The 144,179-nt window shown below is 37.4% G+C and overlaps 1 protein-coding gene and 1 non-coding gene across 4 annotated transcripts; one reads left to right on the top strand and one right to left on the bottom strand.

The window, feature by feature from the left end:
• Window positions 1–33,970: 33,970 nt before the first annotated feature.
• Window positions 33,971–97,501, bottom strand: SPOPL (speckle type BTB/POZ protein like). 3 transcript variants are annotated; one of them, XM_057746307.1, is made up of 11 exons: window positions 97,224–97,501; window positions 52,994–53,130; window positions 52,689–52,810; window positions 52,264–52,415; window positions 50,262–50,389; window positions 44,967–45,144; window positions 44,831–44,886; window positions 43,294–43,416; window positions 41,384–41,526; window positions 41,241–41,294; window positions 33,971–38,297 (listed from the first exon to the last, which is right to left on the bottom strand). In XM_057746307.1, exons 2-11 carry the CDS (start codon window positions 53,069–53,071, stop codon window positions 38,153–38,155), a joined length of 1,179 nt encoding a protein of 392 aa, XP_057602290.1. In that variant the 5' UTR covers window positions 53,072–53,130; window positions 97,224–97,501; the 3' UTR covers window positions 33,971–38,152. The 3 variants fall into 3 exon arrangements, with proteins under 3 accessions (XP_057602290.1, XP_057602291.1, XP_057602292.1); XM_057746308.1 differs by lacking the exon at window positions 52,994–53,130; XM_057746309.1 differs by lacking the exons at window positions 52,994–53,130; window positions 97,224–97,501 and having other exon boundaries at window positions 52,264–52,344.
• LOC130859781 (U6 spliceosomal RNA) lies at window positions 79,779–79,885 on the top strand. The gene has a single exon (XR_009055322.1). It is a non-coding gene; the product is annotated as a U6 spliceosomal RNA (small nuclear RNA).
• Window positions 97,502–144,179: the final 46,678 nt, after the last annotated feature.

The raw sequence follows: 144,179 nt of genomic DNA, 5'->3' as shown, positions 1-144,179 counted from the left end.
GAGAAGAGAATGTCTATTTGTTGAGAGGACAAACTCCTTTCCTCCAGATTAAAATGCTTCTTTTCTACCCACTGCTACATTAGGCTCGCTATTGAAACTCAGGGAGACAGAAAATATAATTCAGGAGCTGAGTCCAAATCTATTTTCTCATTTCCAAGAAAAAGAAAAGACAGTATCTTTTTCTCCTATTTTAGACTAGATTTTTTTTTAAATGTGCATTGCAGCTGCCATTGTTCATAGGGGAAAAATGATCTGGATACAATTGGCCTAATCAGCTCCTCATCTGGGGGCCTAAGTGGATGACTGCACCCAGTGTTACCCACACAAGCAGCTGCTGACACCAGGGTCCTCCTGAAAGTGCTGCTCCTGACATCAGTGTCAGGTAGATGGCCCTGGAGACTTCAGACTCCAGGGCTCAGAGAAGCCGAGTCATTGCATCTGGTGGAAATGATCATGGCGCCAAAAGCCTGTTTTGTTCTCCAGACGAGTGAGTTGTTCTTAGACTGTGCACAGCTGCTGGCCAAGGTTGCCCCCTTCCAAAAGGGTCAGGTTGGAAGGAATGAACCCAGGTTATGCTGGTCTGATTTGTTAAACAATTTGATACCGGGAACGGATCAGGACTTGCTGCTGCTGTGAGACTGCACATAGTTCTTCCTAATTAGAGGGGGAAACAACGAACCTATGTGAGGTTGGAAGAAGCAGCATCACCCTCTAGCTGGCTGCATTCTACTTCCGGCTCTCCTTCTACCAGTCTGAAGCCAGTCCTCCTCTAGGCTGTCAACAAAGTCCACTTGGAAGCAGTGAGTGGGATGTGAAGGACAGGTAGGAAGTGGCCAAGCAGATACAGAGGACAACGTGTTTCTGGTAGAAAGAATCTCATGAGTCAGGCCCACGGGCTTGAAACCCCACGATGCTCATATCGGTTTCCTAGGGCAGCGGTAAGAAAGTACTGCAAGCTGGGTAGATTCAAACAACAGAAATCTGTTGTCTTACATTTTTAGAGGCTAGATGTCTGGAATCAAGGTGTTCTCAGGACCATGCTCCCTCTGAAGCTTGGAGGGAAGAATCCTTTTTTGCTTCCTCCAGCTTCTGGTGATACCTGGTATCCCCTGGTTCTGTCCACGTCACTCCAATCTCTGCCTCCACCATCACATGGCCCTCCTCACTGTGTCACTCATGGCCTTCTTATAAGGGCACTAGTCATCAGATCAGGGCCCACTCTAATTCAGTAGATCACACCCGCAATGACCTTAGTTCCAAGTAAGGTCACATTCACATGTTCCAGACTTCAACATTTCTTTTTGGAAGACACAATTCAACCACAACATTGGCACATATAGGATGAATAGGAAGCATTCAAGTGAACTGGAGGAGAAGATATTTCTGATAGAAAGACTCTCATAAGTCAGGCCCAGAGGGACTCGTGACACTGTGATGCTTGTGCAGAAAAACAAGCAATGCAGTCGTCTGGGTTTCCCTCTCTTCCTCTTCACTCTCATCAGCCCCTTCCTTCGGCTGTGCTAAGACCTATAACACTTGTGTTTACTCATCTAATGCATGTAACAGGGGTCACTAATATAATCACAATGCACCAGCCTACCCCTAACTTTTGCTGGGCTCAGGATAAGATGGCAAATAGAGACCCACACAGTATGTGTCTAATTATTTAAAGTTATATGTCATGCCACAAACTGTCAAATAAGTTATATTCTCCTACTTTGGCAAATATACCTTCACTACTACAAACTTGACAAAGAAATTGGAAAGCTATGGTTTTAATTGAAAATTGGCAAAATATCAAAGATGATCTGCCAGGGTGTTCTGTAGAAAGGTTGGTGATGTTGGGATCAGCAATAAAATAAAAACATACAAAATTCATAAATTATCATATACACATTCCATAGGATTTCTTTTTTTTGCCTTAATTTCAGAAAATTTACTAATTATGTTTTTGTTATCAAGCTTTTCACATAATTTGTGTGTTATTGACAGCATTGACAAATTAGATCAAATTCCTCTAGTGATTATTGTTCTTAGGTAGTTTTTATGAATTTTAATCTTGAGAAACTTTGCTGAGGCATGAGCGACTGGAATTTTCAACGAAATGCTTAAACCAATGCCTACATTCAGATATGAAACATTTTCTGTGTGGCAGGAATACTTACGGTTTACCCTCTTACCAAATTTCAAGGGTTCAAGACAGTATTACTAACTATAATCAATATTTTATACATTAGCTTCCCAGAACTTTTTCATGTTTTAGTTAAAAATTTGCACACTTTAACCAACATCTCCTAATTTCCCCCACCCCAAGCCCCTGGCAACCACCGCTCTATTCTCTGCTTCTATGAGTTCAACTTTGTTAGACTCTTAAGCGTATGGAGGAAAGGGAACCCTTGTCACTGTTGGTAGGAATGTAAACAGATGCAGTTATGGAGATTCCACAAAACGTTAAAAATAGAACTAACGTGTGATACCGCAATCCCACTTTTGGGTATGTAGTCAAAGGAAATGAAATCAGATCTTGAAGAGATATCTGTATTCCTATCTTTATTGCAGCATTACTCACAGCAGGCAAGGTATGGAATCAACCCAAGTGTTCGTCAGTGGATGAACGGATAAAGAAAATGTGAGATACACACACACACACACACACACACACACACACACATACACACACACACATACACAATGGGATAGTATTTAACCATCAAAAAGAAGGAAATCCTGCCATTTGGGACAACATGGATAAAACTGGAGGACATTATGCTAAGTGAAATAATCCAGACACCGAAAGACAGATGCTGAATGATCTCACTTGTCTGTGTTTTTTTTTTTTTTTATCTTCAGACTACTTCCATATATCTCATTTCCTCCATGAAGTTATAGAATTTTAAGCATTAAAATAATCTTATAAAGTTTTATTGGATTTGGCTGTGTATGTAGCTAGAGCTTCCTCCTGGCTGAACTATAACCTCAAGAGTAGGGATGTTAAGTATTTTACGCATCACAGTCTGCCCATGGTATAAGACACTTAGGAGGCAAATAGATAAAAGAGCCTAATTCAAGTTTTTCTTTGGTAGACTAGGAACTCTGGGGACTAGGAGTCCTACTGCAAAAATACTGACTAAAATAAAGTGCCAATAATACCCTTTAATCCAGAAATTCCACTTTCCATTTTCTACATGAAAAATACACAGAGGCAATATGTACATGATATCCATTGTTTATAACATAGAAAAGCACAAGAAATCAAATGTATATTTTACCATTCCTTTACTGAAGTAAAGGAATATTACAGAATATTATAATAGAGCAGTAGAGCCATATTATAGAATTCATCAAGGCAATTTAACAAGGATGAAGTAGATACATGTATATTCACAACAAAAGATTTTCAATACATGCATTACATAAAATAAAAAACAAATTGAAATAAAATTGATTTTGATTTCAAAGTTGACGTTTGGGTTATTTTACAATTAAATTTTTTGTTTAGGGTATCTAGTGTACTTCCTGTTCCTCTACCCCTTCCTGAACAGTTCAATTCTGAAGTCATTAAGTGGGACAGAATAAGGTAGGCACCCACACCACAGAAAAGAGGAGCTAGAGTGGAATGTCAGGGTCTGAACAGGGTGAGGAGGATGCCCACGTGAACTTGGGGGGTGGCAGAGCTAGGAGGTTGAGTATACTCAAGACAATTGATTAAATAAGCATATTAAAGATAGTGAGAGATAGGGTTACACTAGCAAAAATGGGTCTGTAACTATGAAAGCGAGAACACTAAAATGAATCCTGTGGTTTGGTATTGGATTTGGAGGTATCAGTGTGACCTTGTGGTTTTCAAAATACACAGATAGGCACAGAAGAAACACTGAAAAAATATGTAAATATATATGCATGCATGTACACATATACATGTACACATACCTGAACATGTACATACACATATATTCCCGCTGTAAACCTCAAAAGATCTGGGAGCAGAGACACTCCAGCAGCAGTAAGCATGCCAAGTGCTCAGATCCTGGCTTCTATATACCCTTTTCCACTAAAAGGAACTGGGGTGACTTGAAAAAAATGCCTGACTCTAGGACAGAGGCAGCAAAGGACATAGAAGTCAGCTTGTTGAAGCCCTCACTGAACAAATCAAGGACAATTTGACCATCAAAAGAAATAATGATAGTAACGGATTACAACCCATTGAATAAAATAGAAAATCATCTTCATATAGATGTAAATAAATACAAAACCAAATAAGTAAAAAATTTCATGAAGCGTGGGATACTTACATGGCTTCAAAGTAACTCCTCACAAAATATTTATTAATTTCAAAAAGATTAAAAAGTTACATTCCAGTGGAAAAGCCTGGCAGACAGCACCTTAGTTAATCAAGGTGGGTATAATGGGACAAATGGGAGTCATGTGCCACCAGATATGATACAATGATAAGAACACAGATTTACTTCTGTGATATTCCTGCCATTGTATTCCTGTGTGTAATCTAAATTTAAACATGAGAGGGGGACTTCCCTGGTGGTTCAGTGGCTAAGACTCGTGCTTCCGACTCAGCAGGCCCTGGTTCAATCCCTGGTCAGGGAACTAAATCCCACATGTCGCCACTGAAGCAACTCAAAGATCCCGTGAGCTGCAACTAGGACCTGGAACAGCCAGATAAATAAATAAATAAATAAATATCTAGAAAAAAAATCATGAGAAGAAAAAAAGATCCAAACCAACTCCAATTGAGGGACATCCTACAAAATAATTGGCCAGGAATCTTCACAATTGTAAAGCTCATGAAACTCAAGGAAAGACTGAAAGAGACTCAAGAGGCACTATTACAATTAAATGCATCATGCAAAGCTGAACGGCATCCTTTTGTCATAAAGAGCATGATTGTGACAATTGGCAAAATGAGAATGTGGTATCAGTTTAGATGGGTTTAACGTACTGATGTCGATTACCCGATTTCAATGGTTCTATTGGTTAACATCCCTGACGTAGGAAAGTCACACGAAAGTATTCAGGGTTATGTATTACCAGGTCAGTAACTTCCTCAAAACGATTCAGGAGAATAAATTCTGTTTTGTACTTGCAACTTGTAAGTTTGCAGTTGTTTCAAAAATATTTTCTTAAAGAAAACTATATGAAATAATAATACATAAAATCTATTCCAAACATGAGAATAGAAAAACAAAACTATGTATAACTTTGCATACAGACCTACGGAAACAGGCAGAAAGAGCTTTAGATGAACAGTGGTCATGTTTGGGAAAGATAGTTGGTGGGGGAAGTTAGGAAGGATTCTTGTTTGTGATTCAAAATATTTCTGTATTGTTTAAATTTTTATTCAGTGATAATATATTCATATGCTGCTTGTGTAAAATGAGAAGGAAGAGATAAAACTATCATTATTTGCAGATGATATGATTATATACTTGGAAAATAAAATTAACTTGAAAACAACTTCATGCACACAGTAAGAAAATTCAATAAGGTAGCAGAGTAGAAAATTAATATACACAAATCAATGGATTTCATATATACTAGAAACAAGTTACCAAGTGTAGTAGAAGAAAAAAATCCCATTTCTAATTGCAACCAAAAAAGATATAATTTTTAGGGGGAAATAAATAACAAGAAGTCAGTTCTCAACTAAATTAATTTAGAAATGTAATATAATCACAATAGTGCCAATAGGATACTTTTTTAAAAATCTTAAAAGGTGATTCTAAAGTTTGTGTGGAAAAATAAACAAGAAAATAGCTTGGAAAATTCTGAAAAAGAGAAGTATAGAAAAGGTTCTAGAACTATCAGATGCTAAAAGAGATAATAAGTTCTTCATAATGAAATCAGTGAGGTATAGGTGCAAGATTAGACAAGGGAACAAAATACATAACGGAACAAAATAAATATCCAAAGATAGACCTTATAAGTAATGAGTGAGGACAAGATAGGCTTTTCAATAGGTGATGTTGGAAAAGCTAGATAATCACCTAAAAAAACATGTTGGTTTAAATCTTACATTTTATGATAAATTCCATATAAATCAAATAATTCAATGTTAAGTATATATACAAAGTTACTAGAAGAAAACTTCAGGAAAATCCTTTGCGAACTTGCAGTAAGTCCTATCTACCTGATTCAAAATCTAGAAGCTATTAAAGAAAAGATGGATAAATGGATACATTCATCACCATAAAAATAAAAACTACTCAGTGAAAAACAAAAATAAAAGCAAAGTCAAAATATAAGTGGTTACCTGGGAAAAGTACTTATTTGCAATTTGTATTAGAAGTATAGTGCTAATTTTCCTAACGTATAAAGAGCTTCTATACAAATGGTGAGATTAAGATCCACAACATTAAAGGGAAAAAAGAGATAAATAGGCTAAATCGGCTCTTTACCGGAAAAAATGTTCCTTAAATGAAAAACATTCTAAGGTTTATTCATATATACATAGAAATACAAAATAAAACCATTCTAAACTATGATTTTCCTCATATCGTACTGGTGAAAATTCCAACCATTTACCAATGTATCCTGTCGGTGAAGCTGTAGGGAAACAGCGCTTTCATTCACGGGCAGGAGCACCAACTGCTCCAGTGGAGGCAATGCGGCAGTGGACTCTCATACGTGCAAATACAGCTACCATTTGACTCAGGCACGTCATTTCTGAGAAGGCACCTTCGTCACATGTGTGCAGACACAGGGCACATGGCAGTGTTATCCATTAGAACATTGTTTATAACAGCGAAGGATGACTGATCGTATCAATAGTCATCTTAAAAATATCATCAACCTGAAAAAGCCATCACTCAGGGCTGATAAGTCATATTACATTCTTACAGGAAGATACTTACAGGGGCTTCCCTGGCAGCACAGTGGATAAGAATCTGCCTGCAAATGCAGGGGACACAGGTTTGATCCCTGGGCTGGGAAGGTCCCACATGCCGAGGAGCAACTAAGCCCGTGCACCACAACTACTGAGCCTGTGCTCTAGAGCCCACAAGCCACAACTACTGAGCCCACAAGCCACAACTACTGAGCCCACACACTGCAACGACTGAAGCTCACGTGCGTAGAGCCCATGCTCCACAACAAGAGAAGCCACCGCACTGAGAAGGCCGCGCACCATTTGCAAGAGTAGCTCCTGCTCGCCACAACTAGGGAAAACCCATACACAGCAATGAAGATCCAATGCAGCCATACATACATACATACATACATACATACATACACACATAATAAAATCTTAACAAAAAAAAGATACATACTTCTTTTTTAAAAGGAGAGGCAAGGGGGATGGGAAGCTACTGACACTTAAAATATATATTTTTTAAAAGCAAGGCCCATAGTGAATATGGTACACTTTTTTTGCCAGAATAGAAAAAGTAAATAATATATATATATTTTATTTGCTTATATTGATGTAAATATATTCTGGAAGGAGACACAAAAAATCATTAAAAGGAGCATTCGGTTTGGATGTAGATAGAATTGGGAGCAATTTTTCTCTTTACTTTTAATCTTAACCCCATGAGGTATGGGATTATCCCACAAGAAACTGACAATATTTAACTATTTTGACCTACAAAAATGGAAATTTCTAGTAGTTACTGTTGCCATCTTACAGAGTTTGAATATATGTGAGAGTGCTGAAGAACAGGGGAGATGCTGATTTTATTGGAAAGTTGTAGTCTGATCAATGGCATGAAGTCAAAATTCAGAAAGATGTCATCAGAGGAACTGGTATGTTTTCTTCTATGGCTAATGTTAATTCACCAGCTTTTTCTTTGTGCCTTGACTAACTGGAATCTCAAAAAAAGTATTGACATTTAGTGGTTGTCATGTTTTCTTTTGCTTTTTTTTCTTCTTAATTTTTGTGTATGCTTAAAAATATTCCTGTAGTGTTAAGTTTCTTTGTAAAAGGTATAGTACAAAAATAACTGTAGCTGGTAAAACTGGTGATCCTTCCTATCTAGGGAAAATGGAAGACCTAAACATTAGTGGGATTATCCTGATAAATTAAGCCTTGAATTCAGATAGTCACATAAGAGATACTGGAGATCACTGAGTATACTGCAATCAAAGAGTCAATAAACACAACATTTTTTTGTTGTTATTTGGAGCTCTGAAGATGTTGCAGGAAAACAAAGAAGATGTACTAGATAAGCTGTTAAGGAGAAACTGGGGTGAGGAATTCCCTGGTGGTTCAGTGGTTAGGACTTGGCGCTTTCACTGCCAAGGGCCTGGGTTCAATCACTGGTCAGGGAACTTAGATCCCACAAGCTGCGTGGCATAGCCAGAAAAAAAAAGTATGAAAGGTGGATTAAACATAAATAAAATTGCAGGTTGGACCTCAGGTTAATCCAGGGTTTTCCAAGGTTTTCTGTACTGTAAGCATTTTCTCAAAATGACATCTTATGCAGGATGGGGGCGCTAGCTCTCCCAGAAGCAGAGAGATGAATCTCCATTTTGAAATTCTGAGAAATATTTCCCTCTCTAGGCTGACCATCACTCACTATGTATTGGTTTATTGTTCTGATTTCACCTTTGGCTACAGTTCAGTGTAAGATCCAAGTGGTCTCTAGGCAGAAACTGTCCTCTGCCTGATGTCATCCATAGCCACCTTGTCCAGGTAAATTGAGTCCCCTTCAGGTCCCAGCAGAGAGGCTGAGAGCCTGTGAATAATTTCTCGCTTTCCCAGTCTTTCCCGAATGACAATGAAATCAAGGGGAAGGGATCAGGGAGAAGAAAGGATAGAAGAGTAGAGAGAAAAAGAGTAGGAGAGGGTCAGCTAAAAGATATAGGTCTGAAGACTCTAAGCAGAAGGTCACTTAACCTGAGACAATTTGGGGAAGAAATTCTCAGCCTTCTTTTCGCAAAGCAAACTCAAAACCCTAAGAGGTACAAACATTGACCAAGAAAATAGGAAATCACCAAACATACATGTAGATGAGGGTCAGAGTTACATTTTATAACACCAAGAGCTATAAAAAGGAATAAATACAGCCATCACTTAAAGGCCTTTCTAAGAATCTGAAAATCAAGAAATATTTTGGAGAGGAAGGGAAGGGATGAAATGCTGCCCGATTGGAAGACATGAGCAAGCAGATGTCTGATCTGGGAAGAAGGAATATGGACCATGTGAGGAATATTGAATTTACAGATTAACGAAATGCTCAGCTTCATCTGTTTGCTCTGCTAGCTTTTCATTCCCTAGCTCGGGATGTTGGTTCAACGTGCTTTTTGAAGAGTTGAGAAACCAAAGCTTAGGTCTTCTAATTTAAAAAATTCATTGGTTCAGCCTCGATAAAGATGAAAGTCAAATTTAAAATAAGCAGATCTTCCTTAAATTGATCTGATCCTGTCCATCGCCTTTTTCTATACTATGTATAGTAGTGGAAGTCATTTTTCTCCTAGGGAAACGCCAAGGGATTTGCTCCTAGGACATCAGAGACTATAACTGCAAAACTCGGAATGAAGGAGAAGATCATAGTAAACTACACAAGGTAGAATGACAACTGTCCCTTAAGTGAGAACTGATCCTACTATAAATTAGTCTATTGCGCTGGCTGGCTCTTTATACGTCTATGAGAAAAAAAGATCACAGTAGAAACAGTTTGCTTCTTACTTTCAGTTTTCAATGTGTAATTAATGACGAGGTCTATAGAAGTTTACAGAGATTTTTGAAGGTTACTAACATAGAATGAGTTGAACAAATTCTCAATAGCAGTTTGCATTTGAGTTACATTGTGAATATCCACCACGTCAGTATTTCATTTGTAATCACTGCAACAAAGAGCACCTGATTTTATCTCAGAAGCAACTCAAGCCCGATTTTGGGTTTGTAAGACATAAAGAGGATCTTCTAGATTTGCACTCCATTAAAAAAAAAGCAGAGGAGAAGAGAAATTAGAATAAACTCTTTACTTACAGCACCAATAAAGAGAACATCACAACTTTTCTTTTGGTATCTCAAGGTCCTGTGTCCTGGCTGCCCCATTTTGCTGGGAGGAAATAAGAAGGCTTGAGAGGTCTCATGCTAACTTGAAAGAGAAAGTTGTTAAGCACAAGGGTACCCAAAGGTTTTGGCCAACATCTGCTCTAGGATGCAGCTGATCCACTGTGGAGAATCAAGAGTCCTCAGCCAGGTACTAAAAGCAAAGTCAGTTTCTGAGAGTAGCCCCGTCTGTGGAATGATTCATTTGAGTTTAGTGATTCACTGGAAACCCAGCAGTGTTAGGAGTGAACTAAAGTCCCTTTCTAGAAAACCTGTTCTATCTTGTACTGTCTAACTCATCTAGGGTGGTGTCAGGTTTTGTGTGGTTTGAAGTTATACCACTTTTGGGGGGCTCTTTAAAGAAAAAAAAAATTACTGCAAAATTTGTTAGAAAAGTAAATTTTTATTTTGAATGAGAAAAGAAATCACAATAAATTACAAACTTTTAAAAGCTGATCAAGACAGACATCACAAATCAATATAAACACAATGCTTTTATTAATTAATGGTCTGACATACACTATCCTTCTCTTTTTCCCTACAATTTGCATAATCTTTGAACACTTCTTCCTACTGACAATTTTGTAATGTATTACCGCTAAAGAAATAACAGAAACATAATTCAGCCTGAAACATGGCTGAGGACATCTGTTATAATACTGATAGTTTTTTTTTTTTTAAAGTTCAGCTTCACAACTTGTTGTTGGTAATGAGATGTCGTATGTTGGGATGCATAAAACATGACTTCACACTCAGTTGTACTGCGTTTAGAATACTGCTACTGGCTTTGTGCCTTACACACATAGAAATTTCACTCAATTTTACACAAATTCCATCAAGAAAGAAAAAATGGTTGTGCATTGATAATTATACATGGTGCATTATAAGTTACTACATTCTCACAGAACACAACTTCCATTTTTCCTAGGTATTAATGAGAACTGAATTCACGTCTTGAAAATGTACACACCTGAGCATTGCAAGACTTTGCCACAGGCCATGTGGCTCCATGCAGTTCAAATATTGTTCCTCCTTTATTACCCATATACTTCAATGCCAGGTGCAGTAGGACAGGCTTACAACATGATACAACATCTGGCCCTGCACCTTTTTTGACATTGTTTCAGAAAGTTGGCATGATGGGTGGTAGGATTATTCCTGGAAGTCATTCCTACACCAGAACAGCTAGCAATGATTAACCGTATGTAGGTGTCCATGATCCATAGATCCCACATAACTCAAACTAAATGTGTTCCTAACTCAATCTTTCTCTGCTTGGAGACTCAAAATGCTTAGGACCACTCCAATATAATACCACCTCACCAACTACAAGGGGAAGAGTGTCAAAGAGAAAGTTGAAATGAAAAGAGGCAACAGTCTTAACCAATTGTGGTCCAAACATCTCATTTTGCAAACTTTATGAAAATAAGAATATGCAATCACATTACCAGAATCTGTCCCAGAGCCTTGGAAGGAGCTCATGTGTGCAGGTAAGGGGTTTGGAAGCAGAAGTTTTATTAATTTCATGGGAAACTCACATTCACACAGTGCCCACCTTAGCACAGTTTGGAAATGTTGGGTCTACCCCTAAGTTCATGCTCACGGCCATCAGCCTCAGTTAGGACCTCAGCATCTTTGTTCTGAAATTGTTCTCATACTCTTCTTTTGGTCTCCAGTGTCTCCATTTTCCTAACTTTCAACATCAGCCTCATCTTTCTCCATTTTGTTTTCCCACTTCCCATATCAGAATCTTAAACTAATTGCCAATTGCCTCATTGAAAGGTGAAAACTCTTGATTCTCTAAAAGTAAGTTTCTTTACATTTAGAGGAGTTGGTGTTTAGTTTAGCTACTGATTGATCCTGTGGTGGTGATGAGATCTACCTTCTCCTGTAGATGTGTGCCTGGATGTGTGTCAGCGAGAGTTGCATTCGCATCCACTCTGTCATTTGATCCTCACGACATTCCTATAAGGTAACAAAGCTAGTAACATTTAAAAAAATGGGGCATTAAATACAGAGATTAAGGCATTTATTTGCCCAAGAACACGCAGTTGGTAAGCAGTGGAGGATTCCATGGTAGTGATACTGACTCCCAGATGCTTAATTAAATCTCTGTGTGCTGAGGGCAGGAAACTACAGCTGGTTGGTGGACCCAAGTTCTAATCATAGGGCTTAGATTCAGTGTCCCTTCAATGCCTACGCAGCTCTCTCCAGTCACTATTATCAGGTTTACTAAATCCTTTCTCTAGGTCCAAAGCACATCTACCTGGCTCTTTAAGACAGAAAGTTACACATAGGAGACTTTGGGCTATAATCCCATTCGATTTTCAGCTTACTTAGCATCTTGACAATATACTTTCCAAAGCACAAGAGTTAGGAAATTACAGGGCTTCCCTGGTGATGCAGTGGTTGAGAGGCCACCTGCCGGTACAAGGGACACAGTTTTGATCCCTGGGCCAGGAGATCTCATGTGCCGCGGAGCAACTAAGCCCATGCACCTGTGCTCTAGAGCCTGCGAGCCACAACTACTGAGCCTGTGTGCTGCAAGTACTGAAGCCCGCGCACCTAGAGCTCATGCTCTGTGACAAGAGAGGCCACCACAATGAGAGGCCCGAGCACTGCAACAAAGAGTAGCCCCTGCTCGCAGCAACTAGAGAAAGCTCGTGTGCAGCAATGAAGACCCAGTGCAGCCAATAAATAAATTAATTAATTAACTTAAAAAATTACAGGGATGACATGGACATTTATAATTTTTCTTCAGATGATAACAACCCTCAGATGTTCATAAATAAAGCTTATTTTGTATATTCAGAGAGCAGAGAAAGAACATGTCTTCAAAGGACTACACGCGTCTTTTCAGGGGAGTAAACCTGAGATCAAGTCGATGAAAAATTATAAAAGGAAATACATATAAAAGAAACTAAGAAGTAAAGTATCAGGCTATAAGGATGAACATGATAACAAAAATACCCACAAAAAATTAATGGAAATTTTTAAAGTGATTAACAAAGTCTCCTTGTCTTCCTCACTGCCAGGCCTCAGGGAAAAGCAGCTGACATTTTGTACTTCCATTTTATTCTCCTGCCAACTTCTTATAGCGAATAGAACCAGGACGCCCTTCAATTTCCTGCCACCAAGTGCGTAGATTTACCATCATCCACTTTAATCCTGTTTCCTTCCCTCTCGTTAAACAGACCAGAGCAATTGTCTTTTCTTCTATTTAAGGCCACTTATGTTACTGAAAATCATCCCAATATGTGTATTCTGTAATCTTAGAGTCTATTAGCCAGTTTCTATATATACTCATGTTTTCCGTCTAGCTGGGATATCCCCATTAGCTTAACAATTGTTTTTGTTATCAGAGTACTACATGTATATAATGCAGAAAAACAAAGAGTAAAGAAAGAACAGCCTCTACTTTACTGCCACTCCTGCTTCCCAGAGGCAAACTCAGCCAACTCTCAATTCATCCCTCTTTCCAAACTCCAAACTTGCTGTTATGGCTATTTGTTCTTTCTTTCTTTCTCTCTCTCACTCTCTCTCTCTCTCTCTTTTTTTTCTTTTTGGCCATGTCATGGCAAGTGAGATCTTAGTTCCCCAACTAGGGCTCAAGCCTGTGTTCCTTGCACTGGACCACTAGACAATTCCTCTACTATTTCTTATTTCCTTAATTTTTTACCTTTAAGTTTCAAACATTATCTATCAATTTCCCACTAAGGAAGATTAAGAGCATAGAATCACAGTTTGTGGTTAAGGCAATATTCAGTGTCTACATTACTTTGCTGGTATAAAAATACTGTTCCCAGAGGAGCCATATAGTATGATCTAATTGCATTTCCTATTGGTAGGACTATTTTGCTTCCCTGGAGTTAACAAATGTTTTGTTTGTGTATTTGCTTAGTTTTCTATTTATCAGTAATTAACTTATTCACAAACTCTCTCCAGAATTCTCTAAATAAATGCAAAAAAAATAGACGGAAATTCAGCTCTATGGGAATAAGCAAAGAGCATTGAAATAGTAAATACATGGGCAAATAGAAAATATTTTCTTTATTTTCTTTCTTTTAATTTCTTTAAAAGATATTGGCTGTTTAGAACAATAACTGTAACCAATAACTGTAGAGCTTATAATGTATGTATAAATAAAGCACGTGACAAGGGTGACACAAGAGATGGAGGAGGTGATAAATGAAATTTAATAGTTGTACTTTTTTAATAACTTACATGAAATGATGCAACATTAATTATAAGTAGACTGTGATAAGTTAAGTATATATATTGGAAGTCTAAAATAAATACTACTAAAAATGCAAAAAAGGATAGCTTAAAAAGTAAACAGAGGAAATAAAATAGAATATTAAAAACATTAGGGACTTCCCTGGTGGTGCAGTGGTTAAGAATCTGCCTGCCAATGCAGGGGACATGGGTTCAATACCTGGTCCGGGGAGATCCCACGTGCCACCGAGTAACTAAGCCCTAGAGCCACAACTACTGAGCCTGCCCTCTAGAGCCTGCATGCCACAACTACTGAGCCCACGTGCTGCAACTACTGAACCCCTCATACCTAGGGCCCGTGCTCTGCAACAGAAGAAGCCACTACAATAAGAAGCCCATGCACACAATGAAGAGTAGCCCCTGCTCTTCACAACTGCAGAAAGCCTGTGTGCAGCAACAAAGGCCCAATGCAGCCAATAAATAAAAAATTAATAAATTAATAAATTAAAAAGAAAGAAAGAAAAAAGAAAAGAAACACATTTAAAACAACACAAGAAAAACAAGAAAAGTAGGAAAGAAGGAACAATAACAACAACAAGGAAGAGAAATACGAAAAGAAACACGAAGATAGTAGATATAAATTCCAACATATCAGTAATTACATAATATAATTTGTATAAGTTTTTAGTTGACAAACACCAATTAAAAGGCAGAAGTTAGACTAAATTAAAAAATAAGACAAAACTATATGTTGTCTACAAAAGACTCGCTTTAGATATAAAAACACACATAGGATTAAAGTGATGGGGGGAAATATATGCACCATGTTAATATAAGGTTTAAAAAGCTGGTATAGCTATATTAATATTACTAAAGTAGAGTTCAAGACATAGTATTATCAGAGATAAAGAGGATTTTCATTATGATAAAAAGATTGTCATTAGAAAAACAAAAATTATGGGTGTGTATCTAATAAAAAGAAACTTCAAATGCAGTAAGTAAACATCATCAGGACTGAAGGGAGAAACAAACAAATACATAATTATAGTTGGTGAGATTGCAATGAACATCCTTCTCTCAGGATGTTTATCTATTGATTAAAAAAAAGAATACACAAATTAGTAAAGGTATAGAGAATTTGAATAGCATTTTCAACCAATTTGATCTAACAGACATTTATAGACTGCTACACAACCAAAGAATATATATGTTTTCCCATGCAGGTGAAACATTTACCAAGATAGATTACATACTGTGTGATAACACAAGTATCAATAAGTATCAATGGCCATAGTATATACTCTGGCCACAACAGAATTAAATTAAAATGAAAAAATAGGATATCTAGAAAAAATCCTATTTAGAAATCAAGATAAAACACTTCTAAGTAACTCACTGATCAAAGAAAAAAATCACAGGGAAATTAGAAAATGGTCAAATGGAACAATAATGAAACATAACAAAAAGCAATTTTTAAGATCAGTATCAAGATTTTTAGAAGAAAAGTTATGGCTTTAAATGCTTATGATAGGTAAGAATAAAGGTATAAAATTCATGATCTAAGATTCTACCTTAAAAAAAAGAGAAAAAGGGAGGGGCAATATAGGGGCATGGGATTAAGAGACACAAACTACTATGTCTAAAATATATAAGCTACAAGGATACAGCACAGGCAAGTATAGCCATTATTTTGTAATAACTTTAAATGGAGCATAATCTATAGAGACAGTGAATCACTATGTTGTACACCTGAAACTAATATAATATTGTAAATCAACTATAGTTCAATTTAAAATACATAAAATAAAAAACTATGAGGAAATTTAACTTAGAGAAACTAAAAATAATGAAATAATTAGACAAGTTGGAAATCAATAAAATAGAAAATAAACAATAACAACAAAAAAAAATTCAAAAGCAGATTTAAAAAACAAAATCTGACCTTTACAAAGATCAATTAAAGCTGATAAACTCCTACCAAGCCCAATCAAGAAAATAAAGGAAAAAAATACCAATAGTAGAAATGAAAAATCGGTATCACTACAGACCCTACAGTCATTCAAAGGATAAAAAAAGAAAATAGTATGAGCAACTGAATTCATGCTGATTAAGTTTGACACATATATAAAACAGTCATAAGTGAAAAACACAACTTACCAAAATGTACATGAGAAGTACGAAATCTGAATAGCTTTATATTTTTAAATAAATCGCAAAAAAAAAAAAAAAAGTCCCTATAGAGAAAATTTCTGGTCTAGATGATTTCACTGAGGAATTCTTTTGAACATTTAAGAAGGCAATAATGCTGTATTATACAATCTCTTTCAGAATATAGAGGATGAAGGAACACTACCTAACCCATTTTAGAATAACTTAGCTAGAATAATTGTAATACCCAAACCAAATAGAGCTACTACAAGAAAAAAATGAAACAATATACCCACACATTGACCAAAATCCTTCACAAACACACACACAAAAATTCCTTAAACATATATTAGCAAATTTAATCTTTAATATAGAAAAAAAGTACCTCACAGCCAAGTTGGGTTTATTCCAGAAATTCAAGGTTGGTTTAAAATTTTTAAATTACTCAATGTAATTCACCACATTAAAAGAATAAAAGAGAAAAATACATAATCATCTCAATAGATAATAAAAAAAAGAGTATTTGACTAAATTCAACACTTATTTATGAGAAAACTTGCAAAGCTGGGATAGCATGAAGCTTTCTCAGTCTGTTAAAGGCATCTATGATAAATTGCAGGTAACGCCATTCTTAATGGAAAATAGTAAACTTTTCCTCCTTATTTCAGCAACCTGGAAATGACGCTTACTCTCATTACTTCTATTCAACATTACACTGGAGGTCCTAGATAATGAAACAAGCCCCCTTCTCAAAACAAAACAAAACAAAACAGAAAGTATTAAGAATGGAAAGGAAGAAATAAAACCTTCTTTTGTTCCACAGGATAAAAATTTATGTAGAAAATCATAAGGAATATACAAAAAACAAAACAGAACAAAACACCCTAGTAGAGTTAATAAGTGAATGTAGAAGGTCATACAAGATAATATAAAAATTGCATATTTACATCTTAGAAACAAACAATGGAAAATAAAATTTTAAAAATACCAGGATTTCTACTTCTAGTTAGGTTGCAAAAAGCTATCACTTTCACCCTAACAACAAAAATAGACAAGGTTAATTTTTCTAAACCCATCAGAGAACTGAGGATGCAAAAACAAACACACAAAACAAAATCCCTAAGTAAAGAGAACTCCAGAAAGTGACTAGTTCTTCATAAGGTAGCAGAAGTCCATGGCTGTTCTCACCTCTAGTGAAACAGCAGAGTAAAGCAGAATCTCCCATAAATGTAAGATGAAACTAGCTGAAAAATTTTAAATCACTTAATGGCTGTATGTGGACTGGCATGACAAATTAGAATTCTGAAGTTCTGAAAATCCAGTCATAGAGCAAGTCAGGAACCAACCTGCCAAATCTTTCCTATGGGACTTTACAGAGTACTTTACAGGGTACTTGGGACAGTACACCAAATCTGAGGGCAGAGCAGGGCAGGAAATACACCCCTCTCCCAAATGTAAGGCAACTACCCACTGAATTGGATGGGTAGAACAAAGGGAATGAGGGAAATCAATTGAAGGTACCTAGGACTTTTACTGACAAAACGTTGAGGTCCATGTTAGAACTGAGAGAGCCCCTCTCTTCCCTCCCCACGCTATGTACTCTAGGTTCTCAACTTCCAAGGTATGGACGTGAAGTAGGAGATACCTCTCCAAGGCAAAAAGAGACCTCCCAGGGAACTGACAGCCCGGAACAAGACTGAAGAACAAATGAAACTTCCCAGCTGGCAGCTTGGCTATAAAACACAAGATACACCTGAAATATTGCCAGTGCTCAGAGGGAAAATCTTGATTTTGTTTCAAAGTATTTGAAGCCAGTGGTAAAATGCATTCATACAAAGTCGTGACAAAACCCAGAACAGAATCACTACAGATATTGACTCAGCCTTACTTTAGTGGTGTGACTCAAAAAATAGCATGTACTTTTTGGGACGTACATATTATTTCCTTTAGTTTCCTTTTTTTTTTCTCTCATGTGTGGCATAAAATCAGACATTACCAGAAAAATTAAGAAGAAAATGTGATTCATAGTCAAGAAAAGAAATAGTCAATAAAAGCAGATCCAGCTATAGCTTAGAAGTTGGAATTAACAAACAGGAACTTGAAACTATATTAAAAATGCTAAGGGAAATGGAAGGTTAAACAATATACATGAAGAGAATAAGAAACTTCAGAAGAAACACTGAAACATTGAAAGAATCAAATGGAAAGTCTCTAAGTGAAAATTACATCATCAGGTGAGATTAGTATCAGAGTGGATTACATTTAGGAAAGAATCTGTGCACTTGAAAATAGGTCAATAGATAGTACCCAAACTAAAAAACAAATAGGATACAGAATGGGGGGGGGGGGGAAAGAAAATAAAACCAGAGCATCTGATATATGTGAGGCAGTATTAAATGATCTAACCTACACAATTGGAGTCACAGAAAGAGGAGAGAGAGAATGGGAAAGGAGAAATATCTAAAAAAAGTAATGACTGAGAATTTTTCAAAATTGATGAACATCAACCTATATGTCAAAAAGCTCAAGAAACCCCAAAGAGGATCATTTCAGAGAAAAAACATACCTAGAAACTTTACAGAAAACTGCTGGAAACCAAAGAAAAAGAACAAATTTTAAAAGAAACCAGAGTGAAAAGAAAAAAAGACATTCAGGAGAGTACAATGCAAATCACCAAAAACAACAGAGGCCAGAACACATTGCAATAACATCTTTCAAGTGCTGAAAGAAAACAGCCAACTTAGCATTCTGTATCCAGTGAAATCATACTTTAAAAACAAAGGAGAAATAGATACCAGTTTCAGGCAGACAAAAGTTGAAAGAATTAGTTTCCACTATAATTATACTAGAAAAAAGACTAATAGAAGTTCTTCAGAATAAATAGAAATGATGAAAATATAGATCTGAAGGAAGGAAAAAGAGTACTATAAAAGGATAAATACATGGGTAAATGATAATAAATTTTTGTAAAAAAATGTTCATACACACAGATATGTAATATTTTTAAATGTATTAAAAAAACTATTACTGCCTGTTTAAAATAAAAAATAACAATGTATTGCAGGGTTGGTAGCATGTGTAGACATAAAACATAAGCATAGAAAAGCACAAAAAGTGGAACTGAACTAAGTATTATAATACTAGTTGAAGGTAGACTGTGATAAAGACGCATATTGCAATCTTCAGAGCGATCACTTGAAAACAGATCAAAGGAACTACAAGAATCTCAATAAAGAAGGTAAAATAAAATATTAACAAAAACATGTAATTCCTTCAACAGAAAGCAGAAAAAGAGGAAGAGAGAAACAAATGGGTGAGATAAATACCAGATATCAAGATGGGAGAGTTAAACCCAAACATATCAATAACTACATTAATTGGAAATGGACTAAACACGCCAAGTAAATTGCAGGGATTTTCATGCTGGAACAAAAGCAAGATCCAACTATACCCTATTTATAAGAAACATGAGGGAAAAAGAAAGATGGTGGCGAAGTAGGATGTGGAATGCATCCCTCTCCACAGATGCATCAGGAATACAATAAAAGATGCAATAATTCCCAAAGAGAACCAGCTGAACACCAGCAAATGACCTCAGACACCAGAAAGGACTGCAAGGATCCTGGCATAACTGGGTAGGACAGAGGGAAAAAGAAGAGAGAGAGAGAAAGAGGAGGAGAAGAAAGGAAAGGGATGGGTCTCACACCCTGGGACAGGGGGATCTGAAACAGAGGGGAGATTGCCGAATTTGGGGAAATGTCCCTTTATCTGATGGGGAAACCCCTTCTCCAACAGGGAATTTCCCTGGGTCAGAAGGGAGGTATCTGGGATTGTTCAAAGAGGGTGAAGTGGCTGAGTTGTGGCAGATGGGAAAGAGTAAGAAACACACAGAGGGTCTGCACCACAGCTCAGTGTGTCTGGACTGAGACATCGGTTCACAGCTGAACAGGGGGTCTGGAAGCTGGAACGTGGGAACCGGAGAACTGGTTCAAGGTGAGAAACGTTGTTGGCAGTGGGGTGATGGACTGAGAGGACAGGAGGGAAGAAATCCTCAGTGGAGAGTGCCTACCACAGAAAGCTGGGCAGCCGTGGCAGCAGCTCGATACTGCTGACTCACAAGCAGGGGGGAGGAGCTGCGGGTGTAGCCTCTCTCTTGGCACCTGCAATGGACAAAGGAAGGACTCCTCTGGGCCTGGCTAATGCACTCAGGGATAACAAAGGCCCCCAGGCAGGGCTGGCCTAGAGCACCTGCAGCTGAGAGCCAAAAGCCTGCAGAGTGGCCCAGCTCTGCAGACATTCTGTTTACACCTGAGCCACCGGTGTCCCTCTGCAACAGGCACCACCACGGCCAACTGAGCCACCGTGACCCAGGCAGGGCGAACCGGCGGAGTCATAGCAGGAGGGAGGATCTGTGGTTGGAGTCATTCTCTTGGCCTGAACCACCCAAGCTGCTGTGACACAGGCGGGGCACCACTGCTCACTCACTCCCAGGGGAAGAAGCCACTATTGTACCCTCTCTCTCCACACACACCAGTGCTTACAGATGAACAATAAAGGAAGCTCTGCTGGTTGCAGAGTAATACAAAAAGCCCAAGGCAGGTAGAAGGACACTTACAGCTGAGACCCCAAGGAAACAGAAACATTATTATTAATTCTATTGATCTGGTCCATTCAGGGGTCAGTTCTAGATTTTTTTTTTTTTTATTATTAATTACGATCTTAGTCCTAAGGGACATACGTGTTTTATAACATATTTTTTATTCTATTTTTTTTAGCCTTTTTATATATTTCTATTTCTAGCTAAGTTTTTTGTAGTGCTGACTATATCTCTCCTACCTTCTTTTCATCTCTTTTACACATTTCTATTTCTTTCTTTTTCTTTTCATATTTCCTGTCACACTATGCCCTTCTGTTGCCCTGTCTTCTATCCTTTTTTTACTTTATTTTATCTTAATATACTTATAAGCAATATTATCTGCCTGCTCTGTTTCCTTGCATTATTCTCCAGATGACACACTGCTTTGGCTTTATTATTAGGTTTTGTCTTTACCTTAGTTCTAGGTATAATTGTCTGATTTCATTCTGAGAATCTTCAGTCTGGCTGGTGGTACTTTTGCTCTTTATTATTTTTAATCCTAGCTTTCAAAATCTCCCTGGATTTGTGTTTGCGGATGTGTGGGTTGTTTTTTTTGTTTTGTTTTGTTTTGTTTTGTTTTTTTCGGTTTTGAATTTCTGTTGGTTTTCTCTTTGATTGTCTGATGGCATAATGGGGTTCTTCTGTCAGGTCTTTCTAGTGACTTATGTTCTATTGGATTCAGTATTTGTGTGTCTTATACATGTATGTGTTTCCTTGACTTAGTATTTGTTTGACTCAACACTCTGCCATTAGTCTATGGCTTCGACAGTCTTCTTTAAACCCCTTTATTCCCAGGACAAGCAACTTCTGAAGTCTGCACTACTCCATCAGAAGTCAAGTAGGAGGCTCTGGGGAGGGAGCACTGAATCCAGGATGCTAGACTACTAGGGAGTCCTCAGACACAGGGAAGACTAACTGCAGAGAACTCTCACAGAGCCCTGTATCAGAGTCTAAGACTCGGCTTCATCTGACTGTCTGCAACTGCCAGTGCTGGACACCTCACACCAAACTACAAACAAGACAGGAACACAAACCCACCCATCAGCTCACAGACTACCTAAGGCCATATTAAGCTCACAGATACCCTAAAACACACCTCCTGACAGGGCCCTGCTCATCACAGAGAAAAGACACAGAGCCACACACCAGAAAGCAGACACCAGAACTCCCCACCAGGAAGCCTACTCAAGACACTGGACAAACCCCACCACAGGGGGCAGAGGGCAGAAACAAGAGGAATTACTACTAGGCAGCATAGGGAAAGGAGACAACAAATCCTATAAATTAGACAAAATGAGAAAACAAACAAACACCAAGCAGGCAAAGGAACAGGAAAAAAACCCACAAGACCAAGTTAATGAAGAGGAAATAGGAAAATTGCCTGGAAAAGAATTCAGAGTAATGATAGTAAAGATGATCCAAAATCTCAATAACAAAATAGAGAAAGTACAAGAAACAGTTAATGAGGACTCAGAAGAACTAAAGAGCAAACAAACAGTAACAGACAACAAAATAACTGAAATTAAAAATACTCTAGATGGTACAAAGAGAAGAATAACTGAGGCAGAGGAACAAGTAAGTGAGTTGGAAGATCAATGGGGGAAGTAACTGCCACAGAGCAGGAAAGAGAAAAAAAGAATAAAAACAATGGAAGACAGTCTCAGAGACATTGGTGACATTAACTGCACCAACATTCAAATCACAGGCATCCCAGAAGAAGAAGAAAAAAAGAAAGGGTCTGAGAAAATATTTGAAGAGGTTCTAGTGGAAAACTTCCCCAACATGGGAAAGGAAATAATTAATCAAGTCCAAGAAGCACAGAGAGTCCCATACAGAATAAACCCAAGGAGAAACACACCAAGGCACATATTCATCAAACTAATGACAATTAAACTCAGAGAAAAAATATTAAAAGCAGCAAGAGAAAAGCAACAAATGACATATAAGGGAAAACCCATAAGGATAACAGCTGATCTTTCTGCAGAAATGCTGCAGGCCAGAAGGGAATGGCAGGATATACTGAAAGTCCTGAAAGAGAAAAACCTATAGCCAAGAATACTCTACCCAGCAAGAGTCTCATTCAGATACGACAGAGAAATCAAAAGCTTTCCAGACAAGCAAAAGTTAAGAGAATTCAGCACCACCAAACCAGCCTTACAAAAAATGCTAAAGGAACTTTCCTAAGTAGGAAACACAAGAGAAGGAAAAGACCTACAAAAACAAACCCAAAACAATTAAGAAAATAGTAATAGGAACATACATGTCAATAATCACCTTAAATGTGAATGGATGAAAGGCTACAATCAAAAGACACAGACTGGCTGAAGAGATACAAAAGCAAGACCCTTACATATGCTGCATACAAGACACACACTTCAGACCAAGGGATACATATAGACTGAAAGTGAAGGGATGGAAAAAGATATTCCATACAAATGGAAGTCAAAAGAAAGCTGGAGTAGCCATACTCATATCAGACAAATTAGACTTGAAAGTAAAGAGTATTACAAGAGACAAGGAAGGACACTACATAATGATCAAGGGATCCATCCAAGAAGAAGATATAACAATTGTAAGTATCTAAGCACCCAACATAGGAGCACCTCAATACATAAGGCAAATGCTAACAGCCACAAAAGGGGACAATGACAGTAACATAATAATAGTAGGAGACTTGAACACCCCACTTACATCAATGGATAGATCATCCAAAAGGAAAATAAATAAGGACACACAAGCTTTAAATGACACATTAGACCATCTCTACTTAGTTGATATTTATAGGATATTCCATCCAAAAACTACAGAATACACTTTCAAGTGCACATGGAACATTTTCCAGGATAGATCACATCTTGGGTCACAAATCAAGCCTTGGTAAATTCAAGAAAATTGAAATCATATCAAGCATCTTCTCTGACCACAATATCATGAGAATAGATATCAAGTATAGGAAAAAAAACTGTAAAAAATACAAACACATGGAGGCTAAACAATATGCTATTAAACAGCCAAGAAAACACTAAAGAAATCAAAGAGGAAATCAAAAAATATCTAGAAACAGATGACAATGAAAACACAAAACCCAAAACCTATGGGATGCAGCAGAAGCAGTTTTAAAGGGAAGGTTTATAGCAATACAGTCCTACCTTAAGAAACAAGAAAAATCTCGAATAAAAAACCTAAGCTTACACCTAAAACAATTAGAGAAAGAAGAACAAAGAAACCCCAAAGTGAGCAGAAGGAAAGAAATCATAATGATCAGAGCAGAAATAAATGAAAAAGAAAGGAAGGAAGCAATAGCAAAAATTAATAAAACTAAAAGCTGGTTCTTTGAGAAGATTAACAAAATTGATAAACCATTAGCCAGACTCATCAAGAAAAAAAGGGAGAAGATGCAAATCAACAGAATTAGAAATGAAAAAGGAGAAGTAACAATGGACACCACAGAAATACAAAAGATCATGAGAGACTACTACAAGCAACTATATGCCAATAAATTGGATAACCTGGAAGAAATGGATACATTCTTAGAAAAATACAATCTTCCAAGACTGAACCAGGAAGAAATAGAATATATGAACAGACCAATCACAAGTACAGAAATTAAGACTGTGATTTAAAATCTCTCAACAAACCAAAGCCCGGGGTCAGATGGATTCACAGGCAAATTCTACCAAACATTTAGAGAGGAGCTAACACCTATCCTTCTCAAACTCTTCTAAAATATAGCAGAAGGAGGAACACACTGAAACTCATTCTATGAGGCCACCATTACCCTGATACCAAAACCAGGCAAAGATGTCACAAGAAAATAAAATTACAGGCCAATATCACTGATGAATATAGATGCAAAAATCCTCAACAAAATACTAGCTAACAGAATCCAACATCACATTAAAAAGATCATACACCATGATCAAGTGGGGTTTATCCCTGGGATGCAAGGATTCTTCAATACATGCAAATCAATTAATGTGATATATCATATCAACAAATTGAAGGACAAAAACCATATGATCATCTCAATAGATGCAGAAAAAGCTTTTGACAAAATTCAACACCCATTTATGATAAAAACTGTCCAGAAAAAGGTCATAGAAGGAAATTACCTCAACATAATAAAAGCCATATATAAGAAACCAAAAGCCAACAGCGTTCTAAATGGGGAAAAACTGAAAGAATTCCCTCTAAGAACAGGAACAAGATAAGGGTGCCCATGCTCACCATTATATTCAACATAGTTTTGGAAATTTTAGGCACAGTAATCAGAGAAGAAAACAAAATAAAAGGAATCCAAATTGGAAAAGAAGTAAAATTGTCACTCTTTGCAGATGACATGATATTATACATAGAAAACCCTAAAGACTCTACCAGAAAACTGCTAGCACTAATCGATAAATTTAGTACAGTAGCAGGATAGAAAATTTATGTGCAGAAATCTCTTGCATTCCTATACACTAACAATGAAAATGCAGAGAGAGAAATTAAGGAAACTCTCCCATTTACCACTGCAACAAAAAGAACAAAATACCTAGGAATAAACCTGCCTAAGGAGGCAAAAGACCTGTATGCAGAAAACTATAAGATGCTGATGAAAGAAATCAAAGATGATACAAACAGATGGAGAGACATATCATGTTCTTGGATTGGAAGAATCAACATTGTGAAAATGACTGTACTACCCAAAGCAATTCACAGATTCATGCAATCTCTATCAAATTACCAACGGCATTTTTCACAGAACTAGAACAAGAAATCTTATGATGTGTATGAAAATGCAAAAGACCCCGAATAGCCAAAAAAAAAAAAAAAAAAAAAAAATCTTGAGAAGGAAAGATGGAGTTGGTGGAATTAGGCTTCCTGACTTCAAACTATACTATAAGGCCACAGTGATCAAGACAGTATGGTACTGGCAGAAAAACAGAAAGGAAGATCAATGGGACAGAATAGAGAACTCAGAAATAAACCCAAGCACATATGGGTACCTTATCTTTCACAAAGGAGGCAAGAATATACAATGGAAAAAAGACAGCCTCTTCAATAAGTGGTGCTGGGAAAATTGGACAGCTACATGTAAAAGAATGAAATTAGAACACTTCCTAACACCATACACCAAAATAAACTCAAAATGGATTAAAGACCTACACATAAGGCCAGACACTATAAAACTCCTAGAGGAAAACATAGGCAGAACACTCTATGACGTACATCAAAGGAAGATTCTTTTTGACCCACCTCCTAGAATCATGGAAATAAAATCAAGAATAAACAAAGGGGACCTAATGAAACTTAAAAGCTTTTGCACAGTGAAAGAAACCATGAACAAGATAAGAAGACAACTCTCAGAATGGGAGAAAATACTTGCCAACAAAGCAACGGACAAAGGATTAATCTCCAAAATATACAAGCAGCCCATGCAGCTTAATACCAAAAAAGCAAATAACCCAATCCACAAATGGGCAGAAGATCTGAATAGACATTTCTCCAAAGAAGACATACAGATGGCCAACAAACACATGAAAAGATGCTCAACATCACTAATCGTTAGAGAAATGCAAGTCAAAGCCACAATGAGGTATCACCTCACACCCGTCGGAATGGCCATCATCAAAAAATCTAGAAACAATAAATGTTGGAGAGGGTGTGGAGAAAAGGAAACTCTCCTGTACTGTTGGTGGGAATGTAAGTTGGTACAGCCACTATGGAAAACAGTTTGGAAGTGCCTTAAAAAACTAAAAATAGAACTACCATATGATCCAGTAATCCCACTACTGGGCATATACCCAGAGAAAACCATACTCCAAAAAGAAATATGTACCATAATGTTTATTGCAGCACTGTTTACAATAGCCAGGACATGGAAGCAACCTAAATGCCCATCAACAGATGAATGGATAAAGAAGAGGTGGCATATATATATACAATGGAATATTACTCAGCCATAAAAAAGAATGAAATGGAGCTATATGTAACAAGATGGATGGACCTAGAGTCTGTCATACAGAGTGATGTAAGCCAGAAAGAGGAAAAAAAATACTATATGTTAACTCATATATACAGAATCTAAAAAAAAAAAAAAAAAGTTACTGATGAACCCAGTAACAGGGCAAGAATAAGGATGCAGATGCAGAGAATGGACTGGAGGACACGGGGTTGGGAGGGCGGGTGGTGAAGGCGAAGCTGGAAATAAGTGAGAGAGTAGCATAGACATATATTCACTACCAAGTGTAAAATAGATAGCTAGTGAGAAGTTGCTGTATAACAAAGGGAGATCAACTTGATGATGGGTGATGCCTTAGAGGGCCAGGACAGGGAGAGCAGGAGGGAGTTGCAGGTGGGAGGAGATGGGGGATATATGTATAAATACAGCTGATTCACTTTGGTGTACCTCAAAAGCTGGTACAAGAGTGTAAAACAATTATATTCCAATAAAGAGCTTAAAAAAAAAACTTTTATGAAGATAGAAGGATTAGCTTAGCAAGAATACATAACTCTAAATATATGTCTTTAAACACAAAGTTTCAAAATACACAAAAGATTAACAAATAAGTGAAAAGTAGATCAATCCACCAATAAAGTTGTAGGTTTTAATATTCATTGTTCAGTAATTACTAGAAAAATGTAGACAAAAATTAGTGAACACATAGAAGATTTGAACAGCACTATCAATGACTTATTGTCATACATAGCACACGGTACTCAACAATTGCAGAAAATGCATTCTTTTCAAGTGCAGACAGAACCTTCATCAAGATACATCATATTCTGTGCCATGAAACAAGTGTCAATAAATATCAGCTGACTGAAATTATATCAGTCATATCAACCATTCTGGATAGCTCAAAAAAAATCAATTTATTGACTTTCCCAGAATGTATACTTTTAAATGTTTAACCTTTTTTTTGTCTTTAATTATGTAAACATATATTTCTGTTGTATAGAAATTTTGGAAAATGCAGTCCATTGGAACAAATGATTCCCAGCAAATGATCAAAAGACAAATGCTTTTATTATGTTCTTATATTTTTCTCAAGTGTATTATTATTAAATATTGGTATATAAATGCATGGTTTATCTAAACAAGATAAAAAAAACCAAGCATGTTTATTTTTCTACTTTGCAATTCATTTTTTCCCTTTCTTTCCATATAATAAGATAGGATAATTTTTTCTTTTGTAGTGCTTTTACATCTCAACCTAAGGTTGTTCCTAGGCCTTTTCAGTTTTATTTTCTGCTACTGTTACTGGGATCTTATTTCTCATAAATGGTTTCTGCCAGGACATACCTTGCAGATTATCTCTAGATTTTCCTAGTCATTTTACTAAATTAGCATTAAATTTTAAATTGAATTTGGTTCTAGGAAAACAATTGTATATAACTTTCAAACATAGGCCTCCTTTCCCATATTTATTTTACTTATTTGTTTCATATATATTTCATTGATTAAAATTTCTAGAATAATTTTATTATTGTCAAACCACCTGTGTCTTTGGTCCTGATTCTGGGGAACAACTCTAATGTGTTGTCATTATGTTTTTGGCTAATGGTATGAGGGTGGTAGTCTCATTGGTGTTGAAGAATTACCTCCCATACTAGGTTTGTAAGGATATCTTGTGAAAAAATAAATGTGCAATTTTGCAGAATTCAACTGGACGATCATGGCTTTTAGTTTACCTTTTGCTGTGGTACACAACTGATTTCCTAATACTGAACCACCCTTAGAGTCCTAGATTAACCTTAGGTGACTTGGTTTTTCTTTTTATTACTAAATTCTAGCTATTAGGATTTTATTTAGTATTCTATTGCTCTATTTATAATAGAGATGGGTCTGTAAGCCTCACTTTTTGGGTATTTTCTTAGTAAAATGGGGAAAGGGACTAGGAATCAGCATTTACTAGGCGACTGCTATCTTTAGGACAATGCATTTGTGTCTTACATATACTTCATTTGTTTTTTGCAATTTTCTAAGGTTATCTGGTTTCACACTAGTTTGCTTAAAAGTATTGTTTAAATTTATTTTTCGGTATTTACTTCAATGCACATATCATGAGAATCATCAGTTCCTAGAAAGTTTGAAGTAATTTCCAAATAAAGCCAACCTAGTTCCAAGCCTTTCCTGGAGGTAATTATTTTATAATTGTTTCCATTTTTTCCTTGATTGTGAATTTGGGCAATTAAGAGCTTAAAAGGCCTTTCCTGACTTAGACCTTTGTACTCACTTATTCAAAGTTCTCTCACTTGAATTCATTCTTACTCCTATCAAAAAAAAGACCTGCATACTCATGAACAAAAAGCAATACTTTTCAGCTCTACTGAATCAGTAAAATCACTATCTCCTCTGATCTCTGAGCCTCCATCAGTAAAATCACTATCTCCTCTGACCTCTGAGCCTCCTTATTCCCTTATAAAAACACTCTCCTCTATGCCTGGCTAGCAGTAACATAATGTTGAGATGTGCTACAGAATACCCTCTCTTCCCCTTTCACAGGCTTATAGCTTATTGTTATTGGTTTTATTAAATTCCATCAAAACAGGGTATGTCTATTATATAGTCACAAATGAGATCATTACTGAATTAGTTTTTCTGATAGTAGATATGTTGAACCTATTCCGTTTGTCATACTAGTTCCACTAGATGTTTGTAATGTTACCTTTGCCTTCTCCCTTTTTGGTATCCTAGTTGGTTCTTTCCCCTGACTTTGCCACACACACATTATTTTGTGCTTTGGATGATATATAGTCTATTTTAAATTCTACCAGTGGATAGTTAGAGTTTCTTAATTATTTAAAAAAATGCTTAAATGTTTATAGCTCAATGTTTAAAAATCAGCGAGAGAACATTTTAAATTCTCGTTTTATGGAAGAGGAAGAATTTTGCACTTTTATTTCCCAATGCCAGTTCCCCTCTTCCTCGTCTAGTTTCCTTTTTATTTACAAGAGATGACCACTTTCACAGTTTACATTTTATAGTTGTGAACCAACCAGGGTTCATCAGTGAGGGAAAGGAAGGAGGACCCTCTGCAGGGAAGACAACAGCTACCTCCTCCGGTAATCCTGAGAGGTGGAAGGAGGGGCAGGCAAGGTGGGAGTGCAGGGAGGTTGGGGTGCGGGTGGGGTGGGGTGAGGGGGTTGTGGTCAACTTTTACATTTATATTTGTAAACAATGTTACCATTAGTCAGACTTTCCTCTAACAGTTTAATACTCATTGCCAGTCCTTTTAAGCCTCAACTTCCTAGGCTTGGAAAAATTTTGATCAATTTTTGGATAAAAAATAAAAAAACAAAACAAAACAAAAAAAAAAACAATTTTTGGCACTCCCTATGCTTTGGGTACTACCTCTATATAATTTGTGTTAACTTTACAAATGAATCACTAAACAGCTAAGAGTTCTTGGGTCAATTTTTTGTTTTTTTCACTTAAAAGTATTGCCAGAGAAACACTTTTTACATTTTTATTTATTGCTTGGATAATCACACTACTTATCTTTCCAATTTACAAGTCACCCAGTATATCTAGATTTGGACATCTGTTCATGAATTCCACCTGGAGCATTATGAATTTTATTTCTAAAACTCAAATTTTTTTTAAGAAAAATGATTAGTATCTTTTAAATCACTGCTGCTATTCCAATTTTTTTTTTTTTTTGCATCAATTATGCAAACACTGAGTCTCCTTAACTCATCCTCTGTAAGGTCATGGCCTCCAATCTCAACTGGCCTGTCGTATTTTTTCTTCACATCTGCTACTCCCAAACTCCTCTGCTTTTCACAGATCTCTGAAATCAGCAAACTATGGCACCAAAGTCAAACCAAGCCCACTGCCAGCTTTTGTAAATAGTTCTAATGAAACACAGCCACCCTGTGTTTACATATTGTCTACAGCTGTTTTCACATGACAATGGCATGGCCCAGTGGGTAAGATAGTTACTACCTAGTCCCTTACAAAGCAAGTTTGCTGACCCCTGCTCTAAACCCATCACCCACCCCTTTACTCTGAATAGATGACTTCACATGGAATAAAACAAATAAAATGAGTCTATCAACTTTCAGACACACACACACAAAAGTATAAATCTGACTCTGCATCCGATGCTTTTCCCCTCACATGTGTTAGGGGCAATCTCCCTGTCTGGCATCTGATTCCACTCCTCTTCTCTGCAGACTAGGACCTCAGTAATCCCTTTCGTAATCTATTTTTCTGACTTCTTATCATGACACCTTAATATACTGACACTTCTCCCACCATAAAGGAAAACGAATCAAAATTTGAAACTGAACCTAAACCCCAACCCACATCTACGGTTTCTACCTTGCCATTTTTGCTGAATATCCCATGGTCTATACTCAGAGCATACGTTCCTTATTCTCATCCTACTTCTTTCCCCACTCCAGAGACTCCTTTCATTTCCTCCCTTAACAAGTTGAATGTATATTTTAGCTGCCTATTTGACTGCTCAGGAACACTGGCACTGTGAATCATCCCTGTTCTTGAAGCACTCTTCTCCAACTGCTAGGATGCAGAGTCTTCTGGTTTTAACTTTGCCATCGCTCATCCTCTTTGGCAAGCTGCTCTTTGTTCATCCCTGTGCTGCCTTCTCACCTCAGCCTGCACATACTGATTACCATCTGCAGGATACTAAGGATTCCTGACTTTATAACTGAGATCACTCTCATGTTTAAGATTCACATATCCAACCAGAATGGCCCATAAGAACCTTAAGATCAACAGGCTCCAAATCAAAATAACCATTTTTTCTTCTCCCCCAACTGCTGCTACTCTTGTGATTACTGTATCAGTGAATAGTACCATCTTCCACCCAGTTGCTCAAATATCAAACCTGGGAGTCACTCGACTCCTCTTCTCTTCCCTGCACCACGTGCATTTCCAAGCCCTCTCAGTATTTCCTCTCAAATCTCCATCCCAGGGCTCCTGGCCTAGCACAAAGCACTAGTATCACTCACCTCTTACGAGGGTCTCCTTACCTTCTCCTCTAGCCCCCTCCAATCCAACTGAAGATTGATAGATTGTTGATGACATACCCCCACTTGAAATCCCTCAACACTCACAGGTTAAGTTTGACTCTTCTAATAGGAACTTTAAACACTCATGATCTTTGCTAACTGGTTTACAACCAGTTATGAGATTTCTCTTCCCTTTATGTGTTGGGATATAGCCATACTTGTTTTTACTCCCATAAATGTTCCATATGAACCTTGCCAACACACAGTTGGTCGGATGATACCACCACTAAACTGCCTACCTTGCACTCAATTTAAAACGAACATCACTTCCTCAGGAAGGCTGAGATCTCCACACCCACTCCACATTAGGTGCCCTTCTTATATTCCTATCACAACTCACACACTCTTATATAATCGTGCTTTCTTCATGAATGTAGACTTCACAAAGATGTGTACCATTTATAACTTGTCTATCCCTATAAACAAGTTCAGCAGAGGCCTGGCGCCCCATTAAATTAATGGTTGATAAAAATTAAATGGAATCATCTTTCATTTCTCTACCCGTCCCTGTGATCTGTCCTTTCTGAACTTTGTCATCTACATTCAAATTTATGCTTTAGCATTTCTGAGGTGTATCAAGTTTAATGCATCTAATTTTGCCACTTTTTCAATTGCATGCCTCTTCCACTTTTCCTCATTTTTGCCCAATTTTCATAATGACCTACACTTTTTTTTGGCATTTATAAAGTATACATTCTAGAAACCTTCTGCTGTGGCAGTAATATCAGAGTCCTAAGGACACTGGTTGCCTTGGGGTGTGTGTGTGTGTGTGTGTGCGCACGCCCATGGGCACACGCACATGTGCTATAACTGTTATTCCTAAATCCCACAATTTTTCTTTCTTTGCACTTATCCTGGTTTGAATTTGGACAAAAGGGGAAGATTACATACTATAGGGATTGTTTGGCTCTGACGTCACAGATGGGGCCAGGACTACACCTGAATCCTTTACAAAGGAATTAAGGGTGGAGGGCAAGAGACGAAGGAGGGGTGGAAAGGAGGCACTCATAACAGGAATGACAAACTTTTACCACTATTCACTGCGGGTATCTAAACCTCCCTGGTACAAAAAACAAGAAGGTAGCAATAATGTAAACATCTTTATCAATGTCTTCTATTTAAAAATAGTGATCAAAGCAAATGCCAGTCTTGGCCATCTCTTAGAAACAAATGATTCTGAGGTGATAGAACGGAGGAAACACAACATTCCAATTTTCTAAAATAAAGTATGAAGAGGGCTGGATGCTGCATAGTAAAGGAGGTTATATATAGTTCATTTAAAGTTTAGAATATGACCACTTGTCCTATTTTACTATAGCTGTATAGGTGATATTTAAGTGTTTCAAATCTTCTTTTACTCTTTTAAGGGTAATTCAGTGTGTGTGGAACATGCGTATGTATGTGTTGAATATATGGAAGGTTTTTCATTGTGCATTTCTGCCACTTTGGCCATAGTTTTGAAGCACTAATTATGTTACTGTTACTAAGCTGGTGTAGGAATAACACTGCCCCAAATTTGCTCTTTTTGATAGCAGCAAATAATTAGTTGAAATTAAGAATGGTTAGGAGGACCAGGAAAAGGTGATTTTTAAGTGCTATGTTAAACTACATAACATGAGCATAAGTCACTCAATATTGATGGTACACTTGTTAAAGTACATATATATGTAATATCCCAGGGTCAAAGAGTAAGTCTTTAGTAGGTTCCAGAAAGAACACCAGCTTCGCTATGTAGAAAAGACAGTATTATGCGTAATTCTAAAAGCTATCATATCAAATATGTGGCTCTTTTTTTTTTTAACAGACAACAAACAGCATATATTTAGAGTGTACAATTTGGTATCCCATGGCTCTTTTTTGTAAAGCATCACAGTAATAGTAAAAAGAATTATTCATCCTTTTCAAATAAACACAAAGTAAACCAATTAATTCTGAGTAAGTAGTAACAACTTTATTTTAACTCAACGTGCTGAAATGCAAAAAATATTTTCAGCAACAAGATACAAAAAGTATGTATCTCATCATTGACATTAGCTGATTAAAAATGAGGCTGAAAAGTTCAACATGTCTTTATACATTTGAATCTTGAAAATCAATTTCCCCCAGAACTAATTTTTAAATAATTTCAGCAGAATTTTATTTCCAAAAACGGGACTCAAGTTGTATCTTCATTCTAAAAAACTGAATGCAAAAATTAACTGGGTTACAGTATACAATGATAAACTCTAACAACAGAAAAAGATTTAAATATAAGAATTCTTTTTCAAACATAAAGTCCATATACTGCAAACAGAAGACACAGTGTGGTGATTTCATTCCTAGTGAAGAGGAAGTCTCACATGGTAGGCACTCAATATTTGTTCAACTGGACCTAAAATTTACATCATTCCATATAACACTTAAATAAAGTAGAGCTCATAATCTGTATAAAAGAGGTTTGCAAAATACTCTTATGTGTGTTGAAAGTGCGGTCTTTATAATCTGAAAACACTAAAACCCACCCGCCCACCTTGTTTTGCAAGAATACATTGAATATTTTCATTTTATCTATCAAAGAGCATGAACATTCAACCCAGAATAATTCACCTCTTCAAGTAGGCTTGGCTTTCAGAAAAGCTTGTTGAGCTGGATTTTAACAAAACAACTTACCAAAGTCCCTAGTGTTCTATTTTAGTAACACTGGGTAGCATCTATGATCCACAATTTTATAAAGAATTCTGCTTGGGTTTTAAATTTATGCACAAAAAACTTAAATGGGTAAATAAATTAGTAACTATACTTTTGGCAACTTAAGTTCTAACTTAGGTCTAGCTTAAAAATAAACCAATAATGTTCACGGCAACTTTTTAAGAGATCTTTTAAATATTTTAAAATGTTGATATTTTAAAACTTAATTTTAAAATTGATGTCTTAAAAAGGCACTGTTTTCACATTTCATCATGCAGTAAATTGGTCACATTTTTGAGAATTATAATTTCCTCTCAATTGTCCCCCCAAATAAAGCACATTTAAATGAAATACATTTCAATTAACTTAAACTTTCAACATTGAACTGAGTCCTATTTTCAGAAATGCACTCTTTTGAACATACCACACGCAAGTCCAAGCAAATACAAGTATGTGTACACACACACACACACACACACATACACACACACACCCAAATGACCACAGAATACATGCAAGGATCTCCAATTACTATTTCAAGACAATGACACGAGTATTCAAGGAGGTAACAACGGCAGGCCATAATGTTATGGCACCTTCATATATTTGTGCTCCAAATACCAATACGCATTAAAATTAAAAAATGAAAAAGGCACAAATATAGTGTTTCTGTATCTCAATCTAAAGAACAGTTCTCCAATGGTTACTTTTATAATATGTAACATTTAAGACCAGTTACTACTTTTCTTAGAAAAAGCTCTGTCTAGGTGACAAAAGGGAAACAGAAGCAGGCTTTAATTCAAAAGGCAACAACTGCTCTGGACAAAATCTGTGCCTACTGAAAACAAAGTGTGTAGTTTAAAAATGAGGAAAAAAAGGCAATTAGAGCACTCTCGTCAGAATACATTAACAGTTTTGTATCACTGCCTCAAGAACCCACAATACCAAAAATATACATAATAAATAAAAAAAAAAATCAACTACCATATGATTCTGTTAGTATAATCGTAGGCATTATATTATCTGAAAAGTTGACGTTTCTACGAACGTGGATATTCTTACAGCACAGTGTTTGACGTTTTTGGTACAAAATTTGCTACCAAACTAAAAAAAAAAAAATCTTTATAATAAAACCCTTCAGATTTGCAATAAACACTAAAGTAAGTAAGTAAGGGTAAGCTGAAATGTTCATTACAGGTGTTATTACTGAAGTCACTATGGCTAGAAATGTAAATTCAAGCAGTGAATTAATTCACAATGTGTCTGTGTGCATTTGATATAAATGGATACACAGGTATTTTTTTATATATGACAATGAAATTTTAGGGCCTGAGGGAGGAATTTTTGTTTTCTTCTAAGGCCCTGGCAAAATCTTAAATTCTTAAAGTGTATGTGTGTGTGGTTTTTTAAAAATTGCATACTGTAAATTTAAAGGGCTCAACCTTATGGTGAAGTTAAGGAAGTGAATGTCCGCTCCCTATAATACTCTTACATAGGATGGAGTCCATTCATATGTGAGAATCTTTCTTTTGTCCCAAGGGAGTCTTTCAATTTCAAATTTAAGTTAACACAACAAAGACTCAAACTACACAGGAAGAAATGAATATATCTGAAAATACGGTCTTCTTAAACTTCAGTTTGATGTGGATAACAAATGATTATTTGACAGTGATTGTTCAATGTAAATATGAACCACTCTTGGTATATTAGGATTTATTCGGTAAATACCTAACGACAGATTAACAAAAATAAAATCTATTTTAAAATTTCAGGCTTCATTTTTTTTCTTTCTACATAAACAAATTATACAAATTTTAATCTGGAGAATAAAGTTATATACGTAAATATATAGGTATATGCATTTTACTTTTTCCAGTGACATAATTTTTCCCCTTGTGGTCAAATGTAAATCTTGCCTAAGAAGCATACTGCCACTGTTACTGGAAATCAGATGCAGTGACTTGACACTGATCGCTCCTGTTTAGCCAGGACAATGCACCAAAACAGACCTCCGCTGTGAATAGAGCTATCAAAAACTGAAGGTGTGTATTTGTTTAAAGCTAAAATTCATTTATAATAAAGAACTGGCCTGTGAAAGCAGTTTATAAATAGTTTATCCTGTTCACATTACGTAGAATTTCAATATCATCCACGCTGGTACAGTAACTGAGACAGAAAGGAGAAAGCTAGGGAGGAAAAAAGGTTTCAGAGTGTAGCCTGACATATTTCTAAGGGTTCCCTCCTTTAGCCTGCAAATAATATCAGTTCATTGTTTTTAGGAGAGTAGACTGTCCAGGATTCATTTACTATTCAGGTGCCTTCTCCAAAATGTGATAAAACAGGAGTAAATTCAATAATGAATATCTGAAAGTCAAACCAATTTAACTATAGTCGAGAATATCTTTCATATCTTTCTTATCTCTTATTACGAACATCCCAGTTGCCGCCATGTCTTAAAAAATTCTTTCAAAAGTTAAGACAATTAATTATACCTTATCGATTCCCTCAAAAGCAAAAAAAAAAAAAAAAAAAAAAAAAGTACCTTTCAGCATACAAAAGTTACACATTAAAAGTGCATATATATCTTCTTAATTGGCCCACTCATTAAATTTACATTTGGTCATCCTTACTTTTAACCTGTACAGAATTCTTCATATAAATGTAGGTCACTATAAATTAAAAAAAAATTAATTCGGCACAAAACATGCTTTCTTCTTATTGAAATCTTAACCTCAATCAGTTCTCAATCATTGTAAACTCGGATAAACTCACAAAGAAACATAAGCAAAGGTTTGTTATGCTTCTCTTAGTTTGCTGGACAGTTAACATACAAACATCACAAATTTCACTAAAGATTTGGGCCAACTCATTGCATATTTGCCCCCTGAAATGAAAAATAAATTAGAATTGAAGCAGTGTATTGCCATAACTTACCTTGAAGGTAAGCAGGTTCTCCTGTATTTATAGAACTTAGACTGGAGATATTACCAGTAATCTCCAATACAAGTGCTTTTTTAGGGAAAACCTAGTTTTAAGTTTTGAGACAGCATAGGACAAACCCTGTAAATTTCATTTGCCTTTCTCAAACTAATGGAAGATCTTTTTGAAACTTATTATCTTCAGTTATCAGTATTACTGCATTATGGAGCTAGTGCAATCCTGCATAGCCTTGGTCACAATGACAAGGCACAATAAAAAATTAAAGTATTATATGAACAAGAGAAGTCACTGAAGATAATTTAAGGCCTTGAAGTGAATTAGAGTATAATCAGTCTAATTTAAAGCTGAAGAATAAACCATAAATTATCCACCTGAAATGTAAGCAATATGCTTTTTCGGCTTCTGTTCTGTGGACAACAGAAACAACTCTTGCTTATGGTTTGTGTATTAGAATCCTTCTGGACCTGGAGGAGTAAAAGTCAATTCCATTTTTCTACAGTTCATGGAAGATTTCAAGACTGTTTTAGCCGTTTTCGTGGAATACCAAACTGTGGGCACTGTGCAGATGCTAGTGCTCGGAAGGCTTCTGCTACCAAATGCGGGTGAGACTGAATCATGGACTTCCACCCTGATGTTTCCATTATGTCCGCTGCTTGGCTGAAAAAGAAAGTTAAGAGATGTTGACTAAAGAGTCCTTTTCTAAATGCTTTGTTGCACTGTCAATTTTTTTTTAAGTGTACAGATTTCAAAATGTTTTGGAACATTCTGCCTGCCTCTCTTATGTATTTTCTGTTGTAATTAAAACTATTCAATTTTTCTGGAAGTTCTACTCTCCAGAAATGTGCAACACTTGTCTGCATAGTTCTACCCCTGCTGTTACTGTTTCTGTACTCGCTCTTTCAAGAGCTCTTTTCCCTGGCTCTTACATGCAGGTTTTCTCCAGAGTTCCAAGTTTTGCCCTCTACTCTTCTAATATTCATTACTCATCTTATTTCACCCACTCTTCATAATTTTAACTATCATATTCAAAGATGATAAATACTGATTTGCTAAGACCTAGGCCTCCCCGCATAGTTTGTTCCCAAGCACTTGTTCTCTTTACTTGGATGTGCCTTGAGATCGATAAATCTGGGGCTGTCAGATAAGAACTCAACATGTCTCTCCCAAGCCCCAAATTCTTCCTCTCTCATTTCCAATCAGCTAATGCTTCCACCATCACCCAGTGATTCAAGTCAGAAACCTGGGAGTCACCCTAGACGCCATCCTTTCCAATCAATCATCAAAGCCATATTTTAACTCCCAAAGGTATCCTGAACCCCTAGTTAAGGCCCACAACATCTCATGTTTGAATTGTTACAAAGGTATCCTAATTTGTCTTCTACTCTCCTATCTTGCTCCTCTCAAACCAGTTTCCATGCTGCCTTAGTAACATAAATACATACTCTTTTGCTCTTCTCCATTGCCAGTACAGAAGTTCTTTTGAAAGAGAAACAAAGTTTCCTAGTTCTTCCACCTAGCTTTCCACCTTCCAGTTCCATGCTCTGGCACTCTGTATAATAATACTGAACTGTTTATTGTACCTAATGTACAACATGCTCTGAGTAAATACTATTATTCAAGCAACAAATCTAGCTGTCCTTCCTTGTCTCCTGTCTTCTTTCCTTTGTACCTACCCACTATCCAAACAATATCCAAATATTATAGACTAATACTTCAGGTCTTTATTTATACAACAATTCTTGAAAAGGGTTTTTTCTCTGACCACTAGATTAGGTTAGGTCCCTTTGCTATATGCTCAAATTGGTATGGCTCTACATTACCTATTATTACACTTTATTTCAACTACCTTATTTAATTCCTATATATCTCCTGCTAAACCATAAACTCTATGAAGGCAGGGAAAACATGTCATGTTTGCCATTATATTCTTTGTACTAAGCAGAGTGCCCTGGGAATTTACTGAATAAACATAAATATCTGTCAAATGAATGTTCAACTACTGCTTCACGTGTCTATACTTTGACTCAAGCTATGCTTTTTGTCTGCAATGCTTGTTATTTCCTTCTTAGTTCTGCTAATTCCTATTCCTGTTTTAAGACAAAGCTCAGTCATCTTCATCCCTAAACCTCTAGCCTTAGTCAAGTGTCCTGCACATACTCTTCTTTATCACATTACTTACCATATTCTACTGAAATGATATATTCATGGATGTGTTCCTGTAGTCAGATAAATTGCTCAAGATCAAGGATTTTCCCTCATAGCTGTTTTTATATGCAGCACCCTGCATGGTGCTTGACACACAACAGATGCTTGGCAAATGTTTGCTGAACTAAATAGTAGCTAATAACAATTAAAAAAAAAATTTGCCTAACATCCAATTACCAGTGTGTTGTCATGTTTATAATTTCAACTAGTTGTTTAGAATCACACAGATACTTCTTAATTTACCTGACATTTTCATTTATTTAATTCAACAAATATCTACTGAAGGTCTCTATGTATAACACAGCTTCTACGTGGGATATAAAATAGGCCTATTTTTTTTGACACTGAAAAAGTTATGCAATGTAAAATATTTTCTTAACAGAATAAAACTAGAGCTTGAAGCTGGCAAAGTACAAAGAATCACAAAACTGCTACTTGACTTTTTTTTCTAGGATCACACACTGACCAATATATAAACAGTATCATAAAAATAGTCACCAATTTTTACTTTCAGAAAACAGAATTCACAAACTGTAAAGAATTCACTTAACCAACTTCAAATCTATCAAAACAGATGAAAGCAAGGGGCCATAACTCAAACATTCATTTTCTTGACTCTAACGCTATCTTTCTTCATTTTCTTATATCAATTTTTGATAATTTGCAAAAATGGAGTTAAAGGGCTTACAGGCAAAAATGAATCAAAAACAGATGCAATTCTTCAACCTACTGACTCCTCTTTTTGATTCTAAATAATTTGCAAAGAGTAAAAAAGTCACTCTAAAAATGAGTGAAGAAGAAAAAAGAAGGGAATAATAAGTTCTAATAATTATGTCACATTCCAAAGATCGAAGCTTAGAAAGATGTCACAACTACCCTCCACCTTATAGTTCTACCAGGGAAAGGAAAGATCAAATTGCTACCATTTCTGGAAAGGTAGGCAATTAGCCTAATATAGCATGTGGTGCAAGGTACCTGGCTACCCTAAGAAGCAGTGGGTTATTTTTCAAATGTCGACTTTCTAGGCAAATGTGGAGGGTACATTTCTTCATAGGATAAAATAAATATTTCTCACACTTTTAGAAATGCTTTCTGAAGGGGCAGGGACAGGATATCTAGTAGCCACTGAAATACCTGGGCTCAGCTATATACTACGTGAACATATGCGCTTAAGAAATTAAAGTGTCAATCCCAGTTCACATCAGAAGCTGATCTACAAGGGAGCATAGCCTCAAGAATCCACTACGTAGTCAAATTATTATTTTTTAAACTGGCAGTTTGCTTCATATAACTAATATCTGGATTCATACTTATTATAGACGAACAAAAGGCTATGCAAACACTTAATTTCATGTATGCAGATCAACTTTAAATCAGAAACTGATGTCATCTTACTTGCTGTTCCAGTTTTTCCCATCTTTACACCCAAGCTGTCGAAGTACACTGCACCTGCATTGAAGATTTAAACACACTTAAGAAAAAGTCCGGTGAAAACTCGTTGAAGGTGTCGTGTCCACTGAAATACAAGCATAGCTTACCTGTTAATAAAGTCTATGGCTTGTGCTTTCAACTGTTCTGCACTGTGCAAATCTGCAAGGACAAGGGTATCAGCAACATTTTCTACTGAGAGGTTACTACACAAAGCTTCTTCACACATGACCTTCAGCCGTTCCAGTGCATACTATCCAAAAGGAAAATATAACATTAAACATTTACTCAAACTACCAAATTTTAATATACTGTATTTGTAACTCAAAAAATAAAGTTTAAGCCCATTACACATTTTACTAAGGATACTTTAAAAGTCTTTAAATTATTTTAAATATAAAGCAACTATGAATTAATGCATTCAAGAGAAACTAATTTTTAAGAAATTTCAGTTGCATATGTGCAAGATACAGTATATTTTTAAAATAGAGTTTTATTCTTCAAACACCCTTTATCACTCAATACTCTGAATGAGCGTATCTCTCTTCTACTATTTTAAACACCGGTCAGTACACTGCATGTTGTCACTATTTAATCCTGAAGAATAAATTATAATGCTAAACAAATCATATTCATAACCATTAAAAACTTAGTTATTAACACATAATACATATGCAATCAGAACATCCTAGGCAGCTTTATTGAGGTATAACTGACATACAATAAACTGCACATATGTAAAGTTTATACTCTGGTAAGTTTATACAGCCATATACCCATCATTAAATCAAGAGAGTGAACATATTCATTATCCTCAGAAGTTCCCTTCTACCTCTCTGTACCCTTCTTTCTCACCCCACCCCAGGCAACACCTCTGATGTGTTTTCTGCTACTATAGTTTGCATTTTCTGTAGTCTTCGATAAAGGGAATCATACAATTTGCTCTTGTTTTTGTCTGGCTTCCATGCATCATAATTATTTCGGGATTCATGCACCTTGTTGTCTGTGTATCAACAGTTCTATGCTTTTTATTGCTCAATGGTATTCCATTGATCTACTGATGAACATCTGGGTGTTTCCAGTTTCTAGCCATTACAAATAAAGCTGCTATAAACATTCATATACAAGTAATTGTACTGGCATATCCTTTCTTTTCTCTTGAGTAAAAATCCTATAAGTAAACTCACTGGATAATATGGTAAGCGTAAAGCTTTTAAAAAAAAACTGCCAAATGGTCTTTCAAAGTAGTTGTATCATTTTACATTCTCATTAGCAGTATATGAGAGTCCTAATTTTTCCAATATCCTTGACCATACTTGGCATGGTCTTTGTAATTTTAGCTATCATAATATAGAAGTATCTCACAGGGGTTTTAATTTATACTACCTTAATGCAGTTGAGCATCTTCTGATGTACTTGATTGACATTATTTTAGGAAGCATCTGTTTAAATATTTTTATTTTTAGAAATCATTTTGTTTACTTATAATTGAGAGTTCTTTATATAGTATGAATACAAAAGTCCTTAATTATTTATATTCTGGATAAAAGTTGTTCATCGTCAAAACAAAAAACAGAAACAAAAACAAAAGTTGTTCATCAGATATATGCTCTGCAAAGATGTTCTCCCAGTCTATCGCTAGTCTTCTTACCTTCCTATGTCTTTTGAAGAAAAGAAGTTCTAAATCTCATTGAAGTCCAATTGCAATAAATTATATATGCTATTGTGTGTGTATTCTCATAAAACAGAGTAAAAATACACTCAAAACTATTGAGTCTACAGTTAATCTGCCATTTCTTCCATATACTCTAAATTGGCTCAAGATATTTTTATGTCTTATTGATTTAAAAGTATTTCATTTCCATATCATCCCACTGTGTGTTATTTCATAATACTCTCAAGAGCCATCCACAAACAGCATAAATTAATTCAATATTTCAAGTTATTGGGGGTTCTCATTTGATGATAGCTTTCTAGATACATCAAGCTTAAGGACATTTTTCAGGACGTAATTACTTACTTTGTCTGCAGCTGCCAACAAGTTGTCAGCCATTTTGTCAAGGTTTGGCGCTTTCCCTGTGTAAACAAATCTCATCATTTCTTTAAAAACCTCAGGGTCTACATCATTTATTTCCACTCGATTCTGGTATTGAAAACAATACAAAGAAGTTATATTTCAAGAACACACACATACACAAATAAACCAAAGCAAAACTGACAGTAATTTAAAAGCCCCAAATCTGTACTCAAGTACTGTACAGCTCAAATATACATTAAAGTCTATTCTAAAATTGAGGTAAGTAAATCCTCAGTAAGCTAATCAGGCAAAGTGAAGCAGGGAGGTCTAAGAGAAGTACACCAAGTCAAGCACTACCGTGTAGGAATACAAATCTCAGTTTCTCAGTTAGAAAAGAGTTCAAACAAAAACAAAACAATCTGTAAGGCCAAGCTAAATACATCTGTATTTACTTTCTGACCTCTATCTTAGAGGAAGATGGCTATTAACTTTTTTTGTTGTTGAAACGAATTAGGTTGTAATACAATGCTTAAGACCCTATAACCAATGGTTCTAGTCCCAGCTTTAAGCAAAGGTGAGGTCAGGTATCTGAGATCATACCAGAGTCCACTATCTCAGAACTCTCCTACAAAAACGGCATGTACTATTTATCTACTGGCACTTCACCTCTGTGCCTGAGACATACCCAAGTCCAGGGAGTTGCTTTTTTTAACTCTTATATCTTTGTATTTGGTTTCTCTCCTGAGATCAACGAAGCTAAATATCTAACACTAAACAACAGCAAACTTTTCTGATCCTTTGATGACAATAATATTTGACATCATCAATCAGAAGACTGATCATACTATCTGCCCAGACCAATAAGCAAAGGAAAGAAAGCAGCTATTCTGTTGCAGCCTCTAGTTCTGCAGGTAGAATACAGCTAAGCCACGTAAATAAACTCGGGAGTTGACTAGTTGGAGCAATCAGGCTCACATGCAATGCAACCAGCAAAAAAATCAATCTCTGGTCTTTAATCTGACTACATTTCAAGATGACAGGTGAAAAGAACTATCTGTGAAAACCAAATAAGTATTATCTTGATTACAGTTCATGTATACTAATAATGACATAATTTATGTCCTTTATTAAATCCAATAAATATCCTCTTATTACAGTGGTAAAAGAAGGTAGGAATTGTTTCTGTTCTAGAAAACAAATTCCAAAATCAACTCAAAAGTCTAGAAAGAAGGAATATACATTTTAACTGGAGAACTCTCAAATAGTTCTGGACCAGAAGAGTCCTTTTGGATAGATACTCTTTTGGGTAATAATTACCCACTTATTTTGCTACCAGAAGGGTGTCAAAATAACTGTTATTAGGAATATTCACCCACATTAAGCTACATCTATTTTTCTACAATAGAACACATTTCCTTCCATCCTTCTGTTTCTTTCTAAAACCATAACAATAAGAACATGGACTGTTACTTTTAAAATATACATTCCACTATTCTACATTTGTACAAATTAAAATATTAGCCCTTTAAGCCATGTTTACCTTTTTGCTTTCTTCCATTTCATGTTCAAACATTGCATTAAAAACTGGGGATCGAGCTGTAACAAGATTAAGTGTCATTATTTAATGCACAAATCTATGAAAGAAAGGTACTATATTACCCAAAAGTAGAAAGTACCTGCAAGTACAGATTTATGAGCTTTAAATTCTTGTCCTCTCACGAAAAAACTGCAATCTGTAAATCTTGTGTTTTCCCAGAGATTACCTAAATCTTCTGCTAGTCGACATTCAGGCACCTTTAAAGTATTTGTATTAGTATGTCCTGATATATTTACTGAATCTTGGACCACACTCACCTAATAAAAAAAGGACAGCAAGAAAAAACACTTATAAATTAGTATCAATAAGCAGCTACTAAGTTTAAACTTAAACTTATCTTTAAAATCATGTAGAAAATTCAATGTCTTCCTGATCAAAAATGCTAATACTTGGGAACTGAATTTAAGGACACAATTTAAAGAATAGAAAGAATTATAGAAAAAATATGAAACAAACTAGATCATTTTTAAGTGACATTTTATGTAAATAAATGGCTTATTGATCCCTTGGAATGCCAGGCTATTAATCACAAAAACTATTTCTCAACGAGAAAAAGGCCATAATATGATTCCAAATTCAAACAATGAGAAGATATTTTCATGAGAAGAAAGAAATTTCTTTATTTTTATTTCCTCACACTACAGACCTATCAACATTTGAAGTTTATTATACATTCAATAAACACAGCATCACACATAATGTTTTAGAGTATATTAAAATGTTTTTTAAAACTACAGACTACAATATGCAATTTGGGAAGTATTTTAAGTGCTGTTCCTATATGTTTAAACTCTAACAGAATTCATTTAAATTTTAAAGTATAAGAATTCTCACAAAACTAATGCAGTTATTAATGTTCATGGAAATCTTTTATTAAAAAATCAACAGTAAGAACAATATAAATATAATTTAGTTCGATTTGCAGACCTTTTGTTTACCTATGAAATAAGCAATAAAACTTGGAACACTGCAACATTGCTTTTATATGGACAATACGGATTAAATGATCTCTCATTAAAGAGGACTACATACTGAATGAAATCTTAAAACACTACTAAGTCTGGCACACCAATTTTAAGAAAAAGAATATACTACTACCAGAAATTTCACATTATATTTACTAAATTGAAGAAAATTAAAGCAAATGTTTCAAGAGTAAATGAACCATCTTTCACAAAAAGTGCTATATTAGTTATCTAATGTTTCATGTTGCTAAGTTTTAAGGTAGTTTGTTATGCAGCAACAGATGACTGTGTTCGTTTAAAAACATAGTTCATTAAGGCTTTTGTTAATTAAAAGTAGGTATTAATAAGGACTAATGAACACAGTAAACTATGTAGAAACTGTAAATTGGAAATGGATAAATTGAACCACACTACTAATATTCTAAGAAAGTATAATAATGGCCCAATATAAAATGTTTGGAGAACATTAAATCTCATTAGTCTTCATTCACACAGATGTAATAACATCTATCTCATATAAATGAACAGATACTTCTAAAGAAAAACTTTATTTTCTGAGGATATTTTTATTAACCACTGTTTTTCTTATTTTATTAACCTTTTGGAATCAAATATTATTGAAATTATCTAATCCAATCATTTTATTTTATTAAAAATATTTGAAAAAGTGAGAGCCAGAAGGTAACTAAAGTGTTCTAAATCCACTGCTATCAGAGGAAGACTAGACCTACATGCCCAGATTCCCTTTTTATAGCATTCTTTGCACTACACAGTATTTCTCTGGATTTTTAAAAAAAAATAGTAGTACTTTAATGCAATTATGCTTCTGAAGGGATTTATCTCAGCAATCTTGTGAGATGTTCTTCTAAATATAGGAGCCAAGGCCTAGTGTACATAAATAAGTCCACAAATAAAGATTCTTCTATTAAGTTCTTCATTATTCAGATTGTTTCTAAAATTTTACAAACTACAAAAGAGGAAAAAAAAGCTTCACTAATCCTTACCTGATTGCCCTGTTACACCATACATTATAACTTAATGATACATAAATCAAAACTACTGCTATTAATATTCCCGGTTTAGTCAGGAATCACAAAGACAGTCTTTACCTGTTGATAACAGCACTGCTCTTAAAATTTCCAAAGAGCAGAAACTGGACTGAACTGAACAGTTCAATTACTTGCACAAAGTATGCAGTGGAGTCATGAAAATGTGACCGTATCATTTAAATTTAGGAAAGTATTTCTTAAATTCTACTTATTGTCTAATTATCCCAATGCAAAACAATACACGTAATGTAAAATTTTCGCAAAAATCAGGTGACAGAAGAAAAAAAGGATCAAAAAATAACACCATTATTATCGGGCATAGATACTGATGATGTCATATTTGTACTTTGTATATATACTATAATCATAATTCAGAGGAATTTATATTATTGGCATACACATCTACATGCTATTAGCACAGCAACCACAAATTTTAAGTAAGACATAATTAACATTTCATACTCTGAAGAGTATTCAGGGGACTATTTAAAGAGCAGAAATTAATGATGTAATTAAAATTGGTATGCAATGAATTCTGATGATTATTTTCTTTGATACCTATAATTAAGAAATTGGTAAAATTTTAGTTTTTTCTAGTGCATATTCAAATATAGGTAATGAACATTCTTACTGGATGGAACCTAGAGTAAAAAATTCAGAAGAAAGGCTGAGAATCTTTCCTGAGGTTAAACTGTTGTTCTTTCAAAATAAAACGGCAAATGCACAATACTCAAAACTGATAAACGCTGCAAAGTAAAACCTCAACTCACCTGACAGCTCTTTTTCAAATTTGCTTCTGGCTCAATTCTGAGAATATAATTTAGACTAAAGATGAACATGTGCAGGCTCTAATCAGCTGTGACTGCCCTGGAAATCTGGGTCTCCTCTAGTGTGGAATTAAGGTGACTACCGGTTCCTATTTTTAAAACTCTCAATTCTCTAAACTAATTCTGAAGGCTAGCTAGCAATTTCCAAAGCTGCATGGTACTATAAATTTTGCCGCTTTAATCAACTACCTAATAATCCCTTACTCTGGCTCCAAAGTGAGAAACTTCTAGTAGTCCAATTTCATATCATCTTCTAGAATAGTGGGTCTTAGACTTTCTGGCTTTCATAGACAGGTATCCTTTTTTAGAATTCGGGTGATATAATTTTCCATTTTGTCATTTTTAGAGTGTAAAACCCAACTTCCATACATTATCAAAAGTATTTTAAAATAGAAAGGATAACTTAGCAACAGAAAAAAAGGAGGAAAAATAAAGTCCTTCTAAATGAATTAATTTAGTTTTATTAAAAATTCATTACCTATATTATATCTGTATATATAGTCTTCTGTATACCATAGAATAGCATGGGTCTATAGACTGAGATTATTTAAAATCTGTTGGATTCCAAAAGATAAATTAATCTAACCAATTTTCTATTTTTCCTTATTTCTCAATTCCTGTTTTCTGTATAACCTTGGGAGAGAAGGGGCAGAAATTTCTACCTCTGGCTACTTGATTCAAAGTATGGAACTTGCAAGATTCCTTATGTCTTGCACAAAAGGGTAGTACCAAACTGCCTTACCTGTCTACAGCACCACTTGCAGGGGAGGGGGAGGAGGCAGTTCTTTAGGTAGGCCAGTGCAATGCTTCCTCCTCTTCTGCAAGCAGTGCTGGAGATGCTGTAGAAGGAAGGGCATCAATGAGAGGTATGGAAAAAACGGTGGAGGGCACGAGGAATGTTTGTTCAAAGCACTTTTTGCCCACCTATGTTAAATACAGTGCCCAGGGTATAAAGGTCTACATTAGTAAAGGTATGTGTTACAGTATCCAAAATTGAATCTGATCAATGCCAACTTAAAATGTATGTTATGGTGGGTTCTATTTTTAGGAGGTCACTGGCATGTATAATTTAGCATGTGAATAAAAGGTATACTTCAAAACACGTATCAAAAAAAGATTTTAATTTCAGCCTTCATTCTCAATTTTTGGTTGTCTAGGTTCCAATAAAATATATTTAGGGGAATATACTTAGTAAACAATATTTCAATTCTAAAAAAAAAGTATTTTCTTAAAATGTTTATTTGCAGAAAGACTTTTAGCTGCAGCAGTTTTTTTTCTTAATTGGATTACATAGCCTTTGAGGTCCTTTAAATTCTCTAAGATTATGTAGTTAAAAGTTAATATGCTGAAATTTCAGATAACTGTTAAAATTCTAAAAAGACTCTACATTAACCATGCTTAAATGCTTAAATAACAATCTACAATTATTTAGAATACTACTTAGAATATCTATTGGCAACAATGTTTCAGTATATATTTTTATCAAATTACTTAATAAGCTCTGCTCAAGACACTTGTGGTATGTACTTTATCAACCAAATAACTGTATTCCTAACAAATTCATCATACAGTTCATTTAACTTGTCTAAGTGAAAATAAGATGCACTATATTTGCACTATGTGGTCTCTGGGGCCATATTTCAATTATTCTTCTGACACAGTATAATGACATATAATTAGTTTGTAATCTTGACAAGAAATTTTACACATTTTCTATAAAAAGAGTAAAGCTACCTTAGTAGCAGTTAAGGAACTTACTGTGCTTCCAAGACACTCATCTGTCTACAGTAACCTACTGAAATATATTTAATGTTGAGGTCACCTGATCATCTCAACAATTCATTTAGATAAAGCTACATAATAATAATGACAGAAGCAAATTCAAGCCTCAAATTAAGACAAATCATAAGTGTAAATTACTGGAAGGGGCAATGCTGGTAACTTTCAAAAGATGACATTTCATGCACATGACTATATCTTACGAGTCTGTCAACAGACATTGATATATCTTAGAAATTTTGAGATGCTATTGCTTATAATGCTAACATCTATTTGTATACATGAACCCAACTGCTTCAAAGAACAAAAAGCTTTCCAGTCTTTTTTCAGGCACTTTCACAGTAGTTCAAGTACGAATTCAAACTAATAAACTACTAATAATGTTTAATATCATCAATCTGAATATGACGAAAATCCTGACCATCTATCTAGAATTATTCAAAATGAAGAAGATATTCAAAAATCTTGATATGAAGCTATACACATCCACAGTTTTCCTATGAGGAAGAAGTATTTGGTATGTGGTAGTGTAACTGTATATACAATTTACAGCTTAAAGATATGACAGAATTTTTTCATACTGGGCTACTTTACTGATTTCTAAGAAAATCTAGTCAGCTTTTACTGGTGAAACATTTACAAATAAAATCTTATCAGTTATACCAGTTATAATTTCAAAAGTACAACCAATATTGTTCTAATGTATCACTAAATATAGCCAACACTGACTTTCTTGAATTAAAAATGTACCCACCTCACAAAATAATGTAAGCTTGTCATCTGGTAAAAGACCATTAGCTTCATCAAGCAAAAAATCCCTTCGAATGAATTTTTTGAAACCCCAGTCTTTCCCTTGTACAAATCGATATGCTCTTTGGCTTTCTGGTGGAAAAGAGAATACAAGTTTAAATAAAACAAATATCCAAGAAACATTCTGTTTAATGATAACACAGATGAATGTGCAAAAACAGGACTTGGCCAATATATCCATCATAAAAATTACAGATAAGTGTGTTTATAAGTAAAATGTCATAAGGGTTACATTAGGTAGAACCAGATCATTTCACAGCACTACCACAAATTCTGGCCATTATCAATGAGCTCATTTTTAGATTCCTTGATATCTAAGGTAGAAGAAAAGCCAGATCAAACATCAAGGAGAAGGAAGAGATCTTTCAAACAATCCAAGCCCTTTAATAATGAAGTAGGATCAAAATACACTGGCATAGGCCTACTATTCATCATCTAATATCAGAACCAAATTAGAAGCATCCCTCTTATCTTCTGCTTCTCCCTTTAAAAATGGATGCTCTAAATCACCAGGGCATCCTGTAAGCTTTCCTGGGATAACCATCCCACTGACTTCAGTTTTACTGAACTAGAGAAAAATCTGTTAACTGGTAAAAAAGCTAAATAAAGTCTCCTATCATTCCTAGATCTTCAGATATAGTCCCATTACCTTTAAAAACAATTTTCATAAAAGTCCAGAATATGGTTTTAGTATGATTAGTAAAAGATTTAATAAATGTCTGAAGTAAACATTTCAAATGCCTAACATACTGATTAACAACTCTATACTATGAAATAAACAAGGTCCTTCACAGAGGTATTCACTATCTGTTATACAAGTTGGAGATAGAAAACCAGTAATAAATCTAATTGAGATACTCCATATTAAGGACGGAACGTCTATATCCCCTCAAAATTTTTATGTTGAAACTCTACCCGCGATGTGGTGGTATTAAGAGGCCAGTGCGTGGCACCAGATGAGGTCATGAGGGTAGAAACCCCGTGAATGGGATTAGTGCTCCCTAGCCCCTTCCACCATGTGAAGAAACAGTGAAACACTGGTGGTCTCTAAGCAGAGTCTTCACTAGCATTCGACCATGCTGGCACCCTGATCTTGGATTCCCTGCCTCTATTTGTGAGAAACAAGTATCTTTTGTTTATAGGCCACCCAGTGTATGTTGCTTTGTTACAGCAGCCTGAACTAAGACATCCCCTTGTCTTAAATGTCAGACAATGTGAAAACTCATGAAATATATTATTTAAAATGTGTTTTTGGAGGGTTTTTTGTAATGAGGTTAGTACCTGATTTTGTTATTCACTTTCAGAAATCACATAAAATTTACTGCAGCAGTTCACGATATTTTCCTACTATGTACACTGTACATTTCCTACAATGATCTTCTATTATGAAGTACCAGGCTACATGGTTTCAGCTGGCTATAATACAGAAGCTTGAACTGAATTTAATACGTCCTGAGACTAAGAAAAACGGATTTCCTTTCAGTCAGTGTTTAGTCCACTGCTCAAAAATATTCTAGTGACAAAGTATCAGGACATTCAAACTCCTTTCACATTATTCTTCAGATTTTATCATCTGGCAAAAATGGCAAGGAACAATAAGAAATGTTTCCTGAACACCTATTATACATGCCAGGTACTGACCAGGCACCTTGCCCTGACTACAATTATTTTTACAAGTGAAAAGTGAATGTCATTTTACGGCATAAACAATTTAAATTTTAATATGATTTAAAACTAATTTTACATGTCTTATGATGTCTAAGACCTGGTAAAACAACTATAACTCTACACTAGCATTTAAAATTAACAGCCAAAATGAAATGTTTTGGGTTAAGCAGATTTTAGATTTTAGGAAAAAAAAAATTCTAAGTTTTTCTAGGTAAAAGTGCTGAAGTCACAGTACATAGTTACAATAGAGACTTCAAGTTAATTTGGAAATCACTTACCCATTGCTTTTGTTTCTTCCCTTTTAGCGTTCAGAAGGGAAAATTTGAATTTTGCTCGAACTTCACTTTTTGGACAGCTGACTAAAAGCAAATATAAGGACAAGTAGTCTTTACTTTCATCATCTAATCCCTTTGGATTTACCCTCAGGCACCTAAAATAAAACAATAGGCTCACATGGAGGAATACAATACTTTAAACATTCAAGAGAAAGGCAATATTGAAATCATTTGTTAAATAATCTAAATAATAGAACAGCACTCCTGTCAATATCCTCAGTTTTTTATAATTGTCTATATTATCAGGAACTTATTACAAGCCTAATGTAAAATCAGACAAATATCCATTCAGAAACACTGACAACAAAACTATAAAGAAGCTGATGATAATATCAAAAACAAGTACCCAAAACAAACAAAAATCTTACCATTTCATTTTGTCATTGGGGCTAGATGAGAATGTTGAACTCTTTAACACTTCACCCATTTCCTCTCGACAAAAACTGAAGTTATTAATGGTCCACATGTAGGAAAATTTTACCACTTTAACCTAAAACATTCAGAAAAGCACTTTTACAATGATGACTTTTACTCTTGACTTGTCACATGTTAAACATTCTCTGACCCATTCTTCTAACACTTCTAATAAGAATGCCAAAGTGCTTCACAATATTCTCAAAATACTACACTATTTGTAAGTGACATAAAGTAAGGCATTTTTAACAGCATGTACCTGTGTATAACACCAGCTTTCTGCTATAGGACCAGTAGACATATCTCCAGAGAGAGGTGGGGTGGGTTCCCGAGACATTGCCACTTTATTGCAGTCTTCTAAGATTTATGCAATATCCCACACAGTTGAGTACTTTACTACAAAGAAGAGAAGTTTCATTTACTAATCAAAAAGTTTAACTGACTGAATCAAGAGGGAAGAAGCACATGGGGGTGGGGGTGGTGAAGGGGAAGTTGGGATGAAGTGAGAGAGTAGCACTGACATATATGCACTACCGAATGTAAAATAGATAGCTAGTGGGAAGCTGCTGCATAGCGCAGGGAGATCAACTCAATGATTGGTGGTGACTTAGAGGGGTGGGATAGGGAGGGTGGGAAAGAGTCATGGGAGGGAGAGAATATACGGGGACATAAGTATAAATACAGCTGATGCATCTTGTTGCACAGCAGAAACTGGCACAACAGTGTAAAGCAATTATACTCCAATAAAGAGCTTAAAAAAAAAGAGGGAAGAAGTATTTACACAGTTATAAAACAATTACTTTCTCAAATTACATTATGAGGAACTGTGAGGATTTCATTTAAATTAATGAAAATAATTTTTAAAGAAATAAAACCATAAGCCTTTATGCCATATAACACATGAAATCTGAATAAAGTTAATACTTAAGATTTTATTTTACAAAGGCATACTTTCCAAAATTGTCACAAATCAAAAAATAACAGGGCTTCCTAGGTGGCGCAGTGGTTAAGAATCCGCCTGCCAATGCAGGGGACACAGGTTCGATCCCTGCTCCAGGAAGATCTCACATGCCACGGAGCAACTAAGCCTGTGTGCCAAAAAAACAAACAAAAAATAACATATAGCTTAATAGTAAGATCAAAAACATAAAATCACAAAACAACGTGGAAACAACTGACAATTAATATCTCATTCACCTTTCTTCACTTTCCATTGACATATTTATGAAAATCAAAAGGGCTACAAAATTAGAACAGCCCTGGAAATGACAAATATTACTCATCTGTCAGACCCCAAAGTTTTGAACAACTAAAAACACAGAATGGGACCTAAGAGGCAATGCTGAAGAATTATATTCCACAGAAATCTACTTCTATCTCAGACACACAGGTTCTCTGATAAGATTTTGTCCCTATCAGAGTATTCCCTACCAGACAATATGTACCATCTCATAAAATTTCTGCCCAATTAGCTGTTCTTGAACTACATCCATTTGGACACATAATTAATCATCATAACCTGGCCAGGACATTAGTGACTAGATGGTGCTTTGCAACTTGGAAAACTTTATAAAAGAAAGAAGCAAAATCCAAAAGAGCTACATAAGTACTGTACTTTGCAGGGGTATGGGTGGGGGTATTTCAAGATTACATTCCAGTACAAGGAATCAAATCTGGAGAACTCTTTTTTTCATTTAAGAATAATTAATGAGTGAAGAAAAGCACATGAGTCCTATAAAAAGAAACTACTAAGGGGAAAAAAAGGGAAGGACTTCATTCAAAATGAAGAAGAAAATATTTGCTCTGTGTCTACAACCAATGAAACAATAGTATGAAATAATAAAACAAAGATTGAAGAAAGCTACCTGAAAGACACATAAAAAACAAAAAGATCTACAAAAGATATGAAAAAACGCCAAACTACAAATGAAGACGCACCTTCAAAATCTCTACTAGAGATAACCAATAAAAATAAAAAAAACAATCTCAAGTATCATGTCCGATTAAAGGAACAAAAACCAAGATGGCCCCATTTTCCTCCTCATTGTTAAATACATATGGAAAACAGGATTAATTACGATAGAGTTCTAAGGGGAAAAGGGCTGTAACAAGGATTCTACACTACATCATGTTTTTATTCCTTTATGATTGGATTGTTTGTGTAATTTCCCCCTTTCAATAATGGTATCTATACTAATATACTGACCCAAATGTATTTAAGTAGGTTCCTCACACACAAGAGTTCCTATCACATCATGTACTTCCAGCAAGACACAATGAACTAGGGAATCAGCAAAGTAGCCAGGCAAGAAAGTCAGGATGATAACACTGGGAATGTTCTACTAGGAGCACTTAGAAGTCACAATCAGCATTAAAGGAGAGGTGAAAAAAAGTGGATGTCCCTTAATTAAGTAAGAAATAAAGGAGATAAATGGTTGAAGAAAGGAAGAGTGCCTCAAAGAGAAGTGAATACACAATTTAAGAGCATTGTACACTGTCACTTCAACAAGAAATATTCACTTCTACCTAAAAATTAGGTACTGCTCTTAAGTACCTCCAGTTATTTTCAGTCACTTTTATAAACCACAAATAGTTATTTACATTTGAAAACGGGACAGCAAACACGTTGTTTTAAAGATGCTGGTTCCCCCTCCATATTTAAAAGATTTACTGAGGTATAATTTACACATCACAAAATTCACTCATTTTAAATATACAGATCAATGATTTCTAGTGAATTTATACAGTTGTACATTCATCAATATAATTTCAGAGTACTTCCAGCATTCCCAAATGTCCTTCCCACCCCCCAAATTTAGAGAACCACTCACCTGCTTTTCATAGTTACACCTTATCTGGAAAGTCCATGTAAACAGAATTGTACAACATGTAGTTTTATATCTAGCTTCTGCTTTTTCCCCTGAATATGTATTACAGTTTCTTGTTTCTTTGCATATCTCATAATATTTGGCTGAAAGCTGGCCATGTTAGTTAACATACTGTAGCAACTCTGGATGCTGATTTGGTTTTCTATGGGTGGTTGTTTTTTTGGAACTTGCCAGAACTTAACTGCAGTATCTATCTCCACCATATTGTATAGCTGCTGATATCTGTTTGGCTTTTTTATTCTTAACCTTTTTGGCCTGGTTAGTAAAGCTGCAGCTGTCCCAGCCACAGGTCCTCCCACTCCCTCCTGGCCCCAAATCAACCCCCCCCCACCAATCTGGCAGCACAGCTGCCGGTTTTCCTGGCTAGCCCCAGGCTAGTAGAACTACCACTGTAGTATACTGGGCTGAAGTTGGAAATAGGAGCAGAAACACGAGTTGGGTATTTCTCTTAAGTAAATTCACAGTTAATAAATGTACTGAAAGGGCAATGATTATCAACTTACCCATTAGGAATATGTGAAAGAGCCCTGTCCTAGTCAATACTTTTGCCAGTGATTCTGAAGCAAGCTAATACAATAAGCCACCATGACCAACCTCAAAAACAACAAACCAAGAGAGGTATTTGCAGCGCATATAGCACACAAAGAGGAAAATTTCTCTAATATATAAAGAATTCCTAAAAATTAGAAAGAAAAGAGTGAAGAATACAAATAACTCACAGAAAAAGAACTTTACTCATAATTAGAGTAGTATAAATTAAAACTAAATTAAGCTGTTTTTTAACCCAAAAAAGTGGTGAGAGTTTAAGGATAGGCACTCTCATACATTTCTTGTGGGAATATATGTATATAAATTGTAAAGTTGTTTTAATAACCTCCCTTCTCATTTTTTATGGTGAAATTTCTGGCAAAAAGGAAGGGAAATGATGCTAATAAATAAGCTACGAATTTTGTAAGTATAAAAATGCCGATAGTGTTATCTGATGTCCATGAGAACCAATTATATGGTTTCTATCAACTAAGAATGATTTCAAAAAAATTCAGAAAAAGTTAGTGAGATGAAAGAAGCAATTTGCAGGAGAACAGCTAAAAATGGGGAGAGTGAAATTTAACCTCATCTGTAATCAGTAAAGTATAAAAGAATGCATACCATTTTTCACTTGCAATATTTATTTTCAAAGATTATTTTAACCTGTCAATTTCAATAGCCAGGAAAACTGCAGAGAAGCAGATATTACTTTATTGGCAAATCTTTTCCGTAGGACAATTTTACAATGGGTATCAAAAGAAATTTTTTGGTCAGATTCATCCTGGAAATTCGTCTTGGGACAAGTATTACAACTGTGGGAAAAGATAAGTATAAGCATAGTATGTTTTGTGATCTATTTATATACATACAACTATGCAACCATTAAGAGTGTACTAAATTTTCTTAATGACAGAAAAAGTATTCAAAATATGTTTAAAGTAAAAAATTAGACAGAGCATGCCTTAAAGGATCTCACTTTAAATAGCATATACAGGCATACCTCAACATATTGAGGGTTTGGTTCCAGACCACCACAATAAAGTGACTATCACAAAGTGAGTCACGTGAAATTTTTGCTTTCCCAATGCATATAAAAGTTATGTTTACACCATGCTTTAGCCATTAAATGTGCAATAGCATTATGCCTAAAAAATGTACACACCTTAATTAAAAGATACTCTATTGCTTAAAAATGTAACCATCTCCTGAGCCTAAAGAGAATCATAATCTTTTTGTAATAGTAACATCAAAGATCACTGATTATAGATCAGCATAACAAATGAAAAAGTTTGAAGTACTTTAAGAATTACCAAAATGTGACAGAGACATGACATTAGTAAATGCTGTTGAAAAAATGGCGTTAGTAGACTTGCTTGATGCAGGGTTGCCATAAACCCTCAATTTGTAAGAAGTGCAGTATCTGTGAAGTACACAGAAAAGTAAAGCACAATAAAACAAGGTATGCTTGTAGAGTACGGGTGCATAAAGAAAGACAGACTGGCACACAGACACACTGAGTTGCATTTTGGCACTGATAACGCTGCTAACATATATATGTAAGTATTAACAGAGGCTCTCTCTGGCTGGTGAGATTTTCGCTTATTTTTGTTTATATTTTCTAAACACGTTATTATGTTTTAATTAACAGAGATACAAGTCATTATTTTTAAAAGAAGTAAAAAATCAGTTATTTGCATGCTCATATCAGCCCACAGAAAAAGTGTGTGTGAGAGAGAGAGAGAGACTTTCCAAGTAGTAGAGACTGAGAGACGTTAGGTCAAAGATAGTTAAGTCAAAGCAAACTTTAACTGTAATCTTTAATACTTAAGTTTTTATAAGAAGATGATAATTTAATACTAGTAAAATAATAAAACGTAGGTTTAAAGAATCTAGAGAGTAAAGAAGAGAAAGTTCTTTAATGCCTCTACAAGAGTTTTTACCTTGACTAAGTGTAACTCACAACATAATCCATATATATAAGATGTTTGTCTTTTTTCCAACTATTCCTTCAAATGATGTAGTTAATGTGATGGGGGTAAGAAGAATGCTTGTGAGCAGACTGCATTTGTGTGCACTTACAAGACATTATGTACCTTGTTTATTCTTCCACAACTCTAAGAGATGGATGTTAATAACCCCATCTTAACCATGAGAAAATGATTAGATGGGTTAGAAAGCTTACTTTAGACTTTATTAATCAGAAAGTGGCTGAACACAAATTTGCCTGGCTCCAAAGTCTATACTCTTTCCATAGACTAATGCTGTTGCTCCTGACATGATAGAGCTGAAACAGCCTTTAACTTGTTTGGTCCAACTCTTATAGTTGAGGACCAAGATGAAAGAAACGGACTAGACTAGAAAAATAAACTGCCTACGTTTACACTGCTTAAATAAATATTAGAAGACGGACAAAGACAAAGATCTCCTAATGTCCATTTCAGTGCTATTTCCAGTATTTATTTTCTTTTCCTTCTCTTCAAAAGTTAAAAAAAAAAAAAAAGATAGTGGACCATCAACTACATTCAAGACCTTCAAGACTTCCTATTCTTGTTTTTGCAAAAAAAGGCTTGCAAAAAGAGAGCACAACTAAAATAAAATCTAGAGAATAATTGTAGACAACCTACACAAATTAACAAGTAAAGGTTTCATCCATATTCTAAATATGTTTCTTTTAAAAATTTTAAGTGTGATGTTTTATATCTTTAAAAAAGACATTAGAATAAACACATACGTAGTTTTCCACTTAAAAAAAATGTTTGAGTGCCAGATTTAATGTTTTATGTATACATCACAGACACACTCAACTACATAAATTCACCAGAAAAAAATGTCAAATATCCAGAATATATATAAAGAATCATGTTGAACAACCATCTTCCCACCATCAAACCCCTCCTTTCTACCAGAAGTTATATGCTTCCTAAATTTGCTGGCAAGGAATTTCTTCACCTTCTTGTGTATCTGTGAATCCCTAAACTTATAAAGATAGAAATTTACAGACGTAATAAAAATATATGCATGTAGACCTCACTGAAGATGGCAAAGTGGGATGTGCTTTGTGCAGGCTGGTAACCTTCCTGAAGGATCAGCTTAAGGACTTTGCCTATGTCTCACCTGCCTTGGAGCTCCCCCAGGGTAGAAGCAGCACTCTGAGTGGCAGCATTTGTCAAAACCATTTAAAAGCAAATGTGTTACTCTACCTGTCTGAAATGGGGGAAAGTGCTGGGACCATGAACAGCCAGATAGGAGTCCGGCAGAAAGAAACTGAGAAAGATACTTGGGAGAAAGGGGCTTTTAAAAGCTCCCACACATACAGGGGAAGTTAGAAGGCCATGTGCATACCTGAGTCCAAACACATCCTTGGAAAATATGTGAGAAGACCCTAAGCTATCACTATGGCTGACCTTTAGGTGTCACGAAAGCAAAAAGTGAAGACTAAGGCAGAGCTGTAAATGGCTAAGCACTGAAGGAGTGCTCCAAAAAAAAGGCCAATTTCTACAAAACTAGAAAAGTATTATTTTTGGGTCTGTGTATTTATGGAAATTAAAAATAAGTTGAAATTGAAAAGATGAAAAAGATATTCCATGCGAAGAACCTCTCAAAAGAGAGCTGGGTGGCTATAGTAATAAGACAAATGGATTTTAGTCAAAAATTATCACAAGAGACAAAGAAGTACAGTACCTATGATAAAAAGGTCAACCATCAAGAAGATTTAAGAACTATAAACACAGATGCACCAAAAAGAGCTCCAAACTATATCAAGCAAAAACCAATGAAATTGGAGAGAAACACACAATTCTTCAATAATAGTTGGAAATATCAATACCCTTTCAATAATACATAGAACAACCAGGAAAATGATCAATAAAGAAACAGAGGACTTGAACATCATAAAACAACTAAACCTAACAGACATTCACATGTCACCAGCAGAAGAGAAATATATATTCTTTTCAAGTGCACATGGAATATTCTCCTTTTAGACCATATGCCAGGTCATAAAACAAGTCTCCAACAAATTTTAAAATACTGAAAAAGTATCTTCTCTGACTGCACTGAAAATAGAAATCAGTAACAGAAGGAAAACTGGAAAATTAGCAAGTATGTAGAAATTAATGCATTCTTATACCACCAATGTGAAAAACAAAACAAAACAAAACCAAAAACAGAAGAAAAATTAGAAAATACTTTGAGACAAAAGGAAGTGAGAACACAATGTACCAGAATTTATAGGATGCAATGAAAGCTGCAATGAAAGGAAAATTTCTAGTTGTAAATACATTAAAAAAGAAAGAAAAACCTCAGATATACAATGGAGAAAAGACAGCCCCTTAAGTAAGTGGTGCTGGGAAAACTGGACAGCTATACATAAAAAAATGAAATTAGAACACTCTCTAACATCATACACAAAAATAAACTCAAAATGGATTAAAGACCTAAATGTAAGGCCAGACACTGTGAAACTCTTAGAGGAAAACATAGGAGGACACTCACTGACATAAATCACAGCAAGATCTTTTTTGACCCACCTCCAACAGTAATGCAAATAAAAACAAAAATAATCAAGTGGGATCTAATGAAACTTAAAAGCTTTTGCACAGCAAAGGAAACTATAAACAAGGCAAAAAGACTACCCTCAGAATGGCAGAAAATGTTTGCAAACGAATCAACAAAGGATTATTCTCCAAAATATATAAACAGCTCATGCAGCTCAATATCAAAAAAATAAACAACTCAATCAAAAAATGGGTAGAAGACCTAAATAGGCATTTCTCTAAAGAAGAAATACAGATGGCCAAGAGGCACATGAAAAGCTGCTCAACATCACTAATTATTAGAGAAATGCAAATCAAAACTACAATGAGGTATCACCTCACACCAGTTACAGTGGACATCATCAGAAAATCTACAAACAATAAATTCTGGAGAGGGTGTGGAGAAAAGGGAACGTTCTTGCACTGCTGGTGGGAATGTAAATGGATACAGCCACTATGGAGAACAGTATGGAGGTTCCTTGCAAAACTAAAAACAGAATTACCATATCACCCAGCAATCCCACTACTGGGCATATACCCAGAGAAAACCATAATTCAAAAAGACATATGCACCCCAATGTTCACTGCAGCACTATTTATAATAGACAGGTCATGGAAGTAACCTAAATGTCCATCAACAGAGGAATGGATAAAGAAGATGTGGTACATATATACTATAGAATATTACTCAGCCATAAAAAGGAACGAAATTGGGTCATTTATAGAGACATGGATGGAGCTTGAGACTGTCATACAGTGAAGTAAGTCAGAAAGAGGAAAACAAATATTGTATATTAATGCATCTATGTGGAATCCAGAAAAATGGTACTGATCAACTGGTTTGCAAGGCAGAAATAGGGACACAGATGTAGAGAAGAAACATATGGACACCAAGGGGGAAAACGGGGGCTGGAGGGGTTGAGGTGGGATGAATTGGGGAGATTGGGATTACCATATATACATTACTAATAAGAAAAAACCATCAAATTGTACACTTTAAATATACGCAGTTTATTGCATGTCAATTAAATTCTTAAAAAAAATAAAAAGAAAAAAGAAAAATCTCAAATTGAGATAACTTTACACCTTTAGAATCTAGAAAAAGAGCAAACTAAACCCAAAGCTTGTAGAAGGGAAGAAATAACAAAGATCAGAAGGAAGACAAATTGAAATACAGGATAGAAAAAAGAAGTCAAATAAAACAAAAGTTGATTCTTCGGGGGAAAAAAAAAATCAACAAAACTGAAAACTCTTTAGCTAGACTGACCAAGAAAAACAGAAAGACTCAAAGGATGAGAAACAGAAATGAAAAAATTGGGACATTACTACCAAACTTTTAGAAATAAAAGGATTACAGGAAAATATTGAGTCGTAAACCAACAAACTAGATAACCTAGAGGAAATGGATACATTCCTAAAAAATGCAAATTATCAAGAATGATTCAAGAAGAAACAAAATCTAAACTGAGTCTCATACCAGTAAAATGCTTGAATTAATCAACAAAGAAAACCCTCGCTGCATGACAGCTTGAGTAACTCCATGCAGTTGCTCTCCAGTTAAACTGGTGAAAATGATAAAAGAACAACTACTTAAAGTCTCTGGAAAAGGTCCTGGAAGCACAGAGCAAATGAAGAAAGAAAATCTACTAGGGACTGTAAGAAAAATGAGAATTCATGGTGTTTGAACCAGGACCTGCACTTTCCTCCATCCTTGCAGCTCAGGGAGTTGGAAACTACTCCAGATTGGTTTAGCCAAGAACACAGGGCTCCCTCATCCCCCATGGAGCTTGGGTGTCCATCTTACTGGGAAGAACAGAATATCAACACTTCCCATGCTATTGCTGAAGCTAAGTTCCCAAGTGAATGTGCCCAAGAGACGGGGGAACTGGAGGGTGGGGGGTGAGATGCAGGATCTACCTTGGGTGTGGTGCTAATGTGGCACTGACTGCTATTGCTGCAGCTTGTAAGCTGGGAGTTCTGTACTGGGAGAACCAAGCCAGGAAGACCTAAGGATACCAATTCCCTCCTCTACCTCCATTCCACCAAGTGCTCAGCTCCTAGAGCAGAGATATCACTGGGAGAGAAACACATCATTGAACTCACTCAGAGTTACTGACTGTGGGCAAACAGATAAGCTTCAAACCTTTTCCCGGAGAAATAGTGATTCATTTGCAAGGCAATGAGCAAGGGTACTCTGAAAAACAGTAGAGGTCCTGGTGAAAGGCAACTGAGAGGAGACTGGAAGAATCTTTGGATGTAAAAGCTAAACTAGGCTGGTTTGTTTGCCGGAGAACAATGGAAACAACTAGCAGGAGCCTTCCTGGGGTCAGAACAAATCTCAAGCACTGATTTAGGAAACTTTTCCTCCAAAGGAACTCAAATTTGATTAGCGTGTGGAACAATTAATGTCTTAGGCAATTGCTAAAAATTACAGAGCAATTAGCCTTATATTAGTGGACCACAACAGTTCTAAGTCGTCAGGGAAAGAGACAGTCAAGAATCCTGCCAATACCATTGTCATCCCAGGGTTAACCACTGGAAAACCCAGGGCTATAACCCTAGAGAAGTAACATTGAGGCTGTGTGTGTGCGCGCGTCTGTGTGTGTGTGCTGGGGGATGGAATGCGGGGGGTGGGTGGAAGGAGAGAAAAATGGACTCTACTAAAATAACCCAGTAAGTCACTAAACAAATAAACAAGCAAGTAACTATAATATGCAATGGAAGGGAGAAACCAGCTCCAAGAATTTCGAGCATTATATAAAATGTCCAGTTTCAAACATAAAATTATGCAGATTTTCTCTGCAAAGAAACATGCAAAGAAACAAAGTATGATCCATAAAATGGTAACAGAAACTGTGTATGCAGGAGACGTTGTATACATGTGTAAAGAACTAAAGAAAACTGTGATTAAATAATTAGAGGAAAGTATCTTGACAATGCCACAAAAAATAGAGCATATCGATGAAGAGGTAAAACTAATTTTTTTAAAAAAAGGAAACTCTGGACTTCAAAAGTACATTAATTGAACTGGAAGAATGACATAGGGGCCATGTTCATATATAGCAGATATGAACTAGTAGAAGAATTACTGAATCTTCTGAGAGGTCAATAGAGATTATGCAATCCACAGATAAAAGAATGAAGAAAAATGAACAGAGACTAAGAGATATGTGGGACCCTATTATGTACATTGACATACACATAATAGGAGTACTAAAAGGAAAAAAAAAGACAAAATGTAGCAGAAAAAAAAAATCTTCTAAGAAATAATAGCTCAAAACTTCCCAAATTTATTAAAAAACAACAATACATACACATTTAGGAAGCTCAAGTAACCATGTAGAATACAGGCAAAGAGATCCATAGATACATCATAGTAAAAATGATAAACCCAAAGACAAGGAAAAATTAGTCACTAGGATGGCTATGCTACAATTAAAAAATGGAAAATTACCAGCATTGGTGAGAATGTGGAGGAGTTGGAAACCTTGCATATTGCTGTAGAAACAAAATGGTTCATTTCAGCTAATGTGGGAAATTTGGCAGTTTCTCAAAAAGTAATTCCATTCCTAATTATACATCCAAATAATTAAAGACAGGTGTTCAAACAAAAACTTGTACATCAATATTCACAGCAGCCAAAAGTTTACTCATTAATAATTCAAATGATTATCAACTGATGAACGGATCAACAAAATGCATACCCACACACAATGGAATATCATATAGCCAGAAAAAGTAATGAAGTATTGATATGTGCTATAACATGGATGAGCTTCAAAATATCATGTTAAGTGAAAAAAGCCAAACACAAAAGGCCACACATGATATGATTTCATTTACATGAAATATCTACAATATGATATTACATAGTGGTTGCCAGAGGCTAGAGGGAAGGTGAAAAATGGAGAGTAAGTGCTCAATGGGTATGGAGTTTCCTTTTGGAGTAATAAAAATATTCTGAAACTAGACAGTGGTGCTGGTTACACAATACTGTGAATGTAGTATAAATACCAATGAACTGTATACCTTAAGACTGCTGAAATGGTGAGTTTTGTGTTATATGAATTTTACCTCATTTAAAAAAAATATACACACGTACATGTCCATATCTACATATACACACATTTCTTTTGTGATTAAAAATAATGGAAGTAATTACAAAGTCTCCTCTGTAACTGTTGATACTAAATTAGCCACTATTAGAGAATAAAGTACTAAAGAGATTTTTAATAACTCTCAAGAGAGCCATTTTCAACAACTGTGTAGTATTCCTAGTGTGTTAGCTATCAAGCTTCCAGACTAATGGAATATATAAATTATCCGGCAAAGTTCAGTTGCTTTTTTTTTTTAAATCATACTATCTGAGGAATATTATCAAAATTCTATCCAGTTATACAATGAGACTAGCATATTTACGAGCTACCTCTTTTGTACTGTCATCTGTAATCCGCACAAGTCTTCTAGGAGCTATCTTAATCAAATGATATTAATCACAAGATTTTTATTAATTCTTCCAAGTAACAAAATGTAAATCACGCCGCAACTGTGAAATATTACCATATTTATCCTAAAAATTATCAAACTGCTTCATGAAGTTATAACTGAAAACACTGAAGTGAAAGCAATTTTATATATATCTTGACTATAATTACATAATAAAATGAGTTAACATGTAATTTAATATATAGTGTTCAACAGTTTTGCTAAGACTTATCAGGAAGAATAAAGATAAAATAATAACAATACATGTATCATAAACTTCTTAAATTACTTTAAATTGAGCACATGATAACTTCATGGAAGTGCAATAAACATTTATTATGTGCTTAGATATATTGTACATGCTAATAAACCCTGAACTACTACAAAGATGAATAATATATAGTCCCTGCTTTGGAGAAGACTATAATGTAGTAGGAGAGACAAATACATACTAGATTACTTTCAATATGGTAATATGATAGAGGAATGTACAGAGTAATAATGAAGCATTTTCAGGACAGGAAGAATGCCCTGAAGATGGTCCTTGAGCTGGATTCTAAAGGAAGCAAATTATAGGAAGACCACAAACTACAGCACAGATCTTAATAGCAAGGGTTCTCTGTACTGAGACCAATGTGAATCACTATTTTGTCATGAATTCTGTAATCTTACAGATACTGGGCCTTTCCTTTGTCTATTAAAGATTATAATACCTCATTTCCCTATGGTTGGTAAGTGGATAACGTGAAATCATATATAATAAAGCGCTTACACTTAGCACAATGTGATTACTAGAATAGACACAGAGCAAGGAAAACTTGTACAGGTGACATCTGAAGACAAGTAACTTGGGCAGTGGTGGTAGGGGTGGTAATAACCAAGATAATTAATATATACAAAAAGTACTTAGAGACCATCATGGGGTCTTCTGCTTCTGAGTATGATGAAATAGATGGCAAGTGAGCTAAGTTCTGCTGTGCAGAAAAACCTGGATAAAAATAAAATAACTATCTATTTAAAGGCATTTAGAGCTACTCAAGCAATCAGGACAGCAGGTCGCAAGATTCCAGAGAAGACAGAATAATCTAAAGGTAAGCTGATAGACTGAAATACTTTTTCTCTAAGAGCATTTGCTGATTCTAACCACAATGTAGAGTGAGAATCCAGGCTTTGTCCAGGCTGAGGGCTGCCAGCCAAGAGGCAGAAATATCAGTAATGATTTTGTTGGCCCCATGGGGTAGAAGATAAAAACAGGTACCTGATGGGCTAAGATTCTGATGAAAAGCGCCCTTTAAGATTTCTGTTGAATGCTGACCCTGCAAGGAGCCCAGAAGTCTCCAAAAAGCACAGCAAAGTTTTCAAATATCTCATATTGCTGAAAAGACAAGGATTACAGTTCAGGATCTGCCAGAGAGAGGGGCCCAAGAAAGAACATCAGGCTCTTATTCGGAAAGCTAGGCTACATGAGAAGAACAAACCACACATACAAACTGCCTTAATTTAGTCTTGACTGACATCAATGCCTGACTAGCTCGAAGTTATCAGCCCCTCTGCTTTATACTTAAGAGAGGAAAGGATGAACCCTCCATGAAAGAAGATATCATCTGGAACCTTTACAATTTTCATAATGGCTAGTAATTAATACCTCAGGCTGCCAAAAGACAGATAAATAAGACCCAAAACTAGGAGGCAAAATACCAGGCAACCGACAAGGACCTACAGAACCTTCAGACATTCAGAAGCCAGAAGACAAAAAAATTCAAAATAATTGTGAATAATATGTTGCAGAATACAGGATAAGATGGGGGGAAAAGTTTTATCAAGAATTTAAGTCCTTAAGAAAGAATCAGTGGAAACCCTAGAACTAAAAAATAACTGAAATTAACAACTTAATGTGTAAGTTTAACAGCAAAGGATAGGAAAAGAGATCTTTGTAAAAGGTCAATAAAAGATATTTGTATTGAAGAAGAAAAAAAAATGATGGAAAATGCAAAAACCTAGGACAAATGTGAGAGTGAAAGTATAACATATGTGAATAAAGTTGCAACATTTGAAAACATAACTGAGAACTTTCCAAAATTCATCAACCAAACAAAAACTAATGTCTGGTGGGGCTTAAATATATGTACAATTAAAATGCATGACAACAATAATGTAAAGGCATGGGGGGGGTAAATGTAATAAAAAGTGTTCTAAACAAACAAAGTGTTCTAAGATTCTAGCATTCTTGGGGGCAGTGGCAAGCATAAGTATCGGTATTAGCTATAAGTCAATGAAAAACATTGTAATCACTAGGGTAACCACTAAAAGAAAAATGAGACAACATAACAAATTATAATAGATAACAAAAAAAGGAGAGGGCAATACAGAAAAGAAACAGTAAGATGGTAGATGATAATAAATATATAAATAATTATTTATATGTAGATAGGCTACATAATGCAATTATCTGACTGGATAAAATAAACAAATCCCAAAGACATAACAATTAAGTGCAGTATCAGATCCTGGAATAGTAAAAAAAAAAAATAGTAGTGGGAAAATTGGTAAAAATCTGATTCAAGTCCTCACTTAGTATTACACCAATGTTAATTTCTTAGTTTCAACAAGTTTAATATTGTTATATTATTTAATATAATAACAAGGTGTTTACATTTAACTGCTGTTTAATATGGGTTTTAATATGGTATTAACATTATGGGAAGCTGTATGAGGGGAAAAAAATGTAACTACAGTTGACCCTTGAATAACATGGGTTTGAACCCTGTGGGTCCACTTATATGCGGATTTTTTTCAATAAATACTACAGTACTATACGAGGGGCAACTGGTTGAATCCTCAGATTCAGAAGGAACTATATACACACATATATATATATATATATATGGGGGGGTGTGATGGAGGGAGAGCGTCAAGAGGCGAAGAGCTGGTGGAATCAGGCTCCCTGACTTCAAACTATACTACAAGGCCACAGTGATCAAGACACTATGGTACTGGCACAAAAACAGAAACATAGATCAGTGGAACAGAATAGAGAGCCCAGAGGTAAACCCACGCACATACGGGCACCTTATCTTTGACAAAGGAGGCAAGAATATACAATGGAGAAGACAGCCTCTTCAATAAGTGGTGCTGGGAAAACTGAACACAACATGTAAAAGAATGAAATTAGAATACTTCCTAACACCACACACAAAAATAAACTCAAAATGGATTAAAGACCTAAATGTAAGGCCAGACACTATAAAACTCCTAGAGGAAAATATAGGCAGAACACTCTATGACATACATCAAAGCAAGATCCTTTTGACCCACCTCCTAGAATAATGGAAATAAAATCAAGAATAAACAAATGGGACTTAATGCAACTTAAAAGCTTTTACACAGTAAAAGAAACCATAAACAAGACAAGAAGATAACCCTCAGAATCAGAGAAAATATTTGCCAACGAAGCAACGGACAAAGGATTAATCTCCAAAATACACAAGCAGCTCACGCAGCTTAATATCAAAAAAGCAAATAATCCAATCCAAAAACGGGCAGAGGACCTAAGTAGACATTTCTCCAAATAAGACATTCAGATGGCTAACAAACACATGAAAAGATACTCAACATCACTAATCATTAGAGAAATGCAAGTCAAAGCAACAATGAGATATCACCTCACACTGGTCAGAATGGCCACCATCAAAAAATCTACAAACGATAAATGCTGGAGAAGGTGCAGAAAAAAGGGAACCCTCCTGCACTGTTGCTGGGAATGTAAATTGGTACAGTCCCTATGGAAAACAGTATGGAGTTTCCTTAAAAAAACTAAAAATGGAACTACCAAATGACTGAGCAATCCCACTACTGGGCACATACCCAGAGGAAACCAAAAAGAAACATGTATCACAATGTTCACTGCAGCACTATTTACAATAGCTGGGATATGGAAGCAACCTAAATGCCCATCAACAAATGAATGGGTAAAGAAGAAGTGGCACATATACATAATGGAATATTATTCAGCCATAAAAAGGAATGAAATTGAGTTATTTGTAGTGAGGTGGATGGACCTAGAGACTGTCATACATAGCGAAGCAAGCCAGAAAGAGAAAAACAAATACCATATGTTAACTCATACATATGGAATCTAAAAAAATGGTACTGATGAACCCAGTGACAGGGCAAGAATAAAGATGCAGATGTAGAGAACGGACTTGAGGACAGGGGCTGGGGGGCGAAGGGGAAGCTGGGACAAAGCGAGAGAATAGCATTGACATACATACACTACCAAATGTAAACTAGATAGCTAGTGGGAAGCTGCTGCATAACACAGGGAGATCAACACTATGATGGTTGATGACTTAGAGGGTTGGGATAGGGAAGGTGGGAGGGAGTCATGGGAGGGAGGGATATATGTATAAACACAGCTGATTCACTTTGGTGTATAGCAAAACCTGGCACAACAGTGTAAAGCAATTATATTCCAATAAAGAGATTTTTAAAAAAAAGATGCAAAAGGTGAGACGTGGCACCCAACAGCAAAGGAATGCAAATTATTTTCAATGGCACAGGAATCATTTACTAAAACTGACCATATTACTGCAGGATAAAGAAAGCCTTGCAAACAAATACTGGTCACTGAAATCATTCAGAGTATAAACCTTAATCACTGTGGGATTAAGTTAAAAATCAATAAGCAAAAGATAACTAGAAAATACCTAATCTCCAAAAATTAAATAATAACTTTCTAAATCTACAGGTGAAAAAGGACATCACAATGAGAATTAGGAAACATTTTGAACTGAATATTAAAGATAAGAAATTTCCACACTTGTAAGATATAACTATATCAATACTTAGGAAATTTATATCTTTCATGCATATATCAGAAAAGGCTGAAAATCAATGGCTTAAGCTTCCACCTAAAGAAACTAGAAAAAAGTAAGTCAAACCCAAAGAAAGTAGAAGAAATAATAAAGGTATGAGCAGAAACCAATGACCAGGAAAAAAATGGACAACAGAAAAAAATACAAAGCGAAAAGTTGGTTCTTTAAAAAAAATAATAACATTGATAGCTTTAGTTAATCAAGGGAAACAAGACAGGACACAAATTTACAACACCAAAAATGATGCTCTGAAAGATAATGAGCCTATCATGAAAATGTCACACCAACTTAACTGATACTTTAAATGAGAAAATTACCTGAAAAACATCACTTTCCAAAACTGACATACAATATGAAAGAGAAAATTATAAATAGTCCTATTTTTGTTAAAATTTAATTATTAAAAACCCTCCCACGAGGAAAACTTATAGGAATGGCTTCACTGCACAAGCTCTTCCACAAAATGGAAAACAAAAACAAACTTTGCAGCTTGCTTGATGAAACCAGTGTAACATTTATACCAAAACCTGTCCAGCACATTACAAGAAAAGAAAAATATAGGAAAGTCTCTTAAAAATCCTAAGCAAACTAATGGCAAGTAAAACCTAGGATTGCATAAAAAGTATAATATTTCATGATTTATTTGAGTAATGCAAGGGTGAGTAAGATCACAATCTATTAGTTTTTCCTATTAACCAAAAAAGGGGGAAAACGGATCATCTTGATAGATGCAGAAAAAGCATTTGATAAACCCTTTCGGGATAAAAACTCTTTAAAAAAACCACAAATAAGCGAACTTCCTTAATTTCACAAAAAGTGTCTTAAAACACACATCCACACCCCTACAGTAAGAGTTCCAGGTGAGATGAGAAAAGAAAGACCACTATCAGCACTTTCACTCAACACTGCACTTGAAGTTCCAGCCAGTACCTTAAAGCAGGAAAGGTATAAGAATTGGAAAAGAATATCATTCCCAGATAACACACGACTGTGTACAAACTAACAGAATTAACAAGGAATTTCACACAGGTTGCTGTTAACCTATAAAAGTCTTATATAACAAAGTTAACATAAAAATCTATTGTATATGTTAGCAACAATTAGAAAATAGAAAATTTAAAAGATACCATTGATAATATTTATTTAAAATATTTATTTATTTATTTTGGCTGCACTGGGTCTTAGTTGAGGCACGTGGACTTCTTAGTTGCAGCATGCATGTGGGATATAGTTCCCTGACCGGGGATCAAACCCAGGCCCCCTGCATTGGGAGCATGGGGTCTTACCCACTGGACCATCAGGGAATTCCCTATAATTTAGAACTCCACTTTTCCTAGAAATAAATCTAATGAAAGATGCTCACAGACTCTACACTGAAAACTACAAAATAGCACTGAGAGAAAAGTAAAAAGAAATATGCCATGGCTCATGAAATGTAAAATAAATCTTATAAAGAATTCTCCCCAGATTGATATGTAAATTCAATGCAATCACTATCAAAATCCCAGTAGTGCTTTTTGTGGAAATTGACAGATGAATTCTAAAATTTATATGGATATGCAAAAGCATTCTTGAAGAATAAAGCTAAAGGACTATAAGTACATCAGGACAAGTATAAAATATCAAGACTTAAAATATAGCTATTGAAATTAACAAAGAGTGGTACTGGTGAAAAAAATTAGAGAAACTGATCAATGGAAGAAAACAGAAACAGATGCACACATATTTAGCCAGCTCATTTAGGACAAATAATAAAATGCAGTACAGAAAGGATGGTCTTTATGGTCCTGGGTCAAATGGATAGTCATATAGAAAAATAAATTCTTGACTCCTATTATCTCACATCAATGATCAATTCTGTATATACTTCAGATATAAATATGAAAGTAAAGCAATAAAGCTTAGGTGGAGGGGCAGGGAATGGGAGAATATCTTTACAACTCTGGGGCAGGCAAATATTTCTTAAGCAGGACATGGCAAAAAAGACATTTGCAATACAGGGATCTGATACAGGGCTTATATCCAGAGTATATAGAGAATTTCTACAAATCATTATAAAAAATGTAGGAAACTGAACAGAAAGAATAGACAAAGACTTAAATGGTGCGTAAAAAGTGAAAAAAAAAAAGATATTCAAAAGGTCAACAAACATATGAAAAGGTATTCAACTTCATTAGTCATCTGACAAATATGTTAAGACAACAAGATAACTACTACTCACACAACAGGATGGCTAAAATTAAAAAAGACAACACATGTTGCCAGATTGTAGAAATGAATCTCTAAAATTACACTGAGGGGCTTCCTAGGTGGCGCAGTGGTTGGGAATCCGCCTGCCAATGCAGAGGACATGAGTTCAATCCCTGCTCCAGGAAGATCCCACATGCTGCGGAACAACTAAGCCCGTGCGCCAAAAAAAAAAAAAAAAAAAAAAAAAATTACACTGATAGTGAAAGTATAAATTAGCCTAGCCACTTTGGAAAACTGTTTGTGATATCTATTAAAGCTGAACAATTGAATACCTTGAAACCCATCAATTCCACTCCTGGGTATACAGCCAAAAGCATACATTCATATGTTCTTCAAAATATGTGTACAAGATTGTTGATAGATGGGCTCTAGATATAAATATAAAAATAAAGCAATAAAGCACTTGTGATTGTTAAAAACTGAAAACTATCCAAATATTTGTAAGTAACAGAATGGATAAACTGTGGTACGTTGATATAATGAAATATTATACAGCAATGAGAATGAACAACCTATCACAACATACAACATGGATGAATCTCATAAAGTTAAGCCAGAAAAGCCAAACATGCTGTATAATTCCATTCACAGAAAGTTTTAAACAGGTAAAACTAACTTAAGATTTAAGAAGTCAGAAAAGCAAAGGTATAAGTGACAAAATTTTGAAGAATTATGGATGACATCGAGGTTTGTAGTTTAGAAAACAGACAAGTCAATGATAAAGGGGATTCATGTAAGAGACAATAAGAAGCTGGGTTTTTGGACAATTTAAGACTTTGGGGGTGGGGGAGGAAGTGGAATTATCAACATATTCAAGAAGACCATAAAAATATACACATTTATTATAGCTTTACAGAAATATACACACAGAAAAGTGATACAATGAGATGAGTGTTATTTATTAGCTTCCTATGAGCCCCATCATGCAGAGAACCCTATTACTATTCCAGTAAGTGCTTACTAAGAGGGAACAAAAATCTCTAGCAGTTACTGCAAGTATGCTTGCCACTGATTCCAGCAAGCGACAAGAGACTTCTTCATCCAAGATTTTCAACTCACATAATAGAGGAAGTTTTCTCTGCAAATGCATCTTCAGTATTATACAGAGAATCACTGAAAATTTATAATAATCCACTTCATAGCCAACTTTATAGAAACTTACTTGTTCTATAAGGAGTTACCTAAAATGTGTAACTTTTCCCTGAATAGAAGCAATCTAACAATATCAAGAATAAATATTTTGTAAAGGGTTTCTATATGCCAGGCCTAAGTATTTGTCTACTCTGATTCCCAAAATAACTCTATAAGGAGGGTAATCACTGCCTCTGCCAACGTTACAACGGTTACAGGTGAGTAAACTAAAGTGCAAAAAGGCTACATAATCTGCCCAGGATTATAATGCTAAAATTTGGCAATGCCGGCCGCCTGCCTGGATTCAAGCCTAAACTTATAATAAATTCTTAAAGATGACCTTTCTAGCATGTTAGTAACAGAAACAAACAAACAAAACCCCCAAAACAAGAAGAAAAAAAAAACAACCCCAAAACCCCCCAAAAAACAAAGGGGATTCACACTCTTTTCCAAACTCGTGTGACTGATATATGGCCTTCTATCAATTTTCTAATTTCTAGATGCCTGGATCAGATATTGTATCCAAAATGGAACTTTGAAAACAATACACAGTTCATGCAAGGCAATGAAATGAGCCCACTTATCTGTCTCTTTTATTTCCCAACATACTAATGAGATGAAAAATTTTTGCAAAAGAATGAAGTTGTAACAGGGCTGGAAAATAAGAAAGGATGATGCTGGTGGATCAGAAATTTTGAGAAATTTAAGGCAGATAAATGGGAACAAATCAGCAGAGAAATCAATTAGGGACAAATTAGACAAACTAAAAGAGAAAATCACAACAGACATTTGAGAAAAGGTCCAAAAATGTAAAATAAAACAAAGTAAAATAACCTGATAGAAATGGAGACAATTCAGGGGACAGAATGGTACACTTAAATAAAACAAAAATAAGCTGGTTTGGACAAGTGGTTGGAAAATAAGAATTCTTGTTAATTAAAAATATAAATGATAAAGTAAATCCAATGAGCAAGATAAACAACAAAATGTTTATAATTAATGAAGAATAACAGATAAAGACTACTTTTGAAAACACAAACTAAAAACACAAAGAATATAGGAAAAAATAGAAGTTAGGGGCCTGGAGGTCAGACTGAAGAGATCCAATATTCCAATAGGAGACCCATTAGGTGCTCCTGAAGGGGATTAAAACAGAAATCACAGAGATATATGAAGAGAAAAAAACCCAGAAGACTATTTCCATGATGTAAGGAAGACACAAATTCCCAGTCAGGCCCCACCAAATACCAAGAATGCTTACTGAAAAAAGATCTACACCTAGACACATTCTGGGAAAATTTGAGAGTTCCACCAAAAGAGAAAATCCTAAAACTACGCATGTTATCTACAAAGGAACCAGGCACACTGAAATATGAATGCTGTTAAGATACAAGGAGAAATGCTTTTTAGGTTTTTAAGAAAAAATTTCAACTTAAAATTTCATACTCAAAATTCTTTAGGAACGCAAGCTGAATAAAGGACATTTTCAGACAGCAAATACTTGAAATGTATGCCATTCTATATTGAAAATTACTAAATGAACCCAATGAATTCAAAACTTTTTTGTATGACATGCCTTTATGAGTAAAAAACCATATGCTCTCAGCATATCTATAAGTTAACATATTATTACACTAATATATTTATGTATATCATAAAGCATATCAAAATTAAAATTTAAAATCAGATTAAAAATTAAATAATTTAATTGTTAACATATTCTAACACCCCCCCCCAATTATCTTGTGTAACCCCTTAATGTGGATGCTTCATTTTGAAGACCACAGCTCTAACCAAATGATAAAGAATCGAAGAAAAAAAACCATGGGATTAAAAAGCAATAGAATTGAACAGGTCTTGGAATAGAAGGAAACTAAAAAAAAAACCTAGAATTCACTAGAATTTGACACTTAGAAAATTTTCCATTGGTAAAGTTTTTATGTACATAGGATTATATTTCATTTTCCATGAGGCCATCCTGCTTTGTTTTATAGTAAGTATTTATATAATTACATTATAAATATTTCCAGGTTTAAAATTTTTAGAATTGGTCTGTAAATAAAGCAAAAAAGAAATTACAGTTACAAAACAAAATGCAAACACCTTGATGTAACATTAACAATGGATAATAACTGGGAGATCGAAGGAGTGAGGAGAGAAAAAGACTATCATTCACAGAGGGAGGCAATACTGTCTAGAACTAAAAGCAGGCACAATTTACAGTGGGAAGTGGAACTGGGAGTGGGAATGTGACTTTCTATTCTTTGTCCTCTTATGCAATGTGAATCTCAAAATAATTACGATTTCTATTTTTAAGAAGTATTATAAGCAGGGGGAAAAGCAGTAAATAATACAGTATACCCATTTAGAAAACTGAAATTGGTTACTGACTGCCATAGTCAGCTCACATTAAATACACCTACTGCCTCCATCACCCACTCCCCTTCATTTACTGCCTTTTACCTCTGAGTTTTATGTGCACAGTTGTGTTTTTACCTAAACTATTATCCCCATGAAGGTTTTTGTTTTATTCATTTCTGTAATGCAAAGCCTAGCACAATACTCAAGTGTTTATTTTTTAAAAAGAGGGAGAGGACTAATTAATTAAATGGTCTGAGGAAATTAATGGAATAGCTAACTCAAACCTAGACATGAAAAGAGAAAAGTCACCTTGTAGTTCCGATTACTTAAAGCCAGTTTATCTCAAGTTTACTGAAGTTCACTAAAATGCACATAACATGGAGAGAAAGGCTTCTCTTAGAAACAGCGGTGACTCTCAGGAGAGTGATTTGAATCAGCAGCAGCACATCCAGACACAGGTCCTAGTAAAAATCTTAGGGGGCAGGAACAGGGGGTGATGAAGGATATAGCAATGGAAATATTCGGAACCCTCAAGAAAAAAAAAAAGGCTGGGGTGGGAAGACCATTCCTCCTTCCTGACTATATATATTCCTATATAAGAGGAAAGCCCAAGGAGCTGAGGGGAGTGGGAGGAGGGGGTGGGCACTCAGGAGTCACAGCTGATGATGAAATCATCTAGGGCTAACCCTAACACACAGACAGACAGACAGACACACACATACACACACACGCGGTAGAGCAAATACTTCCATTTACCTTATAGTCTACTTACTGGGACCCTTAATTTTTTCCTACTTTGGCTATTGAGAGGCCTAAGTGAAATAGCAGTTTTACAGTTTGAACTCTCTACCCAAAATCAAAGGTGAATTTTTTTTAAAACTTCGTAATTTGAAGTTTTTGTAAAGCAAAAGCAGGAGACTATGGGTAATTTGATATGGTCCAAACCAAGTAGTCCTCTAGGTGATTACAAATGGTAGACTCACAGGTTTATATTTTTCTGGGGCAGTGATTCTCGAATTTGTGCATTAGAATCACCTGGAAGGCTTGTTAAACCACAATACTGAGCCCCAACCCTAGGGTTAATGATTCAGTGGGTCTGGGTCAGGCCCCAGAACTTGCATTTCAAACGAGTCTCAGCTGGTGCTGGTGCTGATGCTGCTGGTCTAGGGATCTCACACTGAGAACCACACTTCTAGTGTGAGGGTTACACCAGAAAGTTATTAATACCAATAACACAAAAATCTCATCATCCCTGCTGCAGCTCTCCATCTGTCCTCCACTTATGACTAAGTCTTCCATTTTACCTGAGTATTATCCTGAGAGGTAGTTTTCAACTACCTCTTGGGCTAGTTTTCATCTTATTTGTCCCAGGGTCTTATTCCAGTGTTATGGAACCTCTTTTGAAACCTACAGTATCCTCTAATACTGATAGTAAGGAGCTAGTTTTAATTATACACAGACACACATACATGGTAACTTTATTAAAATAGGCAAAATACAGACATTTTAAGACCAACTCTTTCTCTATTTGAAAAATTGTAAAAGGCATTAATACATGTTGGTGAAGATTTGTACACAAGCAGGGATTTAAAGCCTCTGCTTACTGTTGCTTTGTCACTCTAGGCCAAGGCGCTCCCTTAAAACAAAACAAAAACAAAAACACTAAAAGTCAACCCCTGTGTATACACATTGTAACCTCACAAAAATCACTCCATTTCTGTTGCTTTATCGTATTTTTTTAAAAAAAGGATTAAAATTTAAAGTAAAAATCATTTAACATTTTCCTTAACAAAAGATGGAAAAAAGCCCTAGGGTCCATGTATTGAGAGACCTGGATTCTATCCCTAGCCCTTTTTGGTTTCAGACCACAAGCTCTTTTGCACATCACTGAGCTTTTGGTTAAACAAAGCATTCAGGGCAAGAATCACTAAATCCTATCTGGTTCTACCATAAGGTTACACAGTAAGACACACACTGTAGACTAAGATGTACTCGATATCACTACATGATTTCCTTACAGTGCAATGAACTTCTTGGAAAAAAAAAAATCAACTACAGATCACTTCAGAACCTGATTGCTTTTCCTGTAGCATTACATATTAAGGACACTCTGGATCTTTGGCAAGCATTTTAAAAAAATCATCATTTAAAAACAACTAGATTTATGTCATGCTAGTTGCTACAAGTTCAAATTTTTTTATTACTTATGTAATAACTTATATACAAGGCACAATAAGAAAATTATAAGCCTATCTGCATCTACATTAATAGCCATATCCCCTTAAAATATATGAAGCAAATATTTCACTTTTTAAAAGAAGGCTATTTCTAGAGGAGGGTGAAGGAAAAAATAAATAAATAAAAATATAAATGGATGGATGCTATTTCCAGAAATCTTATAAAGACAGTATTGGGATTTTAAAAAATCAGCCTTATTTAAATACTTAGCATGGCAGTTTGTAACTATGGTCATTAAACCTCATGAGGTAAGATTTTAAATTATAGCGATATATAAACTGTGGTGAACCAAAAAAGGGTAAGACCAGCAGTCAGGAGACTACTCACTATGGCCAAGTTGCAAGACCCCCCGTTCTTTTTTTTTTTTTCTTTTTTAACTCATTCATTTGTTACTTTATAGTCTCTCTCTCTCTCATTCACTGACCCGTTAAGAGTATTTAGGGGTTCTCTACTCTGAGCTAAGCCCTGTGGAAACAAGGAAGGGTGGCATTATTTGAACTAGATCTCAGAGGTCCCTTCAGGTAAAATCTTATTCAAGCTCTAATTTATAAATCATAGCAACACACTTTTTATCAAACTCAAGAAGATTAAGTAATCTCAATAAACAAACAACAGATAACCTATCCCTTCTTTAAGCACCAACAGCGTTTTAATCTGTCCATCTTAATTGCCACTTCTGTAAAATGTTTACTAACCAACCACTTATGTTTACTCCCATATCACTCTCTTCAGTAAAATGAATTACTCCTTGGCTACCCAAGCACTTTCATAACCAATATCTCTCATATAGAATTAATCAAATTTATTGTAGTTATTAGTACAATAATCTATAAGGTTTTACTTCACACTTTGGAAACTCTTATACATATTATCTCATTTGATCCTCTAAACAACTCTGCGAAGTAGCTACTTCTATTTTATAGACAGGGAAACTGGAACAGATCTAAGGTCATACAGTTTTTTTAAAATTAATTAATTAATTTTATTGGCTGTGTTGGGTCTTTTTTGCTGTGCACAGGCTTTCTTTTAGTTGTGGTGAGTGGGGGCTACTCTTTGTTGTGGTGCACGGGCTCCTCATTGCCGTGGCTTCTCTTGTTGTGGAGCACAGACTCTAGGCGCATGGGCTTCACTAGTTGCAGCACACAGGCTCAACAGCTGTGGTGCACGGGCTTAGTTGCTCCGAGGCATGTGGGATCTTTCTAGAGCAGGGATTGAACCTGTGTCCCCTGCAGTGGCAGGCGGATTCTTAACCACTGTGCCACCTAGGAAGCCCTAAGGTCATAGTTTTAAAGACAAAACAAAAAGACAAAAAATAACTCAGAAACGGAATCCAGGATTTATCTATTTTTAAACTTTTTGGCTGCACCCCACAGCATTTGGGATCTTAGCACCCCAACCAGGGATTGAACCCGGGCCCCCTAAATTGGAAGCTCGGGAGTCTTAACCACAGGACCACAAGGGAAGTCCCTGAATCCAGGATTTTTAATTGAAAATATTATGTTTTTTTTTTCAATTAATCAAATATGCTGAACTCCTTGAGATTATATTTTCACCTTTATGTAACCACTGCCTAGTGTATATGATGGCAGATACTAAGCAAAGACATACTGACTAGATTTGAAGTCAACTACTGGAAAGATATTACATATTAGATGGTACATAATTTATTGCCTCTTAAAAAACAAAGTACCAGATATAATTTAGTATTACAGAATGATCCACGGAACACCATCAAGGTTAAGAATCTGGTTTCTGTGCTCGCTTCGGCAGCACATATACTAAAATTGGAACGATACAGAGAAGATTAGCATGGCCCCTGAGCAAGGATGACACGCAAATTCGTGACGCGTTCCATATTTTTTAAGGAAAAAAAAAAAAAAAAACGAAAAAAGAATCTGGTTTCTGATTTTAGACTTAGATGCAGACCCTGAAGCTGTGTAGGCTCTCTGGGCTTCAATTTGTTTGTAAAATGGGAATCATAAATGGTAATTACCTCAACTGATTGATGTTTTGAATGGGAATGTACAGAAGGCATCTAGTATAGTTTCTGGTACATAGAAAGCACTCAATAAATTCTTTTAATGTGTATGAGTATTAATATGAAACTAAAAAATAGAACTAGTTTACAAAACAGTAATAATCTCATGAACTATGAAGAACAGAGTTAAATTGCCTAAATGTGTTTTTGAGGTTTTGTTTCTACTTTTTCAACCTTTATCACTTGGCTCTCCATCAGCTATTACATGAGCTGTGAATGCTGCTGCTCTTACACTGCTTACCTCTAACAGCTTCCATCTCCCTTTTAATGTAAGCAATGTGGAGGTGTAGTTGTAAAAAGATAGACTGACGTCCAAAGTGTCTCTTAGGAATCATGTAACCTTCAAGAGAACTTTCTGGAGTACTGGAAATGATCTATACTTGACTAGGTTGTCATTACATAGGTGAACATATCTGTCAAAACTCACTGAAATGTACACATAAGATGTGCATATGAAAAAACATAAATTAAAAATAAACTTTCTTCCAGGTTTTATAACCCTTGAACAAGTTACTTTCCCTTTTTGGCCCTTAGCTTTCTCATCTTCAGAAACGGAATAGTTTCTGAGAAAGAATATAGTATTAAAGGAGATAAGGTCTGTAAAGTACTTAAAGTAGTTTCTGCACAGTTAGTTGCCAATTCTGAATCCACTTACATTAACCCTAGGCATTTTTCAGATTTACCTGAGTCCTAAAACATTCCTCCAAAATAAAAGCTATATTCTCTCCCTCTCCCTTCTCCTACTCTTCCCCTCATCTCTTTTATTTTAGGAAAATATGAGTAAATATTTGATTAAAGCTTTTGCCTCCATATTTTTTTTAAACAAAATCATAAGAGTCTTTGCCTTCAAATTTCTCATTTAATTACAAAGATGTGAGAATTCCTGGCAGGGGTGGGGGTGGGGTCCAGTGGCTAAGACTCTGTGCTTTAACTGCTGAGGGCCCAGGTTTGATCCCTAGTCGCAATCCCTGGTTGGAGAACTAAGATCCCGCAAGCCATACAGCAAGGCAAAAACAGTTCCTTTCACTAGTTTTCAAATCACTTTATTTTTTTTAAAGGGTCTAAGCAATGTTCTTGGTTCTAGAATTCCAGGACACTAGAACAATTTCACACTCATCTAGCATTTACTAAGCAAACATTTATTAAGAATCTAAATTGATCACATACTAGAGAAACAAAGATAAGGTCAGAGAGGCAAATACCTAACTCAAGTAGAACTGCTAAAATCATATTCTTTTCTTACTCCTGTGAAGGATCTATTGGGTTAGCCAGAAAGTTCCTTTGGTTTTTAAGTAAAAATAAAAGACACATTTTTCAGTTTCATCAAGAACTTTGAACAACGTATTCACCCTTTTGTTCCACTACCTTCTGCTGTTTTTCAGGCAACTTCATAATTCCATCTTTCCAAAATTTTTTTGTCTTTTTGAGTAAAGAACTGTTTCAGGTGCCTTTTGCAGTCTTCCAGGGAATTGAATTTTTTTCCATTGAGAGGATTTTGTGAAGACCGAAATAAATGGAAATCTGAAGGTGCAATGTCTGGTGAATACGGTGGATGAATCAGAACTTCCCAGCCAAGCTGTAACAGTTTTTGCCTGGTCATCAAAGAAACATGTGGTCTTGTGTTATTCTGATGGAAGAATATGTGTTTTCTGTTAACTAACTCTGGATGCTTTTCATCTGAGTGCTGCTTTCTGTTGGTCTAACTGGGAGCAGTACTTTTTGGAATTAATCATTTGGTTTTCTGGAAGGAGCTCTTAATAGAGGACTCCCTTCTGATCCCACCATATACACAACATCACCTTCTTTGGATGAAGACTGGCCTTTGGTGTGGTTGGTGGTGGTTCATTTCACTTGCCTCACAATCTCTTCCGTTCCATATTATTGTACAGTATTCACTTCTCGTTGCCCGTCATGATTTGTTTTACAAATGGAATGTTTTCATTATGTTAAGCAGAGAATGTTAAGTAGAGAATCGCATGTTGAAATATGGTCAAGCAGGTTTTTTTCGCTTAACTTCTGTGGAACCCAAACATCAAAGCGATCAACATAACCAAGCTGCTGCAAATGATTTTCAACATTTGATTTGGGTATTTTGAGTATGTCGGCTATCTTCTGCGTGTTATAACACTGATTGTTCTCAATTAATGTCTCAATTTGATCGCTATCAACTTCAACCGGTATACCCGACCTGGAGCATTGACCAGTGAAAAATCTTCAGCACAAAACTTCGCGAACCACTCACGACATGTTCGATCAGTCACAGCACCTTCTCCATATACTGCACAAATCTTTTTTTGTGTTCCAGTTGCATTTTTACCCTTTTTGAAATAATGAAGCATAATGCCAAAAATGTTGCTTTTTTCTTCCATCTTCAATATTAAAAATGGCTACACAAAAATTCACCAAATTTTTATAAGTTTTTTAAAAAAATACATACTGATATGACAGCTGTAACAATACAATCTAACAAAATTGTCTCAAATGAAGTTAAAGACAACTAAACGCTACTAGAGTCATCTTAAGAAAAAAAAACCAAATGAACTTTATGGCCAGCGCAACAGAAAAAGGAGTTGGAAGCAGTGAAAGAGTTCTTCTGACTCACCACTGTTGCTCCCAGACTACTTTTCCAACCTAACAAAACTGTATGGCAATTGCATGAGTCCATTGTTACAAAATTCTCTTACACTCTTCTCTCTTGCTATCAACTACTAACCTCTCTTCCAGTCTCCATTGTCTTCCTCACTGTTCCTGCCACCACCCTGGATGACTGCACTTCAGTGGACTTCTGGCCTACCAGCAACAAAGTTCTTTTACCTTCTTGAATGATCTCACCTACTTAAAATTTTAGCAATCTTTTTTAGAGATTCTGACTTGGAACTTACTACCTAGGATAGCTTGACCAACTTTGAAAATAAATGTGAATATATTATTTTAATAACAGAACTTATTCCTACTCTATCAATTTAATCCCCCAATAGCTCTTATTAACACTTCACTGAGTCCTTCCCATTCTTCTTAAGTCATTACCCCCTTATGGTTTTACTTCCTTCCTTATCAAACTCAAAACCCACAATGCATCACTTCAAAAACTCTATAGCAGGACTTCCTAGGTGGCGCAGTGGGTAAGAATCCACCTGCCAATGTAGGGGACATGGGTTCGAGCCCTGCCCCAGGAAGATCCCACATGCTGCGAAGCAACTAAGCCTGTGCACCACAACTATTGAGCCTGCACTCTAGAGTCTGTGAGCCACAAGTGTTGAGCCCATGTGCTGCAACTACTGAAGCCCACGTGCCTAGAGCCCATGCTCTGCAACAAGGAAGACCACCGCAATGAGAAGCCCACGCACCACAACAAAGAGTTGCACCAAAACAAAGCCTCTGCTCGCCGCAACGAGAGAAAGCCCATGTGCAGCAATGAAGACCCAACACAGCCAATAAAATAAATAAATCTATAAAAAAATAATAATAGTGATAATTCACTTACATTAAAAAAAAAAAATCCCTCTAGCAAGCATGCTTAACATTTCACTCCTTTGTTCTTTTATCACAATTCTGTAAACCCTCCATTCTGTATCAATCTAACCACCCACTATACTCTCTCTTATTTGGGTTGCTGAGCAATGGTGTAAAAAATCTTTTAAAAAAGCAGAATAGCAGCTTCTGAAGTGTATGCTTTCATGAAATACATACTTCTGTTTTTAATTAATTGATTTCAAAAGGATTTGTTGCAAAATAAAAGTCTTACTAAATGATAAGCTAGAAATTCAGCTCAGTTATACTAGACTCATTTTCAGTGCTCAACAGACACAAGTTGCCAATGGCTACCATAATGAAAAGTGGGCATCATAGAACATTTCCATCATCACACAAGCTTTACTAAACAGTGTTGCTTACTCATTCTATGGCAGGACTGCTCAACCACTATTTCAGCTTACATAACCTACAACTTCCCACTGACACCACTTACTGCTACCCTTGTGACTTCATGAATCTTCCAAGCTGCATGAACATGGAACAACAGGCTGGTACCCAAAGCAGTCAATGAAGGCAGAGACATCAAATCTCTTAATATCACCTGAGACCAAGAGTAGTTCGTTACCCCTAATTATTTATGTCCCAGCCCACTCCCAATCATGGAGATACCCACCTTGATACTGTCACTGGTTACATTATATCTGAGAAGGGTTAGGGAAAGAGAGTAGTGTACTTAAAACCTTCCTTTCAGATTTTGCATCCTGTTAAAGGCAGAACTCATTATTACATGTCTCCCACCTATCACCAGACTAGACCATGGCAGCAGCTGGAAATAAATTCTACCAAACTCTCTAAGCCTTATTTTGCAACTATTAATAATAGTATTTCATTAAATAATTAAAGTCATTAAATATGGAAGCTACTGAAGTGTCCATCAACAGATGAATGGATAAAGATATGGTATATACACTACAAAGTGTAAAACAGCTAGTGGGATGCTGCTGCATAGCACAGGGAGATCAGCTCTGGTGCTTTGTGACAACCTAGAGGGGTGGGATAGGGATGGTGGGAGGGAGGCTCAAGAGGGAGAGGATATGGGGATAAATGTATACATATAGCTGATTTACTTTGTTGTAGAGAAGAAACTAACATAACATCGTAAAGTAATTATACTCCAATAAAGATGTATTTAAAAAAAATTAAAGTCATTACGTAGATGAATGGATAAAGAAGATGTGGTACATATATACAATGGAATACTACTCAGCCATAAAAAGGAATGAAATTGGGTCATTTGTAGAGATGTGGATGGACCTAGAGACTGTCATACAGAGTGAAGTGAGTCAGAAAGAAGAAAACAAACATCATATATTAATGCATATATGCGGAATATAGAAAAACGGTAGAGATGACCTGGTTTGCAAGGCAGAAATAGAGACACAGATGTAGAGAACAAACCAAGGGGGGAAAGAGGCGTGGGGGGCATGAACTGGGAGATTGGGTTGACATATATATGCTAATATATATAAATCAGATAACTAATAAAAAAAGATAAAAAACAAAAACAAACAAAATTAAATAGTCATTACAAATGTTAAATTGGACAAGATGCTGGGAGAAAAGACATAAACTAGTACTATCTTAGACAAAAGCAAGAAAAACCACCATCCTTAAAAAAGATAAGAGGACCTACCACTTTGGGGAGCTCTAGATTATATAACCTGGAGGAAAGAAATGGGCAAAACAGTATGCCTTAGAAGAAAGAGTAGTAGGGATCTATACGTCCATATCATTACACCCTGCAGGTCTATAACCATTAAAATGGCTTAATCCTCCTTAAAGAAACACATTTTCTTAAAGAAAAACATTTCATATAGGGAAAAAAGAAAAGAGGAAAAAAAGGAAAGAAAGAGAAAAGTTGAAAGAGAAAGAAATGAAGCAAAATGACCCATGAAGAGCAATGCATTAGGAGACCCTGGATTTTAATCCAATCTTTTCTGAAATGATGTAATACGTGGTCAAATTAGACTACATAAAAGGAAGCTATTGCTCTACCAGCCCTGCCTCTCAAGGAAATGCTTTGCAAAATAAACTGAGTTGTTCTTATACCTCAAGAGAACACTTTAAGTACATGAATACCATCTCAGCTCTTCTGATGATAAGTGAATAATTCCAAGATTCTTATGACTAGCAATGATCAGTAACCACTTATGAATATGTAGGGCACAAGTATTTCTCAAACAGCTTGTAACTATCCAGAAACAGTACTTTGTAGCAGTAAGAAATAAAGTCAGATATTAAAATATTAGCTCTATAAAGGCATAAGACAATGTTAAAAAGGAAAAAGTATGAGCTTATCTGCAGTTATGAGTGTCTATGTGTGACTTAACAGAAGAAATCAACAACTAATTATGATTCTCAAAAGGTATGGGAATGGTGCCTCCCTACATATGATTCTAGCATGATCTATATTCACTGGGGAATGAGAAGAGACTAACCACAATCCTAACCCTGAAAAAGATACACAGGCAAAAATATTTGTCACATCCTTGGTATTCACTACACAATTCGATAATTAAAAAACAAAACAAAACAAAACATAGTAGCAACACTGCCTTCTGTGACACAAGAAAAACTCCATAAATAACAAGAAATTAAGTCTAAAACAACACATAACATGCTGTGGGCATTTGGTAAAATTTGCTCAACTTTTAAGTTCTGAAAATCGAGTAAACTGCTGTGTAGACGGCACTTCCCTTACTTAAGGGGTAGCAAAACCTCACAAAATAATGAATGAACACAACCTACAATCTGGGTAGACAGTCAAGTTAGAGCAAGTGCAACCCAGCATTGTGTAAGTAAAGCTTTAGGGCAATGTGGCAGACTCGCTCAATAAAAGGGCCTACGAAGTTTTCACAAGCTTGCAAAATCTTAAAACCTTTCCTATGTTTAGCAATAGTTAGGCAGAAATGCACCACTTGTCAGAAAGTCAGTAAACTATACAGTGAAGCTGTAAATTTCACAACAGTCTCATTTTCCTTAAATTATACTTACATTTGTTTTACATTCTGCATCTTATCAACTGACAAGGCAACCAGAATCATTTGATGGGTTTTATGAAAATACACGTCTCTATTCCATTTTCCCTTGGTGTGCACATGGGAGGGGTATGTGGGTATGAGCGAAGAAAGGAATCACATATATTTTGAAAAACTAGCCATACCACTTTCCACCCACTGGAAGAGCTAAATAAATGAAACAATATCAAGCAAATGCTGCAGCGTATATGGGACAAATAGAACTCTCATTCACTACTGAAATGACACTTTGGGACTTCCTAGGTGGCACAGTGGTGGTTAAGAATCCGCCTGCCAATGCAGGGGACCCGGATTCGAGCCCTGCTCTGGGAGGATTCCACATGCTGTGGAGCAACTAAGCCCGTGCGCCACAACTATTGAGCCTGCGCTCTAGAGCCCATAAGCCACAACTATTGAGCCCATGTATCACAACTATTGAAGCCCACGCGCCTAGAGCCTGTGCTCTGCAACAAGAGAAGCCACTACAATGAGGAGTCTGTGCACCACAATGAAGAGTAGTCCCTGCTCGCATCAACTAGAGAAAGCCTGTGTGCAGCAATGAGAACCCAACGCAGCCAATAAATTAAATAAATAAATAAATAAATTTATTAAAAAAAAAGACACTTTGGAAAACACTGGGTAATATATACTAAAACTGAACAAAAGCACACATGTTCCAAAAAAATTCTACTACAGCAATATGTGCACATGTGCAGCAAAAGATATGTATTGATACAAGAATATTCTATAGGGGCACTATTCATTGTGACTCAAAACTGGAAACAACCTAGATGTTCTGCAACAGTAGAATGGATAAATTCCGGTACATACACACAGTCATACAATGGGATGGAATACAACAGAATGAGAATGAGGAAGCTACCACTATACACTACATGGATGGATCACATAAAAACTGATGTAAGAAGCCACACACAAGGGTGTTGATGCCGTATGATGTTAGAAGATCATATATATCGTGTATGTCTCTGAATGTATGTTATACTCCAATAAAAGTTTACCTAAAATAAAAAAAGCAAATAAGTATTTAATAAATAAATAAGCAATCTTGATGTCTAAATGTTTATAATACAATCCTATTCCCAGTGCCATGTTCCCTCCACCCTAAAACTGGGACAGAACACTTTTTAAAACCTTCCCTCATGCTAATTTAATACATTTTTATATTAAAATAAAGAAGGCTATATTAGGGTAACAGAATGCAAGAGTTAAATCCTTTTTTAGGAGAGAAAACTAATTTGAAAAGAATTTTAACACCAAAGCTCTCCCTCTCCACATTACCTTGACCACACTCAGATCTTCACCACCCTTCCATCTACCAAGAGTTCACTCTTCTCTGCCATTTATTTAGTGGGAACATTTGAAAAGTAATGACCTACCCTAGCAGGGTGGTTATGAGGACTGAATCTAAAAGCAGATATACCAAGTCTTCAGCACTGTGCCTAAGTACTCAAAAACTAAACAGTACTCAAAAACTAAACAGTATTAATAAATCCTAAATAGTGAGTCTTAAGGACTATTTCCAATTCATCACGGTAAACAAAGAACCCAGCATTTAACAACTGGTCAATTTATGGAGTAAATGAATGATGTGAACTCAAAACAAAAAGAATAAAATAAAAACAATGCAAAAGTGGGAAAAGAGGAAATATCAAGAAGTTCAAAGGAAGCTCTTATCTTTCTATGAGGGTAAATGACAAGGTTTTAAATATCAAATGAAGCAACAAAATCATGTACATATTAAAACCATTAAAATAAATAAAAACTGCCTCAGTATTACTTTTCCTCCACAAAGCAGAAGTCAGATATTGTAACTAAAATTTAAACATGGTTCTTTAATTTTGAAACCCTTTAAAAATATTTCTGAATGAATTCCTTATGAAGTTGACAGGAATCATAAGTATATAACAGGTTATTTTTAAGACATCCATCATGGCACATCAATATTCTGACTAAATATGTCATAACAGAAATGAAAGGAAAGCAGATTTCAGCTGAACCTTTATACAGTGGTATTATTTTTATGACTTGATATCAAAATCGTCAAGACTGCAACCTTACATTAGACTTAAAAGACAAATTAAAAAAAATAATCTCCACTGTGTGTGCAAAATACCAATGAACCATTGGATAAAGCCCCCTTTCTCTTCCCTTTAAGCACATCATCTGCTTATACATCTTAGATCAGAAATAGCATCACTGTTTTTAATTAACCAATATTTTACACAAAGCAACTTGTGTGGAAAGCACTATTCTAAGTGTAACTATAATTCATTTGGTTCTTATAACAACTCTTACAAGGTAGGTACTGTTAGCCTTTCTATTTTATAGATGAGAACACTGAGGCAGAGATGCTAAGTAATGTATCTAAAGTCACACAGCTATTAAAAAGCAGACTGGATGCACTCTTCTAAACTCTATGCTATGCTGCCTAGCTCTGAAGTAAAGCAAAACTAAATTCATCCTGACTTCATTTGATGTTATTTTGAAGACTGTGGGTGATAACCACAAAATGAAGCAGCACTAATGGAACATTTCATAAATTCTAAGACACTCTCTTTTCTCATATTTTAACATGTCTGAAATTGATGGCATTTTACAATTGTAGCTGACAGTGCTCTCTCTTTGGAGTACATAAAATAATGGTGCAGCTGGTAATTGCTGGCAAGTACAACTCAAAAACTTATGGTATGACTCCCCTGGTTTAGTGACAAGAAGTAAATGAGATAAAATATTTAAAGTAGTTGACAAGTCTGGTACAAGTACTGTAAAAAAAAAGGGTATTTCTTCCCTTTAAACCAAAATGATCTATGAGGAAATTCCATATAATTCCATCTTTACACTGTAGTAAGTTGTCAGTTTCGCAGGCCCATGTTCAACTAAACCTGGTTGTATTCTGATAGGGAAAAATTAATGGTTTCATTATACAATTTGATGAAGAAATAAAGGACTTTGGGTGGGGAAAGGCAGGCAGTGAAAATGAGACACCTGAGAAAATAAAAATTATCAACAGTAAAGCATAAATCAAGATACCGCCCAAGCACCACTTGATTCAAGCCAGTTCTCAAATGCCACTGATAAAATGCTCACATGAAAAAGTATCTTCACTTTTAAAAAATACACTTTGAATGCAATCAGAAATGACCAAATATGCTTGGTGTGTGCCCATGCCCTACTTGAACTTTTCTAACAAAACTGCACATGTTAAACTTAACCATGATGTTGAATAACTGCCTAACAAAGGTTTAAACTGATCCTAAGAGTGACCATCAAAAAAAAATTTAGTTAAATAAAACTCAATTTATTTAAATATTCCAGTGCCAATACTTGCCTTGATAATTTCAGGATGAATTAATATTCCTTTTTTTTTTTTGGTTTGCTTTTGTCTTACTGGATGAAAACACCTTTGAGGACAATTTCCTACTAAACCACCAAAAACTGCATCCAAATTACAATTAAAAAAAAAAAAAAAAAACCACCTTGAGCCAACTACATGCTTTACCTTAAAAATCACAATTTAATTTTGATGGGGCAGGAGGGAGAGGATTAAAATGCATTTTCAAGAGGAAAAACTGTGAAATTTGCTTCAGAAAACATACCCAGACAGGAAACAATGGTATCCTCTTTGTCAACAAATATCAAGTAATATTTTAAAAGCCTCACACAACTTTTCAGTTACACTACAACCTTTGTAGTGTATCTTGTATTACCTAATATCAGAGTGAAAACTTTTTTTGTATTTGTTATTCCTAATTATTTTTATTCCTATATTACTTTTGCTTCAAGTGAATAAACAATCTATCCCAACCAGAATTTGAGGTAACACTATTTTATATTTGTAGATCAAATTTTTAAAAATCTGCTATTTTTTATGTATGTACAGTTGTTTCAGTTACATAATTCAGAATTTAATGCTAATAATTATCCTGTCCTCCTTTATATGTAGGCAAGTCTGAAGAATATCAGAACAGTTCTAGTTATGTACATAAATAAAAGGCCTGGAATAATGGACCCGTCATAACCACAACATAGGAAAAATATATAGTTGTCATACAAGAATTTATCAAGATTTAAAAAACTAAAAATTAGAGAGAAGACAAGAACAAAAGACAGTAGGAATTAATAAAAGCAAAATTTTTAAGTTACAACTTTCTTAATATAAAATGTAAGGAAGGGCTTTCGTGGTGGCCCAGTGGCTAAGACTCCGTACTCTCAATGTAGGAGGAGGCCTGGGTTCAATCCCTGGTCAGGGAACTAGATCCCCCATGTCGCCACTAAAGATCCCACACATGGCAACAAAGATCCTGCACACTGCAACTAAGACCCAGCGCAGCCATATAAATAAATAAATAAATATTAAAAAAAAAAAGTAAGGCAAGGCTGCCTTAGCAGATCAGAATAATACGATGTTTCTACAAAAACCCAAGAAGGCATTTCAGAAGCAAAAGTTTGACAGAGCCTATCCTCCTGTTATTTTAAAGCAGATGTCTTCTAGAACATTTATTTACTGTTTTAAAAATACATTTTACATCATTTTCCCTTCTAATACACTATTTTCTTGTCAATTAAGGTTTTGCCAACTACAGCATTCTTCATAAAGTAATCCCTGAAGATGAACTGTGTTCTACTATGATGTAAGACTTCAGTCTAGGGACATTTAGACAATATCTAAAAGACCACTTAAGGTATTGGGGACTGTTATTATTCCACTGAGCCCAAAAGCACCATCACTGACCAGATACCTGATATTTAGTAGTAAACTCTCAGCAATCCTTACCAAGGCCTTCATTTTAACTCCCTATATTTGAGAAAAAGTTGTATGTATAAAATTTCTCCTATCCAAAAAACTAAATAATTCAAATATAACCAAAATATAATGATTTTGTAAGTATAAGTGTAATATATGAAATATGAAGCTAACTATCTTGGACAATACAAAGAAAATCTTTAAATCTTAAAGATAGTCGGAAGATGTCTCCATGTTTGGTGACTAAATGGGTAGTGATGATATTAATCAAAACAGCAAGCAGAAAGAGGTACAAGTTCAAGAGAAAAACTTTTAAATGGAATGGCCAACCTCTCTAACCTACCACCTGTACATTACAGCCACAATCCCTTGCCTTTTTTTGCATGTTTTTAAATTAAACTCCTCTACCACTGCATTGCCCTTTCCATCTTTCCTTCGGAAACACTCTGCCCAACACTCTACTTTCCTTAGACGTCTTCCCTAAGGCCCCTTCTCTGTGCTTACAAGGCAACCTGAATAAACTGCTATGACAGCACCAATCACACTAAAAAATATTTAATTGTCCACTGCCCCTAGACTCTGAGGTCTAATTGCATTCCTAAAAGTCTTATAGGTAATGCCTGATAAATGGTACTTAAAAAACATATTCTATTTGAATATGTTCTGAATGAATAAGTTGTAGGTCTGAGATGCTTACAGAACACCCAGATGGTGATAAAGAGATAAATAGATAAACATGGGTCTGAGATCAGGAAGGAAGAAATGGTTCATGTTATACACAAAATTTTACCCTAAATTTAGAATTGTTGCTTTGGCAGATTAAAACAAAATTCATCGTCAAATAGTTTACAGATGGACTGATGACAGATACATATAAAATTTTCTCCCTGTCACTAAATACAATGTGTACTCTTTAGTTCCCAACTTAATTGATTTCCCAGCTTCAATCAACATAGTAGGTTAGCCATGCCCTCCTTTTTCAGTCTATTGCTTTGGCTTCAGTGATACTAAGGAAAATTTCCTCCAACTTCTGGCTATACCTTCTCAGTCTCCTTCGCTCCATTTCTTTTTCTCAATGTTAAATGTTGAAGAGTCACAGGGGACCATGTCCCTTTATCTTCTCTCTATACACTCTCCTTAGGCAATCTCATCCCCCACCTTCTACACTAAGACATCCTTTATTAGTTATATACTGATAATTCCCAACTGAATTATGATCAATATTACCCATTTCCAGAAACTAACAAAAAACTCCTCCTCCTCTAGTATTCCCCTATGTTAAGTACACAAGAACCACTAACCCTGGAAACTAGCCTTCTCCTCTCCCTAGACCCCCAAATCAAACCCACTGCCAAATCCTATTAACGCCACTTCCCAATTATTTGTCAAATCCAGCCACTTTATCTCTTTCACTGCTAGTCTGGACTGAGATCCCATCACCTCTTGCTTAGATTACCATAACAGCTGAATTCAATTCTACCCAAAGTGTGATCTGTGGACCAATACTGATCCATGAACCATTACTATTGGTGTGAGACAAGGTAAGTACAGAAACTGAGAGACAGCATTTAGAAATTTTTATAGCAACTTGACAGACACTGTCACAACATCCATTTTATTATATATTACTAAAGTACCAGCACAAACTAGAAAGTAAAACAAAACAAAACAGGTCCTTCACCACAGATAAGTTTCACAAGCCCTGGCCTAACTGGTCTCCCTGCCTTTACACTTGCCTCTCTCCAATCTGTCCTCCATAAAGCAGCCAAGTGATGTTTTCAAAGCAAAGATTTAAGTAACTTACTCAGCTGTTTAACATTCTCCAGTGGCTTCCCACTGCTCTTAGGATTAATTACAAAATGCTTAGCAATGACTGACCACTGTGATCTGCTCCAGTCTCATTTCATATCACCCTGCCTCACATGCTAAAGTTCAGCCTCTACAGGACTTTTTAGTTCTAGAAAGCTGAAATCGCCAGGATCACCTGGGTAACTCCAGTTCATCCTTCAGACTTCGGCCTGAAAGTCATTTCTTCAGACAAACATTCTCTGATACACTAGTGAGCTTTCATTATTTACAATAAATTTCCTTTGTGGCAGCTATCCTAAGTGTAATTATTATTTCTGTAATTATTTGCTTAGTTTATTCCACAACAGACTTTTGCCACCATGAATACAAGTATACTCTTCCCATAACATGTGCCACCAGAGCCTATCAAGTGCCTGGTACAGATCAGATGTTCAATAAACTTTTGCTAACTGAATAAATCTAAGTCAGGAAACAAAATGGTGAGCAGGATCACCGAAATGCAAATGCCTTATATATCTAGTCATATATAAGACTTTGGATAAATCTGTATACCAGGGACTTCCCTGGTGGCACAGTGGTTTAGAACCTGCCTGTCAATGCAGAGGACACAGGTTTGATCTCTGGTCCAGGAAGATTCCACGTGCTGGGGAGCAACTAAGCCTGCGAGCCACAACTACTGAGCCCAAGTGCCACAACTACTGAAGCCCACTCTCCTAGAGCCTGTGCTCTGCAACGAGAAGCCACCGCAATGAGAAGCCTGCACACCTGTGCACCGCAACGAAGAGTAGCCCCCGCTTTCGGTAGTAGAGAAAACCCTGGGAGTAGCGACGAAGACCCATTGCGGCTGGTAAATTAATTAATTTAAAAAAATCTGTATACCAGGTGCTTTACAAAGTTAAATCTTCTTTATTTCCCTAAACAACCTAAAAAGACAGGGAAATCTCACCATTGAGATTTAAAAAAAAAGATTTTTCAGAAAGGTGAAGAATCTTGTCTAAAGTAACCAACATAAAATTGGAAGGTTGGAAGGTCTGAGAGACAACAAAAGATAACAGACTCTACAACCATATTGTCTGACTCCACTGCTTACTTAGCTGTGTGATTTGGTGGAAGTTAAGTAATCTGATTCTCAGCTTCCTCATTTGTGAAATGGAGATATAATAAAGCCTTCTTCAATGGACTGTTGAGAGGTTTAAACAAGTTAATATATATAAAGCATTTGAAACAGAGGTTGGCACAGTGCTTTATAAGTATTAACAATTATTGTGTTTATTATTACTAGTGCACTAATAAGATACTTTTATCTTCTTATTTGCTTATTGTCTGTCAGTGCCACACATATATATTACAAAAAATGCAGAGTCTGTATTATTATGCTCTGGTGGAGCTTTTCTCAAAGACTTAAAACCTACACAAACTGAGTTAAGTGACTATTTCCTCAGTTCTCTCTCTCAAGGATGGGACATAGCACCATTTCAGGTGCACAGGAGAGTAGTTATTACATACCTTGGATACGTCAAAGCATTAGGGCTTGATATTTACTGGAACCCTGGTTGAGAAGGGATGCTGTTGTGTATCCCCAATGCCAGGCATGAAGAAGGTGCTCATTAAATAGTTTTGGAAAGAATGAATAAAGGAATAGTGCTCAGCACAGAGTAGATACTTGTTGTCAACTTTATTCCACCCCATCAAAGTTTCTATAAACTTTAAAAGTATGATTCTACGGCAGTAATTTTTCTTGAACCGGGCCAGTCTGTATTATTCAAAGCCAAAAATGCAGAATACAGACAGTAGGAAAGCCAAGAAACAGAAACCAATGTTGGCAGGAACAATGTTGGTTGGAAATAGTAAGAGGTGAAAGACAGATAGAATTTGGATATGCAGGGGAAAGAGCAAAGGTTATTCTAGGCTAGAGAACAGCATAAGCAAAGGCAGCATCACCCAAAGTTTAACGAACATTCCACTGGTGACACACAAAAAAAGATTTTAAGCTATACACAGGCAAACGACTGTATTTTGACAGTTCCATATGCATACATTTTTATGTGTAATTAGGACATCAAATTGTGATTTCAAACTTTTACTACTTATAACAACATTAATAGTCCCTATTTGGATTTTTTTTTAGTGAGTTGTTTAAAAAAACGTATCAAGAAAATAATAATGCCAGGAGGTAAGCAAATGTGACAAAAATTGTGAGGGTTTTAAAAGAGTAAAATTTTGGAAACATCAAGGCATGGTCATGTGAATAAAACATAACAAGTTAGTAAGAAAAAAACCACCAGTCTTCTGAATGAAGCCAAAGCTCTATCCTGAGTAGCAATTCAACATAAAGGACAGGTAGGTGTGAAGTACCCAACTAAGTTTGAGTATTTAATTGCAGTACTAAAATTCTTATCACTAAAATCATCATTTTTCCTATGATAAATGTGCTACATAATTCAACTTCAGTCATTCTCAAAACAAAGATAAAAATTAAAAATTTCCAAACAAGTACCTGAAAATGGGATTGCATGTACCCTGGTTACTTACCTGAAAATAGGGAGCTAAAACTGTACTTTTCGCACCAGAAGGAACTAATTTATACAGTAACAAAACATGAATCATAGCTACATCAAAAAAGGTGTTAAATAAAAAAGGGCAAAAAGACAGCTTTCCATTCCCTCCTTCCTCTCTCAAAAGTAACCTATCAATAGCCAAACCAAGTCAAGCTAAGAGATGATGATAAAGAACAGTTATTGATTTCTCACCAGACACTGTTGTATTTTACCTGCATTAAGTTATGCAATTATCATCACCATCTTATGAAATACATCACTATCCCCATTCTACAGCTGCAAGAAAACCGAGGCACAGAGAGATTAAATAATTTGCCCAAGGCCAGACCTGGTAGACGTAAAGGCAGGGATTCAGATCCTGGCAGTTCAGCTACAGAGTCTGAGCTCTTAACAACTAGGCACCATTTCTCTCAAGAAAAATAGGATGATAATTTGAAATATTCCACCTTTCCTATTATGGCAGGAGAGATGTAATTTTCCACGGTATGAACCTTTTATTACTTAAGTTTCTAGTCCAAGAAACAGGAGGTTCAGCTCTAAGGAAAAACTGGGAAGATGAGTATTATAATGAAACAATCTAGGCCCAGGAGTAGTCAAATACAGACAAACCATCAGAAGCCTCAAAAGTATGGCTGAATGACACTATTCAGAGATGCCAAAAGTTGGGATAAGCAAAAGGTGAATCCTATTTCTACTGGATCTGCTGCTTTGAGAGAGAAAATCCTACCCCATCCCCTTCCCTGTCTGTGATTCAGTACACAAATGTAGAGATTCAAGAGGAGGAGTGAGGGGAAAGGATAGAAGGGACTGGAAAGCGGATAAGTCTGGGCTTGGACCCTGAACCGCAGAGTTAGCTTGATGTACCTGGTGAGCGAGAACTAATGAGAGGGCACCGTGTGCCTGGAAGTAGGGAGGTTGAGGGCATGACCCCGGGCGTGGAGGTACCGAGCGGTCTGGCTGGAGAGCTGAGAATTCCCCCTAAAATGGGCTAGTGGGGAGAGTTTCGCGTGTGTGCGTCTGCGATAAGGAGGCATGGACGTGAACGCGGGGGTGGGGGTGGGGGGGGCAGTTTCTCGCCTCGGGCGGTACTCCGGGTGGGAAGAAGAGACGAGGCATGAAGGGGCGGGCGTGGATGGAGGTCTACAGGTACCAAGCAGGGAGACTGGAAAAGGAGCGGGTCAAGGCTTGCGGAGGCTCCTGGCAGACGCAAGCTGGGAGGTCGGGGGTGGGGGTGGGGGGGCCTGACTCCCAGGGGAAGCGGAGACTCGCGAGGCCACGGAGGTCCCGGGGGGCGGAGGTGGGGCTGAGGGGCCGAGGCACGCCTCAGGAGCCGGGGGTCCCGGACCGCGGGGGCGGGGGAGCCCAGCTGGGCGAGGAGGAGGCCGCTGCGTTCCAGAGCAGGTGAGTCCCGGGGAAGAGGAGGGAGCAAGCAGCCCAGGCTGCGGCCGGGACCCCGGAGGGGGAGGGGCGCCTACCCGGACGTGCGGGGCTGCGGCGGGCAGTCCCGGCGGCGGCTCCTCTCCGGCTGAGGCGGCTGAGGTGATGGCGGCGAGTCCCTGTGGCGGCCGCCTCCGCCGAACCGCATCCCTCCTCGCCGGCCCGCCCTCCGTCCCTATCTCCCGCTCCTAAACTTCTTCCCCGGGATAAACAAATCCGCCGCCAGGGGCGGCCGCCTCCGCCGCTCCCGCCCCCGCGCAGCCCCCCCCCCCGCCCCGGGCCCGTCCGGGCTCCGGCTTCCGAGTTGCGACTCCAGCCCCAGCCCTTAGCCCGCGAGGGCGCGTGCGCGCGGCGGCGTCGACTCGCGAGGCGCTTGCTCCCTCCCTCCCGCGCCGGGCACTTCCGGGCCGGGCCGCATCCGCCGCTGCGGTTTGAATGTAGCCGCCGCCTTTTGCGCCGGGCGTTGGGCGCTGGGCTCCCAGCCAGGCGGGCTCCGCATCCCGGGCCGAACCTCGCCTGGTGGGAACCGCACCCCCCCCTCCTTCGGCCAAGCAGAAAACTTTCCTTTCCTAAAAAGCCCACTGGTAGCACCCCCTAGCTGGTCTGATTGATCCACGTAGGGTGAGAGGCGGCTGCCGGTCCTGCGCACGGTTACCTTAGAGTGGGTTTCCAGGCTGGAAAGCCACGATACAGCTCGTACGGAGCTCCTGTCGCGAGCCAAGAACCATGTGAACTGCTAAAACAAAACAGTAGCATGCAGTCTCCAAAGAGGGATAAAGACAGTAGTCGGGTAGACAAATGAAGTGCGCGGTTGGAGGAGATGAACCTGAAAGGTCCAGCTTAGGAGGGGAGGGGTCTGCCGAGGGGCGGCTGAGGATGCTCCTGAAGCACCGAGCAGGTGGCATCCCGAGACTGGATGTTGGTAAATAGAGCCATGTCTGAGCGCACGTCTTAAGAGAACTCATGGAGTTCACAGAAAGGTGACTACTGTACTACACTGGCCGTCTTATTCACACAGAAAACGTGCTTGGAATACTAGCAGCTCCACCCGGGCTTTCAGGAAGGAGATAAGATCAGCATCATCAGAGTTCCAAGTTGCCTTAGGCCAAGAGTTAAAAAACAGAAGTGGAAGTGAGCATTGATGTGTTGGGGACTGTGGGGAGAGGAAAGATTAGTACAGAATTTCACGTTCTCCAGACATGAACTAAGACTAGTTAATATTTATTTGCTGTATTTTTTGTGGGTCTGTGTTAACTGTGTGATACGTGACAAACAGTGCGGATTACATATAATTTTTGCCCAGGCCTTTTAGCTATGTCAAGCCCTTCAACCATTATCAGGCACTAATAAATAAAATATGCTCAAGGAATCAAATTGCAATAAATCCTTCAAGTAGATTTCCAGTTGGGAGTTAAGAAATGAGTGGTACTTGGTGACTCTTGATACTTGACTGAATTCTAGTAGGGGACTGGTTCAATAAATTTCCATCACAAGCATGTCACATTGCTGGTTAGGGTATTATAGTCCTTCCCCTAGGCTTGATCTCTTTGCAATATTAGGATATATCATTCCAATATTTGGTGACTCTATCCACTGATAAAATAATAGCAAATAGTAAGAGTAAATATGGCTTGTAAATAATGCTAATAAAAATGTGATCGGATGTGATCGCGAATTCCCTGGTGGTCTAGTGGTTAGGACACCATGCTTTCACTGCAGAGGGCCGGGGTTCCATCCCTGGTGGGGGAACTAAGATCCCACAAGCCGCAGGGCACAGCAAAAAAAACAAAAAATAAACAACAACAACAAAAAGTGATTGTTTGGCAAAGTAAAGGATGGCTCTGTGATCGATAAACTTGGATTAAAGCTTGATGCTATGTTACCAAGAACGTCCTTTCTTGATTTGATTTCCTACTTACTGGATACCTGTTGGAAAACTAGATTATTAAAATAGGTTTTAGTTTATTGCTGCTGTAAGTGACTTAAAAACAGAAATAAGTAACAGCTTTATCACTGGTGTGGAGCATAGTGTGCCTCCAGTCATATATCAGGTTTGCATTGCTTAAGGCATTAGCCATTATGACCATCCAACTCCTTAGATGCCAAGAAACTTTATGATACTCATTTTGCTGCTGATTGTCAATTTTCTATAGGAAGCCATTCAGATTCCGCAATGGCTGTGTCTGACTTGGTAGTTCTACTTGTTGTAGATAATAGGTTGGCAGTCAGTAACGATCAGGAAAAGCCATTCTCTGAGCTTAATGCACACAGATGAGGACCAGATTTGGATCTTCTTGACCCAACCCTATAAGGCTCTGTCTGAAGAGCCATCCAAGCACCCCACTTTGATATTTTAGTGACTACAGCATCTTATTCCCCTTTTCTAAATTAAACATCACAGTTCCTTCCCTTTTATGGCACAGCAAACTTGCCACTGCCTTCCATACTACCACCCTGTTTTGTACTATTGTTTTCCAATTCTAACTGTCAAAATCTAAAGCATACAGTGGCAGACAATTCACAAATCCATTATTATCTTGTGTTTAGAGATCAGAAAATGGTGTGCTTGTTAGCAAGCATGGTATCCTTGAATCCTAAGTGATGTGCTCTCTAAGCTTCCCTGGACATTTTTCTCATACCCCTACCCCTGATTAATGTGGTCCACCAAACACTTCTCTCCTAGTGAGCTGCCTTCCCCATGTTTTTCACCGTTATCCCCTCCTATCTTAAGTTTTCTTCAAGGGAGCCAAACTCAGGCCTTACTTCCTACAAGCTAACACTTGTGATCAGACACTTACCAAACATTTAGTTTTGGGAATTTAGGTGAGAAGGAAAGAACAACTCATTTGCTAATTATGTTTCATTGTTATAAATATTAGGCCTTTTATTTGGAAGAAAACGCTAAAACCCTTGTTGAATAACTGGTAAATTACATGTAATTTAATTTTCTCTTCCCTTGTCTCCATTTCTTTCTCTATCTCTGGCTTTTCAGCTTGCATATGAATTCCTAGTTTTGTAGTATTTTTGTGTTATATAATACTCACTTTCTAAGGATCTAAAAACTTCAAAACACTAGCATTATACCTACAACTCTTATGTAGCAAAAATAAAAAAACCCAGTAACTTTGATGTACTTATCGCTCAAAAATCATTCCCACAAAACAGGACCCGCCCAAAACTCTGAGAACAGGATCTTATGTCTTTTAAGTCCTTCATTGACACCCTTATTTTCATGTCCCCAGCCACATATTTCAAGATGCTGCCTTGCTTCAGACACGTTCACATATTTAATGCGTTGGTTCTTTGCATAATCGGTCAGATCTACTATAGGAGAAAGGATTTTTGTTGTTCTTCTATCACCATGTGAAGGGTAAGGGTTGAATTGCAGTTTGCCAGTTGGTGACATTTTCTAGACATTTAATTAGATATTAAATTTAACCAAGTTTGAAACACTTTTGAGTCTGTTAAATGTCAGTAATCCCTAGATTCTGGATCAATAATGCCCAATGAATGAGAAATAGCAATACCTCTACCTACACAATATATTATCTTGGGGAAATCTTGGTCACCCTACTTGCAAGTCCTCCATTCACAAGTAATAGAAGAAAAACAACAAAAGTGATCTCTTCACAAGATTATCCAAAGCCCCTACAGCATTGCTCCAGGCATGCCCTGAGAACTCATCTGAGGTCACTTACAGTTGCAGGAAATATTTCTACTGTGCCAGGATCCAGGCGGTCGCTGCTGCCATGATCTAGTAGTCCCCAATGATGTCTCCCTCCTTCAGCTTGGCCAGCTAAGCTGTCTCTCCTCTGCTGGTGCCCTGGCCTTGCCCCTTCTCTGCTTCTCAGGTAACCCGAGAAGTTGCGGTTGATTCTGGACCCTGGAGATAGTCCCAGGGGAAGCCTGGAGCTCTCTGCTGTGCTCTCCAGCCAGGGTCACCAGCCTCTGCAGCAGCCCCAAATGGCTCTAGAGGTGCAGCCGCTCGGTCTCCTCCTCTTTTATCTCTGCTCAGTCATCACAATGTCTCCAGGTCAGGGTCTTTGGTCCCCTCCCAGAGAGACACACCCTAATGCCTATCAGGGCAATTTCTGGCTAGAGGAGTTTATTTAAACATCTTCCCTTGCAAGGCCCACTGGGTGGGTCCCTGCCTCTCTAGCCTTCTTCTCCCCGAAAATTGGGGTCACTTCACTCCACTCCCTTCTGACTCTGACTCAAGAAATGGCAGCTCCATGACCGTTTTCTCTGGACACATTAAGGGGCCCGGCCTCCAGCAGAATCTCGGGTGGGCTCCTGTTTCACTCAGACTAGGCACTCCTCCTCCAAGGAGAAGCATGTAGAATTGGGCCCTGCTCCCAGACCAGCAATCTACAAGTCCTAGAGGACCCATTGGGTGAGCTCCAGCCATGTTCTGGTTGCCCTGCAACCAATCAGACGCTAGGTGAACCCGGGTGCCTTGGAACCTCAGTGCCTCAGTGTTCCTTGACTTGCTGCTTTTTTCCCTGCTCTGCAGCCTCAGAAGGACTGAGTTCTCCCTGCTCTGTCTTCCCTTCCCTTCTGCCGCCTCCCTGCTTTAGAAACTCAGCCCTGCTGTCTAGCTGTTGCCAAATCTGCATTCATACCCCTACACAACACTGAGTGGCCACCTGCCTCCAGATGGTTCTCTCTGCTATTTAGAGCCATTCACTGCCAGCCTGCCTGCCAGATTGGAAATCCTGGTATGGCCATTTCCAAAATTAGAAGCCAGACTGTGCCATCTCCGGGGACACTGCGCCTACACCTCCCAGCACCCTGTCAAGCCCAACCTCTGCGAGGGTGCCAGACACCCTCCCCCCAGCCTCACTCCCACACCTCCCCCACATTTCTAGCCTAGGTGATTTGGTTTTTTGCCTTACCCTCCCTGCCTGTCTATCCTTGCTGAAGTTTTAGCACCCTTGATCTTCTCTGCCTGAACTATGCTAGGCTGGAGAAGGGCCAACTCAAGGGCTATATAAACCCTGGATTATATAGGCCTCTTAGAGGCCTCATCCCACATCCTATCAAACACTGAAAAAATGTAGGCATGTCTCATGTTAAAAATCCAATGTTTTGTTATGCAGAATGAAAGATTCATCAAATTTTCCTTTTGAAATATTTAATAATTTCATTTTGCAGTTTTCTTTGTGTTTTAGAGCGAACACATTTTTCTTTTCCAGCTCTCAAACAATTTGATAAAACCTGGAAAAGCTTATGGGGCCTGGGCACTGTGCCTATAGTGAGAACCTGAGCCTTGAAAGGATTAAAAAAATGGCTCTGGGAGGGAGGGAGGTAAGCCCTTCCACACTTGATTCTGTCTCAAGGCTTCTCCCCCCAGCCTCATCATCGTTGAAATCTTTCTCTTCCCCAGTTTGTAATGACTGTGCTTCTCTGTTTGACCCCTGCCTTGGTCACTCACTTGTTTACCCATGCTGCTCACATGTGACACTCCCCTTTTCCCAATGCCAGCTGGCCAGTCTGAATTTCACAGCATCACCAGCCCCTAGATTCCCTTTCACAGTGCTCCTTCCACCACTGAGTGCCCTGGGGTATTGTCTTGAAGCCCCCTTGCCCTCTGAGACTGAAGCTTTCACTTGTAGCATTTGTTTGCTTGACCCTGTAGATATGACAGTGTTCTCAGACTGGACCTTCATAAGTCTACTGCTCAATCCAGCTCTCCCCTGCCCCCTGCCCCAATCCCGTGCTGCATGAACCAGGTCCCTTACTGCATTTCGGATGCTCCAGTCTTACCGTGTCTGCTAGGACTGACCAGCAAAGCCCACTTGTGTCTGAAGCAGGATCGCTACCAGAAATCACATTTATATTTTTCTACTTAAGTACCTGCTCACATTTCTCTGTTTTGAGTGTCTCCTTCCCTGAAGGAGGCGCTGTTTATGCCTCTGTTTCATACAGCATCACTGCTACGCTTCTCTGCAGGTTTTCCTGATTACTCATTATTGCAGATTGAGCTTATATGCAAGAAACCAAAATGTCCCCAGCAATTACCTCAGATTACGTCTCTTCTAGGTATTAACTGTTACTTAGCTGAAATAGCCATTAGAAGTTTGGCTTTTACTTTCCAGGATTTCTGGATTTTATACTAGTGATTCTATCTTTTCAGTATACTTATTAAAATTGAATTATGCATATTCAGTGCACAGAGTGAATCAGTTAAGAGAGAGAGCCTGCAGCAATACAGTATTGCCTCTTTAGTCTCCTTTTCTTAATATTTTTTCCCCAGAAAGAAAATTAGGCTAGACTTTTAAAAATTGTGTTCTGCTATAGTCAACAATTGTGAGAGGAGAGGTGATGTATGTTTTTATTTTCATGTTGTCAAGAGCTCAGCAAGAATTTGCTTTTGTTTTCAATGTGGAGCCTACTGTGTGCAGAACAGGGTGTGACAAAAGCCAAGCTTCCTTTCTGAACACCTTTTAGAGCTGTTTTCTTTCTTTAGTTCTCTTTTTTTATTTTTCTCAGTTGTAATCACTTAACCATGAAAAGTCTGGATATTTATACAAAATGTTATCATGCTTCATTTGTCAAGTTACTTTTCTGAGTTTGATTTTTCTTTTACTTATTTGTTTGGTCCAGGATAGACTAAAGATATGTTTTCCTTGACTTGAAGGAAAACATGTTTTAGCTCCTGGAATATTCACTTGGTGCTGTGTACTAGTTAGTTGCGGTCTCTTTCTTTTGGAATAATGCCCAGAGAACCATGGGGTTCTGAACCTGTTTGCCTTCCCATCCACCCCTTGCCCTTTCCCTTCTCTGCTCCACATCTCAGCCCGCCCCTGCAGGCTGTTTCCCAGGCTCCTGTGTCAACTGGCTTCAGGCCAGGTTAGGCCCACAGGACACACTGTCAGGATCTGGAGGGAGGGAGGGTTGGAGAAGCCAGTGTATCATCCCCTCTCTTTTTCCGCCTTAGGCACCCTCCCCTGCAGCAACTGTGTTTTCTCCCAGGCTCCAACTCCTGCTGCACAAGCCTACCACCAAATCAGCCCAGGCAATACTGCCTCCTCCCTCTGGCCTGTTTAAAAGTGTAATGGCTTCTTGTGGTTGCTAATCCCTGAATTCTTCTCAGTTTTTCCATCATCTGTGCAATGGATGTATCAAATCCTCTGTTGGAAATAATGATTTCTTTTTTTCTGCTTGGACTCAGCACATTTGTCCATTTTATGTTTTCATAAGGGTCTTATCCTTTTTATTATAGGGAAAGGAGTGATTTTCACAAAGAAGTAGTCATTTTATTTTATTTTATTTTATTTTTTGCCATGCCGCGCGGCTTGCGAGATCTTTGTTCCCTGGCCAGAGATCGAACCTGTGCCCCCTGCAGTGGAAGCATGGAGCCTAAACCACTGGACCACCAGTGAATTCCCGAGAAGTAGCCATTTTAAATTGAGGGATCCGTTTGTGTTCCTCCACGTGGCTTGGCTAATGTCATCGTTCTTTTAGCCCCTTACCTACCATACTTACTTCCCACCTCCAGTAAAACCCAACCCAGGCCCAGTCCTTCTCCCATTCTCCATCCTTAAAGCATATGACATGTGTCTTCTGGAGTCATATCCACATAGATGCACAACAATGTGCTTTTAAATTTTTTAAATCTCCCTTTTAAAATTAATTAATTATTTATTGGCTGCATTGGGTCTTCCTTGCTGCACGCGGGCTTTCTCTAGTTGCAGTGACTGGGGGCTACTCTTTGTTGCCATGTGTGGGCTTCTCATTGTGGTGGCTTCTCTTGCTATGGAGCATAGGCTCTAGGCTCGTGGGCTTCAGTAGTTGCGGCACGTGGGCTCAGTAGTTGTGGTTCACGGGCTCTAGAGCTCAGGCTCAGTCATTGTGGCGCTCAGGCTTAGTTGCTCTGAGGCATGTGGGATCTTCCTGGACCAGGGATTGAACCCGTGTCCCCTGCATTGGCAGGCGGATTCTTAACCATTGTACCACCAGGGAGGTCCCTAAATCCCTTTTTATTTAGCGTTCTGAACAAGTGTCACAGCTATAGGGTAGCAAAAATGACACTAGATTATGCATCCAGAATTTGAACCTGTGTGACCTTGCTTGAATCTCTTAGCTTCTTCCTATACAACAGCTCCCTTGGTAGTAAAACAAGGAAAAAGATGACTTCTTCATCAGAGCTATGAAGAGCAAATGAGAATAATGAAAGGATTTTGTAAATGATAAAATGTAAGACATTATTACTTAAAAACAGTGAATAAGACTATTTTTTCTTGAAACAAATGTAATTTTAAAAGTTAGCGTAAAGGTGTTTCTCAATTGGAATTTATACTGACGTTTAATAGCATCACACAGCCTTCATCTAACACAGGATTTATCCATCTCGGTTCTACTGACATTTGGGACTGGATAATTCTTTGTTGTAGGAGGTTGCTCTGTACATTGTTAAATGTTTAGTGGAATCCCTGCCTCTAGCTGCTAGATGCCAGTAACACCTTCCTCCTCAGTTTTGACAACCAAAACATTTCTAAACATTGCCAAATTTCCCCAGGAGGAAGGGCGGAGCCAAAAAACAAAACAAAACAAAAACCCAGGTTGAGAGCCACTGATCTAACCAAATCTACTTGGAAAAGTGTCACCTCTTTTTAATTTAAGCTGTTAAAAAAATAAAAAAGTTTGACTTTCAAAGAAGATTTTGGAAAAGGACTTTTTAAAATGCAGTTGAGTCATGAAACATACCCTGTTTTAGAGATCTATAAACCCTGCAGTGAAAATCAGTGATCACTGTCACAGCAGTCATGTGTCTTACTAAGTATTTCTGTTGGAGAGACTCATCTTCCTGCTGAATATTGTGGTTGGACTGCCTAATTAAGTGCGTTTCTTCATACGATTAATACCTTTTGCTAGTTTTACTAGGTATTAAAAAACCACACTAATACTTTATATCTGGCTATCATATGTTGATATCTTTTGATGTCCTTTAAGGCAAAGGAACTCAAATTGAATATTATAGGAACGTATATTTCAGTCATAATATGATTCAGATACTCTGGGTCTATACTTACATAGAGTACTTCGAGTAGCAGCATGAGTTAGAATTTTATGAGCATCACTGCTAGGTCATAGTCAGTAGAATTTTTCATACTATTGATTCCTAATATGATACTCTTCTTTGCATTGGATTTCTAGGACACTGGAAACCAAACTGTAGCTAATCCAAATCCAGAAATTATTGGGAGTTCCTTGGCTGTCCAGTGGTTAGGACTTGGTGCTTTCACTGCTTTGGCCCCAGGTTTAATCCCTGGTCGGGGAGCTAAGATCCCACAAGCCTCCCACAAGCCTCACAGTGCAGCCAAAAAGAAAAAAAAAAAAATCCAGAAATTATTACTTTGAAAATATTGATGCCAGGTCTCTAAAACTGTCTCTTCTAGTTTATATTGTCAACAGGTCTCTAAAACCAGTTGCCCATCTCAACTGTGTCAGTTAGCTTTCTTACTAGCTTAAGAAAATATTGACCAAAGCAGATTGTAAAACAGGAGAAACAGGTTGTAGCAATAGTGCTACATTTTTGGGGGGAAGACAGAAGAGATGTACTATCCTTAACATTAAATATATTGCTAAGCTTTGTGGACACACAACATCTCCAAGATTAATAAAAAGAATACTGTATCAGGAGAGTTAAATTCATTTCTTCATCTATGATTTTTTTTCTCATTCTCCCAGCTAATCTTCTTTGAGGGGACTTTGGGCCATCTCTGAAGGACTTATCAGCATCGATAATGATAGCACTATAATGATTAATAATGTAATGGGGTGGAGCAGGTGCGCAGCCGTTAGCACACAGCCGTTAGCGCCTGTTATCGAGAGACCCTGAGCTGGGTGGTTAGAGGTCCCTCTCAGGCAACAGTGAGCCTCTCGGTGATGCTCTCAGGGTTTTCTCCCTGCGGCCCTCCAGGCCCTCTGGCCTCCAGCCCGCGGGTGAGCTTGGGGGCCTGGGGACAGGTTGAGAGCTGTGTCCCGCAGAGCTCCAGAGCCCTTGACATAGCCTCCCACTGACCAGGCTCAGGCCTTGAGGCAGCAGTGAACCTCTCCCCCACCCCCACTTCCTCCACCTAATGGCAGCTGCCGTCTCCATGGGTCGCGGTCCATGGAGACCTCAGCAACTGGAGTATATGGACACTGCCATTAAGGTAACAGCTTCAACCAGCTTCCGTCTCTCCATTCAAGTTTCAAAAATTGGTCCAGCTTAGACCCGTCGTCTACCCCTAAGAGGTGGCCAGAGGTCAGGGTTAAGTTGTAAGGACATTGCACATCATTACTTTAGGTGCACCTCTTTGGTTGAGGCTATTCTTAAAGACGGGTAATGGTTGTGAGCCAGGAATTAACCTGATTGGTATTTGCTACCCCATGTATTCCTATTGATCCTATACAAATGACTCTCTCCAGTTTAAATGAGAAGCCCGAGGGCCGGCTGCGTCCTGGGTGCCTTGCTCCCTCGGTGTTGACGGCTGGACAGGGTCTGGGGACCTGACCCTGAGGGTGCCGTCAGCTGAGATTTGCCTCTTCAGCCAGGCCCGGACCTTGGAGGGCAAAAGTTGAGCCTTGGGACCTTGCCCTTTCTTGTCAGAACAGAGAATAACATTTGTTTTGGTGAAGGTTTACAGGAACATTGTGACCTGACTCTGACTTGACCTCAGGAACACAGGAACAAGGGATCTGACACCAAGAAGCTTACATCAACTAACCACACCCCCTCCCTCACCTTTTCTATAAAAGGGCTTTGCTGAAAACTTTCAGGGAGTTTGGGATTTTTAAGGCGTGAGCCACCTGTCTCCTTTCATGGCCCTGCAATAAACCTTTCTCCGCTCCAAACTCCAACGTTTTGATATTGTTTGGCCTCACTGTGTGTCAGGTGTACAGACTTGCATTCAATAACAATACCATATATTGCTCTTAAAGATATCTTTTCATAAAGTATTTTAATAAAAACAATCTTACGATTGAGGTAGGTGGTAGGAGTTTAGGATGTGGACAGAGTGATTACACTGGGCAAGAAAGTTAGGGCCCTCTTATTTGCTATCACACTATTGAATCTGAATGACTTTGGAACCAGGTCTACCTCTCCATTCAGTGCCATTTCCCCAGTTTATCACATATTACTTCTGGCCTGGAACTCTGCATCTGTCAGACACATTTGAATCTGCAAACTCTGCCAGAACAAAGCATTGGCTAGCATTCCACACTATAAGTCAATATTCCCCAGTGGAAGTCTCTTGTTTCTGGAGCAGGAATCCATTTGAAGTATCAGTGTTTGCCTCAATCTGTTTTTTGAGAACTGAGAAACAAAAAACTGTAAATATATATGGAAATGATCTGAGCCAAATTTCCCATTCTCATCATAAATAAGGAAGGAAAGACGTTGATGATGGGCCATTTCAGATTCCTTCCTGCTACCTGTGATTAAGAAAAGCTACATGGCCAAGATGGAATTACAGGGACTAGATTTACCCTCCTACCTGTGACAACCAAAACAAAGCACAAAACAAAATGAAAACAAAACTGAAACAGACAAAATACATGAAACAGTGGTTTTCAGGACACTGGCTATCAGGCAACGAATGACAATGATTCTTGAAAGAAAGATGACGTGAGAAATGAGACCAACTATTGCCCTGGTGTACTCACTTGAGAGAGCTTTCAGGCCATGACATATGGAAAAGGACGTGAAGTGAAGCTCAGTTAGGACCATGAATTGAAGAGACAGAGATGAGAGTCCAGGAAGATCAAGACAGTGAGAGCTGCTAGGATGAGTGACAGAGGACAGAGCTGCACAAAGAGAACACCTGCAGTCTGCAGAGGGATCCCTGTCAAATACTCAGCAGAATCCTGATCAGCATGTGCCAGTGAGGAAACCACATGAGGCCTAGGAAAGAATCATCTGGAAGCAACAGAGAGAACCCATGCCATTGCCAGTTCTCACCAGCCAGGCTGGAAAAACTCATAATTCATAAGGCACTGGGTAGATTATTCAAGAAGGTTCTGCCTCATTAGTGGGGAATAATTAGCCTTAGCAGTTCTCAAACTGCTCCCAACCTGTCAAACTACAAAAGCAAAAACTGAAGGGATCAAACTGTTTGTAAGTAACTTATTGTCATTCCTGAGCAAAGCTCAAGATCTATGAGAATTAAAAAGTATCCAGCACCCAACAAAATAAAATCCACAAAGTATGCATGCAGCCAAAGACTACTAGGCATGCAAAGAGACAGGAAAATACAATCATTATGAGGAAAATAATAAGTCAAATTGACACATTTGATACCGTTAACGGAGAAGAACATTAAAATGATCAGTGTAACTACACTATACATATTCAAAAATTTAAGCAGAGATTTAAAAAAAAGATCCCAATCATATTTCTAGAGATGAAAATTACAATGTCCAAAATGAAAAATACACTGGATGGGATTAACAGCAAATTGCATTTAGCAGGAGATAAGATTAGTGAATTTGAAGGCATAGCAGTGGAAACCATCCAAAATGAAACACAGAAAAAAGAATCCAAAAAAATTAAAGAGCATCAGTGAGTTGTGGGGCAACGTCAAGTGGTCTAATGTATGAGTAGCTAGAGTCCCCATAGGAGTAAAGAAGGTAGGGACGAGAAAATGTTTGGGAAAACTTTCCAAACAATAGAAATGTTTCCAAAACTTTCCAAACAATAGAAACTATAACCTTACAGATCCAAGAAGCTCAGTGAAACTCCACCACAAGAAACATGAAGAAATGTTGAAGAAATGAATGTGTAGAAATTATGAAGTAATGAAGAAAATTGCACCTAGGTCTATCACAAAATTTTCCAAAAATATGATGCTAAGGAGCAAGAATCTGAAAGCATCCAGAGATAAAGGACATGTTACATACAGAGCGGTAAATGTAAGAGTGCCATGAGATTTTTTTTTTTATTGGAAACAATCCAAGTGAAAACACAGTGGAGCAACATCTTTAAAGTAATGAAAGGAAAAAAACTTGTCAGCCTAGAATTTTATGTCCTGCTAAAATATCTTTCAGAAACAATGGTGAAATAAAGATATTTTCAGACATATAAAAGCTGAAAGAATTCATTAACAGCAGATACTATAAAACAAGTTATAAGCCATTCCTCAGCCATTCCTCAGGCAGAAGGAAATTAAGAAAAGAATTGTATGCATAACAGTATCAAAATGAGTCATGTAACATATACAAAAATTGACTCAAAATAGATCAAAGACAAAATGTAAAAGCTATAAGTATAAAACAGTTGAAAGAAAACATGATTGTAAATCTTCATGACCTCAGATTAGGCAACAATTTTTTAGATATGACACTAGAAGCACAAACAGCCAAAGAAAATATATCCATAGATACATTTGACTTCATCAAAATCAAAAACACTATCAAGAAAGTAAAAAGAAACCCAAAATAATAGGAGAAAGTATCTGCAAATTATGTATCTGATAAGGAACTTGTATACAGAATATATAAAAAAGTTTTACAACTCAAAAATAAGATGAATAATTCAATTTAGGGAATTCCTTGGTGGTCCAGTGGTTAGGACTTGGTGCTTTCACTGCCCAGGGCCCAGGGTCAGTCCCTGATCGGGGAACTAAGATCCCACAAGCCTCAAGGTGCTCTGCCCTCCCCCCCCATACATATATATATATAGTTAATTATATCACAATAAAGATGTTTCAAGAATATTATAATAAGAAGGGAACCAACTTACCTTCCACTCTCAAATCAATTGTATAAACTCTCCTCCATTTAATTCCTCTCATTCTCTCTTTCCTCCATCCCACAACTCCACTGACATAATCTTCCCAAAGTCACCAATGACCTGCATTTGTCTAATTCTTGTCAACCTCTGTTCTAATGTTATTCACTCTTGGCAACATCAAAAATAGTTTAGTAGGACTTCCCTGGTGCTGCAGTGGTAAAGAATCTGCCTGCCAATGCAGAGGACACGGGTTCAAGCCCTGGTCAGGGAAGATCCCACATGCCGCGGAGCAACTAAGCCTGTGCCCCACAACTACTGAGCCTGCTCTTTAGAGTCTGCGAGCCACAACAATTGAGCCCACGTGGTACAACTACTGAAGCCTGCACGCCTAGAGCCTGTGCTCCACAACAAAAGAAGCCACGGCAGTGAGAAGCCCTTGCACTGCAATGAAGAGTAGCCCCCGCTCGCCCCAACTAGGCCGTGTGCAGCAACAAAGACCCAGTGCAGCTAAAAATTAAAAAAAAAAAAAAAAATTTACCACTGCATTCTTTGCAAAATGGCATTTTATTTTCTATTGTTCCATGAAACCACACCTAGTTTTATCAGCTTTGTATAACCAGCTGCATATGCATAATCTTCACTTAGATGTCTAATAGGCCCCTAAAACCTAAAATGTACATGATAGAATTCTTATCTATTCATTATAACCCATATACACATATCAGGCCCATTCTACTATTCCCCTGTCTTTCTTATGAGAGTTAATACACGATTATTTACTCAGATGCTCAGGCCAAAAACTAAGGAGTCATTTACCATGTTTGCTCTCTTTCCCTAATCTTACAACATCCAAACCATTGGCAGGTCTTGATAGTTCTAACACCAAAATTTATGCTAAATCTGCCCCCACTCTCCAGTTGTTTATTCAAAGCCATCAAACAGGGAACACGAGGAGTGGTGCCTGGGGGATTAGATTCTGTGTGGTCCTATGGGCCACTGTAGGGACTTTTGCCTTTACTCCAAATGAAATGTAGGATTGATCAAAGTAGTATTATGATCTAACTTAAGTCTCTCAAGGTCATTCTGATTTCCGTGTTGAAAGTAGGCTGGGGAGGGGGCAAAAATGAACATAGGAAACTCAAAAGGCTACTACGATTTTTATTTTTATTTTTTTTAATTTTTTAATTTTTTTCTTTACTTTTTTTAAGAATGTTTATTGAGATATAATTGACATACAATAAACTGCATGTATTTAAAGTTTACAATTTAATATTTTTTTCTTAGTAATGTATATATGGCAATCCCAATCTCCCAATTCATCCCACCCCAAACCTCCCCACCCCACCCCTCCCACCCCCCCACTCCAGTTTCCCCACTTGGTGTCCATATGTTTGTACAATTTTTAGAAAGTGATGATTTGGACTAGTACATGGGTAATGTAGGTTAAGTGGTGGTTGAATTCTATTCTAATAAAGTAGATGTAGATCATGAGAGAAAAAGAAAACTCAAATAATGGTAGCAGGAGTACAGTCTGAGCAACTGGAAGGATGGATATGCCATTTCCCAAGTAGGCGGAGACCACTGAAGGAGCATGTGTGGGTAGGAAGAGACAAGTTCAACTTGAACATTTCCACTTAAAACCATTTATCAGGTATCCAGATAGAGATATCAAATAGAATTTTGAATATATGAATTGTGGAATTCAGAGGAAAGGGCTGGATAAATAAATTCTAGAGTTGTTCATATGTATATGGATTTAAAGCCATGAAACTGGATGAAATCACTAATGTAGGCAGCATGGCTAGAGAACAGACCGTGAACTGAACCCTGGGGCCCTCCAGTTGTTAGAAGTCAGGAGAATAAGGCAGAACCAGCAAGGAAGGCTATGACAAAGCAGCCAGTAAAGTAGGACAAAAACCAGGTGACAGTATTAATATTTTAAGATGGGCAGAATTGCAGTGTGCTTGAATGCTGAAAGTAGTAACCCAGTGGGAAGGGAAAAATTGGTGATGTGGATGGAGAGATGTGATTTCCTGGAGTGATGTCCCTGAGTAGGCAAGAAAGTATAGAGTTTAGATACTAGAGAATGTGTTGGTCCATATGGGGCAGGGGCAGTTCATTTGTAGTAACAGAAAGGAAGGCTGTAAGTGGCACAGTTACAGAGAAGTAGATAGATGTTGTAATGGGATGTTCTGGAGGTTCTCCTTTGAAGGCCATGGGAAAAGAGAAGAGAGAAGGTCAAGGAACTGAGAGGCCATGGTAAGTACTAGAGTCACCAAGAATTACTATAGGAGTAGTGTTGTATAGAATGACAATGAGCTAGGGGCGAAAATCAAGGAGTAAGGAGGAGTCTTCAAGAGGTACCCCTGTGATGAGGGATAGCAGTGCATATTATGGTGGGAAGAAATGCATTTCAAAGCTGGAGTTTGGGGGGAAGAGTAAGAGAAAATGATTTGGAAGCAGTATAAAACAGCAAGGAGGATGCCTAGCCTGCTACCAGCCCAGGGCTAAGAGGCACATGAAGGAAGACATTGGTACTGCTTGTGAGGGCTCCAGGGAAGCTCTATTCCCAGGGAAAAGACAGGGACATTTGGAAATGTAGAAATTCATGGATTAAGTTTTTGATTAAGTAACTGGAGTGCTATCGAAGTTTTAATATCCAGTTAAGAGAGATACTAAAAGTCCCCAAAGGTAGGGGCAGGCCTGTACAACATAGACTTACCCTGCCCAAATGCCAGGAGTACCCCCATGAGGAATCTAGCCAGAGAAGAGCTTGAGGATTCTCTTTGTTGGGTTCTTCCAGAAAGCAACATTGATTATAAGCAGTTTATTTAGAGGTGCTAGGAAGACTAGTAAAGGAAGGGGAAAGTGATCCAGGGAAAAGGAGGCAACCAATGATGCACTGTTAAGCTAGGTACCTCAGTGGGTAACTGGAGCTTAACCTCATAGGAACTTAAAAATGGGGTAACTGTGACTTCCCTGGTAATCCAGTGGTTAAGACTCTGCACTCCCAATGCAGGGGGCCCAGGATTGATGCCTGGTCAGTGAACTAGATCCCACATACCACAACTGAGAGCCCGCATGCTGCAACTAAGACCCGGCACAGCCAAATTAAGAAAAAAAAAAAGGGAAATCTGAGAAAGGAGCACAACACATCCCTTCCAATTACTCCATCTCAAGGGTGATAGAGAGAAGGTAACTACACACCAACATCTGAGAGTCATTGACTGAGGGCTGCAGATCTGAGGGATATGGGCAAAGCACTGACAACATCTGTTACAAGGATGTAGAATAAGGGTTTATCTGTAGGATAAATTACAATAAGCAGAATTGTAGGGTCAAAGGACAAGTACATTTGTAATTTTGATAGACATCTCCAAATTGTCTATTATACAGAGTATGCTAATTTACATTCATACCAGAAATGTATGAGCGTGTCTATTCAGACCCTCCCCAAATCTGTGTTTTATTAAACTCTTCTTTTTGCCAATCTTCTAGTTAAACAAGTATTTCAGTGTAATTTTAATTTTCATTTATCTTATTAGGAGTGAGGTTGAGCAGCTTAACATATATTTAGAAGCCTTTTTTTAATTTCCTTTTTTAACATGCAAACTGCATGTTTATGTTCTTTGTTCATTTTTCTTTCAGGTTATCAGTCTTCTTCTTATTGATCTGTAGAAAAACAGCCCTTTGTGATATGAAGTGCAAAATATTTCTCACATTCGTTGTGTGTCTTTGGAATTTCCTTATGGAAGTCTATCTATTTCTCTCCTCCACTGCTGGTCCTAGCCTCCATCAGCTCCCACCTGGACTGGAGACCCTGTCGCTACTTCCACTTCTCCCTCCTGGATCCTATGCTCTGTACAAGACAGGGTGCCTTTGTCAAATAGGAATGAGATCATACTACATCCTAAAAGTACCCCAAGGGCTAATTCTCAGCACACCTAAATCTAAACTCCACTCCACGGCCAGTATGACACTGCATGAGTCACACCTTACCTACTTCTCTCAACTAATCTTCTACAGCTCTCTGTCCAGAGAATGATCTTCTTCCAGACTCTTGAACAAACTGAACTTGTTCATACTGTATGGCTTTTGTGCTTAATACTCCTTCTGACAGGAATGCCGTTCCCCCCTGAGTTCACATGGTTCACTCTGCCTCACTTGGCCTTCAGCATGCATATCACCTCGGAGAGAATCCTACCCTCCTTATCAGAGTCAAAATGGCCAAATGGGCCCACGCCCAAACCCCCAGGTCTCAGGTCTGTCCCTGCCTCTGTGCATTATCTTTGTTTTAGGACTTAGCATAATGCCTAGAATTTAATAGACTCTTAATATTTTACCCAAAAGTATTCCTCAGAATGAAAGGATACTGTCTTACATTCAGATTCTTGTAAGTCTTCCATATTGTAGGGCATTTTCTAAATTATTTTAAACAAATACTGTTTGGGGAAAGCAAGCTGAGATGGCCAAAATCAATGCTAGTTTTAAATGCTTACATAAGTCACTTCACTGAACTGTTTTAAAGGGGGAGAAAAAAAGGAGGCACAATAATGTAAGACAGCTTTAGTTTTTCTGGGGTGGGAGGTGGTGAGGCTGTGTATCACCTTACAACGATAATCATGTAAACACACCTTTCAGCTATCACTTAAAAAGCAATTGTAGCACATATAAATATTGTGAAGATAGATGAAAAAAAAAAAACCTATCCTAGCATTATATTTATAGATAGATACTTATAGCTTAGAATAAAAATTACAGTTGATAGCATAAAGAATGCCCTGACTCAAATAATTTTGATAAAAGTACAAGTGATATTACCGTCAGAAGATGGTACAAGCAGCCTCAATCTCTTGAGTCTCCTTATGAAGGATATTTGCCTGAAGAGCTACCTTGACTCACAACAGACATATAGTAAACAAGAAAACAAATTTTTGATTTTATTAAGCTACTAAGATTGGGGTTGTGGGATTGTTTCTTTGTTTGTTTGTTTTTAAACCAAAGCACAATCTAACCTATACTAACAAATCAACTATTTACAAATATAACCTGAATTAATCTAATCATCTAAAGGAAGATTCATATGGCTTATATGTTTTTATTCTCCCCTACATTCTTTTAGGAACAAAGCAATGTATAAAATGATACTTATATAAACAAGTAAATCTGGACATTCTGCCTAGAGATATTCTCACCTATAAATATAAAATTTTAAAAATATTGCTTTTAAAAATAAAAATAATTTCATCATTCATAGAATTTATATTAATTTATAATAATTTATTAAAAATATCAAAACCACAGTGTTTGAAAAATAAATTTGTGGATCTTGTTTTTAAAATGTCTGCATTTTTATGGGAAATATAAAAACCAAAAATTTTATTCTAAAAGAAGAAAAATTGGAGTCACACGCACTTGGAGTTAGGAGTGTTAATTTACCAGATAGAAGTCTGGTTTCCCACTGTTAATGTCAAGAATCAAATCTCCAGTTTCATAAAATACGTTAAAACCATGTCATGGAAATACCTGTTTTAATTACTTTAGTAACATTTTATAACAAAAGATGTATTTTTAATGGTAATCTGTATTTTCCATATCCCCATTTTTCATTGGACACGAGGATTTCCCAAAGACTGGCTTGAGACACCACCCAAGCTTCTTGAGACTCTCTGTGGAAATACCACTTCCCTCTTTTTGGTGCATGTTGCATGGTAATCTGCTTCCTAGGAAAACCAGGGTTTTGAGTGAGCTCTGCTTGGTGGGGAGTGATGATGTTCTCTGCAGCAAGGATAGAAGAGTGTAAAGCTCATCATTTCCATTTGGAAATGTCTAATCCTAGGTTTCCCATATCCTTTTTTTATTCATCCCTTCTAGATCCATCTACCAAAGGACACATGGGATCACAGCAAATTTCTTACCATATTGTAGCAGCATGTGCTACCACATCTCTCTGTATAGCAGTTTTCTTGTTTCTTTCTCTGACTGCAATTCTTGACTCTAGAATCTTATCTCAGACCAGAATATATTCACTGTGATATGTAGAAATTCTATAATTATATGCATTCATGAGAATCAAAATAATTACCAGTAATGCCTCCTGTTATTTACCACTTTATTAAAAAGGAGAAATGTCTTTTGTTGCCCACAGTATTCTACAAAACCTTCATTTGTTTTAATTATGAAATTTTTATTGTGAAGATACTCTTGAATCATGTCACCTAGCTTGGAAATTTCACAGAACTCAGTTACTCAGTTAATGTCTATGGCCTGGTTTATAATAACATGGCTTAAATCAGCCACTGGTCTAGGAGAGAAACAGCGTGGTGTAGTGGTTGGTCAAGGCCCTCCACAAGAGGCAGTTGTCCTGGATTCTCGTGCTCTCTGAGTTACAGGGAAACCCTGGCATAACCTTGAATTTCACTCCATAAAATGTGGACAAGGACATAATTACATTTTGGTGATTAGAACACAGGGAATAAGGCAAGATGATCTCTTCAGGCCTCTTCTGACCCTAAAACCATCTGCTGCCTTAGAATTAGCACCATATTGAGAATCAAAAGTTGTAGGAATTACTCGAGTCTTTTGGGTGGAATTCTGTTTATCCAGAAATAATGTCTGTCTGTCTAAAACCTCTAGCTATTATAGAAAACAATTATCTGTCCTTTTAAAAAGAAAAAAATAAAAAAAGTACCCAAACTACCAAAAGGTCTTTTTAATTTTGTTGTTAAAAACTATGACTCTGGGAAAGAAAGGAAAAAAAAAAGCGAATGAATGAATGAATGAATGTTCTGTGACTCAAGGCAGCTCTCATAAGAAGCGGCATCATATTTTTCCCTTGCAAGTGTAACAGGAGGATGGACAAGGAATTATTCCGTTTTCCAGGTCGTGGACTAAAAGGACTGGATTGCAGAAGAAAGCACTTTTGATACTCTAAGGCATACTTTCATCCACTTTCTTAAGTCTTTGCTTACCAAAAGAAGTAAAATGATAGCACATTTAGATTTAGAAAAGTGCTCATTGCTAGAACACTCAGCCACCAATACTCTGGGATCAGTTGAGATGGAATAGGGGCCAAAAAACCCCCAAACCTTCAGCCAGTTCATTTAAAACATACCTGTTTGAAATCTCTTTCATTTGTGGCTTTTCTTGATGACTTCTCCAGACATCTGATTTTATTTCCCTACAGGTTATTTCAAAAGATAATGAAAAGTGGGTAAAAAGATTTTTTCAGGCTCTACAGGAAAAAAAAAAAAGTATAGATTATTTCTGTCCTTGCTTTGATCATTCTTTCCATGACTCTCCAGTTGGCTTCATAAACTATTACTGAGATCAAAACAACAATTCCTGTTGTCACTCTGAACAGGTATCTGTCTGAGTACATGTGCAGAAGTTCCTTTCATTGGCCTGCTCAGAGTGGAGTTCTTAGAAATATACAACATAGAACTCTTATACTCTTTTCATTAAAAACTGATTTGTCACTGACAAGGGTTCCTTGGACTCTCAGGAGATATAACACTTTGAAATGAGACTCAAGTGTCATTTCATTTTATGTAGCTACAGATATGTACCTGTTATCCTTAATAATCTCATGTTTTCTACTTTTGTTGTCTCCAGTTCCTCCCAGCTAGAGACAATAATGTCCTTCTCATGCTGGACCAGTCTGACCCCAGTTCCCAACAGATCCTGACCAGGTCAGGAGGTTAAAGCAGTTTTGTTAGCACCACCTATAAATAGAACCTAGAACTATTCTTCCTAGTTTATACTTGGCTGCAGAAAGCTCTCAGATTAGAGCACATTTTGTTGCAGGATTTTTGCCTCCTGTTGCTCACCATGTTAATTCAGATCATGAATTTGCTCTGCTTTCCTTGCTGGACTGGATATACTCCCTGAGCTGGAGCTCACTTGGCTATGACTCCAACTCCCTATTTATCTTGCACCAAGCCTCTTTCCTGTGGACTCTACCTCCTGGCAAGAGCCTTGTTGTGAAGAGAGTTATAATCAACATCAGATGGATTCCTGATGCTGTTCTATGTCCGACTGATGGGGACCTTAGTTACTCAGCCTTGAGGCTGCCATGTCCTTTGGCTTATGGGCATTTCACTTCCTGGCCACTCCAGAAGCTAGGTGCTCAAGACTCATTGGTATCCTCATACCCTATTTTTCACCGTTTCAAGCTTCTCTGCCTTTCCTGGTTATACACGTTGCTAGGGTACCACCATGCCTCATGTCTCAGTCTGCCTAATTTTTTTTTTTTAATTGAAGTATAGTTGATTTACAATGTTGTGTTAGTTTCTGGTGTACAGCAAAGTGATTCAGTTATATATATATAGATATATATATATATTCTTTTTTGTTATGGTTTATTACAGGATATTGAATATAGTTCCCTGTGCTATACAAGAGGACTTTGTTGTTTATCCATTCTATATATTATAGTTTGCATCTGCTCACCCCAAACTCTCAATCCAACCCTCCTCCAACGCCCTCCCCATTGGCAACCACAAGTCTGTTCTCTATGTCTGTGAGCCTGTTTCTGTTTTGTAGATATGTTCATTTGTGTCATGTTTTAGATTCCACATGTAGGTGATATCACATGGTATTTGTCTTTCTCTTTCTAACTTCACTTTGTATGATAATCTCTAGGTCCATCCATGTTGCTGCAATTGGCATTATTTCATTCTTTTTTTAGGGCTGAGTAATATTCCATTGAGCATATATACTACATCTTCTATTCCCTTCATCTGTTGATGGACATTTAGGTTGTTTCCATATCTTGGCTATTGTAAATAGTGCTGCTATGAACATAGAGGTGCATGTATCTTTTCAAATCATCTTTTCAAACATATATTTGTCCAGATATATGCCTAGGAGTGGAGTTGCTGGATCATATGGCAATTCTATTTTAGTTTTTTTTAGGAACCTCCATAATGTTTTCCATAGTGGCTGCACCAATTTACATTCCCACCAACGGAATAGGAGGGTTCCCTTTTCTCCACACCCTCTCCGGCATTTGTTATTTGCAGAATTTTTAATGATGGCCATTATGACCAGTGTGAGGTGGTACCTCATTAGAGTTTTGATTTGCATTTCTCTAATAATTAGCGATGTTGAGCATCTTCTCATGTGCATCTTGGCCATCTGTGTGTCTTCTTTGGAGAAATGTCTGTTTAGGTTTTCTGCCATGTTTTTTGACTGGATTGTTTGTTTACTTGATATTGAGCTATATGAGCTGTTTGTATATTTTGGAAATTAAGCCCTTGTTGGTAACATTATCTGTAAATATTTTCTTCCAGTCTGTATGTTGTCTTTTTGTTTTGTTTATGGTTTCCTTTGCTGTGCTGTGTTTGATTAGGCTCCATGTGTTTATTTTTGCTTTTATTTCTGTTGCCTTGGTAGACTGACCTAAGAAAACATTGGTACAGTTTATGTCAGAGAATGTTTTGCCTATGTCTTCTTCTAGGAGTTTTATAGTGTCATGTCTTATATTTAAGTCTTTAAGCCATTTTGAGTTTATTTTTGTGTATGGTGTAAGGATGTGTTCTAACTTCATGGATTTACCTGCGGCTGTCCAATGTTCCCAGCACCACTTACTGAAGAGTCAGCCTGCCTAATTTATAATCACTATGGCATTTATCCATGTATGCACATATGAAAGCATTTGTTTTCATTATTTTAGGATAAACTTACTAAAGATTAAGGCATTGTATCTCCCACTTTCCTTAGAATCCTCAGATGCTGAGGTAGAAGAAAGAACTCAAAACCCTTTGAAGCCCTTGAAGCCACTACTCAATTGACCGTAGAGCATTGTACTTACCATTTATAACCTGTCCATCCACTACTGTATCTATGACATACCTGAATGACACTTCATGTGTCTACCTGAGCCCAAAAGAAATCACTGCTCATAATTCCATTACTCGATAGTTACTGGGATCTCCAGAACTTCAGAAGGCATTCCTTCTCCTAACAATCCAATTTATACCTAAAGTTGCTTTCAATTTAGCTTTCACACAGTTTAGCAAAAAACATGATGCTGATATCTAAATAAGGTGATTTTATTTTATAGTCTCTGGCAGCTGAGAGATATTAAAGTTGTTGCTCTGGCACTAGAGTTTTATTTCCCACAGCACAACTTAGTAGTACTGAGTTTCTTCCCATCTACTAAAAACATTTTTTTATCAACACAATGTTTAGTTCTGCTTTTCCTCCTAGAAATCTCTTCCTTCCTGGCATCTTTCTCAGATCACTTCTTCAACCCTATTCAGAAAACTTCATTTTAAGCATTCATTGCTGGGATGCTTTTTTTCCCAATCTTTTCCTTTGTAATGGAGATTGGATTTTTCTTCAGAACACAAAATTGATAATAATCTCAGTCAAAAGCATAATTGTGGCACATCTGGGGCACTGGAAGAGTTTCATTGGTGTTCCTGCTTCCTATGCTCACAGTGAACTGCAAACTTCTGTGGTTCCACCAGTAAATGGCCAGGCAATGCAACATGTACATTTTTGTCTTAGTGACTAAGCACTAAAATATGTCTGGCTTTTGTCTTCCCCTCAGCTACTAATCTGTTAATCTGATATGTATTACTAATTTTCACCTTATGAGTATAATAGTCCCCTCTTATCTGAGAGGGATACATTCCAAGACCCCCAGTGGATGCCTGGAACTTTGGATAGCTCTGAACCCTATATACACTTGGTTCTTGAACAATAGGGGTCAGTGCTCCTGACTCTCAAGCAGTAAAAAAAATCCGAATATTATAGTTTGCCCTCCATATCCACAGTTTCTCCATATCTGAAGTTTCTCCATATCTTTGCTTCCTCTGTATCCATGGTTCCTCTGTATTGGAGGTTCTGAACCTGTGGATTGACACAACCTTGGATCGTGTAGTACTGAAACCATGCACCTCAGATTGGGACTTGAACCCATGTGGCCGGGACTCAAACCTGGCCAAAACCCTGACTGGGACTCTAACCCGGCCAAAACCCAAGGTCTTCCAACGGAGATCACACACCTGGTTTCAGGACTTAACAAAGTTCAGGTTCTTGAAGTCTCATCACAGAAACAACTCAGTGAGGGACAAAGTGATAGGTAAGAAGTGGATTTATTTCGAGAGAAACACACTCCATAGACAGAATGTGGACCCAGAATGTGGACCATCTCAGAAGCTGAGAAAGGCACCAGGGTATGGGGGTTGTCAGTTTTTATAGGCGTGAGTAATTTCATAGGCTAATGAGTGGGAGGATATTCCAGCTATTTCATGAAGGGGTGGGGATTTCCAGGAATTGGGCCACTGCCCACTTTTTGATCCTTATGGTCTGCCTGAGAACGGTCATGGCACCTGTGGGTGTGTCACTGAGCTTGCAGATGTGTTACAGTGAGTGTATACTGAGGCTCAGGGTCTAGTGGAAGTCGACTTGTCCGCCATCTTGGACCCGTTTGGTTCTAATCAGTTTATGTCCTATCCTTGAACTATGTCATTCTTTCAAAGGTTGTGCCCTGCCCCCTTCCCTCCTATTTCATTACTACTATAGTACTACTGTATGATTTACTATTGAAAAAAAGTCATGTATAAGTGGACCACGCAGTTCAAAGTCTTGTTGTTAGGGGGTCAACTATATACTATGTTTTTTCCTGTACATACATACCTATGATAAAGTTCAATATAAATTGAACACAAATTAGGCACAAGGAGATTAACAACAATAATAATAAAATTAAACATTATAACTATACAGTAGTAAAAGGTTTGTGAATGTATCCTCTCTCAAAATATCTTGTAAAAATTTAATGCCTTTTCCATCTTCACTAAGCACATATCACACACTGGCTATAACTTTTGGAGTTTGCAAAACTAACAAATTTTCTTCCTTCACAATTTCAGGGATAGAAGATTCGTTCTTACTATAGATCTTAGCAACCTCAGCATACATTTTTCCCCCTTTCTTTATAGAGAACTTTCAACTTTTCCCTTAAAGGAAGCACACTTTTGGTAGATCCAAATCACCACTCTTGTGCTTTGGGGCCATCCTTTTTTTTTCTAATTAATTTATTTTTAAATTCTATTTATTTATTTATTGACTACATTGGGTCTTTGTTGCTGCACATGGGCTTTCTCTAGTTGTGGCAAGCAGAGGCTATGCTTTCTTGTGGTGCCCAGGCTTCTCTTGTGTGGTGGCTTCTCTTGTTGCGGAGCATAGGCTCTAAGGGTGTGGACTTCAGTAGTTGCAGCTTGCAGGCTCAGTAGTTGTGGCTTGCAGGCTCTAGAATGCAGGCTCAGTAGTTGTGGCACATGGGCTTAGTTGCTGCACAGCATGTGGGATCTTCCCAGGCCAGGGCTCGATCCCATGTCCCTACACTGGCAGGCGGATTCTTAACCACTGCGCCACCAGTGAAGTCCTTGGGGCCATCATTAAGTAAAATAAGGGTGACTTGAACACAAGCACTGTGATACTGTGACAGTCATTCTGATAACTGAGATGGCTGCTAAATGACTAATGGGCAGGATGTGCTGGACAAAGGGACGATTCGAGTCCTGGAAGGGATGGTGAGAGATTTCATCGCACTACCCAGAAACGTGCATGATTTAAAAATTTCTGGAATTTTCCATTTAATATTTTCAGACCACAGTTGGCCACAGGTAACTGAAACCAGGGGAAGTGAAACTGTGGATAAGGGGCAACTAGTGTATCCCTTTCTGTTTTCCTTAGGGATGTTAGACATCCTATCCAACATGGTCCATAGCTGTTATCCTGGGAATGTTTAGTCACCGTCATCCTGGGAGTCCCTTTATGTCTTTTAAATTGAATTCCGTTTGTTTGATGCTTGTCTTCCTCTCTCTTTATTGATTCTTTCTTTTTGAACGTACATTCTCTGTTAGTTGTCTGAGAAAGGTTGTGTGGGAGGATGTCAGTCAGGGTTCAACCAGAAAAAAAAACAGGAACCAATAGGAAAGATACACTAAGGGATTTATTTCGGGGAACTGGCTTAAGTGGTTGTGGGAGCTGGTTTGGCAAGTCCAGAATTCATAGGGCAGGCTGTGAGTAAAGGCAGGCCTGAAGTCTCAGACGCAGGCTGGAACTGCAGTCCCCAGGAGGAATTCTTTTCTTTTAGAAAACCTCAGATCCACTCTTAAAGCTTTCAGCTGATTGAATCAGGCCCACCCAGTATACCTAAAATAATCTCTTTTACTTAAAGTGAACTGATTATAGATGTCTATTTTCCCTATTCTTTCTTGAGATCCTAAAAGTTGCTTAAAGGCTGTAAGAAAAGCTTGCTGAACCATCCTTATTCAATGAGAGTTTACCTCAGGTTATTTAGATATAGTATGCCTTCTTAGAGAGTGTTATGAGTCTTTATTTTTGGTTCTTCTTTTTCCCAGCCTCAGTTTGAGGTACTGTGCTTCTATAAACACGTCCCACCCTTTCTAGAGATAATAAATGGATATAAATGATTGTTACTGCTTTTCTTATTTACATTTTATTTCTTGCCTGGATTTGGGTCTCCTAAGGAAAAAGAAAAGGTCTCTTGAATATGGAACTTCTCCAGATGATTATTTTCATCTATTATGTTTTAATTCTCATTACTTTCAGTCTCATATTTTGGCCTTTTTCTGATCTTGCCTAAGCTTCTTAGAGTTTCTGACAGTAGCCATCCAGATGATATAAGCCACATATAAACTTGAACTTCCAGTATGAAAATTCTAAGAATATGGAGATTCTGTTCTTTAGTCATTAGAAAGCAGATTATAAAGTTTAGCATCCAATTTCCTACTACTATGACAAATTCCACCCTAAACAGCATGGGAAAACACATTCCGGCTTCATTTACATTAGCAGTGAATTTCAATTCATAACCAGTTGGCTTTAGAAGTACTAGCATTCCCTTTCCACATCCTTATCTATAGCTTCAGCCTCCAACCAAGTCCCTGAGACATATGGTTTTGTATTTCTTGGAAGGTTTGCAGCAATTCATTACTACATTCAAAATCCCTTGAGTCCAGCTGCAGTGTGGGGTAATTACTCCAATGCAAAGCAGACCAAACTGCATGGGAACGTGTTTCTCCAATAATTTCTAATCCAGATATTGAAAGCAGCAACATACATGCTTGCTTAGCGTTTAGAATTGTAGGGTGGAAGCTCAGCTGAGTGGTGGGCATAATAATGCTTTGGAAAGTAAGCATTGGGCTTACATGGGCTTTATTAAGCAGTGAACCCTTGGTAAGTATTTAAAAATATTTCTACGCCAGAGAAAAGACTTCTCAGCATCATTGCTACTTACCAATAGTAGCTTTGTCAACAAGCAACTAGATCAATCAAAATGAAATATTCACAGTCAGTCAGCAGTTGGGGCAATATTGCTTATTGTCAAACTATTTTTATGCTGTGAAATCCATTTTACAAACAACCTTATGTGGAAATCCAATATATAAAACAGATAAGGAAAGAATAGCTCAAGTTGAGGAATATGAGATGCACAGGAGAAGTGAGTTTAGCTTTCTCTTCACATCACAGTGGCCAGCAAAGTACATCTGTAAAAACCCAGTGCTCTGTAGATCATACTAGGAAAACTTTAAATCTGTTTTATTTCCAAGAATATTTTGGTTATTTGCTGAACAATATATTGCTTACTTTTGCTATATAAAATGCAGCCAGTGAGCACTGGTCAGTGAGCCAGTTTTTTGAAGGACTCATTGTACGTAGCCTTAAAATAAACATCCAGGGGAAGAAATTGCTGTGGAAGATAAAATATTTGAGCCTGGAGAGAATCTGAGATAAAAATATATGAAGGAAAGACACTTGGAGCACAAATGAGTATAATGATAAGCAAATACTTTAAACCATACTAAATAGAGCACACCTGATCTTGTTTGATCCAGGAAACTAAGTAGAACTAATCTTGAGTGTGTAGACAGAAAATGCTTAGGGTTACTAAGAGTTATCTACATACCAAATAGTTCTGGAGTAAAGATATAGTAGTGCTTACCAGGAATCTATTAAACATAATGCTCCACTCATCAACACTTTGGCACAGTTGTTTTGCTTACTGAGAGCCCAGATACAATTGAGACACACCAGGATCCTAAAGTGGTTTATGAGTCACTGGGAGCAGATTAAGCTACATCCAGCAGAGGTATAGTTATATGATTATGATATAGGGTGATGTAATATAATATAATAATAAATATAATATGTAATGTAATTATGTATTATTGCTGAATATCTGTTAGAAAACTTATATGGCATGTCAGAAGCTAACTTTCCAGCGACCAGCATATCTGTAGGGCCTGGATGTTGCATTAGCTGACTATATCGTAGAAGAGAAGTTCCTGTGTATAAGTGCTGAAAACAGCTAAAGTCACTGAAGGGACCGGAAACAAAGATATGAAACAGGAATGTTTTGAGGCCTTTAAAGGTTGAAAGATTTGGCAGAGAAAAGTAGAAGTGGGCACTAATTTTAAAATGAATAAGTTGTGGCAATCTAATGTACAACATAGTGACTGCAGTTAACAATACTGTATTATATACTTGACATTTGGTAGAAGAATATATCTTACAAGTTCTAACCACACACACATACACACACGGGTAACTATGTGGTGTGAAGGATGTGTCTGACTTATTGTGGTAATCCTTTCACAATATATATGTATATCAAATCATCACATTTCACACCTTGAATTTACACAATGTTATTTGTCAATTATATCTCAATAAAGCTGGAAATAGTAAAAATTAAATTAAAAAAAGAAGAATCTTCTCTTGCTTATATAGGATTAAATTCACTTTGCTTTTCAATTGCTGTATTTATAAGGCATTTGTCTTCCAAAAGTAGATCTGCGTTTCAGTGACAACGGCAATAATGCTTCCTTTGTAGAACCTCTCTGTGTGGCCTTGGCCAAATCTGACTGGGCATAGAGCACCCATTTGCTGCTTCTTCTGATTGGTGCCTCAGTTTGGTGGCTGTGCCACATGAGTGGTATTCAGAAATAACAGTTGTATGTCCGTAGAGTAATGAGCGCAGTCCTGGTGATTTTAAAGACTGAAGGTTTTGATTCTGTAACCAAATGAATGCAATCATAGATACTTAGCCCGTCCTGACTAGGCTTTCATCCTTTCGCTAATGAACATATGTAGTTAGTTTTTTATGGGCACTTTAGGTAGCTGTTATGGGGCATGTAAAGTTTAATCCAATAACGGCTCTCCCCTCTAAGGATCTTGTTATGGTTATTCTTATATCTTCCCTTCTGCCCATCTCTAAAAATTTCTCACTTTTCTTCTTGGAACTCTGTACTAGGATTAGATTTGCTTCCAGGGACTGTCCATAGCTTAGAAAAATGAATCTCTTGCTTGCCAGATCTCTATACAGACTCTGCCCAGTCAATTTCAGCGCCAAAGGGAATGCATGCTTTGTTCGATCAGCACTGATTTCTGAGCTGGGCCCTGGAAACAGAAAACATGGATTTTGTCAGTATCTATGCAGCCAGAGAAAAGGGTCCTGATTGCAGTCTGTCCTGATTACAGATGTGCTGCTACCAGGTGTGGCACTCAGAATACCTACTGTGGTCTCATGGCAACCAAACTCAGCTTCTGCATGCAGCAAATGTGAGGGCCTGTTAAGTAGATGAGCTGTACAACTTGTAAAGTATCCAGTTTTTGACTCGGAAGTGACTTTGCCTTTGATAACATCTCTTTCCTCAAGAAAATCATCTCCTCCTGCCCACCCAGAATGTCAGGTCCCTCCCCATCCCCATGATGATCCGTAAACGTCCACCCAGGACTCGTGACGATGATGGGACTCAGCACTGTAACTGCATGTGCCTGGCTTTCCACTCTGTCAGCACCCCTTCCCCGGAGTGTCTCCCAGTGTGCATGTCACATCCTATTAGGTAGATGTTGAGCCTACAGGACTGCACCTCATAGTTTCATGAGCAAAGATCCCATTTAATTCTCTGTCACTTTTAGCACGTAACACATTGTTAGTGCTGTAAAAGGATGAAACAATTCCTTGACTGTGTAGGTGTAGGGTATTTATAAATGTTAAAAGTACTTCCACATTGATTATCTTCTGCAGTTTCCACAATTATCCTGTGAGGGATGGCAAATCCCTCTTTGACAAATGAGGAAACTGAGGCATAAAGGGCTGAAGTCACACAAATGGTGACAGTACTAGATTTAGGATTAAGTTCTCCTGACTTCTAGTCTCAGATATTTTTCGTTATTGTCTCGTCACATCATTACTCTCTGAAAGCTATTCCCAGCAGACGTCTCATTTTAATTAGGTATTTCATCTCTTGAAACTCTGTAGGGTGGCCAGCATTTACAAAACCATGCTGAGTGGAGGCAGTGAACACTGCCTGTGTTGCCAAAAGTAGCTGAAAGATATAAGGACAAAGCCATCAGACAGATTTTCTTTATGACTCTTTGAGATGGGATAGTGCGACATCAGAACCACCTTGACACCAAGTTATGTTGAAACTCAGTCTTTATCATGGGGACCACTGGTGCCTTTCTCCCAGCCACTCCAGCTTGGTTTTACAACAGTGTTCAAATAGCAAGACTCCATCCCAGTGCATCACTGGGCTTCCTCCCATAGCCATAGATCTGTGACCGTGACTTTAATTTTAGAGCATGGGAGGGATCTTAATAAGGATCATGAATCACACTTTACAAATGAGGGTAGAGGATGTGAACTTACGTGACCTGTTCTATCAGGGCCATGCAGCCGCGCAGGCTTCTTTATTCATTAACTGATTCACTTAGAAAACATTTATTTGAAAACCTGTTTTGTTCCAGGAATTATTCTGGGTACTGGAAATACAGCAGTGGAAAAAAAAAAAAAAAAGACAAAAATCACTGCTTCAATAGAGTTTATATCCTAGTGGAGGAAAGCAAATAATAAATAAAAACAAAAAATTAAATTATAGAGTATATTAAAGGTGGCAACACATGAAAAAAAAATAAAGCAGGTGTCTTAGTCTGTTTGGGTTGCTATAACAAAGTACCATAGACCAGGTATCTTAAAAATAACAGAAATTTATTTCTTACAGTTCTAGAGGCTGGAAGTCCAAGTTCAAAGCAACAGCACAGTCACATTTTGGTGAAGGCCCTCTTCCTGGTTCATAGTCAGCACCTTCTTACTGTGTTTTCACACCTAAAAGGAGCTGGGAGGTCTCCGTAGGATCTTTTTTATAACAGCACTGATCCCATTCATGAGGGCTCCACCCTCATGACCTAAGCACCTCCCAAACGCTTCTCCAGATACCATCACATTGGAGATTAAAATGTCAACATCTGAATTAGGGGGTTTGGGGGAGAGGGAAGGACATAAACATTCAAACCATAGCAGCAGGAAAGGCGAGTAAGGAGTTCTGGGGGTACTGGGAAATTTTTAAATACGGCTGTCAGGAAGGTATTCACTGACAAGGTGACATTTTTGAGCAACCAGAGGATCTGGGGAAAGCCTGTGCAAAGCCCCGAGGCAGGGGCGTGATGACATTTTTGGGAGGCCAGGGCCAGGGGCTGGGGCTGAATGAGCAAGGTGCCCAGTGGCAGAAATGAAGTCTCAGAGGTCCTGGAGACCCAGATCTATGTGGAGCCCTGTAGGCCATGGCAAGGCCTTTGGTTTTCACTCTGAGTGAGTGCAATGAGATACTGAAGAATCCTGAGCAGTGAAGTGATATGTTTGGGTTTAGTTTTAAATGGATTACTCTGGGTTTTTGTGTTCAGAATGGATTAGAGTGAGGCCAGGGTAGAAGGGGCGGGGCGGGTGGGGGGGACCAATTATTAGGAGGCTGTTGCAATAATTCAGGCAAGAGAAGATGGTGGCTCAGACCTGGTGGGAGTGGTAGAAATGGTCAAAGAAGTTGAATTCCGAATGTATTTTGACGGTGGAGCCAAGAGGATTTACTGAAGGACTGGATTTGGGGTGAAAAAGAGGAAAAGATGACTCCAAGGTTTTTAGCCTGAGAAGTTGGAAAGATAAAGAGTTGCATTTAACTAAGGATGGCCAAGGCTACAAGAGGAGCAGTTTTGGAGGGAGGTGACAGTTCAGGTTTAGAAGTGTTTCCTTTGAGTTGTCTTTAGACATCCAAGCCGAGATGTCAATTGGCAGTTGAATATGAATCGAAAATTTAGAGAAGAGGATTGAACTAGATGATTGAGTGGTCATCAGAGTATTGCTGATATTTAAAGCCATGGGAATGCCAGGAGAGTGAGTGTAGATAGAGAAAGAAGAGAGCTCCAAGCAGTAAGCTGTCAGATCCATTCAGTTGTTTTAGTCTAGAACTCAGTCTTCTGATGTCCCTAGCAAAGTATACACTGGAGTGTTATTGGTTCAAGGCTTATATAATTGGTTTAATTCTAATGTGGGCTACCAAAGCCAACATTTTATAAAGCCGTCTCAAATACAGGCATCTCAAGGACCCAAGTTTATTATAAAACAAGCTTATATTTGAAATTTAATGCCTTAAATTTCAGGTATATGGGGTCTTGTTCATATTCATGAGAGAAGATGAGGACAATATTTCACAGGGTTGTCTCCACCCCTGACTTCCTGGATTTGATGCTAGCCTGCCCCTCATTATTTTAGTGCATTCTCCATGCATACTACAGCCCTTTGAACAATTAGCCCCCAACAGACTGGGTAAGTATGAAGTACTGGATTCCTACCCTTGTGTAAATCTATTGCTCTGTGGGACGGAAGAGCTTTCACATAACTTTTCTTTTTTTTTTCTTGTGGAAGGAGCAGATTTTCTGAGAGTAAATTTAAAGGTGGTTGAATCCACATCAGCCTTTAATCCCTATCCCTTAGGCATTGGATCTCAGATTTAAGTGTATATAAGAATCACAAGGAACTTATTTAAAATGTAGATTCTCTGGTCTTATGTTCAGAAATTCAGATTCATTCAATTTGGAGTGGAGCCTATGAAGCTGCGTGGCAGGAGATTCTGATGCTGATTCAGGATCAGAAGAGACACTTTTGACATGGATGAATGAGTCTGTTAGACAATGTCTTTGATTCAGGAAGAAAAATTTGTAGTGTTCCTGGGAAGTTTATGGACATATGGTGTTGAAAGAAGTCTTCAAAGTGCATGGTATTATATTAAGTCAAACAAAGTATATATTGTAGGAAAGAGGATGTGAGTCTGTACCAGGGAGATTTTTCTAATAACTAGCTTTATTAAGTCATGGAAAAGCGGCATGTGAATAAATGTGTCTTGTCATTGAAATGAAAATGAAAACATCAGTTTGAGGTGGTGTAGACTTTTTCTCTGGGAAATGGGATTTTGCTAGCTGCTGCCTAAAGCCACCATACATCATCAGCATCATCAGCATTATTATCATTATTTTGGCAACTCGGCTTGTGGGATCTTAATTCCCTGACCAGGGATTGAACCTGGGCCCCCTGCAGTGGAAGCACGGAGTTACCTCTGGACTGCCGGCGAATTCCTGACCATGCATTATTTTTAAAAACGAAGCAGAAAAATGTATAAAGAGGTGACTTGTTAGGTCCCTAACAACTTGCAGATTCTTTGAGTGTTTTTAATGTACTCAAAGGACAGAGGACTGGCCCATATTTTCGTCATGATTTTTCCCTACTTTCTTCAACCTGGGGACTTCTGCTGGGGGTAGTGCAATTTGAAACCCTTTCCAGATATTCTGGTAAGAGTTTCCTTCTTACTGTGGGTAATACAAGAGTGAATCAGAGTTGACATGATTGTGGTTGCTACTAACTTTGAGTAAGACATACAAACCACATGAATGACAGGAGAAACTGTTACATGAAGGGTCTGTACTGGATGATTTCTGACCTCTCTCTCTGATTCTAAGTTCTCTGAGTTCTAAAACTCTTGAGTTCACACATAATCCTTATCTACCCCTGTGAAAAATTGTGTCCTGTTTGCTGGAGAACTCACAGAATCACATCTTTATACCTCATTCCCTGAGTAAATTCAGGGGCAACATGTCACATCCCCAAAACCCTAGCTCTTTATTCCATCTTTTAAATGATTTATAGATATCACATACTTAATTCTGCCAAATACCTCATTACAATCAAGGAAAACAGTTATGGCAGTTTTCAAAAAAGAAGGTTTTAAATTGCATGTAATATGCCTTTCAAAATTCATTTCAAAATGCACTCACAGTCTTGTTTTGAATTTTTAGTGTCATTTTTCCCCCTCTGGCTCTTCTGTATGTAATGATTTGTCAGTCAATGGCATTCCTATAGGTACATCTCTGTCAGAATTCCAAAAGCACATTAGCAGTGGTAAAACAAAGCCCTCAGAGGTAGGCATATTTTGCTGTAAGATAACATTCCCCTTTTAGGCATTGTTTGCCATGTGTCTTTGAACAACTAGGGATTGTATTATCTCATTGTAGCAGAAGGCTTAGTGTTTTCTAATGTAATTATGTGATGAAAGAAAGTGGAGTTTAGAACGAACTATATTGTACTGCTTATGTTTTTAAATGACAGGCTTAATAACAATAAAACAGGTAACTAGAAGTAACATACTAAGAAAATAATATACAACTACATCTAACTGGTGGTACTGAGGACTTCTTAGAATAAGTTTCTGTGATGATTAAATGGGATAATCTGAAATCAGCTTAATTTATTTGCTTCACCTGAGGCAAATTTTTCCCCTATAGAATGTAGTAAATCTAACTAAGACATTAGGTATTTTATTTCACTTCATTTTATTTTTTGCCCTCCAGCATTCTTTCCTTGCTTTTGATTATAGCACCAGGGTTTCTTTTTGGGAATTACTTACTCACTGTTTGCAGTCTTGTTAATTGTCAATCAAAATGCCCCACCCTCAGCCAGTTAAGGTGTGAGTCCATGACCCAATCAGATGTTCCTTCCCAAGATTTGACTCTTGAAAGGAGTGATAGAAAGAGAAAATAGAGCCCATTCATCCCCCAAGGGAACCTGGTAAAACCCCAGAGTGGTTCTTTCTAGTTGCATCCCTGGAGTTCTTTGCCAAGCACAATTCTGCACTTATTCCTTTGGTCTGTGAGTCACCCCAAAGCCTTCTAATAAGTCCTTTTTTATTATTTAAGTCTTCCAGAGCTGGACTTTGTTGTTGCAACTAAAGATCCCTGATTGATACACAAGAACTTGCACTCCTCAATCTGTGTTATCTTTCTAAAGGATTATACAGAATTTAACACTACTCATCAGCATATATATATATATATATATATATATATATATATATATATATATAAAATATTTCTTTCCTTGGAGGTGTGTGTTTGTGTGCTTGCTTGTGCTAATGTGTGTTGGTACATGAGACATCTGCAAATACCACAATTCCATCAACATCTTTATGAGAACTTGAGCTTTTCTAATTAAGGGAAATTGCTGGACTCAAAGCAGAGCACAGGTTTATTCTAAGGAGTCTCCTTTAAGCACTCTCTCCAGTTCATTAGTGAATTTGTAAGCCCTATTTTAGTCAAATGAAAAGAGAATTGTTCTTTTAAAGCTGGTACACAAAGCTGTACACATACTAATCTCATAACAGGTTTGTGCTTATTAATATCTGGAGAAGGAGCTTAGCTAATTAAATTCTATTAACTACCAAGAATTTCCTTCAAGGGAATATGAAAAAGATGGTACAAGCTTAGCAATAACAACATTTCTGGAATGTCAACACAGATTCCTTAAAAGGCTCAAGACAGTCTAGAAAAAGATGTTATGGTCTAAAGATCAGAGGCCTGGGGAGACTGAGATTTTGGCTTAGTCTTGCCTCTTCCATTGGGTGACCTTTTGAAGAGGAAAATTAGAAACTTTCACTCAGCTAAAAATAACTCCATGCTTGTCCTGCTTTTGTAAAATATGCTTGCTGTGGCAGAGAAAAACAAAAACACAGGATGGCCTAGCAATCCAATGTAACCATAAGATGTTTTGCTAAAAATGGAATGTTCTTCACCTGCTCTTGTAAGTTTCTGTTTGGAAACTTCCGTGCTCTGTAAACCAAGTAACCAATCTACCCATGCTAACTGTAAACATGTGCACTGACCCCTATAAAAGTAAAGCTTACCCTGGCTCGGGGCCCAGAACTTTGGAGCATTAGCGCATTTGGGGCCGCCAGCTTAATAAACCTGAGTTTTCCAACCCTCTGAGTGTGGTGCATGGTTTCTCGAGGGACCGATTTCTGCAACATTTTGATGCTGATTTCACCTTTTGTGGTTATAATTTTCCAAACAGTGCAGGGAAGATGATAGTTTCTTTGTCTCAAGGTTGTATGAAGATCAAATAAGTTGCCCTCTTATTATGCTAAGTGGAATAATTCAGACAGAGAAAGAGAAATACTGTATGACCTCACTTATACGTGGAATCTAAAAACACTGAATTCAAAAAAACAGGGAGTAAAATGGTGGTTGCCAGAGGTTGAGGGGTAGTGGAAATTGGGAAATGTGATCAAAGGGTACAAACTTTCTCTTATAAGATGAATAAAATTCTGGGGATCTAATGTACAGCATGGTAACTCTAGTTATCAATACCGTATTATATAATTGAGAGTTGCTGTAAGAGCAGAACTTTAATGTTCAGTTCCAGGCTACCACAGTAAAGCGAACATTGCAATAAAGTGAGTCACACCAATTTTTTGGTTTCTCAGTGCATGTAAAAGGTAAGTTTACACCATACCATAGTTTATTAAATGTGCAATAGCACTGTCTAAAACAGCAGTGTACATACCTTAATTTAAAAATACTCTATTGTTAAAAATGCTAACCATGATCTGAGCCTTTAGCAAGTTGTAATCTTTTTGCTAATGGTGGGTCTTGCCTTGATGTTGGTGGCTACTGACTGATCAGAGTGGTGGTTGCTGAATGTTGGGGCAGCTGGGGTAACTTATTTGTTTGTTTGTTTGTTTTTACTAGTTAATACAAAACAATTTTTATATCTTAAATCATAACTATATTTCTCTAGCTACTTTTAATAGGATAAGAAATCTTTCTGTAATTAGTTTTTTTGCCAGAAAGATGAAAAAAAGATTTTATTTTATTATCATATTTTCTCTTTCATTTAGTCATCTTTGTATAAGGAGTTTCCCTCGTCTAAAAGTCACTTTCAGAGTGTAGTCTCTTGAGAGATTTATTGTACATTCTGAATACAGTCTTTTAAAAAAATTTTTCATCTTTATTGGAGTAGAATTGCTTTACAGTATTGTGTTAGTTTCTGCTATACAACAAAGTGAATCAGCTATATGTATACATATATCCCCAAATCCCCTCCCTCTTGAGCCTCCCTCCCAGCCTCCTCATCCCACCCCTTTAGGTTTTCACAAAGCATCGAGCTGATCTCTCTATGCTCTGCAGCAGCTTCCCACTAGCTACCAGTTTTACATTTGGTGGTGTATGTATGACAATGCTACTTTCTCACTATGTCCCAGCTTCTCCCCCCCCCCCCCCCACCGTGGCTGGGGCAATTTATTAAAATAAGACAACAAAGAAGTTTGCTGCTTTGACTGACTCTTCTTTTCCTGATCAGTTTCTCTGTAGCATGCAGTGCTGTTTGATAGCATTTTACCCTCAGTAAAAATTCTTTCAAGTTGTAGACAACTAAGTTTACATAGTATTCTAAATCCTTTGTTGTCATTTCAACAGTTTTCACAGCAGCTTCACCGGGAGTAGATTCCATCTTAAGAAACCACTTTCTTTGCTCACCCATAAGAAGCAACTCCCCATCTGCTCAAGGATTATCACAAGATTGCAGCAATTCAGTTACATCTTCAGGTTCCACTTCTAATTCTATTTCTCCTGCTCTTTCTACCACATCTGCAGTGCCTTCCTCCACTGAAGTCTTGAACCCCTCAAAGTCATCCATGAAGGTTGGAATCAACTTCTTCCAAACTCCTGTTAATGTTGATATTTTGACCTCTTCCCATGAATCATGAATGTTCTTCATGTCATCTAGAATGGTGAATCTTTTCAGAAGGTTTTCAATTTACTTTGCCAGATCCATCAGAGGAATCACTGTCTATGGCAGCTGTAGCCTTACAAAATGTATTGATATATCGTAGGTAATAAAACTTGAAAGCTGAAATTACTCATTGATCCATGGACTGTAGAATGGATGTTGTGTTAGCAGGTATGAAAACAACATGAATCTCATACATCTCAATAAGCAGTAATATTTTTAACGGAGTCTTTTTTTTTTTTCCTGAGTGGTAGGTCTCAATAGTGGGCTTAAAACATTCAGTAGACCATGCTGTAAACAGATGTGCTGTCATCCAAGCTTTGCTGTAGAGCACAAGCAGAGTATATTTAGCATAATTCTGAAGGGCCCTAGGATTTTCAGAATGGTAAGTGAGCATTAGTCCCTAACAAGAGAGTCAGCCTGTCCTTTGAAGTTTTGAAGCCAGGCACTGACTTCTCCTCTCTAGCTATGGAAGTCCTAGGTGACATCTTCTTCCAATAGAAGATTGTTTCATCTACATCGAAAATCTGTTGTTTGTTTAGTGTAGCCACCTTCATTAATTTTTTAGCTAGATCTTCTGGATAACTTGCTGCTTCACCTTGGACTTTTATGTTATGGAGATGGCTTCTTTAAACTTCAGGAACCAACCTCTGTTGGCTTCAAACTTTACTTGTGCAGCTTCCTCACCTCTCTCACCCTTCATAGAATTGAAGAGAGTTAGGGCTTTGCTCTGAATTAGGCTTTGGCTTAAGGAAATGTTGTGGCAAAACTTACCATAATTCTGTGACACAGAGACAGAAAATGAGTAAATGCTGTTGCAATAATTATGCCAGTAGGCTTCCTCAGCACAGAGTTCTCACAAACCTTCAATGTGTAAAAAACTCAATATCTGTGACTCAAAACAAAATGAAGCACAATAAAATGAGATGTGCCTGTATATCAATTATATCTCAATAAACCTGGAAAAAAATGAGATGCCTTTCAAGTAATTCAAGGGAAGTATTCTTTAAATTAGAAGCCTGTAAAAATAGAAGGTAAGATGACAAACAAAAGAAATAGAAAATAATGCAATCACTATATGGAAGGAATTACATGATTTGCATAAGGGACCCCCCCCCCCAAAAAAAAACCATTGAAAAGCAGATTTAAAAGAATGCTAATCACAACCATACAAAAATGTGAGGCTTATTCAAAAGCCAATTTTATGAGGTGAGCAACCAGTTTTCTTTTTAACAAAGGAAACCTTTTGCAGGTGTATAACAAGTGGGAATTAGTATCTATCAACCACCTACTATTTCTTAGGTTCTCTGTTAGCTATGTTTTTATTGTCTCATTTAATCCCCCAAATAATGTGAACTGGGTGTTATCTTTATTTTTCAGAGGAGGAAACTGAGATGCAAAGAAATTAAATTACTTGCCAAAAATCGTAATTGATATTCAAATTCTCTGTGTATACACTTCCAAACCGAGTCTGGCTTGACCATGTGACCTACTTTGGTCAGTGGGATATTAGCAAGCATGATATAAGCAGAGGCTTAATAAGTGCTTGTACTTTGGGGGCTTGCCTTCTCTGCAGTGCTTCCTCTTGGAACCCTGAGACTCCCCAAACCGGCCATGTGGAGGGGAATGGAGGGGCTCAGAGGAGGGTCAGAACCAAGACCCCAGACACGTGGCCTCAGTTGATCACAGGTCACCATAGCAAACATAAGAGCGTGATTACCTGCCATGTGTGATGAAGACATTAGCACATGTCACGTATCTTCTCTTATCTCATGGTATTCATCTTCCAGGTTTTCTTAAGAATTCTTCTTTAACATAAAGAAATACATAATGTACTTTAAAAATGATTCTCTTTCCCTGAGAACTTTGTAGAACCAAGCTTGTAATCCAAGCTTTGCTTGGACTGTAATGGAGTCTGAAAGACTGAAGAAGCATGATTTCTTGCCTTGTGATATTTTTTTTATTTCTGCTTTATTATTTTGGTTCCTTATGACCCAGTATTTTTATTTTTTTAATTTATTTTATTTTATTTTTTACTTATTTTTAATTTTTTTAATTTTTACTTATTCAGTATTTTTATGTTAGATCCTTTTTATCTTTCTTATCTACTATTTTCTCTGTAATCTCTTAGACCTTTGTTTCTTCCTCCTTCTCCTCTTTCTCCTTCACCTTTTTTGCATTTATTATTTCTAGCCTTTTCTCTGTGAGAGCAACACCATATTCAGCAGAGCCTTTTTTCTTTCCTTTGCTCTTTCTAATTTGTTTATTCTTTCTCAATTTGGCCAAAATCAGTTTCTGTTTTTACAACTCAGGATGGTGACAGGAAACAGAATTCACCCTCTACGCTTAAAATTTAGAGATATTAAGAAAAAGATTACTGTTGGGATGGGGATGAGGTTAAGAGAAAAAAAGTCAAGGAATAGTAAGACCCCAGAGACTAACAACTGCTTGAAGATGCTACCATCCCTAGGACTACCGCACAAGGGGAGGAAAGAGTGTCCACTGTCAATGAACACGTGGAAGAGGGGTCCCTCCGGTGTAAGCTAGAGTTGTGGAGGGTCATGCATGGGAATAGGAGGAGAGAGGGACTAGGATTTTCCCTTCTCCCAACCTCTGACTTCCCTGTCCACCCGAAAGCCTGGGGGCATGGGAGCAAGTCTCAGGGGTCAGCTCCCCCTGAATCACAGCAAGGCAGAGAGGGGCAGAGAATGGTGGTGCTGACAGTGGTGGGTGCGTGGTTGGCCAAGGAGAATAACCAGCACATATTTATCAACTCATGTTACTTTCTTAAAGGATCACAAAGATTTTAACTCTTCAACAAGCCTCAAATATTTACTCCTTTCTACTGGGGCATGTGTGTCTGCATGTGCGCACGTGTGCACATTTGCCAAGTTTCCACCAGTATCTTCAAGAAGCCTTGATCTTTCCAAATTTGAGGGAAGGTATAATCTTCAAAGTAGGAAACAGATGGTATCTTAGTGAATCTCTTCAATGAGTCCACTTCATTTCCTGAGTTCATCATCTCTATTTTATTTAAAGAAAGAAGAGCCAAAGAATTTGATAGCCAGAGAGCAATGTTATCCACCCTCAATTATTTTTCTCAGATTGGCAAATTTCCTTTTCATCTCATACCATTGTTTTATTGATTCATTTTTGAGCCATTAAAAAAATTGAATTTTTATTCTTATGAAATCTGTCTGTAGCCTGAAACAATTGTGAGATATTTCCTTCTCATTTTAAACTATAATTTCTTTTAAGTGGAACTCTTTTGCTTCATGTTAAATATTTGTTTGTTCTTGCCATACTATTTTTTTTTAAATAAATTTATTTATTGCCTGTGTTGGGTCTTCGTTGCTGCACAGGGGCTTTCTCTAGATGGAACGAGTGGGGGCTACCCTTCATTGTGGTGCATGGGCTCCTCATTGCCGTGGCTTCTCTTGTTGTGGAGCACAGGCTCTAGGTGCGTGGGCTTCAGTAGTTGTGGTGCACAGGCTCAATAGTTGTGGCTCACAGGCTCTAAAGCGCAGGCTCAATAGTTGTGGTGCACGGGATTAGTTGCTCCGTGGCATGTGGGATCTTCCTGGAGCAGGGCTCCAACCCTTGTCCCCTGCATTGGCAGGCGGATTCTTAGCCACTGCACCACCTAGGAATCCTTTGCCATGCTATTATTGTCATCTCGATCATGCTCAGGTAATACTCCAGTGATACAGTGCTGATGCCTTTTCCCTACCACGTGAGGAAGATTTGTTTTCCTCACATTTACAGGTGGTAGGCTGAGTATTTTACATTATATCCACTTTTCTATAGCCTGAGGGAATGTCAGGGGCAAGGGGCCAACTCAGCTGAGGGGAACATGTGTGCAAAGTGCATTTTCTTTGAGTGCTTGGACTCTGTCCTCCCTCTTGAGGGTTTCTCCCAGCTTGGAACCAGCTTGCTGTGTTTCAGTCTAAGGAGACAGTCTTCCAGCTCTGTGTTTGGCAACCACTGTTAAAGAATGTTGGCATTGGGTGGACCTAGAGATCATCATACGAAGTGAAGTTAGCCAGATAGAGAAAGACAGATATATAATATCACTTGTATGTGGAATCTAAAAAAATGACGCAAATGAGCTTATTTGCAAAACAGAAAAATAGTCACAAGCATAGAAAACAAACTTATGGTTACCAAAGCGGATAGCAGGGTGGGGGTGCAGGGAAGGAGGTAAATTATGAGTTTGGGATTAACATACACACTACTGTGTATAAAATAGATAAACAACAAGGACCTAATATATAGCTCAGGGAACTATACTCAATATCTTGTAATAAGCTATAGTAGAAAAGAATCTGAAAAAGAATAGATATGTATGTATTACTGAATCACTTTACCGTACACTTGAAACTGACACAGCATTGTAAGTTAACCATACTTTAGTAAAATAATTAAAATAGCTGGTTTAATTCCATTTATGTTTCCATAAACCCCAGAAAGAAGTCCACGAAAAGTACTAAGCTACAGTTTTTTAACACTATAATTTGGTCATGTTTTGTTCCCTGTTGGTAAAGAATCTTTAGAAAATATTAAAGGAATTCTGTGTAAAGTGAATATACATTGTTTCTTCGTAGCACCTCTTTGGTGAAGTCCCTGGAAGTTTTGCTGTAGGTTTAAGGAAAGAGAGAATGGGCGGAGGGGGAGCTGGGAGTGGAAGAAGGAGAGAGGATTATTAGCTATAAGAATGATGCAGTCCTAGAGCTCCTGGTGGCCATCTTTGCCACCTTGAGGGGGAGAATCAGCCTAGGGCAAAAACAGAGATAGAGTGAGAAAGTCAAACCCTTGAAGACATCATTTGAGTGCCATGATCTAGCCATGCCTGAAGTTTATTGCTTGAACTTCCCAGTTAGAAAGCTAGACAAGACTTTCTTTCAACTACTTTGGGTAGGATTTCTCTTGCTGAAAGAGTTCTTTTATTAATATATTATATTTCCCAGGGATCATCAGGGAGGGGACTCGCTGGACTTTGGAAATAGCTAGGCCTGCACTTTGGAAGAGAGGACCATGTTGTGGGGGATGAATGCAGTCAATAAAGAAAGGGAGCCCTTAGCAGCTGTGGGGGGGGGGGGGGGTGGCGGTGGGGGGGAGACAACAGACCAAGCAATAACAAAAACACAGGTGAAGAACCTGAGTTCCCAAGTGACTCCACTTGGAGGTAGGGCAATCTGATGATGACATTTTTTTGTGCCAGTTGATTTGCCTTATATGCCTAGCTGGGTGAGTATCTTTATCTGGTTTCTTGTGTTTTCCTCCCCAGATTCTTTCCTCATCAGGTAGAGGACAATGTCAGGGGATTTCCTGATGGAGGGAGGAACCATTAGGAAGTGAGTTGGGGGTGTTATTATTACTGCTGTTTTTGTAATTTCTTACAAAAATTTGCAATTACTTACACATTTTGCTGTTTTGTAATTTTGTATTACTCTTGTTTTTCCAGGAGACAAAGTTCTTTGGAAACATGGATTATATCATATCCTGCTTATCCTAAGACACCCAGTGCTTCGTACAGTGCTGGACAACCCCAACCATGGAACATAGAATGTGTTTGTGACAGAAACCAGAAACTTTATCTCTTGGTCAAAAGCAGTTGCCTTGGGTCTGATGGAAGTATCTTGCTCAGCAGCCTGGCACAAAAATAGAAGACTCAGAAAGGTAAGGGACCAAGGGCCAGCTTATAGCTTAAAGGTATCATTAAGCACCTGACCTACTTTGACATTGCTAAAGAATTATCTTCAGAGAGAAAAACTGCAGCAATGTGGTACACATCTGTTTTGTATCAAAATTTAATATTGTGCTGATTTTGTGAATGACAGATGGTCTATTTTATAGCCAGAAATTTTCAAGCCATCACTTCGTGACTATCAATATTTTGCCTTTTAAAATTCTAAATAATAATGTATCATAGATACTTTAGGAAAATGTGAACTTTGGAGATCAGAAGAGAAACAACATTACTTCATTCTTTTTCTTAAATGAAAAGTTATAAAGCATATTTTGAAATATTATGATAAAGATCCCAAACGCAATTGTAGTTTTGCTTATCTCATTGTTTGGCTTAATGCAATCTTACTAAGCCAGCTGACCAGCTGTTCAAAATTAGGCAACAGGTTGGAAAAACATGACATCATCATTTTCGATAGCCTTAGATTGTTCTAAAGCAGGTGAATTTGACCTTCAGAAAATGCCACCCTCTCTTTCTAACCTGATCCCATTTGAAAGTACTCTCTTTCTTCCATACTGACCCTATCTAAGAAAATAATCAAAATATTAATCTAGTCATGTCACCTTTAATTGAAAGTGTTCTAATGGTCTTTGCCTCCTGGTAGAATAAAATCCAACTTCCTCTGCAGGATAAACAAATTTTGTTTTTGTGATATGAACCTTTCTTATCTCAAGAATTTGCCAATATATTTGATCCCTTTATGAGTTCACTGTTGTTTCTTTTGTCCCACATTGTTGGAGGTCAAGGAGGTCTTCCAAATAGCACACTTCTTCCTCATCCAAGTTTTCAAAACCAATTGAGAGGTCAGACAAAAGTGTAAGGCATATGGACACCAAAATATGACCTTTGTTACCAATAGGATATTAGAAAAATTCCCATTGGTGGACAAGTTGGGTTCCAAATACCAGTTCCTAGAACTACCATTCCAGTAGGTGGTCATGCTAACCAAGGCATAGGCAGTGCCGAATGAGGGCAGTCCTCCCCACACTTGGTCCCTATGTGCCCCACAAGGTACTTCCTGCAGGCAGCCTAGGTCCCAAGCAGAAGGTGAGAAGAAGGATCTGGCCTACTTATACCCAGCCTCTCTTTTCAAATTTTCCAGTCGTGTTAACTCACTCTTCCTTGGAGGAGGACTGAGTGAGGCCAGGATGGGGCAGGAAGGCCAGGTTTGTGATGTACATGGAGGACCCTCCATAGAGTGTGAAACATACTAAGTGGAGAAGAAGCATCACTCCAGTAAGATGGACTGACCTTCCAGCTTCACTTTTCTTATTGTCAAAGCACAGAGTTCTTCAGGTGAGGATTTATGGATGGTGGTCTTTATTGCTTGTATGTCTGAAAACATCTTTATTTTTCCCTCACTTATGAAAGATTATCTAGTTTGGTGATTTCCAGAAGTTTCACAATTCTTCCTCAGTGGATACTGTGGTGGGAAAGGCAAAGAAAATTGCTAAGCTAGGGTGGGGGCTGTTGGGCTCTAGGTGCTACCTTCCAGCCACAGCCATTTGATCTTTTTTTTTCCTTTTAATTTTATTTATTTATTTAATTTATTTATTTGTTGGCTGCATTGGGTCTTCCTTACTGCGCACGGGCTTTCTTTAGTCGCAGAGAGTTGGGGCTACTCTTCATTGTGGTGCGTGGGCTTCTCATTGCGGTGGCTTCTCTTATTTTGGAGCACAGGCTCTAGGCGCGTGGCATTCAGTAGTTGTGGCAGTCAGGCTCAGTGGTTGTGGTTCTCGGGCTCTAGAGCACAGGCTCAGTAGTTGTGGCGGATGGGCTTAGTTGCTCTGAGGCATGTGGGGTCTTCCCAGACCAGGACTCGAACCCGTGTCTCCTGTATTGGCAGGAGAATTCTTAACCACTGCGCCACCAGGGAAGTGCCAGCCATTTGGTCTTTACTTCTTTTACATATTGGGTTTTTGCATAGTACAATTTTAAACAAAGATCTTGTCAATAAATGAAGTTTGAGAAATGTTATTGTAGACTACTCCTTATAAAAATAATGATAGTAAATGCTTAGGGCTTCCTAGGTGGTGCAGTGGTTAAGAATCCGCCTGCTAATGCAGGGGACAAGGGTTCGATCCCTGCTCCGGGAAGATCCCACATGCCTCAGAGCAACTAAGCCTGTCCGCCACAACTACTGAGCCTGTGCTTTAGAGCCTGTGAGCCACAACTATTGAGCCCATGTGCTGCAACTACTGAAGCCCATGTGCCTAGAGCCCGTGCTCCACAACAAGAGAAGCCACGGCAATGAGGAGCCTGCGCACCACAATGAAGAGTAGCCCCCACTCACGGCAACTAAAATAAAGCCCGCACACAGAAAAAAAATAAAAAAATAAATAACAGTAAATGCTTAAATAGCACTAATATGCCAGGTACAACATTAAGTGGTGTGTGTACAAACATATTAATTTATTTTTCAAAATAACCCGGTGAAATGATTATGATATCCCTCTTTTATAGATGAGGAGATTGAGGCCCTGAGAACTTAAACACCTTTTCTGAAGTTACACAGCTAGCAGGAGGTACAGCTGAAATTTGACCCCAGTATTGTGAATTCGAGTGTATAGCATAAACAGTTCACCATTGTGAGT

This window comes from Hippopotamus amphibius, chromosome 8 (assembly GCF_030028045.1).
Source record: "Hippopotamus amphibius kiboko isolate mHipAmp2 chromosome 8, mHipAmp2.hap2, whole genome shotgun sequence".
NCBI classification, from domain to species: domain Eukaryota; kingdom Metazoa; phylum Chordata; class Mammalia; order Artiodactyla; family Hippopotamidae; genus Hippopotamus; species Hippopotamus amphibius.
Note: the sequence above shows the minus strand (reverse complement) of the source record. Positions and strands in the feature narration are given on the sequence as shown.

Coding starts and splice junctions, on each gene's coding strand:
- SPOPL (XM_057746307.1), bottom strand. CDS start 53,071: ATGTCTCGGGAACCCACCCCACCTCTCTCTGGAGATATGTCTACTGGT. Junction 43,417..44,830: donor AAATGGAAGAAAGCAAAAAG/GTAAACATGGCT, acceptor TTTCAATACCAG/AATCGAGTGGAAATAAATGA. Junction 41,527..43,293: donor TGTTGGCAGCTGCAGACAAA/GTAAGTAATTAC, acceptor CCTTTTGGATAG/TATGCACTGGAACGGCTGAA.